The sequence below is a fragment of the Vipera berus genome (genome assembly GCF_964194415.1).
Source record: "Vipera berus genome assembly, chromosome: 2".
Taxonomy (NCBI): domain Eukaryota; kingdom Metazoa; phylum Chordata; class Lepidosauria; order Squamata; family Viperidae; genus Vipera; species Vipera berus.
This window is the reverse complement of record NC_138203.1, coordinates 266,327,573-266,438,255: the sequence shown is the minus strand read 5'-3', so window position 1 is coordinate 266,438,255 and position 110,683 is coordinate 266,327,573. Positions and strand designations below refer to the sequence as shown.

Here is a 110,683-nt window from a genome sequence, read left to right as displayed (position 1 = left end):
CATATACTGAAAATATTAGTTTTCCAAAATTATTTTCAGAATGTGCTGCCTACAACGCATATCTGTGTACTGTTCTATCTATTGTGTTAGCATCTTTGATCACACAAATGCAGGCTTTGTGAGAGGTGCATGGAATCAAACGCACTACATACTACATACTGCTTGCTGGTATTCAGTTGTTATATGATACGCTGCTGAGATTTATTCAGATTTCTAGCAGCCGTGGGAAGGCATCTTCTCAGTGTCATGCATAACTAGTTATTCTTGCTTTATTACCTCCTCATCCAGCAAAATAGAGAAACATAAAAATACTTATTTGCTTATTTTAGTGGAACTGAAAGGCTTAGCTTGCTGCTGGGTTCAAAGTGCCCCAAGTAGGTTCAAGTGCCTACTCAGCCATAAAACTTACAGGAAGTCTTTATGTCAATAATTATGTCCCAAATTACAAAAAAATGAGAGAAAAATCCCATGAGTGCCGCATACAAAGACAACGATGCTATAATATTGCCTTAAAATGTTGAAAATGATTTGAACACTGAATTCTGTCTGTATGCATTCCACAGCATATTTTTAAAGAAGAAATTGATTTCTTGAAACAAAGATTAAACTTGCCTAGAAAGAAAATGCAATAATACAGGGGAGCTTATTTTTTTTTAAAAAAGTATTTATTTTATGCCTCTGAGTTGACAGCAAAACTATACAGCTCTACAAAAAAAAGTGTCCAAAGGTGGTGCTGAGCACTGGAAAAGTCAGAACTGAAGGCAAGTTCTTCTTTTATCCCAGCTCTTCCCGTGTCTTCCCCATTTTCTTGGGCAGTTTTTTGGCTGAGGCGTCTTCTAGTTCCTTGGATTTGTAGTAGTGAGGGGCCACTTCCAGCAGCCACGTACTGTCAATTTCAATCACCTGCAGAAAACACAAAAGCAGCTCCAGCTAGGTTCCTTCTGATTTCAGCACTGCCTCTGGATACACAGATACATATTTAGATAGATATTTAGATATTTAGATAGATATTTAGATGATAGATAGATAGATAGATAGATAGATAGATAGATAGATAGATAGATAGATAGATAGATAGATAGACAGACAGATAGACAGACAGACAGACACAGATGATATTTATAGATAGATCAAATCAAATCAACCTTTATTGTCAAAGTACGTGTATAATGAGATTGTCTGAGCCACCCTTCGTGCATCCCCCCAACACAACTCAGTGAAGACAAAAGGAAAAAAAATCCCTAACCCAGTGAATCCTATTAACAAATACACACAATCCTATTGCGCCATGTGAGCTTATTGCACAACGTGCCGGCCCCGCAAGTCTATCATACTATGTTGACATGGAGTTATTTTCCATTCAGGAGTCTGACAGCCCATGGGTAGAAACTGTTCTTCAGCCTCTTGGTGCAGCTGGCTATACTCCCGTATCTCCTACCCGATGGTAGAAGAGTGAAGAGGTGCTGACCAGGGTGTGAGTCGTCCCTGAGGATTTTCCTCACTCTTCCAAGGCAGCGAGCCCTAGCGATGTCGTCTAGTGGTATCAGGGGGCAGCCCACGATGTTTTGTGCTGTGCTCACCACCCTCTGCAGTGTCTTTCTATCTGCGGCTGTCAAGCCAGCATACCACACCATAATGCAATGTGAGAGGACGCTTTCTATAGTGGACCGCTAAAAGGAGGTCATCAGTCGTTGTTCCACTTAGTTCTTTCGCAAGACCCTAAGGAAGTGGAGTCTCTGTTGGGCCTTTCTGGCCACCTGGGTTGTGTTGATTTTCCCAGGTAAGATCTTTGCTGAGGTAGACTCCCAGGAATTTAAAGGAGGAAACTCTCTCCAACACAGCCCCCCTCGATGTAAAGTAGAGCGGGTTCCCCTCTTCTGGAAGTCTAACACCATCTCCTTTGTCTTGCCGATGTTCAGGTGCACCATGAGGATAGTTTTTGGACCTCCCCCCTGTATGCTGTTTTGTCTCCACCTATAATAAGACCCAATATGGTGGTATCATCTGCAAACTTAATGATCGCAGTGGATGGGTCAGACAATACACAATCATAAGTGTACAGTGAATACAGGTAGGGACTGAGCACACAGCCCTGTGGCGAGCCAGTGCAAAGCTTCAGGGAGGTGGATGTGACAGACCTGACCCATTTTGTTTTTGGCCGATGATAGATAGATAGATAGATAGATAGATAGATAGATAGATAGATAGATAGATAGATAGATAGATAGATAGATAGATAGATAATTAATATGATATGTGATATAGGCAGGCAGGCGGATGGATGATAGCTATTTCATATTCTTCACTGCCCATCTCCCTTGAAAAGGGGCTCTGGGCGGTGTGCAATTCAATAAAATTAAACATTAAAAACAAAATAATTTGGGATTAAAAATTGTATAATTATAAATGCAACATTATAAAAGTTTCCAAAGGTGAAAAATTCCAAGATGGGGAGGTAGTAAATACCGCAAGGGTGTGTGTGTTTCTCATGAGGCCAGCCAGTCCCATGGTTATGTGAATCTTTGTGCCCTCCCCACCCCCCCATACAAGGCCGCAGAGCCGAATTTTGACCCCTTGAGAAAGGTCAAAAATTGGGGGGCCTTCCTCAGCTCTGAGGGCACGATGTTCCACAATGCAGGGGCAGCGGCAGAAAAAGCCCTCTTCCCAGCTCCTGCTAGTCTACATTCTTTGATTGATAGGGTTTTAGCATACCTTCCCTGTTTGAATGGACAGGATGGGCTGATGTAGTGGGGCAAAGCTGGTTCCGTAGCCAGTTTGACCTGCATATTGGCTAGGTGAAAGGGCGAGCAAGTGTGATGCATCAGATGTGAGAATAAGGGTAACTGAACTGGCTGTAAAGGAAATCCAGAACTGCTGTTCCACAAAAGTCCCACTAATACCCAATTATTAAATCTCTCTTCCATCTCTTTTAATCATTTAATCCACTAATGAGAAGTCACCTCTGTCTTTACTTTTGCAGCAATGACAATGTGAAGTGTATATAAAATACTCGAGTTAGACCAGAATAGAACAGGGAGCTAAAACCACTGGAAAGGCAGAGCGCAAATTAATTTCATATTATGCAAATCTCTCGTTTGACACTTCAGTAGGAAGCCTACAATAAAATGCTTGCAAATTCACAAGCCAAGGATTCAGCTTCTCCTCTATTTCAATTGTCAAAAATTGATATTTTCTAATGCTTAAAGGCAACATTTTTAATTGACCTAAAAAAGGTAAAGGTTTCCCCGCACATGCGTACTAGTCGTTTCCAACTCTAGGGGCCGGTGCTCATCTCCGTTTCAAAGCCGAAGAGCCAGCGCTTGTCTAAGGACGTCTCTGTGGTCATGTGGCCAGCATGACTAGACGCCAAAGGCACACGGAACGCTGTTACCTTCCCACCGGAGTGGTCCCTATTTTTCTACTTGCATTTTTACGTGCTTTCGAACTGCTAGGTTGGCAGAAGCTGGGACGAGTAACAGGTGCTCACACTCTGTTACGCGGCACTCGGGATTCGACCCGCCTAACTGCCAACCTTCTGATCGACAAGCTCAGCGTACTAACCCACTGAGCCACCGCGTCCCATTAATTGACCTAAAGCACCTGCTATATTCACACATCGGTTTTCCTCTGAGCACTATCTCTGAGGTGAAGTTTTTTTTCGTCAGAAGATTCAGAAGTGGATGCAGGTGTTTTAACTCACCTGTCTCATGAATTCCTTAGTGGTGAAGACCAGCTCGTGATAAATGAGCCAGCGGGGCTGCTCTTCAAACAAGGAGCTGTTGGGATGGATATACACTGTTTGCTGATGCTTGACTGTTTTGTAACCGCTGCGGGTTAGCCGCGCCGTGTGATAAAAGAAGCCAGCTGTTATGGCCTAGAGAAACAGAGCAGGAAGGGCCAAAATTGAGCCAATGAAGGAAACGGTATTGGTGGCTGAAATTACAGACGGAAATCATAGATGGTTTTCATTTTTGCTTAGTATTTTGTGCAAATCCATCCAATAGGGCTTATAAACGACCAGTTTAGTATGATTTGTTCAATAAGCCACAATTAATGCATTTAAGGTGGATTCAGACTTCAAGCTATGAAGCAATGTGTGGAAACCAACTGAGCTCAAATTAGTCACTACCAACTTTCAGTTTCAAAGGCTCTACTCTAAATCTGGATGTAACTCGCTGTATGGCAATTTAAATAACACAAAATAAGCTATTTTTATAGCCTGTAGATTAAATAAGGGGTGAAAAGCAGTTTAAAAAAATACGATCGATAAATAAACATTCAGAAAGTAGCTTCTGCAAATATAGAAATCACTGGCTGTTATTTTTTTAAAAAAAATGTGATTATCTGTATGAAGGTTTCTAAATTAGATATGCCAACGTCTCAAGAAACTTTGGCCCCTCATGGAAATCCAGAGCAGAAGACAATAACAGGGACAGGGGGCTTCTACCTTGCGGATAGGAACGTAGTCCCCTTCGCTGGAAGTAATATCCACCTCAATGCGTTCCATCAACCCTTCCAGCTGTTCTCGCACATCTCGAGCCCGCCTCATAGAACGAAACTGGATGAAATTCTCATAGCACCATTGCATGGAGTAACCGCTTTCCACCCACTAAGGGAGAAGGGGAGGAGTTAATAGAAATCAGAGTCTTGCTAGGACTTTTAAGTGAGGAATGCCATCCTCTCAGTGACTGGACTACACAGTATTGAGTACAAGCAGTCTTCAACCTACAATCGTAATGGAGCCTGCCCGTTACAGTCAGAAGTCATGACAGACCTTAAGTGAAGCGTGTCAGTTAACAATCCCCACCCCTGTTCTCCCAATCCGGTCGTTAAATGAATGCACAGGCCGTTAAGTAGAGCATGAGGTGCCTCAGGTGAGGGAGGCCTAGTGCAGGCCCTGCTTTGGGTCTCTCACCTCCCTCATGCCCTAGGCCAGGGGTAGGCAACCTTGGCTCTTTTATGACTCATGGACTTCAACTCCGAGAATTCCTGAGCCAGCCTGGCTCAGGAATTCTGGGAGTTGAAGTCCATGAGTCATAAAAGAGCCGAGGTTGCCTACCCCTGGCCTAGGCCTAACACCTAACACGAACCACTTCAGTGGGTCTCATACTTTCTCTACTATTAATAACCGATCTATACCAGCTATTGTTCTCAATCCCAGAAAACATTCTTTTTAATTTTGTACCTCTGAGAGTAAAACCTAATGCCATACGAGCTTTGGAAAATCCCGCATTAATATCCTAGAACTACTGTAAAACACACACAGAAGAAGCAATCATTAATTACCATTGTTCTGCAATAAAAAGCATTAACATTGTTAATTACCAATGTTCTGCAATAAAAAGCATTCAATAGAAGAGAATATATTTCCCAACGACGTAACATCATCAGTTCTAGAATGGAGTGGGATTTTCTCCTTGTTTATACAATAGCTTACCCTGCCAGTTTTGATGGTGGGAATGGTTTTCTCCCTGATAATCCCTTAATTAGATTGTTGTAAAGGGGACCTTTGATATACAACTCTACAATAAGTGCAAGGCTGGTAGGGATTTAAAAAGTCATCTAATGAAACTTTTATAGAAGAGGGAGTCAAGCTATTCTCCAAAGCCCTGAAGGCAGGACAAGAAGCAAAGGATGGAAACTAATCAAGGAGAGAAGCAACCTAGAACTAAGGAGAAACTTCCTGACAGTTGGAACAGTTAACCAGTGGAACAACCTGCCTCCAGAAGCTGTGAATGCTCCAACACTGGAAGTTTTTAAGAAGAGACTGGACAGCCATTTGTCTGAAATGGTATACCTACCTACCTACCTGAGCAGGGGGTTGGACTAGATGACCTCCAAGGTCCTTTCCAACGTTGTTGTTGATTATTATTATTATAAAATTTTTATTCATAAAACATGAAACTCAGTCAACTGAACACTCAAATTGACTGGCACTAATGGTTGACATGGGCTGCTGCCAGCATCCTAGGTATCAACCAGGTATCTCCTTAAAATGTAAGATGTTCCAAGTAGCAGTTTTTTTGTAGCTTTGCCGGAGTTATTGCAGAAAGTTGCAATTTCTTGATGTGTTCTGTAAAGTTTTTGGAGATAGTTCCCAGTGCCCCGATGACAATGGGTATCACTGTTACGCGTTTCATCCATAATCACGCAGTTTCAATGGCTAGGTTGCGGTATTTCGTAATTTTTTCCAGTTCTTTTTCTTTCACTCTGGCATCTCCTGGTACAGCGATATCAATCAGCTGTACGCTTCGGTTCTCTACAACTGTGATATCTGGCGTGTTGTGTTCCAAATGGCGATATGTCTGTCTTCGGAAGTCCCACAAAATCTTCACCCTCTCATTCTCGACAACTTTTTCCACCCTATGTTCCCACGGCTTTTCGGACACAGGCAAGTCGTATTTTTTTACACAATGCCCAGTGGATTAGTTTAGCAACTCGGTCATGTCTAGCTTTGTAATCAGTTTGCGCGATTTTGCTGCACTCACATATTAAATGTGAAACAGTTTCAGCTTTGTTGTTGCCTAAGTCGGCAATTTGGATTGTCAGTAGATTTTTGTATCTTCACTTTCATGGCATTAGTTTGTAGTGCTTGTTCTTGAGCAGCCAGTATTAAGCCTTCAGTTTTCTTTCTTTATTATTTATTGTTGTTGTTGTTGTTATTATTCCTCTCTTCTGTTCACTAATCTCATCTCTACTATTCAGAATATGAAATATTCTTCCCTACTGGGAATTCTAAGAATTGCAATTCTAAAAATCCGCGGGATGCCAAGCTAGCAGTGACATTTCTTCCTCACCTGAGTATATACATTGAGAAGAACCAGATGGTCTCCACCAGGCAGGAAGAAATTCATGCGGGCATTGTCAGCATGAACTACTTTGTCCTTAGGACGGTAAAAAATGGCATTGTTGACTGAAAGCATAGCAGCAATGGTCAGGATTTGCTCTGAGCACTTGTATCTGGGGAATTTCCAGTAAAGAAAGAGAGTGATGTTGGGTGTTACTGTGGTAGAAACAAAGTCAGATTGAACAACAGCAATAAAAGCAATCAGAAAACTTCAGAAGAAGAGGAGAATAGACAAACTGAAATCAACTGATGAAAAGCTAAAGAAATATATGATTTAAAATCATAGTTTAAATCAGACGTTCTAAACAAATGAAACATTAAAAATACATCAATTTACAGTTAATATCAAATGTGTGGATACTCTTAAAAAGTATAAAATATTTAAAATTTTACTGAAGAATTGGAAGCATTTTTAATGATAATAATTTATTTCAATTCTATCCACACTTAATCAGGAATGTTTTTATGCTTAACAATTTATTACTTATATTCTAAAAATACTCCAGAGCTATAGGATTTTCGTAAGTACATAAAAACTGTTGTTCAAATATGTTGGAATGTTCTGGGAAGAATGTAATAGGCAATTAGAGATTGAACTAAGAAACAGGAAATGGATACAGTATGTTGCATTTGTGATTCCTGAAAAAATGTGAGCAAGTCCAAATCCACTATCAACATATTAAAAAAAAACAAAAAACAGAAAAAGCAGAGAAGCACTCACTGTTCAGAAGCTAGAATCATCTTTGAGAGCATGGGATCAACAGGCAATTCTGCCATCTTCCGGCCCAACTAAATACAAAATGCAGAGTTAATGAATTCAATTAAAGGACAAAAACTCCCACAAATCTAATATATTTCTCCCCCTTCCACAAGTCAAAACACTATTTCTGATCAAAGTATATAGCCAAATATTTTGAAGATCTGTGCTTAAAGACATCTGTGACACCAGTTCTTATCACTAGCCATCCCAGCAGGCTTCCCTGTTTTTAAGAATAGAAAGGGACAAGCCGGTACAACACATTCTAATATCTACCATTCTTCATTGCATTTCTGTTTCTTCTCTCTGCAATCAGGAACCTCCTTCCAAATTCCTTAAAGCTTTGTATATCTTCAGTTTTTTATCCTCATAATACACTGTACACCAGGGGTCCCCAACCTATGGTCCACGGCCTGGTTGCAGGCCGTGGGCTCTCGGTCAGTGGAAACAGCCAGCTGGTGTGCTCACACGTGGGTGTGCATTTCCCCCCACTCACGCTAGTGCCTGCGGCCATCTGCGCAGGCGTGCAGGCGCGAATGGGAATCTTAGTGCAGGGTGGTTGCCCCATAGTCCATTTGCGCATGCGCCGCTAGCCTGGGTGGTTTGCGTGGCCCATTTGCACATGCACAAGTGGGCCGCTAGCCACTGTGGGGGTGCGCAGCCATTTGCGCACATGCATGGGGCCAGTGCATGCATGAACGGGACTGCTAGTGCTGCGTCAGTGCGCGTGGCCCCATGTGCGCACACACACCAATCTTGAAGCTGTTCTCCTTCCCTCCGGTCCTCGAGCCCAGAAAGGTTGGAGACCTCTGCTGTACAAAACCATTTATTTATTTAGATGTCTTTGTTTATTTTGTAGCAGAAAAGTAATCTTAATACACATCCACCTTCTTAAAATATAACACTTTAGTGCTCAAATCAAGTTGAACAGAAATCTTTCCTGTTACTGTTGATGTGATAATGACAAGTCCTCTTTTATGCTATCCTTGAAGAAAAATAATGAAAATAATTAGCATCCATGGAACCTTAACTAAGGGGTAACTAGAAAGTATATGTTAGTTGAATGTGAATACAAATTTGAAGGTTTAGTCTCTTACTAACTTCTACCTTCACGCCCGCTGATAGACAATCACTCTATTTTCAAAATAAGCATCCTGCCCTGACAAAATAGCCCTGAATAAGAAATCATACCTTGGTGAGTTCACCAAGATGGTTGAGGGCCCCCAAGGCATACAGCTGCTCTAATGCCAATACTAGAGTCTCGTGGGGTGGTGGATCCATGAAGTCAAAGTGAATCAAGTCATTGATACCTGAAGAAAGAGAGGAAATACAACCCGGCTAAGTGTTGCATATACAAGTTACTAGTCCCTACACGATCTTGAGTCTAGATATTTCCATCTTCCATCATAAGATGCATCTACTGAAATTTAACCCTTAAAAATGATCCAGTTCCCATTGTGGGAAATCTCTGTAACATAATTCTAGGAGGGAGCATGCAACTCCTATATTTTGCTACCCAAGATTGCCAAAATACACACCTAAGCTTTTGAGAAGAAGCACTACATTCCCAAGGTTGGTTCTCTGAATCTCTGGCACCGTGGTTTCCTCCATCTCATTTTTGTACGCCCAGGCTGTGTAGAGACGGAAGCACTTTCCTGCAGCCACACGGCCTGCCCGGCCTGCCCTCTGGTTGGCAGAAGCCTGATGGAGAATAAGAAGTGTGTGTTTTTACTGAGGATCCATGAGACTGGGATGGTTACTTCATCAGATTCCAGAGGTGAATGTAGAAGAAAAATAAGTAGTAGTTCTGCAACTAAGACAATCTTAAATTTCTCTTCTTTCTTTCTTTCTTTCTTTCTTTCTTTCTTTCTTTCTTTCTTTCTTTCTTTCTTTCTTTCTTTCTTTCTTTCTTTCTTTCTTTTTCTTTTTCTTTCTTTCTTTCTTTCTTCTTTCTTTCTTTCTTTCTTTCTCTCTCTCCCCATATACATACAGTGTGAGGTTTTATATTTATATATTTGTATTCAGAAAATATTCAGACCCCTTTCACTTTTGTCAATTCGGTTATGCTGCAGCCTGATTATACAGTTATCGGAATTCTTTTTTCCCCCTCTCATTAATCTCTACTCAGTGTCCCATAATGATAAAATGAAAACCAAATTTTAGACATGTCTGTAAATTTATTAAAAATAAAAAACTGAAATGTCACATTGGGACAAGTTTTCAGACCCACTTTGCAACAAGACTTGAAATTTAGCTCAGACGCCTCCGGTTTCTCTTGATCGCTGCTGACATGTTTCTACAGCTTGGTTGGAATCTACCTGTGGTAAATTAAATTGATTGGACCTGATTTGAAAGGCACACACCTCTCTATAGAAGGCCTCAAAGCTGACTATGCATACTGTAGCAGAGTAAAAACCATTAGGTCAGAGGAACAGGATTATTACAAGACACAGATCTGGGAAAGGCTGCAATAAAATTTCTGCTGCACTGAAGGTTCCTAAGAGCACAGTGGCCTCCACAATTCTCAAATGGAAGAAGTTTGGCACAACCAGGACTCTTCCAAGAGCTGGTCACCCAGTCAAACAGCCATCGGGGGAGAAGGCCTTTAGTAAGAGAGGTGTCCAAGAACCCGATGGTCACTCTGACTGAGTTCCAGAGATCCTGTGAGGAGATGGGACAGAGTTCCAGAAGGACAACCATCACTACAGCCTTCCACCAATCTGGGCTTTATGGCACAGTGCAAAACACATGAAAGCCCATTTGGAATTTGCAAAAACAAAAAACAAAAAACCTGTTTCATTCTGTGAGGAACAAGATTCTCTGGTCTGATTAAACCAAGATTGAACTGTTTGGCCTCAATTCTACACATTACGTCTGAAGAAAACCAGACGCTGCTCATCACCTGTCCAACATCATCCCAACAGTGAAATGTGGTGGCAGCATCATACTGTGGTGGAGTTTTTCAGCAGCAGAGGATGGTCATGGTTGAGGGAAAGCTGAATGGAGCAAGCTATGGGGATATCCTCAATGAAAACCTGTTCCTCAGCGCTCAGGACACCAGACTGGGCCAAAGGTTCACTTTCCAACATGACAACCATCCTAAGCACACAGCCAAGACAACAAAGGAGTGGCCTAGGGACAACTGGCCCAGCCAGAGCCCTGACTTACCCCATTAAACACCTCTAGAGGGACCTCAAAATGGCTGGCTACCGACTGTTACCATCCAACCTGATGGAGCTTAAGAGGTCTGCAAAACTTGTCTCATCATACCCAAAAAAAGACTTGAGGGTGTAATTGCTGCCAAAGATGCTTCAATAAAGTACTGAGTGAAGGGTCTGAATACTTATGCCAACGTGATATTTCAGTTTTTTTCTTTTTAATAAATTTCAGACATTTCTAAAATTCTATTTTCATTTTATCATTACAGTGTAGATTAATGAGAAAAAATGATTTTCAACAACTGTAGAATGAGGCTGCAGCATAACAAAAGTGACAAAAGTGAAGGGGGTCTGAATACTTTCTGAATGCACTGTATGTCAATCTTTCTCCAGAAACAGGGCAATAAATATCATTCTCCCACAATTTATCTTTAAAGGTAAAGGTTCCCCTGCACATGCGTGCTAGTTGTTTCCAATTCTAGCCAAATTAAGATAATGATAACTGATTCATCTAGATTTCGTCACAGATATTCTGACTTGATTATTGTTTGTTATTTTAACCTTTACATATGGCACAATGTAAGCTACTCAAAATTTTGGGATTGGCATAAACTGTAAGCCTGTTAAAAGCTACACAAGCACACCACCACCACTACAAATTTCTAAAAGTTCTTAGTAATATTATAATGTCCACAATGAATAAAGTGTATTTCAAAAACCTAGATTTCAGAAAATCCCAATTTTCCTCAACATTCAGAGACTGCAATTAGAAATGGTTCCTTTATCATAGGAGTCAACAAGAGAATTCATTTGACACCATATTCCCTTAAGAATCCTTGCCCAACTAGCCCTTGCTTTGGTCTGTGTCAGGGGTCTTCAAACGTGGCCCTTTTATGACTTGTGGACTTCAACTCCCAGAATTCCTTAGCCAGCGTATGCTGGCTGAGGAATTCTGGGAGTTGAAGTCCACAAGTCATAAAAGGGCCAAGTCTGAAGACCCCTGGTCTATATATTATGTGTGCTTTCTAACCATTTTCCTTAAGACACCTGCAGGGTTAGAGCTTCACCATTGGTGGGTTGTTGAATACCATTACGTGGATGTGTTATATTATAAAAGTGATTTCTGTACATCTTCATAGCTTTACAGAATCACAGATCATAAATCCCTGATAATTTTTCATTGTCCTGGGATTTTTTTTAACGGTTTCCAGATTAACTACATTCTTAACAAATTACTTCCTGCAAAAAATTAACACCAACGTGAATATGGGAACCAGATTAAATGAGAGCTTCCGATAACTTTGAAGACATTCAAGCTCAGCAAATGAGACAGATTGGACGGGGAAGGGAAAGGGGAAGTTTAAGTACTAATACCAGATACCCGAGAACAGGGGGTAACAATAAGTGACTCCATGCCCGTGCGAGCGTTGTAACTCTTCTGTTTGCAAAACCCAGGGTCAATCACATAAATTATGCCATCGATGGTCAGTGATGTCTCTGCTATGTTTGTGGCCACAACAACCTGAGGAGAAAAGAGATACTCATAACTGATTGGGTAAGGCTGGTACTTCTCATAACCTAAACCTCACTATAAATGTTTTTAAGTTATAGTATATTTATATTATATTTATATTTATTAAATTTTTATACCGCCCTTCTCCCGAAGGACTCAGGGCGGTGTACAGGGCAATAAATATTAAAAAGCAAAGTACAAAAGTTAAAAAACAATTAAATAATTTATGCCCGATCTATACAATAGTTAAAACCATATTAAAAACCCAACCCCAAACCCATCAGACCAGGCCGGATTGCTCAAATAAATAAGTTTTTCGATCCCGCCGGAAGGAGCAGAGGTCGGGGGCCATCCAGAGCTCAACCGGCAAGCAGTTCCACAGGTCTGGCGCGCCTGATTATAGTACCCTATAATTCCATGAGATGAAGGGTCCTCAGAGGAGAAGTTAATATTTTTTTTATCATGGCATCTACTCCTTGGAAAGATGTTTTAACCCTGGCAGCTTGAAGGCTGGGGAATTCTGGGAACTGAAGTCCACACATCTTCAAGCTGCCAAGGTTGAGAAATGCTGTTCTAGGAGCTTGATGATGGTCTCTTGAAAGGTAGCAAACACCCTACTGTTCAGTAGGGCCTTTGGGGAGGACCCATGTGCTAGCTGGAATGTGATTCTCTTAGCTAATGTATTTGCTGTAATATATCGTTTTGTAACTTATTTCTATATTGCACATTTTTTAACCGTGGATGTTTTCAATTTGTTTTTACACCTTTTTTTTAAGTCGCCATGACTCTAATAGATTTGGCAACATCCGAATTGACTATTCAAACAAATAAATAATATGTAGAATACAACATTCAACTAATGAAGAAGGTCCAGCTGTAATCCTGATTTCTTCCATTAAGAACATTCTGTGGAAGAAGCCTCTGAAAGATCTCTGCCCAAGAATTTGCTAAGACAAATAAACAATACTATATGGAGAAATGGCATCGGTCTCGGTAAAGCAGCTTCTAACATATTTACTACAAAGGTGACAAATCTGATTGTCTTGGTTCCTTTTCTTTCATGTTGTGACTGACATCCTGATTTTTTTTCTCCTTCTTTAAATCCAGGACAGTCAGTAAAGTGCGTTAGGCCAATTACATTCCTGTTATTACTGACTTCAGACAAGATGAAGGAAGAAGAGTTAGGAGAAAGCAACCTCTGATTAAGTACACATTGAACCAAATGTTGCAGCTGTTGGAAGGTGATCACTCACCTATCTGAGTCATACAAGATGTTGCACCTATATTCAAAGGCGATTTTGAAAAGGCTAATGTCAAATGTCAGAACTACTACAATTTTTCTGCCCGTAGGGCTTTTTTTCAAAAACTTCTTTCCTCTAGGGAGGTTAGAGGTTATGCGATATATTTTGTGCAAGAGTTGTGCATATATTGGGCTTTCTTTTGTTGACTGGCAGCCAATAGGCAAACGAAAATGCATTATGCAATGTGTACATTTCATAAGCATTGTTCATAATACCGTTGAGCTTTCAGACTGCAGGTTGTAAAATACATATTCAGTTTGCTTTGATTTCTTTGTTGTACATGCTCTGTTGATGCTGAATTTTCTACGTGTCAATTGCAAAAACAGTATGTTTCTTTGCCAAGTATTCCTGGCAGGCTGCAAATACAGAAATGGACATATTCTTGGACAATACGAAGAGACAAGAGCTAGAGATGTGATTTCTTTTTACTGTTGTTGTTTGTGGTTTCCGACTGAATGCTATGTACAGTATTGCTCTTTACTGAACATCGGTGATAGTTGGTGAAGGGAGACAGATAACAGCAGGCTTTAACGATTCCACTTCAATTTTTTAAAAAAAAATCATCCTATTTTTCCACTGTAGGTAGAGAATTAGGTAGTCAGCAGTCAGCAAGCATTATCACACCATCATAAGAAGACACTTGCTTTGCATTCCTATTGTCTCTACAGTGAAATATTTGAAATGTTCCACAAATAAAACTTACAACACTTGAGGAATTCAGAATGTGTTCTCTTATATTGCCAACCTGGCTGTTTTATCTCATTCTCAAAACAAAACCTCTTCTCTTTTGTGCACGCCCCTAATATTCATCTTCTTTCAAGAACCTACAATTTCCAAACATCTCAAATGCAAATCTCTAAATCAAGGGTCTCCAAACTTGGCAACTTTTAAGCCTTGTGGACTTCAACTTCCAGAATTCCTCAGCCAGCCATGCTGCACAGTTTGGCCTCAAACATCCAGACCTTCCCTGTCCTGCTTTGTACAATCGGATTTTACCTTCCGGGCCCCTGGTGGGGTTGGTTCAAAGATCTTGGCCTGCATGTCGGAGGGCAGATTAGCATAAATTGGGAGGACCACAAGTTCTGCAATTTTGGAGCCCAAGCGCCGGCAACGATCCTGTAACATCTCACAGCAGGCTTCAATTTCTTCCTGCCAATAGAAGCAGAAGTTAAGCTCTACTTATTATAATAAAATATCGAGAAATAATGGCAGAGGGAATTAGGAGAGTTACCTGGCCAGTAAGAAACACAAGGATGTCCCCTCGGGGCTGGGTAACGTGAATCTGCAGCACCGACACCACACAGGCTTCCAGATAATCAGCCTCTGGGGCCTAGAGGGAAGAGGCAGAGGGAGGACAATCGAAGTACAGGTAATCCTCAGTTAACGACCATTAGCAACCATTCAAAATTGTGGCAGTGCTGAACAAATGATAGCTACACTTAGTCCCCAAAGCTACAGCATGTGAGTAGCTATAACTGCATTTGATCAACATCTGAGTGCTTAGTGCGTTGCCCAGAGGCAGTTGAACTTCCCCTATCTCCCTCTTCATCTCTGTCCTTCTGGCGCCCCGCACACCACCGCCTCAACCTGCCATCCCCAGCTGACCTTCGCCATCTTCTTCCTCCCACTGCTGATGAGGCATGCCTGATCTGGCCCTTCATGAGGCAGCTGTTGGCTGCATCAGGCCATCTTCCCAAGGCGGCATGCACCATTCTCCAAATCACGTGTGACCTTCAAGCGAGGCTTTCAAGGTTTCCAAAAACCTTACAAGAAGGCCGCGTGCAGTTTGGACAAGGGCGCGTAGGATTCAGACAAAGCCGGACGTGGCTTTGGGAAGAAGGTCTGGCGCAACCAGCAGCTGCCTTGCGAAGGGCCAGGCCAGACAGACCTCGCAGCAGTGAGAGGAGGAAGACGGCGAAGATCAAGTGAGGATGGCAAGGACAGTAGAGTGTCAGGATGACTGAGGATTATCTGTAACATTTCTTGAGTTAAATAAACACAACCTCACCTCCCTTAAGGGTTTCTACTATTGCTTGTCCTTGGTCCTCGCTCAGTTTTTCCGCTCTGAATTAGATATGCTTCTACAGGTTATTTTCTCCTTTTGCTCTAATTTTGTGAAACTAGAAAGATTTGTTAAGGGCAAGACTATCTGAAAAAATTTAGTCCCAATTGTGATCATAGGTCAAGGACTAGCTATAGGAACTAATGACTGAACACAAGATAACCCGAGTTAGGAAAGTTGGATAGAATGAAATTCAGCTATGAGAATAAAGCCTGTGATGCTGCAACACACAATAGCTATAAAACCAAACGAAAAATGGTACAATCTACTACAGCTTCAACGTGTGATTGTATAAATTCAAATTTGGACATAGGAACTTGTATTCTGGAAATCTTACATGCTCTCCTCAAAGCCACAGCCACTGAGGTTGATCACTTTATCTCTCTGTTTCCTCAGCCCTTCACACACACGCAAAGACAAAGCACTTGGTGCTTGCTAACCTTAGTGTAATAAATGTCAACAGGAAAACGGCGCCCTGGGATGCGGAAGATGGGAGCATCGTCAAAGAAGGTGGAAAAGCGCTCGGTGTCCAGGGTGGCACTAGCAATCAGCACCTTCAGCTCAGGCCGGAAGCGAGCAATGTCCTTAATCAAGCCAAAGAGAATGTCGGTGTGAAGCGTGCGCTCATGAGCCTCATCTATAAGGATGACGCTAGAAAGCAAGCGAGAAAGGGTGTTGGTTAACACTCATGCAATATTTCTACTCATTTGCAAGGGATTTTGTAGTCTTGGTTCCATTTAGTCAGGCCAGTGTTGGCATTTTTTTTTAAACTAAGATAGGAAGACTACAATTTACAGTCTACTACAAAGACTACAATTTTAAGGAATCTGCAGCAGAGATCAGCCTTGAATCCAGATCTCTTGTTGTTGTTAGTTGCGAAGTCGTGTCCGACCCATCGCGACCCGTTGAATGACGTTCCTCCAGGCCTTCCTGTCCTCTACCATCTTCTGGAGTCCATTTAAGCTCATGCCTACTGCTTCAGTGACTCCATCCAGCCACCTCATTCTCTGTCGTCCCCTTCTTCTATTACCCTCAATCTTTCCCAGCATTAGGCTCTTCTCCAGTGAGTCCTTCCTTCTCATCAGGTGGCCAAAGTATTTGAGTTTTAGCTTCAGGATCTGGCCTTCTAAAGAGCAGTCAGGGTTGATCTCCTCTAGGACTGACCGGTTTGATCACCTTGCAGTCCAAGGGACTCGCAGGAGTCTTCTCCAGCACCAGAGTTCAAAGGCCTCAATTCTTTGGCGCTCAGCCTTTCTTATGGTCCAACTTTCACAGCCATACATTGCAACTGGGAAGATCATAGCCTTGACTCTACGCACTTTTGTTGGCAGGGTGATGTCTCTGCTTTTTAGTGTGCTGTCTAGATTTGCCATGGCTTTCTCCCCAGGAGCAAGCATCTTTTAATTTCTTGGCTGCAGTGATCTTTGTACTATGATACCACACTACATGCCACTCTTAAAACTACAGATATTCTTTCTAATATGGTCCCAAAGCAAGCTGTAGTACGGATTGCGCTCTCTGCCGCATTACTGAAATCAGACCCTCACATGGAAACAAATGTCATTTATTCCCCCAAACCCAATTTACCATGCAAATCCCAAAGGACATATCTAAGCTCCTCTGGGCCACTAGGGCAAGTGTCCACTTCTGTTACTCACCTGTAGCTACTCAGGTCAGGTTCAGTGAGGAATTCTCTGAGCAGCATCCCGTCCGTCATGTACTTCAACACTGTCCGCTCTGAAGTACAATCTTCAAAACGGATGCTGTACCCTACCTGTGGGAAGGCACAGAGCAGTCTTTATTGCACACAGAGCAATGTTTGTCCAGGAATTCTATTTAACTCAAATCAAAGCCGCCTCCAAAGAAATACAAGTAGTCCTCAACTCATGACCACAACTGAGCCCGAAAGTTATGTTGCTAAGCGAGATAGGTTTTGCCCCATTTTGTCTTTCTTTCCGCAGCTGTTAAGTGAATCACTGCAGTTGTTAAGTTAGTAACATGGCTGCTAAGTGAAACTGGCTTGCCCATTGACTTTGCCTGTGAGAAGGTCGCAAAGGGTGATCACATGACTCTGGGACACTGCAACTGTCATAAATATGAATCGGTTGCCAAGCATCCGAATTTTGAACGCATACCGTGGCAGTAGTGAACCACATGCCAGGCAGTGGTGAACCACTTCCATACTGTTACTAAGAAAACTGTATGGACATATATCCAAGAAGTCACCAGAAGACAATCTCCTCTCCAAGGAAATCTTAACACTTACCATTACCTGGAGAAAGAGATATTGTTGTGAGGCTAAAGAGTATTATGATGGCCAACACATCACTGCCTTCAGGTCTACGGCAAATGAGGGCGAACAATGGACACATTGACTTTTTATCTGAAATTTTGGGATAATGCCTATATATAAGGAGCCCTGCTGGATCAGCCAACCAGATGCTTCTGGGGAGGAGATGGTGGAGTCAGGTATAACCCTCCTCCATCCCTGTACATCTACAACTTGTATTTGGAGGTACGCTGCCCCCAATCCAGAAATAAACTGGATCTCAAGATAGAAGCACTTGATAGACCTGTCCTTCAATGGACCCATCGCCACGTTTTGTGACACTGATTTCCATAGGTGAACAATGCATGCTCTGTTGGGCTGTGAACACTTTTATGCCAGAGAAGCAACTTCTTTTCTCATGGTGTATGCTGCCGTTAAAATAATTACTGGCCATCCCCAAATTAGATCCGGATTATAAACTGGCTAAGAGGATTGTTAGTATAAAATACACAGATTCTTCCCTTCCCCTCTCCCTCTTCAGAACATACTTCATTTCCAAGCTTGACATTCATTTCCTGGGAAACACGGGCAGCAACACTCATAGCTGCCACTCGCCTGGGTTGAGTACAGCCAATCTTCATTCCATTTTTGGTGTAACCCTGTTAGGGAGAGAGGGGAGGGGGAGAAGGAAAGAGAGAAAGGGAGGGAGGGAGGGAGGGAGGGAGGGAGGGAGGGAGGGAGGGAGGGAGAGAGAGAGAGAGAGAGAGAGAGAGAGAGAGAGAGAGAGAGAGAGAGAGAGAGAGAGAGAGAGAGAGAGAGAATGGGGGGGAGAGAATGAGAGAGAGAAAATCTCCATGATTCAAGATCTTATTACCAAAGCTGTTATGTGCACAGAATGGTTTGTGTAGGGGCTAAAATACTATGTGTACTGGGGCCATTGGATTATACACTCAGCCATTCGTGGCCGCACTCAATAATTTATGGGTGTGCATAAAATTATTTGTGTAAGTGCTAACATTCTTTTCCTGCTGGGGTCACTGGATTACACATTCAATTGCTTATGGATATACTAATATGCACACAACAAAACACCTGGGGTTTGTCAAGTATGAAAAATAGACTTGTTTTCTTCTGTGTAAATCATCCCAAAGCACTGTTTCAAAAGTTTTAGTACAATAATTTTATGCACATTTTAAATATTCCTAAAATCAAAAACCGTTTTTCAAGGGCATCTCTAGAAATGTAAACAACCAACCTCTTTTGAGTGGACAACAAAATATGGCTTTTGTAGAATGTGTCAAAAGGCAAGATGTGGTCAAATCATAACACAGACGCAGCAGAAAATGCTCCTTTCCCTTCTAAAGTTCTGGATGGCACTTAACAGTGTTGTTTTTCAGTGGGTTTTTGGCTTGCCATGAAGGTTGTGAATGGTGATTTCATTTTTTAATGTTAACTTACTGTTTTACTTATTTCATTACATATACACTGTCCAAAGTTTGAACAAGTGGGGAAGCTTATTAAATAAATATTTGAGGGAATGTGCGTGTGTGTGTGTTTTAAAAAAAACAACATCCATTTTTTCATCTCGATTCTTGCCTCACTGCCACAACTCTGTGCTGCTTTTTACAATCTTAACAGTTTTAAAATCCTAAGTTTCAATTGGAAAGGAGGCCGGAAATTAGGAAAAAAATCCTTATGGACCAAATGTTGTAAAAAAACTGGGACCTCCTGGAGTTTTGTTTGTAGCTCAAAACAACACATATCCAGTATACAAACAACACATATCCAGGCCAGTAACCACCATGATTTCCAGAAAAATGCACTGGGACAGAGATGAAGAACAGGACAGCTGAAGTAGGAACTAACGAGTAATGCAGACTGACTCCTAATATTATATGCAGGTCTATGATAACGAAAGAAGAGTATTGCTCCCTAGCAATACTCCAGAGGGCAATACTCGTACTTCAACTCCAACCCTTAGCCCACAGCAGGGGCCAAAGAAGCAGCATTTCCCCTCCTGTAAGCTTCACCGTTGAATCTCCTTCACTCCTGCAAATAATTATTCTCCCCTTTCCTATCAAGTTACCTCTTCGTACAAATACTGTGGGATTTGAGTGGTCTTGCCAGAGCCAGTTTCCCCTTCAATAATGAGCATCTGATGATCAGCAATGGCAGCCAGTAAGTCCTCCTGGTATGGGAAGATAGGAAGGCTGCGGCGCACCTCCTGGATAGACAACTTCTTGAGTTCAGCCTGGGACAGTTCCGGCTTCTCCTCCTGGGACCGAGGAAACAAGAGTTAGATGAGATTCCCTAGACAAACAAGAACTGGTAGAGTCCCTTTGGTACTGTCAGAATCCATTTATATTTCATTTCTAACTCTCTTTTCTGTGCAAACCCAAATCTCACCCCACCCCCACCCCCCTTGGATTCTGCCATTCCCAAGGAGGAGAGGGAATAAACATGGGGGTTTATTGCTTTCACTTCCTTTCCTTAGATGTAGCTTTTTATTTATTTCGCCTGCCTGTTACCCATCACCATAAGATCAATGAGAGGCACTCTCCCTCTCAACTTACGGGCAAACTAAGAAAGGGGGTGGGGGAATCTGGTTTGTTTCTCCGGATGGAATGTGAAAGGGTGGGATTGATTCTGCTACGAATGGACCGATGTTTCTCCTTTTCCCACGAGGGGCTTACCACCTGGAACTTGGCTGATCCGGAACTGACCAAATGAACTGAGGGGGTGGAGTTTGCCTGGGGGCACTTTAGAAATATCGATCTGTGAGGGGATTCTTCAGATCCTGTCGATTATACCCTCCATCATCTACGTCTTAGTAAAAGTTCCTGCTTGGATAATCTTGTCTCCAAGAGTCTTTCTCTCTTAAGATGTGGATTGCTGTGAATTCTGATAGGTTCTATATGTTCCTATCCCTGGACAAAACTGATACAAGCAGATTGTGGGAGGCAGTGTAAATCAATGGTATTTACCTTTGTTTACCTGTCAAAGCTGTCAGGCACAATCCTTCGTACTGCTTGAAAACAACCCAGAAACAATCTGTTGATTCCCTTAATTGCTTCTGTAGAGCAAAGGTCTTCAAACTTGGCCCTTTTAAGACATGTCACAAAAGGGCCAAGTTTGAAGACACCCTGCTATAGAGAGTTAATATTGGGCTAGTAAGTCTGACTCAGGGATGTGGTGGCTCAGTGGGTTAGGACGCTGAGCTTGTCAATCAGAAGGTCGGCAGTTTGGCGGGTCGAATCCCAAGTGCCGCGTAACAGAGTGAGCGCCTGTTACTCGTCCCAGCTTCTGCCAACCTAGCAGTTCGAAAGCACGTAAAAATGCAAGTAGAAAAATAGGGACCACTACAGTGGGAAGGTAACAGCGTTCTGTGCGCCTTTGGCGTCTAGTCATGCTGGCCACATGACCACGGAGATGTCTTCAGACAAGCGCTGACTCTTCAGCTTTGAAACGGAGATGAGCACCGGCCCCTAGAGTCGGAAACGACTAGCATGCATGTGCAGGGGAACCTTTACCTAAGTCTGACTCAGTTAAGGTGTTTCCTTTGGTCACCCATATTTAAGCAGCATTTAGTAGAGAGAGAGACATGGTGATGGCCTTGAGGGAAATAGTCAGAAGCTGTTACAAAAACCCCAAAAGGTTGGAGTAGGCATCAAGCCCTGGGAACGGATAAAATATTAGGAAGAGACTCAGGATGGCTCCTCCCTGACTCACTGGGATTTAAGAAGGAAGGGAAAAGGAACACAAGCACACCAGCAGGATTCTGTTATTTCTATTTCTTCTCTGCTGCTACTGTCAAATCCTAGATTCCTTATCTATGCTCTGAATAATGTAATCCTTGATAAAATAGCTCCCTTTCCCTGATTTACCGAAATCAACTTCCATTTTTGAGAATCCCTCCTGTTGAGGCAGTTTTTGCTTCTAAGGCACTGAAATTTGTCCATGCCAGATCTCTAATCAACTGGCCAGTCACTCTTATGAAGCTGCTGCTTTGTCAGCGATAAGTGACTGGTTTAATTTAACACAAGCGAGATTACTAAATCTTGAGGGCCATGATTTGTTATTTGGATGGCATCCATACTTATTGTATGATAAGAAGGTGGATAATGTGTTTAAGATACATATTTTAAGGTATGCTCTGTTGCGAGTTTGGAAAAAGTATAGACATAAGTTAAATTATAAGATACCACTTTGGGCAATACCTAAACACGCAATAGAAAATATAAATGTGGGATTTAAACATGATGTGACTACATATAAGGAAATTTTAAGGTCTGAGAGGAATGTATGGCAATTAAAGTCATATAATATTTTAAAAGAAGAAAAGATTGTACAAACCTGGTTTCAGTATGGGCAATTACAGGCTAGGTGGAAAGAGGACCAGAAAACTGGTTTTTCAATGTTTGATGAAAATTTGGTAAAGCAAATTAGAGATCAAGGTCAAGCACATATAAAAAGGATATATCTTGCATTGGTAGAAATTGATTCAGAGACAGAACTTGTCAAAGACTGTATGATAAAATGGGCTCAGAATTTTCAAGAAGTTATCACAATGGATACTTGGGAAAAGATCTGGGTGAGAAATGTAAAATTTACACAGGCCCAAAATTTAAGAGAAAACTTTTATAAAATGTTTTATAGGTGGCACTTAGATCCTAAAAAATTAGCAAGTATGTATCCGAACTGCCAGCCCAAATGTTGGAGGTGTGGTTGTGAGGATGCAACGTATTTTCATATATGGTGGACTTGCAAAAGGGTTAAAGCTTTTTGGATTAAAATTTGGTGGAATATGCAAAAAATATTGAAGAAAAGGATAAAGTTTAGTCCGCAATTGTTTTTACTGGGCATTAACACAGATACTACCATTGTGGACACTAAGTTGATGTTGAATTTAATTACGGCAGCGAGACTTTTAGTAGTGCAATATTGGAAGAAGGAAGAACTGCCGACTGTAGAAGAATGGACTTTAAAAGTTTCCAATTTGGCGGAAATGGCAAAGATTTCAGCGTATTTGAAAGACCAATCGCAACAGAGATATATTGTGGAGTGGAGAAGATGGATTGATTATATCCAGAATAAATATGGGACTAAAAAGTTTCACTTACCGTATATACTTGAGTATAAGCCGAATTTTTCAGCCCACTTTTTGGGCTGAAAAATTCCACTTCGGCTTATACTCCAGTCAACAAAAAAAACTTACCGAGGACTTGTGCGCGGCCGAGGCTTTGGTGCTTCCGGGATCGCGCGCACCTCTCCCAAGCCACCGCCGTCCGGAGACCTGCCGAAGTTTGGGGAGGTTTGGGGAGGCGCCCAAACCTCCCCAAACGTCGGCAGGTGTCCGTTCCTCCGCGCCCTGCCTGCCTGCTTCTTTCCGCTGTGGAAAGAAGCAGGCAGGCAGGGCGCGGAGGAACGGAGACCCGGCGCCCAAACCTCCCCAAACGTCGGCAGGTGTCCGTTCCTCCGCGCCCTGCCTGCCTGCTTCTTTCCGCTGTGGAAAGAAGCAGGCAGGCAGGGCGCGGAGGAACGGAGACCCGGCGACGTTTGGGGAGGTTTGGGGAGGCGCCCAAACCTCCCCAAACGTCGGCAGGGCACGGAGGAACGGAGACCCGGCAACGTTTGGGGAGGCGCCCAAACCTCCCCAAACGTCGCCGGGTCTCCGTTCCTCCGCGCCCTGCCTGCCTGCTTCTTTCCGCTGCGGAAAGAAGCAGGCAGGCAGGGCGCAGAGGTCCGGAGACCTGCCGACGTTTGGGGAGGTTTGGGGAGGTGCGCGCGCACCTCCCCAAACCTCCCCAAACTTCGGCAGGTCTCCGGACGGCGGCGGCTTGGGAGAGGTGCGCGCGATCCTGGAAGCACCGAAGCAAGTCCTCGGTAAGCTCCGGGCGGTCACTTGCTTCGCGTCTCCTGAGGGAAGGGGGGGTGACTGGAGCGGGCGTGTTTCCTCGCCTGCTGGGCGCCGCGATTTGCCCGGGGAACGCGCGGGCCCCGAATGGCAGCGTGGAGCGAGGAAGCTGACAGCCAGGGCTTCCCCGAGAGCCGCGGCCACACAGGGTATTCCTGTGTATTCAGGCTTGCAAAATGGTGGATCGAGCCTCTGCTGGCGGCAGAGGCTTGCAGAACGGCGGATCGGCTTATACTCGAGTCAACAACTTTTTCCAGTTTTTGGGGGTGAAATTGGGGGTCTCGGCTTATACTCAAGTATATACGGTAGCATTTGAATAAGTAATGGATTTATATGATGTATAACTAGCTTGTAGTTATTTTATTAAGAGTTAAAGTGCGATAGAATTTAATATTTTATTGTTGTTGGCATATTTTAGATTATGTTTGTTTGTATTTTTATACCCTGTATTTAGCTCTGGGAAGTCGGGGAGGGGGGGAGAGTTGGGGAGGTTTGGGGAGAGGTGAGGGGGAGGGGAGGGGTTTTGTATTCAAAAATATACTGTAAAACTTTTCAATTAAAAAAAAAACTGGCCAGTCACTTGGTGGAGTTGGCAACTATAGAAATTGATGTTGTAATTCAGCGTCGGCCTGTGGTTTCGGCAGCTGAATCGGACAATTCTGAGGAGGAGGAGGAGGAGGAGGGGTTTGGAGAGCCTTTGGTTGCAGATGCACTGCCGAGCTCTCAGCCAGGCCCCTCCCGTCTTGTTCCTCCTCAGACCCAGCTGTCTGAGCCTGAAAGATTGGACGAAGACGATCCACAGCTGGCTCTGTTCAAGGACGCTCGAAGAAGTGAACAAAGAAAAGCAATGAGGCACCTCAGGAGGAGGCAAAGAGAAGCCACGCCCTGAGACTGTTGTTTAAAAGGGGAATGTGTGGGAGGTGCTGGTTGCTGAAGGCAACCGTTTGAAAAGCTTCTGATATAGTCTCGGTCTGTATTTATTTTACTCTGTTTTGAACTGTTTCGTTTAGTTTTTGTAAATAAATTTGGTTGGCTTAATTCCAGCCTATTGAATATAACAAAGGGGTTGTCCCTGACATTTCTGCAGGGCCGGCTGTAGGCTGGAACAGAACAATTGATTAACTAACCAAATAAAACAAATACATCGATCCTCGCCTCCTGGAGAATTAAGTATTTTTCAGGGACAAGAACTGGAATTTCCACTCAGAGTTCCTGGTTACGCTAGCATTTGCAGAGTTCTCATCCTCTCTATTTCCCAGCCTGCACCCTCTCACCTTGTTCTGATTTGTGCCCCGCATTTGCACAGCGTTCACAAACTGGATCATCTCGTCATCTTCGAGCACGTACTCGTAGTCTTTGCGGGGATGGCGCCGATCAGCATCCCGGGCCCCAAAACGGAGAGCAGCTGCCCCAATATGGTCTTCCTCCCAGCGCCGCTGCTCATCTCTCGGAGCCATGTGATCCTCTGCCTGGGGCTCCTCGTAACGATCAGGAATCTTCTGCAAGACAAATTCAAAGAGAATCATCAGTGCGTTCAGCAGCTCAGTAGCCCATAGATACTGAGTAGCTGGGTCTGTAATCCAGGTTTTTGTATGTTTTCTTCAGAAATAAGGCCAGGCGCTGAGTCATATCCCCAAGTGCATATAATTTCAGGAAGCTTTCAAACTCACTCGTCATTGTGAACATTCTGTCCACTGACCTAAGAATCAGAATCCAGTGAAACAGCAATGGGCCTAAACCTCAGTGCCTGGGTTCAGACGCAGGAGCTTAATCTGATGTGGCAACCAAGTCAGAAATAAAAGCTAACAGAAATATTTAGAGAAGAATGATTTGGCCTCTGTGTACTGGAAGACCTTTTTCTTTTGTTTCATTACAATAAACATCTTGAATATTTTTTGCTTTTAATGTTATATAAAATGGTTAAGATATGAATCAAATTTGGTAATACATCAAATAAAAAACCCCTAAAAACTAAAAAAGCAGAAAGACAGAGATGCTTCTCTTAATGCAGGCAAACTTTCTGTTTCCAAAAGTCCAGAAAATGTTATAATAGTAGCAAGAGATACTGCGAGACACAGCGTCTGGTAAAACATACAGTATAGGGAACAGCTGCTGGAACTGGGTATGTGTAGTTTAACGAAGAGAAGGGTGAGGGGTGACATAATAGCAGTGTTCCAGTATCTCAGGGGTTGCCTCAAAGAAGAGGGAGTCAAGCTATTCTCCAAAGCACCTGAAGGCAGGACAAGAAGCAATGGATGGAAACTAGTCAAGGAGAGAAGCAACCTAGAACTAAGGAGAAACTTCCTGACAGTTAGAACAATTAACCAGTGGAACAACCTGCCTCCAGAAGCTGTGAATGCTCCAACACTGGAAGTTTTTAAGAAGAGACTGGCCAGCCACTTGTCTGAAATGGTATAGGGTTTCCTGCCTGAGCAGGGGGTTGGACTAGATGACCTCCAAGGTCCCTTCCAACTTATTATTATTATTAAAATATGTCAGAAAGTGGGACCGATAAGGATTGTTCTGAGTTTTGAGTGCCCCGTTTGTTCTGTTTGATACTGTTGAAGGCAAAAGCCAGAATTTAATCAAACATTCAGTTTTCAATATTCGGTCTGTTGAGTTGGTTTTGAGGGAAGCAACTTGTGTGCTTGCTGATGTTCAGCAGTGGAAATATGCTACAGCAGTGCTGCAGATCCGCCGCTGGTTGCCAAGAGGTTTCTGGATGCAATTTAGCCCTTCCCAGGTTGGCCCCTGGTTACCTGCAGGATATCTTAGGCAGAGTTCTTTTTTTAGACTTGGTGATTGCTAATTTTTAACTGGAGATCACTGGGGTAACCCCAAAACAACATTTTATGTTCTTTCTTCAGTCCACCCACCCGCCTTCAAACTTTGCACACATCACTACCAGTACCTTGCTGCGACTCTCCTCAGGCATGTAATACCGATTATGCTTCTCCATCTTCTCCTGCTCTCCAGCCTGTTTGTACTGTTTCGCCAAGTCGCGCACTTTGCGTTTATACTCCAGCTCCTGCTGCTCAAGAGCGGTGAGTTCTTGCTCAGAGAACAGGTACTCCTCATCCTTTATCTCTGCTTCCAAATCTTCCATCTTGTCCTTTTCTCGTTTGGCTAAATATTCCCGGCGGGATTTCTTGCGTAGTTCTGGAATCTGACACATAGGAAGAGAGTTTTATCCTCATTACAGTCTGAATGATTTAGTTTTTAAAAGAGATTTTAAAGTCCGATTTTCATTAGATTCTTTAGGATTAGCTTATCAGTTACTGGCCTGTAAATATATATATTCAAATGTGTAATTGCAAGCTTAATTTTTTTGTAGTTTATTCTACAATATTATATTCCTGATATTTACAGGATATATGTTATGTGTGCAAGTTAGGACATTTATTATAAGTTTTACATTATAATTATTTCAGAGGTCAGACATTAAACAGCATCACCAAATTGAAAGGGACAATTTAGGCCAGAGAATACAATCTCCTGGTCACTGAAAGGATCCAGAGGAAAGCATTTTCAACAGATGATTCTTTAGCCTTTGTTTAAACGTATCTCGTGAAGGGGAGCTCGTCATGACAGAGACGGCATCTTTCCTGACAGATTTACAGAGTCCTCGACTTATGACCACAACTGAGCCCAACATTTCCAGTTCTAAGCAAGACAGATATTGAGTCGTGCCCCATTTTATGAATTTTTTTTTTTGCCATGATTGTTAAGCAAATCACTGCAACTGTTAAGTGAGTCATGTGTGGTCATTAAATGAGTCTGGCTTCCTCCACTGATTTTGCTTGTCAGAAGCTGGGTAGGTCAGAACAGTGCAACCATCATAAATACATGCCAGTTGCCAAGCACCTGAATTTTGATCATGTGACCATGAGATGCTACAACTGTCCTAAATACCGTTGTTCCTCAAATGCTGCCTCAAATGCATTTAAAATCGAAAACAAGGTTTGCTAAGGATAATCAATCCCTTAAAGCAGGGATGCCAAACTCACAGCGTCACTTTTTTTCCCATTTCCGGCAATGGGGTGGGCACGGTTTCGCTATGAAGCATCTGGCCCGCAGTTTGACACCTCTGCCTTAAAGAAATCCCTCATGTCAGAATGAAAATGTCTTGTGTTTTGAAGGATCGATAAAAGCGATGAGTCTTTTTATTCAGAATACAAATGAACATAAGAACAGAGCATACTTCATAAATGAAGTCAACATTTAAATTCATCTGTTGCTGAAACCTAGATAAATCTTCAGCCAAGTAAGAGAACCTGTCAAGGTTCCAGCAATAGGTGACTTTTACATTCTGACACATGTCTTTTTATATGATTATGTGTGCTTTACTGGTAATAAATACTCGACATTTTTTTTAAAAAAAACATTCACGACTTCATTAAAATGATCACTAGAGCTAAGCTTTTTGAAAACACAAGTAGAGAATGTTAGCTATTTGGGCATTTTATTTTAACATGCTCTATCCCGGCAACATCACTGCAAAACAATACTTCTGAAAACAAGCTCTACTACGATGCCCTTCCTTCAAGCTCTTACCATGAATTTCTTGTCCTCTTCCGCCATCTTTAAACGCTTCTGAGCTTCTTCGTATGCCTAACCTCGACATAATCAGGAAACAAATATACAATATAACTCAAACCACAGTAATTCCAAAAATGCTTGCTAACAAACGCTGGATGCAATATTGTCAGGACTATGGACTTAGGCATGCAACAAAACAGCAGAGACTTACAGAACAATTGGGAATAATGTCAGCAACAAAGTGGAACTGCGTCTTCTAAATAATATAAGTGTTTAGGTACATTTCTCAGGTATGAGAAGAGGAAGAAGACACCACCCATCAAAATCAGAGGAGCCCAAAACATGAGAACTCTGGAGCTGGCATAGCAGATTTGAAAGTGATTGAAAAGCAGACAGCGACGTTTCCATATTGGGAATGAAAGCCTTGCAAAGCCAGACTGAAATAAAAGATTTCATATCTCACTGAGTCAGCATTAAAAGTTTAGCCATTAATCTCGAACAAGTTTGAATAAGAATTATACACGGTTTCAAAGTAAGGCAAAACCGTACGTATACAAAGTTCTGAGACTTCTGCAAATTATCACAGTTCAATAACTTTGCACAATTTTCTTTGGCTCCCTGTTCCCATTTTCCTCAGAAATGGAAAGGATGCCTACAAAGGCACATAGAGAACTGTGTCTGATTCCTGTTCCAAAAAATGTATTCAGGAATCTTTTCAGGTTTTCCACTTTTACCAAACATTGTCTACATTCTTTTAAGTCTGCCTTTTGCCTAGAACGGCTAAAGAAAAGCAGCGTTACGTTAAAAAAGACCTGCCTCTTGTTTACACCTGAGTAGAAACATAGTGTATATAATCAGTGATGTTCATAATGATATGCAGGTATAGATATGTATGTATCTATATATTTGCAAGTGTGTGTAGATCTCCGATATCCATTTTTTTGCCAAATTTTCCAGCCCCAGGTGAAATGCTCCTAATGCAAAAATGGGTAATATAAGAAAAGAATGGGCAGGACAGTTAGGACATGAGCAATCAAAAAGGGCTTTTTGATGATGCAACCTGAGATATGTACAAAAGATTTTGTTATCGAACTACTGATTACCCAACCACCACGCTTGCTTTCTAAATATTTAAATGTAAAACTGGAAAACCAGGGCTTCCCGTTTACAAAAGCAAAATCCAAAGGCTGAGACCACACCTTCTTGTCCGATCGCTCGAGGATATTGCGAGTCTTCTCTTTGTCCTTGCGTTTGACACGTTCCGCAAAAGCATCACGTTCTTCCAAGTCTTGCAGCCGCTCCCGTTCGCTCCGGTCCCATTCATCCTCTGAATCCTCTTCTGGAATCCTAGGCCAAAAAAAGAAAAAGAAAAAAAAAGCAAGAATGTCTGTGGCATTCCTTGTTTTTTCTCCCAACTCTGCTTTTTTGCAAGAGATGGACGCTCACCGTCCCTTGTCCTCTTCACTAAGCTTCTCATCAGAGTCTTTGTCTTCCTCTTCTTCCTTGCGCTGCCTCAGGTGTTTCTGCCGTTTCCGTTGCTTGCCCTCAGGACCTCGTGAGGGGTGGTGATGCTTTGAGCTCCGGGCTGCTGTTGCTTTATTGGTTTCTTCATCATCACTGTCCTCCAACAGGGTATATGAACGATTCTTTTCCTGCAAGGCTAAGGCCTGCTGCTCAGCTAATCTGGCTGGACGCTCCTGTGGCATCTGGTGTGGAACCTACGAACCATGGAGGGAGGTGAACAAACCAGTCAGAACTCCAAAACGCTGCAATTTCTACACATAGACCACATATAAACCTCTTGAGAATGTAGCTCTCGTTCCTTAGCACCAGCCTAGAAGCCACGTGGTTTTTGCAATTTCTCCAAGTCTATTTGTAATAATTAATTTTGGCTAAAATATTGAACTCGGGAATATTCAAATCTTACTTCTGCCGAGATTTCATTAACTGGATATGTTAGGAAGTCTTCGCCCTCCATTTATTGCTTTTGTAACAGTGACCAACTTGATGGGACATTCTACAGATTCCCATTAGGTAATTCATCTGAAATACGTGAAAACACAAAACCACTAAATGCTACATATTCTTTTCAAAACCTTATTTTCACTCTTCCATTCATTTCCTATTGAATTTCTAAAGAAAGAAAAATGAATGGGATCTGGTGCAACCACCTTTATTATTTATTTATTTATTTATTATTGGGACTTATATGCCGCCCTATCTCCCGAAGGACTCAGGCAATTATAGAGCAGGAACCAAAATAAAAATCAGTTTTTGCAGAAAAAAAATAATAAATTCCATTTCCAGCTGTATGGAGAACTATTCCTAGCTTGAAATGAGGAAAAAGTGACAGTGGTGCCCTTCTGAAATTTTAAATTTCAACTCCCATCAGCTCCACCACTATAGCTATCAGTTTGTGTCCATGCAACCAGTGCCTTTCCTGGTTGAGATTTCATAATTTTCAAGGAATGTATCAGCTCCACTAAATGGACCAAACAAAGAAAACTATTTAGATGGGCTATATAACAACAAAATCTTGCCAAGTATGATTGTGTTGTACCTCCTCCTCCATCTTACAATTCAGTGAATTAGGGAGTGTCCACCAACACTTTACTCCCTTTTGCGTAGGCAATGGAGTCTGTATATCTCTAAAGGTCATCTTCTTTACTCTCTAGAGAATTTAATAAGTGGACTCAGGTAATCAAAGACAGTGCCTTCACATTCTTGCTCCTCCTTATCATTATCCATAATTACTGCTCTTTCAAGCTTTTTTTGTTCTGATGCTCGGCAGAAAAGCTTTCAGAGTGACACACACACAATCAGTGAAAAAGGGTCTGCAATTTGAAAGTCATGCTCAAATTAGAAAATAGGAGAGGGGAGGGAAGAGGGATATCATCTATACCAGGGATAGGCCACCTTGGCTCTTTTATGACTCGTGGACTTCAACTCCCAGAATTCCTGAGCCAGCCACGCTGAGGGGAAAGGGAGAGGTTTCCAAGCTGAGCCGTGCTGGCTCAGGAATTCTGGGAGTTGAAGTCCAAGAGTTATAAAAGAGCCAAGGTTGCCTACCCCTGATCTATAAGGTAAAGGTTTCCCCACACATGCATGCTAGTCATTTCCAACTCTAGGGGCCGGTGCTCAGCTCCATTTCAAAGCCGAAGAGCCAGCGCTTGTCTGAGGACATCTCCATGGTCATGTGGCTGGCATGACTAGATGCCAAAGGTGCACGGAACGCTGTTACCTTCCCACTGTACTGGTCCCTATTTTTCTACTTGCATTTTTACGTGCTTTCGAACTGCTAGGTGGGCAGAAGCTGGGACGAGTAACAGGTGCTCACACTCTGTTACGCGGCACTCGGGATTCAACCCGGCACTCGGGATTCAACCCGTCTAACTGCCGACCATCTGATCGACAAGCTCAGCGTCCTAACACACTGAGCCACTTCGTACAATAATCTTGTTCCACACAATAGGGTAGTTTTGATGATCATGGAACAGTTGCAAGCTTTCAAATTCAGAACAAATTGGTTTGGATCCCTTATGTTAAAACAAAGCTAAAGCCAATAAAGCCAAAGAGAATTTGTTTCATACATTCAAAAAACAGGAAACAACCATTTTTGTTTTGTCTTCCTAGCGGTTTTAAAGAAAATCCTAGACGCAGCTTCGCATCTCTCAGTACCAGTTAAGACTCCGATCTATACATTTGGGGGGCTCTCCATCATCTCATCTGAAATATAATCTGGCATATACTCTCATTTGCATTCTTTTAGAGCAGGGGTGTCAAACTCAAATTTCATTGAGGGCCGCATCAGCATTGCGGTTGCCCTCAGGGGGCCGGGTGGGTATGGGCTGGGTGGGCGTGGCCTACTGGGTGGGCATGGCTAGAGTGCGTATGGCCTACTGGGTGGGCGTGGCCAGCTCTACATCATTCGCATCAAGGGTGCCTATGGGGGCCTGGGCAGGAGTGGGACAGATCTGAGGGTCTCTGGCAGGAGGAGGGTCTCTGGGCCAGGGCCAAGGCAGTGGGGGCTGTTCCCTCACCGTTTCCAGGATGGCTTCACGGGCCGCATGAAACCACTTCCCGGGCCGAATCCGGGCCCCGGGCCTTGTGTTTGACATGTCTGTCCTAGACACAGCTTCACATCTCTCAGTACCAGTTAAGACTCCAATCTATACATTTGGGGGGCTCTCCATCATCTCATCTGAAATATAATCTGTCATATACTCTCATTTGCATTCTTTTAGAGAGTAGTTGAGGCCACATGGAGGCTTATCTGTGTCCTCAATGTTATCTGAGGGGGGGAGGGAGGGAGAAAGAGAGAGAGGGAGGGAGGGAGAGTGTGAGAGAGAGAGGGAGGGAGAGTGTGAGAGAGGGAGGGAGGGAGGGTGTGAGAGAGAGAAAGGGAGGGAGGGAGAGTGTGTGTGAGAGAGAGAGAGAGAGGGAGGGAGAGTGTGTGTGAGAGAAAGGGAGGGAGAGTGTGTGTGTGTGAGAGAGGGAGGGAGAGTGTGTGTGAGAGAGAGAAAGGGAGGGAGGGTGTGTGTGTGTGAGAGAGAGAGGGAGGGAGAGTGAGTGTGTGTGAGAGAGAGGGAAGGAGAGTGTGTGTGTGAGAGAGAGGGAGGGAGAGTGTGAGAGAGAGAGGGAGGGAGGGAGAGTGTGTGTGAGAGAGAAAGGGAGGGAGGGAGAGTGTGTGTGTAAGAGAGAGAGAGGGAGGGAAGGAGAGTGTGTGTGAGAGAGGGAGGGAGGGAGGGTGGGAGAGAGAGAGGGAGGGAGAGTGTGAGAGAGGGAGGGAGAGTGTGAGAGAGGGAGGGTGTGAGAGAGAGAGAAAGGGAGGGAGAGAGTGTGTGTGAGAGAGAGAGGGAGGGAGGGTGTGTGTGTGTGAGAGAGAGGGAGGGAGCGTGTGAGAGAAAGGGAGGGTGTGTGTGTGAGAGAGAGGGAGGGAGGGAGAGTGTGTGTGTGTGAGAGAGAGGGAGGGAGAGTGTGTGTGTGAGAGAGAGGGAGGGAGGGTGTGAGAGAGAGAGAGAGGGAGGGAGGGAGAGTGTGTGTGTGAGAGGGAGGGAGGGAGGGTGGGAGAGAGAGTGTGTGTGTGTGTGAGAGAGAGGGAGGGAGGGAGAGTGTGTGTGTGTGAGAGAGAGAGGGAGAGTGTGTGTGTGAGAGAGAGAGAGGGAGGGAGGGAGGGAGGGTGTGTGTATGTGAGAGAGAGGGAGGGTGTGTGTGTGTGTGTGAGAGAGAGAGGGAGAGTGTGTGTAAGAGAGAGAGAGGGAGGGAGGGAGGGAGAGTGTGTGTGTGAGAGAGAGAGAGAGGGAGGGAGAGAGAGAGAGAGGGTGTCTCCCCTCTTCTGGCCTGCAGGATTTTTGTTTATTTATTTTTTGACCAGCTGTCTGCAAGGAATATAAATCTTTCCATTCCCCACCATCCAGTCAGAGCTGAAGCAGCTTCTTGGATGAGAAGCGAAACCGTTTCCTTCCAAGAAAAACAAGAAAGCCCGGTTGCCTCGAGAGAGGAAAAAAAAGCATCTTTGGGGAGAACCACGACCTGGATAAGACTGAGAATCTCCCCTTGACACGCAAAACTCTCAAACCGCTCTCTCTTCCACTCCTCCCACTTTGTCTTGAGGAAAAGATCTGGAGGAAAGCCTTACTACATCTATATTTTGTAAAACGTGAATACGGATTTGGGGGGTTTTGGTGTTTTTTTTTTCCATAAAGAGAAACTTCCCGTTCCTCACCCCTTTTTTCGACAGCCCCGCCTCTGACAGGCCCCACCCCCAGGCCCGATTCTTCGAAGAAGGCCGGTCGCGCGCTCAACTGCCAAACCGTCTCACCCGCTCCCAGAGCTGCTGGGCGAAGGCGCGCGCGGTGGGGTCGGTCACCCGCAGCGTCTCGGTCTCTTCCAAGCGAGTGAGCAAGTCCTCCGGTGTCCGGCTCCGCTGGGCCAGGCCCACCATGAAGGCAACGACGTGGCGCTCGCTGAGCCCCAGCAGGGTATGGAGCTGGTTCGACACCCAACGCTCCAACTCGCCCGCCATTGCAGCAGGACGCTGAGCCCCAAATCTCGCTCCGTCTCCTCCCCCCCTCCCGCTCCTTCGAGCTGCGTGATAGTATTTCCGGGCTCGTGCCGCTGGGAGCCAATCAGCCAGCTCGGAAAGGCGAAACGTTCGTCATCTTAAAGCGACGTTAAAAAAAAAGACAGGCTGACGTCGCTCTCGAGTTTGGTCGCTCTCTAATTGGAATTGTGGGAATTGAAGTCCAGTACCCCGGGGACGCATCTAGGTTACGTTCTCTGAACAGTGTTTCCTAGCCCTCCTCGGGCTGCAATTCCCATCATCCCCAATCAGCATAACAAATGGTCAAGGAGGATAGGTTGCCACCGTAAGAAATCCTAGCAACACAAACGTTTGAACAGGTTATGGCAGTTTCTCATAGCTATGTAACCTGCAGTTTAGTCTGCTCTTCCACATTTTTAGTGTTTGTGTGTGTGTGTGTGTGAATCAGGTTATGTGCCAAAAGGCGTTATCTGACGAAGAAAGGGAAAGGTAAAGGTTCCCCCGCACATGCGTGCTAGTCGTTTCCGACTCTAGGGGCCGGTGCTTATCTCCGTTTCAAAGCCGAAGAGCCAGCGCTTGTCCGAGGACGTCTCCGTGGTCATGTGGCCGGCATGACTAGACGCCAAAGGCGCACGGAACGCTGTTACCTTCCCACCGTAGTGGTCCCTATTTTTGTACTTGCATTTTTACGTGCTTTCGAACTGCTAGGTTGGCAGAAGCTGGGACGAGTAACAGGCGCTCACTCTGCTACGCGGCACTCGGGATTTGACCTGCCAAACTGCCGACTGACAAGCTCAGCGTCCTTTGGAAATAGGGAAATCATAAGTAATTCCATTCAAGAGTTGGTGTTTTGAAATCAGCGATTTTGCTTCCTGAATACCGTATACTTAGCTGCTTTTCATATTTTCTTTGTTTTAGACTGCAGTGCGTGGAGAATGCAGAAGAGCCACTTTATTTAAACCTTTGGCCATTACCATCTTTCCATGCTGTGCTACTTGCTCTTTAATTTCCCCTTCTTTACTTTAGAACCTCACTTGGGTTCTTTCAGACTGAATCCCCCCCCAAAAATCAGATTTTTTTCTTTTCCTGAGGAACGCCTAATCCGTATGTTAGATGTCAGGAACAAGTTTCAATCCTTCCCTTATTAAGTGTATTAAAACTAAGGGAAAGTATAGTAAGATCCTTTGTTGTGTGCTTTATTTGTTGCAGTAGCCTAGAGCAAACCATTCCTTATTCTAATATAGGTAAAGGTAAAGGTTCCCCCGCACATGCGTGCTAGTCGTTTCCAACTCTAGGAGCCGGTGCTCATCTCCGTTTCAAAGCCGAAGAGCCAGCGCTTGTCTGAGGACGTCTCTGTGGTCATGTGGCTGGCATGACTAGACGCCAAAGGCGCACGGAACGCTGTTACCTTCCTACCGGAGTGGTCCCTATTTTTCTACTTGCATGTTTACGTGTTTTCGAATTGCTAGGTTGGCAGAAGCTGGGACGAGTAACAGGCGCTCACTAATATAAGGATTATTCTATTTGATTATACTAGAGTTGAGGGAAAGAGGAACCTGTCCTGTGAATTATTTTGGTCTTCAAGAGGGGAACAGTGATAGCACATGCAGTTATGACTTCCCCTAGCTACACAAGCTTCATTGGTTGCCAGTTTGCTTCAGGTTCAAGGTTCTGGTTTTAACCTTCGAAGCCTGTATGGAATGGGGCTAGGTTATATGAGAGACCACTTCTCCCTGGTTACATCTACTTATTCCTGCAAGTCCATCAGGAGGGTTATGAGTAACATATGCTAAGGACTTTCAACTGATAGCACCGGCCCTCTGGAACACTATTCCCCCTTAGGTGAGATTAGCCCCAACTCTATTAATCTTCCAGATGTCTCTTAAAATGTGTGTTTTCCCTATAGTCTTGGGAATCCCATAGAAACAGGGAGCCTGTAAGATGGTTACATTGATCCATTCTTCCTCTCCTATTTATAAGTATGTTTTATAATTTTTAATGGTTGTTTAGACTTTTTACCTGTTTGTTTCATTGTATACTGCCCAGAGTCACGTTTATGAGATGAACGGCTATACTGTATAAATTTGTTAAATAAATAAAGGTAAGAATTAAATGTTGTTTTGCTGGAGCGCACCAAAGTCTTGCTAGCCCAGCATTCTGTTTCCAACAGTGCATAGGATATAACAGATATATGTAATCATCAAACCATGAAGGACCATCTTATTGTCATTTCTTTTAAGTACTGTATTCAAGATAACTATTTTAAGGGAAAGATCTATGTAGCTGTCATGATGACTAGAGGAATAAAGACAACTAGATTATCGTGCAACATCATTCTGGTTTATTGTTAATAATAATAATTACATGTAACAAAAAACACTGATGGAAATGGCTGGACACAGCTTCTTCAGCCCCCATTTAACATACATTGATCTTTGCAGACCCCATCACACGCTTGTCAAAGAAAAAGATGTCTGCAGTATTCAGTCACTCACTCACTTATTCATGGGCTTTATGCTTAGCTGTCCCGGCAGTGCAAAATAAAAGGAGAAATGATAATTAAAAAGGGTGCACAGATAGATAAATTAGTAATGAAGGGAGAGAGAAGATATGTAATTTTCTCTTCTGCACCTTCCATTCAAACTTTTGCTTCTTCGCTCGACAGTTTTTGTTCCTAAAGCCTCTCTCCTCCCATACATTCGTCAACTTTCTTTCAATTTGCATTCTTGTTCCACTGATGAGTTGTGCCATTCTTTGAGTCATTTAATTGAGCAAGTCAACCAAGCTTCACAGTTGGGGAAGAGGGGATTCCTGTTCAACAATTTAGAAACAGTTTCAATTGAATTTGGATACTTCCATCTTAACCTCAGACTTTCAGCCAAGAGGACAAAGGAATTGTACTTTTGGTTCCAAAATGTGGAATTGTGAAATATTACAGCCCGGGTTGTGGAATGGGGTAGGGTGGAGGGCTTGGAGAGCCTCGCTGGCCCTCAGCTTCCCTGAGTCAACCCACCTCATTTTTTTATTATCAGCAGCACTACAAATGATTTGCCCGCTGCCTCATTGCCCAAGGTGGAAGGTCATCCTGAGAGACACAAAAACTATTTAGCTCCTTCTTCTGATCAAAAATGAACACGTCTTTATCAAGGTGTGCAAGCTGAGCAATAGTGCTCAGATGTTCAGATGGCGCATAGAAGTAGCCAGGTTAACATCTTCAGACAAATGTACTGTGGCTTTGCTTTCCTTAATCTTAACTAAATTAAGTCTTTATCCTAGTTAAAAATACTATGAGCTTTCCTTATCCGCCCTCATCTTTCGTGAGGTATCGAAGGCCTGAGCAACGGACTCTCCTGGGGCGCGCTTGCATTGTGACATACGTCGACGTTTTCAAGACGAGAGGAGCGGGACAAATTTGGGGATTATGGATTCGCTGAATCACTTAAAGACCACATATAGGACAAGATTCTTCAAAGGACTACATAAAAAAATGCTACTGGTATACCAAGAGAAAGTGTATTGGAAAATATTCAAGGCTGTTTTAAACGCAACAAGGTCTCAGAAGACAATGAGGAAAACTATATTGAGGTGTGGTCCTTAGGATCACCAATCCTTCCTGAAGAAGATGGAGGAAAAGAAGAGGGAAGAGAAGAAAAAGATTATTTATTTATTTATTATTTAAATTTATATACCGCCCTATTCCCGTAGGACTCAGGGCGGTTTACAGGGAAAAATTAAAATGCATAACATACAAAATTAAAATCAATTAAAACTAAGAATTAAATTAAGTCCCTGAATTTAAACTAAAACCCCATTAATTAAATAATTAAAACCCCTCAGTCTGGGCCAGACAGCTCGAAAAACCAGGTTTTCAAGTCCCTGTGAAATGAGCGAAGGTCGGGGGGGGGGCAGTCCTAAGCTCCGTGGGAAGTTGGTTCCAAAGGGCCGGCGCGCTCACAGAGAATGCCCTTCCCCTGGGAATAACCCGCTGGCATTCCTTAACCGGCGCTACCCTAAGAAGGCCCTCCCTGTGGGAGCGCACAGGATGATGGGAAATTGATGCCGGCAGCAGATGAAGAGAAATTATGTGCAAAGCAAAATTCAGCTACTGTAAAGCCTGAAGAATTTAAACTTTTGACAGATGAATCTTTTGAGCAGTCTTCTACGTCTTGCTTTGCAATTTCTCGAAAGAAACAAAATCCACAGAAAAAGGGAAAATCTGCATCATCTGAAGGAAACAAGGAAGCTCAGCATAATGAAAGAAGAAAAAATAAAAGGGTATTGGAGAAAACAATTATGCCAAGTCCATTGAAGGAAATCAATGGTGAAAGAAGTTTTGATGGATTTCAAAATGCTTCAAGAATTAAACAAGTAATGGCTGTGGAGAATGATAAATCACAATTGGCTAGGTCTATTTTTTCTCTCCAAGAAACAAGGAAGCAAATGCAGTCTGCAAATAAATATAAAGTTTCAGCAGAAATGTATGAAAGAAGTTACTCAATAAGTGGAAAGCAATCGCCAAGCTTTATACCTTTACTAGAAGCAGATCAAAAATGATCAGTCCAGATTCAACCTGTAGAAACTATACAACAAAGCTTATCTCCGAATAAGCTGACCACACTTACAAAACTGCAACATGAAACTCAGCAGGAGTGCGCAGATTGCACACCATCTAAGCATACGGATATTTATTCTGTAGATTCAGGTTCTATGCCAAGCTTTGTTCCTGTCGTTCAGCAGTCATGCCATAATACACTGGTTAAAAAGCCACAGTTACCATCCAAAAAACAACTGGGGACTCGAAAGAAAAAGAGAAGACCCCCCTGTTGGACCTATGGACAGCCTTGAAGATGATCGTGGAGAGCAACAATTAGATAAAAAGAACAATCTTCAACCTTTTAAGCTAAGGGCAAAGCTAAAGAGAGCAACACCTCAAAAAGTAAAAGAGACTTCTGTACCAAAGCCCCAAAGTAATATAGTACATCAAGAGGATTCTTGTGAGCAGCATGTGGCAAAAAAAACACGCTCAAATGTTTCAGTAACACAACAGAACAGTGAAGGATTTTTATCACATGGACCAGTTTGTAGTAATGAAATGTTTGGAAGTCACATCATAACTTAGAATGGTTGCTAAACAAATGGTCATTAAGTGAGGATTACCTGTACTTATCACAATGGATGGTAGAACAATAATATTACTAGTATTATTTCTACTAGTAATAATACATTTTGGGGACAAAGAATCCAAAGTCATCTGGGGGGGAGAGGTCAATTTGGAAGCCACAATTGTCCAACTGAAGGGGCAGTCCTTTGAGTGTGTGGTTGTGGATACCATCCATACCTTTTGTACCCTCCCCTGTGGCCACCCCTGAAAGCATCACTTCATTTTTTAACATTCAAGGCTCCGTTCACTTCACTTCAAGCCCACCCATCTAAGTCCATATGAGTTGTGAATTCTAAACATGAAATGGATACGACTAACACCAGAAGTTGTATTTTTCTCCTGATTCTGCTTTGTTTGTCCATTCCACCACCACCCTGCCTCCCTCCCCCGCCCCCCTTGTTCCACTTCCATACTTTAGCCTGGCAGTCCCACAAGACCGCCTCAGCCTGAACTCAAAGAGAGAGAAAACACAAAATGCCACCACAAAGAACAACGGTCTCTGCCCCTGTGCAGAGATAACCTTTCCCTAATTGCTCAGTTCCATGCCTTACTAAGTGCTCTTGATTTAAAACACAGAGAGGCCCGTCCCCATTGCCCAGTTGCATGCCATATTACTCACACCTAGAGTCATGCTATGTTGAATTGACTTCCTCTTCAATGGCCCCCCTCCCACCCCAGAATACTGATAAGCAGTGTGTAACGTTCCTCGGTCGCCCCCCCCCCCACCCCAAATGGTGCTTTGCTTTGTTTTCCTTTAAACATCATAACAAGACAAGATACTTTATAAAGAAAAAAAGCAGAAAAACAACGACAACAACAACCAGACAAAGTTACATCAATGTCCCTCAGCCCGGAGCTGAAGCTTTCAAATGCTGTGTGGTTGATGGTAAGGAGTAAAATAGGTCAACGATGTTAGCCCTTGGTGTTTGAAGGTTCAATGGTACTTTCCTCAGGGAAAGTTTTAAAACATGTCCACAGGCTCCTCAGCGACTGACAGGAGCAGAAGGAAAAACATTGGTTGAGATTCCCTTCTAGATTGGGCTGCATTTCGCTCGGTTTGGAGCCATCTAGATGTGGGGTAGTTTTTCCTAAGCCAAGAGGCTCTGTTTTCAGGGTCAACGTGGAGAGAAGAGCCATAACAAGGGTGAAGATGCTGTGTTAACTCCTGAAGGAAGAAATGTACAGCATTCAAAACTGTAGGAAAAGGCTGATAGGTCTTTATTGGTCCCGGTTTCTTTTTCCTTGGTGTGTCAGTCATTGGAAGACAAAAAGAGATTCAAGGTCCAGCCGAAGGATTTTGAAACACGGCTTCAGTCTGGAAATAGATTCCACCTTTTCCTGTACCAGGAAAGAAAGACGATAAGCTATCGCCGACAGGACTCATCTAGAAAAAGGGAAAGAAAGAATATCAGCATAGTTAGCAAAGGAGGAAAAGAACAACTCCTGGGTTTGCATTCCCCCTTTTGGCACTTGTTAAAAAGGCCTTTAGATGGCACTTCAGTATTATCTCTAAGGCTCCTGTTTACTTCTATTCTTCCAACTATAGCATTTCTGGTTTTACAAGTCTCTCACCTATTTATAATGGTACAGGGTGGGGGTTTTTTGTGTGTGGGGGGAAAGAGATCTGGATGAAAAATAGGGTTTTCATCCAATCTCAATTACAAATATTTGTAGATGGATCATTTAAAAAAAAACTTTGCTCTCCTTTTGTTGTTTACTGTCAGATATAATTCTGTTCATCAGAATCATAACACAAATATTCCTTCAAGGCTGTTGAAAGCTCTGTCTGACATGGAAATGGATTATATAATTCCTTCACCGAATCTTGAATTCAACTCAGTGAATGTGCTTTTTTTTATCAGCAAGGGGTTGATATTTATGAACGTTTCCAGCTGTAACATGCTTGAAAGTTCCCACTGTATGAAAATATGCAGGGATTTTTGTAGCTAGGGAAGCTTTCAAGCACTACGTACAACATCGGCTGTTTCCAGTCAAACAACAGACAGATATGTAACAACTCCTCAATCTCTGTATGATGGCAGTTGTCTACAAGACTCTTCTTCTTTTTCCAATAAACAGAACCAGTTGCCAGCCCATCGTAGCCCAACTTTGTATAACAGTATAACAGAATATCAGAGTTGGAAGGGACCTTGGAGGTCTTCTAGCCCAACCCCCTGCTCAGGCAGGAAGCCCTATACCATTTCAGATAAATAATTGTCCAATCTCTTCTTTAAAACCTCCAGTGTTGGAGCATTCACAGCTTCTGGAGTCAAGTCGTTCCACTGATTAATTGTTCTGTCAGGAAGTTTCTCCTTAGTTCTAGCTTGCTTTTCTCCTTGGTTAGTTTCCAATTGTAACTTACAAGTTACAATTCAAAACCCAGCTAAAGAGACAGAAACTGTGTCAAGAGTGATTGGGGAAAGATTTTGCAATCCACTCTAATCCAAGCATTACCCGGGGATCCCAGATACTCACCTACAATAAGTGGTTTGCTCCTGAGCAGGCCAGGGAGGCCACGATGAAGCAGCAGCAACTCCTCTTCTTCTTCTTCCTCATCACCGCTGGGGTTTGTGCTAACCAAAGATTCTGACTCTTCTGGGGGCCCAAACTCCTCCAGTAGGGAACTCTCTGATGGGTACTGGAAGGTCCTCTCCAGCTGGTTCTCACTGAATGAAATCTTAAGCTGCAGATGGAGAAAAAGGGGGATAGATGGATGGATGGAAGGTAAATACCACAACAGCATGGTGCAAGATCAGGTTCTTGGCCCATTTCAAACTAGATTTGCCTTCCCTTATTTGATGCCTTTGAGATGCCATACAAATATGATGGACTTCCATCCCCTTAATCCACAGAGAATAGAGTAAAATATGGAGCTGAAGAATTCACATTTGTAGGACATCAGTTGGAAAGTCTTCACCAGATTATTATTATTATTATAATTAATAATAATAATAATAATAATAATAATAATAATAATAATAATAATAATAATAATAATAATAAAATAATTGAAGGGACCTTAGAGGTCATCTAGTCCAACCCCATTCTCAGGCAGGAAACCCCTATACTATTTCAGGCAAATGGCTGTCCAGTCTCTTCTTAAAAACTTCCAGTGTTGGAGCATTCACAGCTTCTGGGGGTAGGTTGTTCCACTGAATAATTGTTCTAACTTTTGGGAAATTTCTCCTTAGTTTTAGGTTGCTTCTTTCCTTGATTAGTTTCAATCCATTGCTTCTTTGTCCTGCCTTTGGAGAATAGCTTGACTCCCTCTTCTTTGTGGCAGCCCCTGAGATATTGGAACACAGCTATCATGTCACCCCTCGTCCTTCTCTTCATTAAACTAGACATACCCAATTCCAGCCACCGTTTGTTATATGTTTTAGCTCCAGTACAGAGTGAGCGCCTGTTACTCGTCCCAGCTTCTGCCAACCTAGCAGTTCGAAAGCACGTAAAAATGCAAGTAGAAAAATAGGGACCGCTCCGGTGGGAAGGTAACAGCGTTCCGTGCGCCTTTGGTGTCTAGTCATGCCGGCCACATGACCACGGAGATGTCCTCGGACAAGCGCTGGCTCTTCGGCTTTGAAACGGAGATGAGCACCGGCCCCTAGAGTCGGAAACGACTAGCACGCATGTGCGGGGGAACCTTTACCTTTACCTTTACCTTTTTATGTGAAAATAAGGTCTATTAATTTAATACTTTGATACATTGCCCAGAAAACAATTTGAAGAGGCACGAATTGCTAAATCTCCATAGAGCTGGCCCTTTTAAGACGCCTAGATGGAACAAGCCTTGGGGAAGGCCAACCATGCTCCACCTACGCTGCTTTGAGCTCCTCAAGGTAAGATGGGATATAAATTACCTCATATTATCATATCATACATCAGATGGCTTGGAGACCCAATGGGGAAGCTTTGTGCTGGAGGTGATTGACAAATCAAAATTCATCTACCACCGCCACCCCTACCTCGCCTTTCCCCCCTGCCACCAGTATGTCTAGCTCCCTTCTTAACCATCTTGTGTCAATGATTTTATCTCTTAATGTTTTTATCTGCTGTGTTTTTATGATGGATGATTTTAATGTTTTTCATTTTTTTTATGTTGTAAGCTGTCCAGGGTTGTTGGATAGATAGATAGATAGATAGATAGATAGATAGATAGATAGATAGATAGATATCCATTGTAAGTATAAATGAATGCTATTGGTACACATCTGCTTCTACCTTAAGTCTCCCTCTTCAACAGAGATGGTCTTTAAAGTTCCAGCAAATCGTAGTCTGCCCTTTACTCTCTGAAGGGAGGCTATACTGTAATATACAGGTAATTCCGTCAGACTCCAGGGGTTAAATCTCTTAGGAAGCAAAAGATGACTTATAAGAAAACAAAGGCTTAATGAGTTTGAGCTGCACTTATGGTGCAGTAGCTACATTTAGAGCCATAGGAGAAATGCACATTTTAGTCCAGGATGGGAACATGGGAGTTGTACTACAGCTCATCTGGAAAGCCCAGTAAGATTAAAGGAAAGTGTGTAATTGAGTATGTGTGGCCTCTGGAGAACTAAATTAAGGGAAAAGATGCAGGCAAGATAGCCAATTATGTCTGCCTTGCAGCAAAACCCTCTTATCAAAAAAGGAGAATATTTGTAGCTCAGGGTTGAAATGAGGGGTCCCTGACCTTGGTTGTTTTCTTGCAGACCTTTCATTATCCAAACTACTGTAGGTAGTATCCTAAGTGCTAACACTGATGATGTTACCTAGTTTGCATAATGAAATATCTGCAAGAAAATAACCAAGCTCAGATAGCATCAAGGACTCCTGGCTTCCGGTTGCCCTCCGGGTGAGATTCAAGGTGCTGGTGATGACCTATAAAGCCCTTAATGGCTTGGGTCCAGGATATCTGAGGGAACACCTGCTGCCGGCATCAAGTTCCCTTCGTCCTGTGCTCTCCCACAGGGAGGGCCTTCTTAGGGTGCCGCTGGCAAAAGATTGCCGGCGGGCAACACCCAGGGGTAGGGCCTTCTCTGTGGGCACGCCTGCCCTTTGGAACCAGTTACCCGTAGAGCTCAGGACTACCCCTGATTTTCGTTCATTCCGCCGGGACCTGAAGACCTGGCTCTTTGAGCTTTCCGGCCAGGAGTGAGAATTTTTAATTTTTTAACTTATTGTAATTGGGTTTTTAAATCAGAGTTATAGGGGTTTTAGATTTTTAATCAAGGATAATTTAATCTATTTTAATTGATATTAACTTTTTGTATTGTATGTTGTTTTAATTGCCTTGTGAACCGCCCTGGGTCCTATGGGAGAAGGGCGGTATATAAGTTCAATAAATAAATAAATAAATAAATAAATAAATAAATAAATAAATAAATAAATAAATAAATAAATACCTTCTCATGTCCTGCTTCTTCAGCTGTTCTCAAAAAGATTTATTGTAATTTGCTTGGGTTAAATGGCAGAAATTTGAATAAACTCCCCCCACCCCCCAAAAAATTTAAGGGATTACAAGGAAAAGTGACTGCAGTGTCTTAGGATATATAAACAAAAAGGTTGCAAACTTGTGGCCAATAAATCCTTTCCTAGGACGCCTGACCATCCCAGATCATACACTACACCAGGTGATAAACTTTCAGAAAATAATATTAAATTGCCCCATAGGCACTCCTGTGGCCAGAGGGTATCTCTTGGGTGTGAGAGAAGAGCTTATAGATTCTGTCATCCTTGGAGATTTTTAAGAAGAGACTAAAAGGCTACCTCTCAGGGGTGGTTTAATTTATGTCCATGCTCTCTGCACAGAATTGGACCACATATTCCTAGTGGTTCCTTTCCTTTTCTGTGACTTTAGAATCAGGTATGCTTTTTGTCATCCACTAGCTTAATATGCAAGAACGCCCAGCAGTCAAAAATAACAAGAGGAAGGTATCCCATGAGAATCTCTCAAAGTCATAGGGAATTAGATGGTATATACATTAGATAGAAAAGGGATGCGGTGGCTCAGTGGGTTAGGACGCTGAGCTTCAACAAGCTCAGATGGTCGGCAGTTTGGCGGGTCGAATCCCGAGTGCCGCGTAACAGAGTGAGCGGCTGTTACTCGTCCCAGCTTCTGCCAACCTAGCAGTTCGAAAGCACGTAAAAATGCAAGTAGAAAAATAGGGACCACTACGGTGGGAAGGTAACAGCGCTCTGTGCGCCTTTGGTGTCTAGTCATGCCGGCCACATGACCACGGAGACGTCCTCGGACAAGCGCTGGCTCTTCGGCTTTGAAATGGAGATGAGCACCGGCCCCTAGAGTTGGAAACGACTAGTACGCATATGCGGGGGAACCTTTACCTTTACGATAGATAGATAGATAGATAGATAGATAGATAGATAGATAGATAGATAGATAGATAGATAGATAGATAGATAGTCAAGATGCTTAGATAGGCTGTCTAACTGATCTCAAGCCAGCCTCCCCACAGGATGAGCCCCATTTGCGGTTCACGTCAATATGTGCACAGTAATGTGTGCTACATAGCAAGAACACCTGGGGAAAAAAACACCAGCAAGAGCCAGTTTGGTATAATGGTTAAGGTCTTGGCTAGAAACCAGGACACTGTGGGTTCTAGTTCTGTTTTAGGCATGAAAGCCAGCGCTATGACCTTGGGCCAATCTTCATTTCCCACCTCACAGGATTTTTGTTGTGGAGAAAATAGGAGGAAGATGTATTAGGCAAATTTGTCACCTTGACTTATTTATAAAAATAATAAAAGAGGTATAAATATCAAATATATGAATAAAAACACAAAGTTACCCTATCAAATGAGCTTACAGTGTTAAGTAAATGAATAGTGGGGAGGGGCGAGGGATCAGAGTGGCAAACTGACAGCTACACCTTCAAATTGTGGGCCAGCTCCCTTATGCTGCGTTTGTCAATTGGTCCATCTAGCTCCATCTTATAGACCTGCTCTTGAAGTTTCCACAGAGTTTCCTAGCTGCTCCTGAAGATCCAGCTTCTCTTTAAAGCTTTCTGGGCAGATCTCAAGAGACAAAGCTTAATGGGTGTGTTCCATAATAAGCATGCAGCGGATTGCAGAATTGATCTTATTTAGAATAAAAGCTATCTAACAGGATGGAAAGTTTGGGTCAAGGGCTCGCCCTGGCCTCGGAGATCAAGGGGCAGTTGAGAAGAACCTACTTCAGGGGTCTTCAAACTTGGCCCTTTTATGACTTGTGGACTTCAACTCCCAGAATTCCTCAGCCAGCGTGCCTGGTTGAGGAATTCTGGGAGTTGAAGTCCACAAGTCATAAAAGGGCCAAATTTGAAGACCCCTGACCTATTTCGGTGGCAACAACTTATAGAGCAGGCGTTCAGAAACAATGTGAAGTAACAAAGAGTGCCTGTGAGCATGTACAGCAGACATTTCCTGTGTCCCATGAATGCTTTTAATGAATGAGGGTTTGTACTGAAGGTCCTGGTAGCAGATTCCATCTGGAGTTCCATCTTTTCTTGTGCATGAGGTAAGAGTTTAAACCAGACTATGTGGCTTTTTGGCAAGCTAAAAACTCAGCAACGTGAAGAGGTGGGTGGCAGAAGAAAAAAATACAGGAGAAAATGTTTTGCCCTATAAGTCTAATTCCACGCTGAATTAGAGAAGCCAAGCATAAGAGGGATTTTCCTAGGTCTAACTGAAGATCCTGTTTTTCATCTCTTATGAAAGAAGGGCATGAAGGTAATAATCTTGCCGAGCTTGCTCCTATACCACTTGCAAAATTTGACAGAAGGTGGGGGGATCCTTCCCCAACTAAGATTTATGGATGTCAACTTCCAGAATTCTCAGCCTACATGGCCCCAGTCCCTGAATTGGAAATAGATCTGTTGGCACCACTTGCCTCCCAGGGTTGATATAAGAAAAGCCACAAAGAAAAAAAATGCAAAGAAAAGACACAATTAAAAAAAACACCAAGCACTTCATTTGTGCAGCTTTCAAATGTACTCTATAAATGATTCGTTGCGCAGGTTGAGGTTTGCAAACTCAGGAAGCTTATTTTTAATCGGAAAGCTGGCAGGGTTTCTCCAATTCTGCCCAAGAAAGGTGAGGTCTTATCGCCATGCTTCGCTTTCCTTTACTGTCCTCAACTTACAACTATTTGTTTAATGACCATTTGATGTCGCAACAGCGGTGAAAAAAGTGGCTGATGACTTATTATTCACACTTAACAACGGTTGTGGCATCCCCATGGTCACGTGATCAAAATTTGGGTGCCTGGCAACTGGTATGTCTTTGTGACAACTGCAGTGTCCTGGGGTCGTGAGATCCACCTTCTGCGATCTTCCAACGAGCAAAGTCAATGGGGAAAACAGATTCACTTAATGACCATGTTACTAATTGAACAACTGCAGTGATTCACTTAACAACGGTGGAAGGAAAGGTCAAAGGTAAAATAGGGCAAAACTCACTTAACAACTATCCTCCTTAGCAATGGAAATTTGGGGCTCGGTGGTGGTCATAAGTGGAGGGCCACCTGAAATGGTATGAAGGCTCCTGCCTTGGCCCCTTCCCCATTCCAGTCCAGGTTCTTCCCAGCCCTGCTGCAGAGAATTCAGAAGAGGCAATCTTTGACCTTATCTACTTCTCAGGTAGTTCCCATGGGAATTAATCCCAAGTTAATCCCAATTAAGTGAAGTCTATTAATGACAAGGGTAAAGGTGAAGGCGGAGGAGGAGAGGCAGAGATTGGTTTGTAGATCACATTGACAGCAGGGGCAATAGAGGCTGGTTCGGACAACTCTGCTCTGTTTAACAGCAACTTGATCTTCAAATGCCAGCAAAACTATCCAACGGATATGTTATTAGGCCTCCTTTCAAGGTCCTTATATTTACATGTATTTATATGTATATTTCCTAATCTGATACCAAGTCTGCCCTCACTCTTTGTGTAATACTATGCTATCCCTACAAGAAATCCAAAAATTTAGGAAGATCTTTCTATTTGTTTTTATATGAATAAAATGCTATCACTTAAAGCCACAGAACCGTCCAAAGAAACATGAATTCCTTAGCAATGGTCTTAATGAAACATAAATCAATCTTCCCAACCACAGGTCTTCTAGATGTGTGGGGTAACAGCTCTCATAATCCTCAACAGATCTGGGTTTCAAGCCATGGAGTTAGGGTGTTTGTGGTCCTCTGTTGTGATTTTGAATGTTGCAGTGAGTGCAAAGGCCCTGAAATGATTGACAAACTCAAAGCCCCCTTTTACTGAATCTTTTATTTTCCCCTCTAAGTCAATCAAAGGCACTGCTGTCCTGATTTTTCTTCTATAATCCCCACCATCTAATACCCTTTTCACCACTTTCTTTTAAAAAAATACAACAGGTCGACAGAAATCATTGGGTGTTAACTAAAACTAATTGGTTATATGTTATATTACTAATTAGTATTATATTATAATCAAAAATCAGTGCCAATTGACAGCAACATCAGGAGTACTCAAAGCTGGAGAAGTTCCAGGGCCTGAAGCGAGAATGAGAGAGAACGTGGAAGGAAAAGGCCAAAGTGGTCCCTGTTGTGGTAGGAACACTCAGGGCTGTGACTCCTAAATTGGGAGATTGGCTCCAACAGATCTCAGGAACAACCTCAAAACTGGAAGACCTTGGAGGTCCTTTCCAGCCCTAGGATTTTATTTTCTATGTTCTAAGCTCTCTGTCCAGTAGAGAGCAGTGCTAGGAACAGCTAAGATGCTACGCAGAATCCTCGGTCTCCCAGACTCTGGTAGATGACCCAAATTGAGGAAGACATAGACCACCCATAAGGATTAACAACAGAATAACAGAATTGGAGGGGACATTGGAGGTCTTCTAGTCCAGCCCCCCTGCTCAGGCAGGAGACCCTATACCATTTCAGTCAAATGGTTGTTCAAACTCTTCTTAAAAACTTCCAGTATTGGAGCATACATAACTTGTGGAGGCAAATTGTTTCACTGGTTAATTGTTCTGTCAGGAAATTTCTCCTTGAGTTGCTTCTCTCCTTGATTAGTTTCCATCCATTGCTTCTTGTCCTGCCCCTCAGATGCTTTGGAGAATAGCTTGACTCCCTCTTCTTTGTGGCAGCCCCTGAGATATTGGAACACTGCTATCATATCACCCCTCGCCCTTCTCTTCATTAAATTAATTATACCGAATTCAAGCAATTGTTCTTTATATGTTTTAACTTCCAGTCCTCTAATCTTTGTTGCTCTTCTACGCACTGTTTTCCCCCCTTTTATTCCCTATGGGTGGTGTATGCACATATGTACAATATATTTACAGATACACGAATGAACGATTCAGTTGACATGCTTCTTACCATGTCTCCGAAAAACTTATGTCAGAGGAACACTTTTTTGCCTTGGGTCACACAAACGTACGTTAAGTTAGGATCTGAAATAGTCACTTGTCCCACAATGTACTTGAAGGTACAGGGAAAAAAGGCTGTGGAGAAACTGTCTGGCTTGTGTTCCCCTTTAACACCCATTTGATCAGAAGAAATCGGCAAAAAAGGGTTTGTGCTGCATTCCATTTCAATGGGTCAAGACTCAAGGCACTGTTTAACACACTAACTCTGTTTGCACAATACACATGAACCATGTTTTAATCCGGGGTACTCTTTAAATGTAGCCTGGGCAGAATGGAGTGTTGTTCTCCGTATTCCGCGAATTGAGAAAACTGAATTCAGCAAACCACTATTTATCCTGGGTAGGCTCCCCATGTGAACGTAGCTACCAAGGGTAGCAATTTTAGAAAAAGAGTAAAAAGTGAACAGTCCCAACTGAGCCTAAACTACACTAGTTTGGAGAAAGTAGGAGATGAGTTTGATCCTTCTTTCCAAAGCATCATAACCCCCAACTTAATTCCATTCATCACTCCAGGATCCTCTATGTCAAATCTAATTTTTGGAAACTTTCACAGCTGAGTTGGGATTGGTATAGCTGCTGACTGGACAAACTGGGCTCTGGCCACCAGCGCTGTTGCTCTGGTTGCTGCACAACTGTGGTTGACTGAGCGGAATTGGCATTTGGAGGGAAGATGAAGGAAGCGTGGAGTTGACAATGGCTTTATGGAGTTGAAGGGAAAGGTGGGGGAGGAGGAGGAGAAGAGGAGGAAGAGAAGGGGGGAGGGGGAAGGAGGAGGAGGAGGAGAAGGAGAAGAAGAAGAAGAAGAAGAAGAAGAAGAAGAAGAAGAAGAAGAAGAAGAAGAAGAAGAAGAAGAAGAAGAAGAAGAAGAAGAAGAAGAAGAAGAAGAAGACATTTATTGGTGCCGAGATTATATTTATGTAGTCACCAGCAGTTGAGATTGGCACATGGAAACTTCTTTTAAAGTACAGCAAGAGACTGTAACTACCAGTACAAAATGGGCATGTGGCATTTGGTTCATCATTAGCTTTTGGATAGCAAAGCATTTCTTCCGGGAGTAGTATCAGACTCTCATCTGTGACAGCATGTGCAGGAAGGGAGGTCCTGGCTTCTCCCAAGATATGGCCTCAGGCAGCTGTCCTGGCCCTCCCACCCCGGACCAAGCGCTTCTGCCCTTATTTAGAGACTGAGCGGGTGACTCAGACCTGCTGCATTCCTTGGGGGGGGGCAGACCTGCGGGTAGGGCAGAGCAGCTGCTGTGGGTGGCGAGTGTGGGGGGGGGGACAGCAGAGATGCTGGTTGGGGTGGAGATGCCCGTTGGCAAAACTGCACAGCCAGATGTGGAGGGATGGGAAAAAGCAAAGGGAAAGAAAGCCAGGGTGTGTCGGGAGGAAGCAGGGTGCTTGCACCACACAAGCCTTTGTGGGAGAAACATCTGTAAGATGTCTTCCTCCCTTCCAACGTGGACCGCTGAGCAGCATTCATCCACATTAGGGAATTTCTAGCAAGATGTGGAGACCCTGGGATTTGCAAATGTATAAGAGACCTTTAGAGAGAAGAAAGCATAGTGCAGTAGGGGGAGCGACAGTTCAAAACAGCCCAGTTCTATCTTGCTGGGAGACAGGGAAGATCTGAGGGATTAACAACAAAAGGAAATATCTCAGAAAGTGAGCTAACCAAATTCCTGAACAAAATCATCTAACATTCTAAGCATTTGCTCAGTGTCGGCCCTACGTCAAGGACCATCTATGTGCAAAAGTCACCAAGAACTTTTTGTTTATTTTTAACGAAGCAGTTTTACTTTAAAAATGGGAGGCCCTTATTAAATGTAGACATTACCATGAAATCCCTGGTTTTATTTGTGGAAGCTGGGATAGTAGATAAGTACGTCAGTCATTTTAATTGATCACAATAACGCCAAGCATAACACAGCTTTCTTCCCACAGTGACTGAACTGAAGGATATTTTGGTTTATTGAGATAGCCGCTGTTTAAGGCTCAGCCAGGGGTGCCTGCAAGAGGTTCAAAAAAGTCAAGACGGTGACCACCATCTTTGATCATCAAGGCTTGTCCCTTTTTTTTACATGTATCATAATGCAGGTAAACGAGGGTGGGGGTTTAGATTGCAGGCTTGCCTCTGCCCTGTTGTGGATATCCCTGAACACAATCAATTTTAGCTTACCGACATATGCAGAGAGTCCCACTTAGCAATTGTTCAAAGTTATGACAAACCCTAACCCACCCCCAAAAGGTACTTTGCACTGTCCTGCAGATCGCAGTTTACTTTGTTCTCTGCATTTCCAGTTTCTGGCAAAAAAAAAAAATCCATTGCGGGCAAGGGGTTCACTTATGTGACTGTGGCATTTGCTTAATGACCACTACAAAATGGTCACATGTGAGGACTTTCTTAGCAACTGGCTATGACTGTAATTGCAGGCTCAGTTACAGCTGTAAGTCGAGGACTACCTATAACTTGGTTAAGGAAATCATGGCTTGTGAAACCCAGTCTAGACCAGCATTTCCCAACCTTAGGAACTTGAAGATGCGTGGACTTCAACTCCCAGAATTCCCCAGCCAGCTATGCTGGCTGGGGAATTCTGGGAGTTGAAGTCCACGCATCTTCAAGTTCCTAAGGTTGGAAAACGCTGGTCTAGACTATGCTGATTTTCATAGTGGAGTACTTTCTTTTTCTACTTCTCATCTCCAAATCCTTCCACCAGGGATCACCCCAGGTCAGAGAACATGCCAAGTTGCTAACATCATCATACAAAGTACAAAAGATATATAGAGAGGCCTTTATAGAGCACTCAAGGTTTCAAAGTCACATGGCCTCAGATGTTTTCAAGGCAGTGAAGACAAGAAACGTTTTGTCTTTTCTCAGTAGGGAATTTCAAGAATCCCAGAATCCCGTATTCTGTCCTTTTGCCCTGCTCTTAATGTTGTTACACCAAGACATTTCTGGCATACTTCTATGTCCTTTCCTTCCTTCTTCACTAAACGCAGTAACCCATTTCCTGAGTTTTACTTCTGCGTAGAGGCCTCTGCATCTCTCATTTCCGCCAGCCTGCCCTCATTCTTCCCCACCCCCCACCCCACAAGAAACGACCAATTTCCTGTTTTCAGAACAACTGTGAAGTGGAAATAGTTGAATAGAAAAAAAAATTAAATGGCTATGAACTGGATGATATGGCGGCAGACCAAACTGCTTAGGGATTATCTAACAGAAACATAAAAATATGCAAACACAGAAGAGCCGTGTTTAGTCTATAACTTTCAAGAACAGTTGCAGCTTGGTGTGGTGGTTAAAGCATTGGCCTAGATCAGGGGTCAGCAACCTGAAACAGTGAAAGAGCCACTCGGAACCGGTTCCCTCACAAAAGGAAAAACTGGGAGCCGCAAAAAATGTGTGCACATGCGCGTACATGCGCGCATGCGCAGAACAGGGTTTGACTGAAGAGTGGAGCCAAGGCGAGATATGCACCTACCCTGCATATTTGAATTGATTGGTTGAACTTTTTTAGTCCCACCTTCTTTTTTTTTTGGACTGCACATGGCAGAGGACTGGGAGCCGCAGGAGACGGCTGAAAGAGCCGCATGTGGCTCCGGAGCCGCGGGTTGCAGACCTGTGGCCTAGATAGAAGCCAGAAAACTTTGACTTCTAGTCCTGCTTAGGCATGAATTCTGTTTGGGTGACTTTGGGTGAGTCATTCAGCCCAACCCTCTCACACGGTTGTTGTTGTGGGGAAAACAGGAGGAGGATGAAACATCAGGTATGTTCGCAGCCTTGAGTTACTTATAAAGTAATGGAGTTGGTATAAAAATCTAATAAATAATCAACATCGCTCAGACCCAGTCTATCTTACAGGGCTGCTATGAAGCTGTAATAGGACTTGGGAGATGCTCCCAAGTGTGGCAAACCTATGGCACTCATGCCACAGGTGGCACGCACAGCCCTCTCTGTGGGCACGCGCGCCATTGCCTCAGTCCTAGGCCTTCAGCTGGGTTTTATAAAACCTTTTCGCTTTAGGCTTCCACCGCCATGTGCAAAAACAAAAAAAAAGGTTCAATCAATCAATTTCAACTTCTCGCAGGGAAAAAAAAGATCTCGCAAAGTTGGAATTGATTAATTGAACTTTTTAGGCCCACCCAGTCTGCCATTACCACTGCAGCCACGCCCACCCAATGGGCCTCGCCCACCCGACACCCGATGATACATAAGTGGGTTTTGGGTTGCAGTTTGGGCAGTCGGTCTCTAAAAGGTTCGCCATCACTGTCCTACAGTATTTTGTACAATCCACAGGTGTTAATTCTCCCCAAGTCCTGACCAAAGCAGGCCAGCATGAAGAACTGGCAGTCTAGTAACCAGCCCATAATTTATGGACTGTTTGCATAAACCATAACTGAGTGGATTCATACAGATGTTAAGTCATAAATCATAGTTCATAAGGTAGAGCTGGTAAAATTTAAAAAAAAATAAAAACCAAAGAAATCATTTTACAGAGAGCCTTGGTGGAGCAGTGGGCTAATGCCTCCTTAAGTAACACCAGCTGCCTGCAATTAGTGCAGGTTCGCATCCCACCAGGCTCAAGGTTGACTCAGCCTTCCATCCTTCCGAGGTAGGTAAAATGAGGACCCAGATTGTTGGGGGCAATTAAGCTGACTTTGTAATAATGCCGCTTGGGGTGTGTGTGAAAGCCCTAACAAGCAGGCATATACATAGAATGAAGGCTACTGCTAAGCTTGTAAGCCGCCCTGAGTCTTCGGAGAAGGGCGGGATATAAATGGAATTAAAATAAATAAAAAATAAAAAAATACAGTTTAACCCCAGAACCAGTGGTGGGATTCAAATATGTGAACAACCAGTTCTCTGTGTGGATGCCCATTCTGGGTCTGGGCAACAAAAAATTAGCTACCGGTTCTGCCAAAGTGGTGTGAACTGGCTGAATCCCACCACTGCCCAGAACCTGCCATGCTGTCCCACCCACTCTTGGGTGAAGTGAACCTATCCATCTCACTGATAATGTTTGAGATGTCCATTCTTCATTGGTATATTGACCACTTGGGGGTACACTGACCACTAGGAGGACCACTAGGAGTGACAAATTTCACCCTATTGGGACTAATCAATCGTCTAAAATTTGATGGCAGTTTCTGAAGCTTGGCCACTTGAAAATCTGTGGACTTCAATTCCCAGAATTCCCCAGCCAGTCCGGCTGTCTAGGGCAGGGGTCCCCAACCCCTGGGTCACAGTCTATTTGGAGTTGAGGGGCCCTTTCTCCCCTCACCGGGCCGCCAAGCCACAAAGGTTGGGGGCCACTGGTCAAGGAAATTCTGGGAGTCTTCAATTGGCCAAGATCTATTATGGGGTTCAGAGTTGTAAAAAGTTGCACGTGGGGCCACGATAGACTATTAACTTCTACATCTCTCTGCTCGGACAGCTGAAAGGAAAGAGGCATACATATATCATCCTGAGAATTTCATTATGAGTAGGTAAAGATGCAAGATACAGTAGAGTGTGGCCAGTAACATACCTTTATTTTGTCTATTTGTTGCACTTTGCTTCTTTGGATTTTATTCTAAATTGTTGATTGATATCTATGCACATGTGTATGTAAACAGGTAATCATTGACTTATGACCGCAACTGAGCCCTAAATTTCTGTTGCTGTGTAAGACAGTTGTTAAGTGACCTTTGCTCCATTTTATGACCTTTTTTGCCACAGTTGTTAATTGAATCACTGCAGTTGCTAAGTTAGTAACACAGTTGTTGCCAAATGTGCAACCCACAATGGACTGGATAATATTTAGCTCTAATCCAGCAAGGTATTTTTCTTGTATGCGGCCCTTAAATTAAATGAAGAAATGAAATAACATGCCGGCTATCAACCAAATTGCTGTTACATCCATCGTCCCTCGAGAGCTGATAAGCAAGGCATAGGTTTTATAAAAATACAAACAAACCAGCCGAGTTACTTTGGGTCTGTCATTCTCTCTCAACCCAAGCCACCTCACAGGGTTATTGTGTGGGGAAAATAGGAGGAGGGTGTTGTGATTCAGGGTCAGCCTGTGGGTTCGGCAGTTGGGTCGGACGACTCAGAGGAGGAGGAGGGGGGTGTTGAAGAGCTTGCTGATGATGGCCTTGAGGCTCCGCAGAGCCCTCAGCCGGGCCCCTCCCAGCTGGTCACGACGGAGAGCCAGCTGTGTGAGCCTGACAGCGTGGATGAAGATGACCCACAGCTGGCCCTGTTCAAGGACGCCCGACGCAGGAGGCAGTCAATCAGGAGTAAACAGAGGAAGGCAATGGGGCACCTCGGAAGGAGGCAGAGAGAGGCCACGCCCTGAACTGTATTTAAGGGGAATGTGTGGGAGGGCTAGTTTGCTGAAGGCAACCACTTGGATAGTTCCTGTTTCATAGCTCCTGTTTCATGGTTGGTGTCTTGTCTTGCTCTGTTTTATGTTAATAAATTTGGCAGGCTTTATTCCAGCCTCTTGCTGTTTGTAAAGGGGTTGTCCCTGCTTTTGCTGCAGGGCCGGTAGCAGGCTGGTACAGAACAGAGGGAAGAATATGTTTAGGTATGTTTGCCACCTTAAAAGGGTAAAAGTAAAGGTTTCCCCGCACATGCGTGCTAGTCGTTTCCAACTCTAGGGGCCAGTGCTCATCTCCGTTTCAAAGCCAAAGAGCCAGCGCTTGTCTGAGGATGTCTCCATGTCACGTGGCCGGCATGACTAGACACCAAAGGCGCACGGAGCGCTGTTACCTTCCCACCGTAGTGGTCCCTATTTTTCTACTTGCATTTTTACCTGCTTTCGAACTGCTAGGTTGGCAGAAGCTGGGACAAGTAACAGGCGCTCACTCTGCTATGCGGCACTCGGGATTCGACCCGCCAAACTGCCAATCTTCTGATCGACGAGCTCAGCGTCCTAACCCACTGAGCCACCACGTCCCGTTTGCCACCTTACGTTGTTTATAAAAATAATAAAGGCGGGATATAAATAAATAAGATAAAGTGATAATCTTTCTTGCCCATCATACTCGTTAAAAGGCAAAGTCAAATGTACACTGTAGGTAAGACATGCTCCCTAGAACAGAATAGACGTGGAAGGGGCCTTGGAGGTCTTCTAGTCCAGCCCCCGCTCCCCCGTCTCAAGCAGGAGAACCTATACATCTCAGACAAGTGACTGTCCAGTCTCTTCTTAAAAACCTCCAGTGATGGAGCGTCCACAATTTCTGGAGGCAAGCTGTTCCACTGGTTAATTGTCCTCAAATAGATATAACTTTAAAGCAAACGAAGCCAAAGGAAGATAAGAGAATGTGAACCATATAGAAGCAGAATAAAATTTTGAGACCGGGGGGACTGTCCTCTTTGTTGACTCCTGTGGATTCAAACACAATTGCACAATTGAACAAATTAAGCCACGATGGGCGAAGAAATAGAACAGGAAAGCAGTGGTTGCAATCTCAACCAAGAGTGTGCATTCCCCCACCCACTCACTGCCTGCCATACCACCCAGGATGTGCTGCTTTGCATTTTCTCCATGCTACTTGGTGCAGCAATGCTCACTCAGCCCTAATGCATTGTGACGAAAGAATAAACAAAATATACCGAGGAGACAGAAGGAAGAAGAGCTACCCAGAAGGTAAAATTGCACAACCGTGACTAGGACTGTCATTTCTAAAGGGCAGGAAATCAAGGAGGAAACTACGAGTTGGAAATCAGCAGATCATCCCTTGGAATCATGAATATTTTTTAACTCAACTGGATTCAGATAATAGATTGTGCCAGTGGAAACTAAAAAGGAGCAACGTAAAAATTATGGATTTGATGTTACTACCCCTTATGCTGCTACTGATACAAACCCACGACTACAGTATTGCCAACTGAGAAAAGTCAGAATTCTGAAATCAGTCCCACTTCAAAAATACTGGATCTGGAGTGTCCCCCCATTTTCTGAGACAGGGAGAGATCTGGGGCCAGGCAGACAAAGAAATCAGGGGTAGGCAACCTTGGCTCTTTTATGACTCGTGGACTTCAACTCCCAGAATTCCTGAGCCAGCATGGCTAGCTCAGAAATTCTGGGAGTTGAAGTCCACGAGTCATAAAAGAGCCAAGGTTGCCTATTCCTGGCTCAGGTGATCACCAGAGAGTGACAAATGAAAAGCAGCATATAAGCCCTTCATCAATACCAGACTCTTGACATGGTCCAGAGTCACAAGAGTTGGGTGGCCCTATAAATCCATTGAATAAAATAATATAAATGGCACAAATGTACAGATTTCCCTCCTTATATATTTAAAAGTTTTTATAGTCAACAGTTCATAAGGTAAGCATGTATATAATCACAGATACTTCTCAACTTACAATCACAATCGGGACCAGAATTTCCATTGCTAAGTAAGGCAGCTGTTAGGTCATTTTTACTATTGTTTTTTGCCACGGTTGTTAGGCAAAACACTACAATTGTTCTTCAGTGACTCATGCAGTCATTAAGCGAATTCGACTTCCCGCATTGACTTTGCTTGCCGGAAGCCAGCTGGAAAAGTTGCAAATGACCCCGGGATACAGCAACTGTTGTAAACACATGCCAGTTACGAAATGCCCAATTTTTTATCCTGTACCTGTGAGAATGCTGCAACAGTTATAAGTGTGAGGACCATTTGTAAATCCCATTTTTCATGCCATTGTAACTTGTAACAGTCACTAAGCAAATGGTTATATGGAGATGACTATCTGTAAAGATGCTTTCCTTCCTTCCTTCCTTCCTTCCTTCCTTCCTTCCTTCCTCCCTCCCTCCCTCCCTCCCTCCCTCCCTCCCCAGAGTTTTTGTAAAACAAAATATCTATTCCCAAATGAAGAGGATTTTCCACAAAAGCATTAAGCCCAGAATTAAAATTACTTCGTTACACTACTGACTCCCATCCCAGAATCTTCTCTCAGTTTGTTTCCCAACGTGTTTTGTACAAGCCACGATGACATCACATGTGCCATAATGCCATTGTGCAAATGATGCAATTCCTGTAAAAAGGAAATCTCAGGAAACCTACATGCTGGTAAAGGAGCGCAAGTGATAGCTTTGTCCCTTTACTTCCTGTGCAGCAAATCAATTGCCTTTTTACCTGAACAGCTGGATAAGAAATTAAACAAAATGTGCCAGGGATGAAGAAATACTTCCTTTTTCTGGTCACAGAGCATTTGCAAGCATGTCATTTCCAAATTATTATTTACTGGAAGGCTTTCCAGTTTTCTGGAAAAAAAGAAGAAGCTCAAAGTATACTTGTATTTGAACAAATTTGATGTGCATAAATAAGCCAGCAAAGATTTTTCCCAGGTGAAGCTGAACACAAATGCCTCTAAAGGCTGGCACCACAAACAGCTCATAAAGAGTAGTGGCAAAAGATGACAACTCTCCAGCACTCTGATTAACAGTTAATCCCCCCTTTGGCCATAAAGTAGAGAAATAAATTGTTCTTTTAGGATAGCCTCTTCTGATGATAAAGATGGAGCTGGATATACAAAGGAGCAAAAATATATACAAAGGATATACAAAGGAGCAAAAACATATGCGCTGAAGATGGGATAGCCAACATAAAGAGTTAGCAACGGAGTCATTGAGATCTGGAGTATTCTATCTTAAGATTGTTCGAAGGCAATAGGACAAAAATAGCAGGCTACCTCGATATTTTTTTGCAAAGACAAAGCTATTAAAATGATCTGCAAAGAGTCCTGGAACATTTTCTAGGACAAGACACGCTGATACTGAAAGATGACATCAACTGTCTGAGTGGGAGTAACAGATTAACAGAATTGGAAGGGACCTTGGAGGTCTTCTAGTCTAACCCCATATTCAGGCACGAAACCCTATACCATTTTCAAGCAAATATCTATCCAATCTCTTTTTAAAAACCTCCAGTGTTGGAGCAGCCACAACGTCTGGAGGCAGGCCGTTCCACTGATTAATTGTTCAAACAGTCAGGAAATTTCTCCTTAATTCTAGGTTGCTTCCCTCCTTGATGAGATTCCACCCACTGCTTCTTGAGAAAGGGAGAAAAAGGTGATGCTGACCCAAAGCAAAACTTTTAAATTTTTATTTATTTTACAATATTTCCACCCTGCCCCACTTCTACAGGACAGGGCTCTGGTGAGTTACACAGCGTCTCCCTGCCCCCACAACTGGATGATTTGACACTGTCACCCAAGTGACTGGATGTAATATAATATAATATGATTATTGATTCATTGATTCATTCCCCACCTTTATTATTTTTACAAATAATTCAAGGCCGTGAGCATATCCAACATACTTTCCTCTTCCTAGATTAGAACAACAGCCCTGTGAGATGAGTTGGGGCTGAGAGAGAGTATCTGGCCTAAGGTCACCAAGCTGGCTTTCCTGGCTAAAGCAGGACTAGAACTCACAGTCTCCTGGTGATTGGACTCTAATCACCAAGCTGGTTTTCATGGCTAAGGCGGGACTAGAACTCACAGTCTCCTGTTGATTGGACTCTAATCACCAAGCTGGCTTTCATGGCTAAGGCGGGACTAGAACTCACAGTGTCCTGGTGATTGGACTCTAATCACCAAGCTGGCTTTCATGGCTAAGGCGGGACTCGAACTCAGTCTCCTGGTGATTGGACTCTAATCACCAAGCTGGCTTTCATGGCTAAGGCGGGACTAGAACTCACAGTGTCCTGGTGATTGGACTCTAATCACCAAGCTGGTTTTCATGGCTAAGGCAGGACAAGAACTTACCATTTCCTGCTTCATCACTAGATCAAACTGGCTCTCTTTTAGGGGAAATTTTGTGTTGGATAGTTTAAAGTTTAGCACATTGTGATGCACATCATATTATGTGAATCAGGCCATCACATTCAGTCATAAAATTAGATTTGTTTGGGGAAGGTATATTAAAAATAGAATTGCCTTTAATTAAGATCCAGTTTATCCTGTTATTTGAAATATAAAATTGTAGGTTTTAATTCAGATTTGACTATTCCATGTTTCTCTGACCAGACTCTATATGGAAGATAGCCATCAGGGACATTTGTGAAAATGAGGCCGCCCAAAAGCGATGGCCATGATTGTATGAACCAAGCCCTGGTTATTAATGTGCTTTTATTGAAAGGAGGGAGAAAAGGAGAAAAATTCAGTCTACATCAGTTATCATCAATTACCTTAGGGTAAAAGTGATTTAGCTTTGCAAATAGATGAAAATCAAATAGAAATAATTGAAAACACATTATTAATTATGTATAAAGAAGAATTGCCTAGGATGGGATGTATTGCACAAAACTGCTGCTACAAGAAATGGCATGTCAGACTTATAAATTCCGCAGAAACTACTTTTCCAAGACAAAAGCAAGCAAAAAGGCACAGACCAACGGCCTCATTCATAAGGAGGGTTATCATTCTTTCCTTAACAGAATTCTTTCTGGATTTAACAGAATCAGCCCTAGATTATTTATTTTGTTTATGCCCCGCTATTTTAACGAGTGTTCAAGGTGGCTAACAAAATTTAACAACAAAATATAACACAGATTAAAGTTAACAGTGAAAGTAATATTAAAACAATTTAGCAACTCAACATCTGGTGAAAGAGATTCAGTTTCACACACATGGAAAAAGTGAGACTAAATGCAGTTTCCATGGGAATGCCTTGCAGGATCTGGAACCCCTTCCTTTGCACCCATGTACCTCTGGAATATATTTCTGCAGGCCTCCTGGAACCCTGATGTGGCTACTAAATTAGAAGAATAAATCTCAAATTAATAACAGGAATGTCCCTCAGGTTCAGGCAATTGGTGGAGCAGTGGGCTAATGCCTCCTTAAGTAACACCAGCTGCCTGCAATTAGTGCAGGTTCGCATCCCACCAGGCTCAAGGTTGACTCAGCCTTCCATCCTTCCGAGGTAGGTAAAATGAGGACCTAGATTGTTGGGGGCAATTAAGCTGACTTTGTAATAATGCCGCTTGGGGTGTGTGTGAAAGCCCTAATAAGCAGGCATATACATAGAATGAAGGCTACTGCTAAGCTTGTAAGCCGCCCTGAGTCTTTGGAGAAGGGCGGGATATAAATGGAATAAAAATAAAAATAAAAATAAAATAAAATTGGAGAAGGGATGGATCATTAGAGGAGAGCCAAATGGGGTGTCAAACTGCCGGCCCATGGCCCAGATGTGTTATGCCGAAACCGCGCCCACCCCAGATCTGGCAATGGGGAAAAAAGTCACGTCACATCAGGTGACGTTGCGAGTTTGACACCCCTGGCTTAAAGGCATTTGGCATAGAGAGGTGAAGAATGAAAAGAGGCCTTCTACTGTAACTCTGGCAACTCTGTAAACTCATACCTCAGTATTGGTTAATGACTTCCTTTGGAAAAACACAGCAGGCAGCTTCTGCTACTGGAAACTTCCTTATGCTTCTTCCAAATCAAGCTGTACATTTTTCTCCCAGGCAAGAACATACCTGCAGAAGCTGGACTTCTCTGATGTTGACCATCTATATATTCCTAGGATTAGCAGATTTAGATGAAGGAAGGTCTATGATTCTCAATCATCCAGGTCATGGTTGTCCCATGGGTGCTTTTTCCAGAGGCAACTGTACTTTGGTTTTCCTTGAAGGCATTTCGCTTCTTATCCAAGAAGCTCCTTCTGTTCTGAAGAATGAGAATGATGAGAATTGGATAAGAAGTCAGAACTGAAGAAGCTTCTTGGATGAGAAGTGAAACACCTTCAAGAAAAAAAAAGTCCAGTTGCCTCTGGAAAAAGCACATTTGGGATGGATGAAGGAAACTCCCCATTATAGCCTAATTGTGAGTACTATGAAGTCAGGCAAATGTTGGGTCTCTTAGCTATTGATTTCAAGGACTTTGGGGCATCTGATTTGGCTAAAACCAGAAAGAATTTAGCAGATTTCTCCAATAACGTTGAGCATTCATGTCCCTTTGACTAGCCATATATTGTATATTCCCCATGTTACCTTACAGTGCTTGGCTTCACAAATTATGTTCAGCCACATTTGTTGAACCAGCCTGGTTCATACATAATATTAAGATATAAACCATGATTTGCCAGTCAACATTATCTGTGTCACCCATTACTCTAAGCCACAAACCAAAACGCAACATTAAGCCACTGGTAAATTAACTTCATTGTATGACAAGTGCCCAATGCAACTCTGAGTGAGATGGGCAGTCTCCAGATTAAACAAACAAACAACCTTGTAGACCAGTTTTCCGAACACGCTAGAAATGAAACTTGCTGCCTTCTCCCTACAGAATAATTGCCTGACCATTAAACAAGGATCTCACTTTCATTCATCTCCAGCATTGTTTGACTGGGCAGCCTCTCATGTCCTTACAGTTGGGCTTTATTTTAGAGTAATCAAAAGTTTTTGCCCCCACTACAGTCCTAGTCTGAATCCAGTTTGCCCAGCAACTGCCATTTGAAAGCATCATAAATTCAGACATAGGTTAACCTAACCTAATCTTTACACTGGTTCCCTATCCCCATCCACCCAGTTTTACTGATGGTTATAAGAGAAAAAGACAGTGACTAAAATCCTCTTATTTTTAAGAGGGGGTCTTGACCTACTGTTCTGCACTGGTGCCACTTAAACCTCATGTTTATAAAGCAACCAAATATTGGCTGCAAATATGCGAACAGCATCTATCTATCTATCTATCTATCTATCTATCTATCTATCTATCTATCTATCTATCTATCATCTATCTATCTCCTTGTTCTGTGACTATATCAAATGATATACAATCACATTTACAGCTATAGATCAATAACTCTCTTTTTATGACCCTGTAATCCCTTAATTCGGGACAGAGTTGGGCAACCTTCTGAGTAGGAGATGAGTGTCTTCACGCTAGGGCAGCACGCCACTCATGATCATATTTATATATCAGTATAGTATATACAGGGACGCGGTGGCTCAGTGGGTTAGGACGCTGAGCTTGTCGATCGGAAGGTCGGCAGTTTGGCGGGTCGAATCCCAAGTGCCGCGTAGCAGAGTGAGCGCCTGTTACTCGTCCCAGCTTCTGCCAACCTAGCAGTTCGAAAGCACGTAAAAATGCAAGTAGAAAAATAGGGACCACTACGGTGGGAAGGTAACAGCGTTCCGTGCGCCTTTAGCGTCTAGTCATGCCGGCCACATGACCACGGAGACGTCCTCGGACAAGCGCTGGCTCTTCGGCTTTGAAACGGAGATGAGCACCGGCCCCTAGAGTCGGAAACGACTAGCATGCATGTGCGGGGGAACCTTTACCTTTACCTTTACTATAGTATATACATGTAATGTACGTTGATATTATATCATATTACAGAGTTCCCCAACTTTTCCAGCTTTATGGACTGGTATGTGTGTGGGGGGGAGGGGATGGTTCTGCACGAGTGGCCGGCAAGTGTGTGCATGTGCAGCTCTATTTGTGCGAGAGGTGGGCACACGAGCCTGCTGCTCATGCAAAGGGTCTGCATGCGAACGCACTCACCTGCTGATTGCGCCAGTGGGGACGCATGCACGCATGCATATGCTCGCCCACCACTTCTGCAGCCCGGTTCCAAACAGCTCATAGCCCAGTAGTGGGTTGGGGACCTCTATTATATATATCACAGGTGTCAAACTCGCCGCGTCATGTTATGTGTCCCAACATATTGTGATTTTTTTTGCATGATACAACTGGCCCGCAGGCTGGGAGTTTGACACCCCTGTCATATATAAATGTGATATATGAAAGTGACTTCCTTTGTATTTACAAGTCATATTTGTACAGCACCCTACAATTGGGAAATAGTCAAAATCAGGATGGGGAAATTTGAAAGATGTATTACTCTCCTGCACAAAAAAATGAAAAAGCTAATACAGGTTTTCTAGGCCATAAACTATCTCATTATGGGCATAAAGAAAACCACTCGTGCCAAAACAAACAGCAGCCAACTTTAATTCCCTTGGGCTTGCCCCGTTACTGTATCTTGATTTGCAGCCCAATAGAGAAAGTTAATGGATTGAGCTTTTTCCAAGCTAGAAATTAAGTGTTGGAAAAAGCTTCTCTTGTTAGATTTCTATGTGTCAAGCAGCTGTGAAAAGCACAGGCGTATGCCATAAAAGGTTTCCTTTCTCCTTTACTTCTGCTAAACCGTAGAAAATCTTTAGCAGCCAGGAATGAGAATGGCATCCAGAGGCAAAGAATGTCATTCCTCTGTGAGGGAGCAAGTCCCCTCTGCAGATAAAGCTCCCAGAGATTGCAACGGCTTGAAAAAGTGAAAAGAACTATGCCTCTGTTAGTAACGGTGAGGAATTCCATCCCGCCACAGGGGTTCTGTCACCCAAATAAATGCCCTCCCGGTGCTCACTCAGTCGCCACATGGCTAAGTCAGAAGCTGGCAAGAAACGGGCCAGGCTGAGAAGCAGACAATATCTTAAGACCCAAATTACAGAACAAAAAGAAGAATTCTCTCTTGGCAGAAATAGCTGTTCGGACAAAAAAGGAAGGAAAACTAACTTATTTGCTGGGGTCTTGGATGCATTATCTGCCAATAGAAGGGCTGTGCCAGGAAGAAAGGAGAGATTAAAATTGCAGTGTTTGTCTGGTAAAGTTTAATATGCTCATTGGGGATAGTTATACCCACACACACACACCCGTGCTTTCTGTCAAGGTTGGATATATGAATGGGATAATGAGGGCAAAAAATAAGCCGTAATTATATTATTATATTATTATGCAAATAATAAGCTATAACGGTTCCTTGAGAATAAATCATGCCAGGTTCAGCGAACATATCTACATGACCTAGTAAGCCACTTAGAAGATTAATGGGGTTGCCTGGCCTCCCTCCTTTGCTGTATCTCACAAGATCCTTTAATTGGAGTCTGTGATTTCTCCATGGCTAAGCATGTCATCTGAAGCTAGAGCAGCAGGATAGATAGCTGTTTTAAAAATACCCTGCAGATTTGTCATGCAAACATCTGGAAATCTACTAGATGGCAGCAGAGATCCCCTCAAAGCCACCTATTGATCAGCTGGATTGTTGGAGTCCAGATCTATAGCCCTAGCTATAGTACACCTATGAACCAATTGCATAGACTCAGATGGTTAGATACAAACAGTGTATTCTTCCTAGTTAGTAGCATACAGGGTGAGTTCCTAGATTGTACATTAAGCCATCATATGACCTTCCTGTTCTTTTGCTTAGCCTATGAACCCAACCACTGTAATTTGTTTTCCTGGGGTGTAAATCTGTGGTTTATTCCAATCCTTACATTACAGGTAATCCTTGACTTACAAGCAGAATTTCCATTGCTTAAGCAAGGGTTTGTTAAATGAATTATACCCCATTTTATATCCTTTTGGCCAGAGTTGTTAAGCAAGACAATCCCGTTAAGAAAATCATGTGGTCCTTAAGCAAATCTGGTTCCTCCATTGACTTTGCTTGTGGGAAGCCAGCTGCAAGGTTGCAAATGGTGATCACATGACTCTGAGATGCTGGAACGGTTGTAAGTATATGCCAGTTGCCAAGCGCTGAAATTTTGATCACATGGGGATGCTGCAACAGTGATTTAGAAGTGTGAGGAAAATCTGTAATCCATTTTTTCCAGCACTGTTGTAATTTTGAAAGTTGCTAAACAAATGGTCGTAAGTGGAGGACTGCCTGCATATTCCATTAAACAAAGGCAACATGGCCTTTCCTGGGAATGCAGAAGCCATATAGTCTTATACTGGGCAGGACTAGGTAAACTTCAACAGTTTCCCCAACCATGCCTTCTGTAATAGATATTCTGAATCCAGCTGGCTGTAATGTGTTAAGGAATTTATGTGTTCTAAATTGTTCAGTTCAATCCTCACCAGATCTTTTCAGTATTCCCATGAGCTTACAAGAACTTATTTCTCAGTGGCTAAATTAGCACATCACACTTAGCTGGTTTGTTATTAATCTATAGTTAAAACAAACCAGCTAAGTATGATGTAGCCACTGAGAAATAAGTTCTTGTAAGCTCAGTGGGACTCAATTCTGAATAGATCTGGTGAAGATTGAACTGAACAATTTAGAACACATAAATTTCATAATGTTGTAACTAATAATGTGCTACAGGCCTGTGTTATCCAGGAAAAATGAGCACTTTTAAAAAAATTATTTAAAAGGCTACTATGGTAATGAGGAAATCAAGAAGACAGCTGTTGGTTGGTTTCACTGACCATGATTTGAGACTACCAGATCTGGACTGCAGTAACTGAAATGATCATTAGATGGCAGCAAATAGTTAAACATTTCTGTAACACTTTCCTATCATCTGGTGGTTGTCCGGATTTTTACAGGGTAACTCTTAACAAGTGCTACATGAGTGTATATTACCAAATCATTGGTGATACTAGAACAGACAGGTGCAAAGCCTGTTGGATGACTTTGGGCCAGCCACACTGCCTCAGCCTTAAGAGCCTCTTTTGAAATCTTGAAGAAAAGTCCCTGCAAACACTGACTTGAAGACACCAAAACAGGAAAGGTGCAATGTATCCTGGTTTTAACGCCTCTGGCCACCTGTTCAATTCAGTTGAGAAGAGAGAAGAAGACACCGGGGGGGAAAAATGCACAACCCTCAGGTAAATGAATAAAAGTAAAAATAATGTGCATAGTACAATATCCAGTGTGCCTCTTGAGATGAAAGTGATTCTGGATTTGGAAAGAATTAAAAGTGCTGGCACAGTATCAGATGCTAATGATGCATACATGGAACAGCTGCTTTCTCCCACTTCCATTGTCACGATGGAAGTTCTTGCATTAGTTTATCCTACCCAAGACCCAGAATTATTTCAGACGCTGATGCTAAATGTAAAGTATGCAATGCTCTTTTGTATGGTCGATTCCCTCCTTCATGGCCCTGCAGTTGTGGAATGAACCAAAGCCTTCAAAGTGTGAAGGCAACCACATCTCCAGCTCAACTAGATGCTATGACATAAAAGACCTCAGACATTCCACTTTTGTTCTTCCTCTTTAAATGATTCACAACCTGAAGTGGAGCTGCCATTCCCAACAGTTCCATGGAAATTCTCCATACCTAAGCCTATACCCTTCAACCAGGTCTGACTCAATTCTACATGTGTTTTAATCCAGCCGAAATGATCCTTAGAGAGAGAGTATCCCAAAGAACGAAATGACCAACTGCTGCCTTTGAGGTTTTATGCTAACTAGAAGCCTCCAGAGATCCTCCTAGGGCACTCAGTGCCTTGTTCATGTATTTTCCATCTTTGCTAAACACACGGGCTGACTTTTCCCTCAGCACGTGAGCTGATCCAGGCCCTCTGACAAGCCTGTTGAACGTTGTTTTTCCTGACTGGGGTTTTCGGCCCAGGCCAGAAGTCAGAGCCCATGAATTTCCGTAGCTTTGCTTGCTCAAAAGAGGAAGAAGAAGACCCATGGGCAAAAAGTTGCATTCAGCTGATGTCAGCTGGCTTTGCTTCCTCTGAGAGGTTGTTGTGTCAGCTCTGGACACCAGCCAGGCGGTGATAGCTCACGCCAATGAAATGTAGCCTGGAGGCAGGAGGGGGAAATCCAGCGAAGGCTGGCTGTTTTGGGCAAGCATTTAGATAAAAGGACTATTTGTGAGGGAAGAAAGGAAAAAGAATCCAAGAGGGAACTGAAAGGCTGGAATTTTCCTAAGGGATGCCACAAAAGAGACTGGACAGAATAAGACAAGTCGGAGAGATGGAAAAGGCCAAGGGTGGGGCAGGACGAAGATCAAGACTTGCGGATCAAAAATTAGGCTTTTCTGTTTCCCTTTAATGCAGACATGTCAAACACAAGGCCCAGGGGCCGGATCCGGCCTACGAAGTGGTTTCATGTGGCCCGCAAAGCCATCCTGGAAACAGTGAGGGAATGGCCCCCACTGCCTTGGCCCTGGCCCAGAGACCCTCCTTCTGCCAGAGACCCTCAGATCTGTCCCACTCCTGCCCAGGCCCCCATAGGCACCCTTGATGCAAACGATGTAGAGCTGGCCATGCCCACCCAGTAGGCCATATGCACTCTAGCCACACCCACCCAGTAGGCCACACCCACCCTGGTCATACCCACCCGGCCCCCTGAGGGCAACCGCAATGCTGATGCGGCCCTCAATGAAATTGAGTTTGACATCCCTGCGCAGGGGTGTCAAACTCAATTTCATTGAGGGCCGCATCAGCATTGCAGTTGCCCTCAAGGGGCCGGGTGGGCGTGGCCGAGTGGGTGGGCATGGCTAGAGTGCGTATGGCCTACTGGGTGGGCGTGGCCAGCTCTACATCGTTCGCATCAAGGCTGCCTATGGGGGCCTGGGCAGGAGTGGGACAGATCTGAGGGTCTCTGGCAGAAGGAGGGTCTCTGGGCCAGGGCCAAGGCAGTGGGGCCCGGTCCCTCACTGTTTCCAGGATGGCTTCGCGGGCCGCATGAAACCACTTCGCGGGCCGGATCTGGCCCCCAGGCCTTGTGTTTGACATGTCTGTAAATGGCTACCCAAGAGCAGATGTTAATGGGACCTATTGGGTGTGTCATGCCCAATTCTCCTACCTTTTTTGTTACAGTTGTTATGCAAATGCCTGCAGCTGTTAAGTGAATCACATGGTGATTAAATGAATCCAACTTATCCCATTGACTTTGCCTATCAGGAGCCAGTTGGGAAAGTCACAAATAGCGACTCCAGGATGCAAAATGTGGTTTGGAAGAATGCTGCCCCTGGATGGCTTGCCAGATATTCAAAATTTAGCATCTATACTGTACAGTGCGAAAACCCTGTTTGGTTTTGCAATATTGGAATACAGTATTTAAATATGAAATGCATACAGGTGGTCCTCAACTTATCACCACAATCAGGACCAGAATTTTCATTGCTAAGCAAGGTGGTTATTAAGCCTGAAATAATCAGCTGTGTTTGAGTCTCAGAAAGCCTGTCAATCTTTGCTGAAAATTCTTGTTTCCTATGATGGATATTATTTCGAGAGGCAACTAAACTCAGGGTACCATTAAAGGGGGGTGATTGTCTGAGGCAGAGATACAATAGCTGTTTCCCTCTATTCCAAGAGTGGGCAATAATTTTTCCCAACAAGCCACATGAGAAATTCGGACTGGCGTGGAGGGCCAAACCAATAGGGCTGTGAAGGTCCATGCATGTATAAAGGTAAAGGTAAAGGTTCCCCCGCACATGCGTGCTAGTCATTTCTGACTCTAGGGGCTGGTGCTCATCTCTGTTTCAAAGCCGAAGAGCCAGCGCATGTCCGAGGACGTCTCCGTGGTCATGTGGCCGGCATGACTAGACGCCAAAGGCGCACGGAACGTTGTTACCTTCCCACCGTAGTGGTCCCTATTTTTCTACTTGCATTTTTACGTGTGTTTGAACTGCTAGGTTGGCAGAAGCTGGGACGAGTAACAGGCACTCACTCTGTTACACGGCACTCGGGATTCGACCCGCCAAACTGCCGTCCTTCTGATTGACAGGCTCAGCGTCCTAACCCACTGAGCCACCGCGTCCCTATCCATGCATGTATATAGATACATAATTTGGAAAAAAAATAGAAATTATCTTTAAAAATAAAAGCAACCCACGTGAGTTGGACAGGGACTGCCAAAGGGCTGAACATGGGCAGGGGCTGTAAAATGCCTAGGCTTACTTTATTTGTTCTGTTGGAGGACAGAGCTAAGCTTTTCTGGCTAGACATTAAACCAGGACAATGTAATGCTCAGGCTGTCATTGAAATAGAGGCAAGAGAGTTATGGATACTACCTTGAAGATCTAATGAAAAGCAATAACTCAGACTAAGGTGGAATGGCTTGCACATTTTTTAAATGTATGTGATGGAGTGGAGAAACCCATTTTCATTCACGCAGAACAAGATCTAGGGAAGATTCTCACTTCTAAATGTAGAAATTAAGAACAAGATGCATGATAATAAAATTAAAGAAAGCTATTATCTATGCAACAGTCAGTTGATACCAGAGTAGGCAAACTATAAGCATGGAGCAGGTTTCACCTAGTGTGGAATTGTGGCCTTTTTTCACTCGCCTTCCAAAGCTGCTAGGTTGACTTATGTAATAAATCATAATATGTTAGACTCTCATTATTAAAAGGAATGCTCTAAATCAGGAGTGTCCAACCTTGGCAGCTTTAAGACCTGTGGACTTCAAATTCACAAAATCCCCATCCAGCCCTGCTTCTAAAACACACATCGCTTTGATGTCAAGATGAAAGAGAAGGAATATGAAAAGGCTTGACTGTCAAAGGCAAGAACAGATCAAGCATCTGTGGCAGTGGTTCCCAACCTCATTCCTTAAATCTGGTGCTTTAAAACTTGAATTAAGTGTTGTGGGGGTCCGTAGTGAAAAAAAAATAGGTTGAGAACCACTGGTCTATGAAATTAATGCCTGGTCACTCAAAAGAGTAGAATTAAGCCATCAGCTCAATTCTTTCCTTTTCTTTTCTTTTTTATGAATTTGTTTTTCTTGAAACTACAGGAACAAATTCTATCCAGGAGACTTTCACTCCTTATGCAAAAGCAATCCCAGGAATGCACTTAAGAGGCAGTTAAAAGGTTTCTATGCCCAACATAGAGCAGTGGTAATCTGCCCCTCAGCTTCGCTAACTCAGGCAGATGACGCAAATGAAGAGGGAGTTTCCATATTCAAAACCCGATTGTCTGTTGCAGGAAGCCAACATCTGCCGGGAACCCTGAATTTGTACATTCCCTCAAACCAATCTTGTGCAGAGCTCGGCTCCCCAATTGCCAACAGTGAAGCTGAAGGCAGAGGAACCCGATTTTCATTTGCATGCCCAGAATGATGAGAACGGAACATGGGAAAATAACGCCTGAACGGGACTCCAGTCAATTCCAACTGCATGATAAATACTGGTAGTCCTCAACTTATGACCACAATTTATTTGGCTAAGTGAGACAGTTAAGTGAGGTTTGCCCCATTTTACGACCTTTCATGCCAGAGTTATTAAGTGAATCACTGCAGCTGTTAAATTAGCAGCACGGTTGTTAAGTGAATCTGACTTCCTCTTTGACTTTGCTCACAACAGATTGTCACGTGACTCCGGGACGTTGAAACTGTCATCAATATGAACCAGTTGTGAAGCATCCACATTTTGATCATGTGACCATGGGGATGCTGCAGTGGTCATAAGTGTGAAAAATGGTCATGTCACTTTTTTCAGTGTTGTAACTTCAAACCGTCATTAAACAAATGGTTATAAATCGAGGATGACTTCTATACCTCTACAGGAGGAATTAATCCATTTGAACTCAAGAGTTTGTGACCGTCCAGTTTGACATTAGGGGTTGATCCTTAAAGCAGCATGTCTCCCTTTAAAGAGTAAGAGGTAATCTAACTTTCATTTTGGTCGCTTCAAACCCAAGCCACAACTGTTAACTATGGTTTCTTTCTCATTTCTATGTTCTGTGATCTCAAATACCAGAATAAACTTTTTTTTTCCTGAAAGAGCAATTGCATCACAACTCCACTTCATGCAGAAAAGCAAATAAAGCAAAAACTTCATCCATCATAGAGAGAAACCACTGAGCACAGTATCATCTAAATCAGGGGTCTTCTAACTTGGCCCTTTTATGACTTGTGGACTTCAACTCCCAGAATTCCTCCGCTGGCTGAGGAATTCTGGGAGTTGAAGTCCACAAGTCATAAAAGGGCCAAGTTGGAAGACCCCCTGATCTAAATTTTCTTCCTTCAGGTATCATTTACCCAAATTCTCAGGAATGTGATCGGAAAAGCTCACAGTTCTAACTACCCAAAGGAATTGCATTCTTTAATGTCCTGGCCAATGTATGCATTTTTTTTTCTTGAATAGCAATTACTTTCAACCTTTTTTAAAATAAAGCTTCATCTGAAGACAGAAATAGGTGATCATTCATGACTTTGCTAGGAAAAATGCAACATCAAACTACATTTGCTTGATTGCCAAGTTCTGACACCGTCAGTTACATCAGCAGTGGAATTTTACCAGCTGCCACTGTTTCAGCTCTACACTACCTGTTGCAGCAAGTTAAAAAAATAATTTGGCTGGTTGATTTTCCCTTTAAAATGAATTGCAGAATTGTACTGCTTCTTTACGTATGATTTATGATGTAAGAACGAAAAAATAAAATTTATTTATGGTAGTGAAGAATTCTCAGAAGATATGGATCTGGCGGCTGTATCTACCTCTGGAGTGTGAGTCACTGAATTTCTTCAAAGAAAGATTAGCTGGAATTCACAGAATCTTGTCTGTATATATGCAATACTTTCATACAAGCTGATATGAGGAAAACATTGTTGTGGGGTGTGTTTTTTCCTCCTCCTGATTGTGGGAAGAATTCTACATCTCTGCATCAGTTTGCTGCCTGCAATTATTTTATTATTTATTTATTTTAATTCCATTTATATCCCGCCCTTCTCCGAAGACTCAGGGCAGCTTACAAGCTTAGCAGTAGCCTTCATTCTATGTATATGCCTGCTTATTAGTGCAGGTTCGCATCCCACCAGGCTCAAGGTTGACTCAGCCTTCCATCCTTCCGAGGTAGGTAAAATGAGGACCCAGATTGTTGGGGGCAATTAAGCTGACTTTGTAATAATGCCGCTAGGGGGTGTGTGAAAGCCCTAATAAGCAGGCATATACATAGAATGAAGGCTACTGCTAAGCTTGTAAGCCGCCATGAGTCTTCGGAGAAGGGCGGGATATAAATGGAATTAAAATAAATAAAATAAAAAATAAATGATTGCATTTAAGGCACATTTGGGATATTCAGAGCCTTACCAGTAAACCATAGCTATGGTCTTAGCACAGAAAACTTTGTTCTGACATATCACTATCACCAACGTATGACAATTCCTAAGCTGACTTTTACATATCAAAGACAATGCCAACTTAAATAGGCACTTTTCTAGCCAATCTGCAGCTCTACTTGGCCACATAGCATTAGCTTCACATGTAACCCAATTTCTAATTTATTTCTAAAATTTATCTAGCCATTTGAAACCAGACAGACTCTAGGCAGTGTTATAGGATTTAACAAGATACAAATCTAAAACTAAATTATGATTAGACTGATTGTATGCCATCAAGTTGGTTTCAAATCCTAGCAACCACATAGATAAGTTTTCTGCACAATGGTCCATCTTTCTCCTGGCGTTTCAGATCTTCCAACGTTAATGAAACCACAACATTAAAAACCATGAAATTGAGAGATGCTACTTTCAATAAATTGAGCTCCGGCCTTGAGGAGGAAGTAGGAGAGAAAAAATAGTGGCTGGGAAAGTAGAAAATGTGAAAAAGAGATTCCGAAAGCCCCTACCTTGACCTTGTCTTTAGAAAAGGGCACTGAAGGTTCTGAACAGGGTTTCAAAATTCTCTTAATATAACCTACAATAATAAAGTAGAATTTTTGGAATCTCGGTGGTACTTGTTGTTTGATTTGGCCTTCTTCAAAGGGATGACAGGCATCATGATTTATCAATCTTCCCAAATGTCCTCTGGAAGAGCCAGAGATTTTCATCATCTTCTAGAAGGCTAGGAGGGTGGGGACCATACGTGTTCCAGAAAAAAAGCTGTTCCAGAGAAGAGAGACCACTATGGAGAATGAACACCGCTGGGCCCTTATTTCCATTCTTTCTAGTAGGGAGGACTATCAGGGGGTACTTCCCAGTTATTTGGGTAGGATAGGAGAAAACTGTTATGGAAAGGTGGTGTAGTAGATGATCAGGCTGATCCTGAGGGAGGAGTCAAATGGGTCATCAGTCTCAAGTACCTTTGTGTCCACAAGCAATCTAAATCCAGCCCACTTTGAATTCCCTTGACTCAGTGGTGGGATTCAGCTGGTTCACACCCATTCAGTAGAACCAGTAGCTAAATTTTGTTGAGTTCAGAGAACTGGCTGAACCCATGCTGCCTCTGGAAGTCGGTTCTAGGGGCCTCAGAGGCCTGCAGGAGGTCTCGCAGACCTAGAACAGCCCACAGGAAGTGCATGGATGTCACTTCCAGAAGCCCAGGCCTGCAACTATGCAGAGAACCAGATGTTCAGGTATTTGAATCCCACCACTGCCTTGACTCTTATCTACAACCAAGTTTGACCATTAGTAGTTCAGATTCTTGTACAGTTTCAGCATACAATAATCCTGTATCTATTCATCTGAGCTACCTGGACTTCTGATTTTTCTGTGCTTGACAGGTGATCTCCAAGATACTCAAGACCGTCAGCCATTAGCCTGGAATATGTCTAATTGTACTCCTTAAAATGACCAATGCTTTGGTAAGGCCACACCTGGAATACTGCATCCAGTTTTGGTCACCATGGTGTAAAAAAGATGTTGAGACTCTAGAAAGACTCTAGAAAGACTCTAGAAAGACTCTAGAGAAGAGCAACAAAGATGATTGGGGGACTGGAGGCTAAAACATATAAGGAACGATTGCTGGAATTGGGTATGTCTAGTTTAATGAAGAGAAGGGTGAGGGGTGACATGATAGCAGTGTTCCAATATCTCAGGGGCTGCCACAAAGAAGAGGGAGCCAAGCTATTCTCCAAAGCACCTGAAAGCAGGACAAGAAGCAACGGATGGAAACTAGTCAAGGAGAGAAGCAACCTAGAACTAAGGAGAAACTTCCTGACAGAACAATTAACCAGTGGAACAACCTGTCTCCAGAAGTGGTGAATGCTCCAACGGTGGAAGTTTTTAAGAAGAGACTGGACAGCCATTTGCCTGAAATGGCATAGGGTTTCCTGCCTGAGCAGGGGGTTGGACTAGATGATCTCCAAGGTCCCTTACAACTTCTTCTTCCTCTTCTTCTTCTTCTTCTTCTTCTTCTTCTTCTTCTTCTTCTTCTTCTTCTTCTTCTTCTTCTTCTTCTTCTTCTTCTTCTTCTCCTCCTCCTCCTCCTCCTCCTCCTCATTATTACTCCTCCTCCTCCTCCTATTATTATTATTATTATTATTATTATTATTATTATTATTATTATTATTATTATTATTATTATTATTTTATTTTATTATTATTATTAAATCTTTCTCTCCGACCACTTCCCTGTCTTCTAAATATAACACTCAAAGTTCCTTTTGAAAAGCCAAGAATCTTAAAATCCATTTACACTTATTAACTGAGTGTAGTATAATACACAGAAGCCCATGTTCCAGCCAACTAATTACCAGAAGGGATCTCCTTGATGAGTGATAATGAAAAGCTGACAAAAGATCTGCATAAGGCCTATATTTAGTTAAATTGCTAGCTAGTTACTCTGGGCACCCCACCTCCTTTTCATTCACTGATCATCGTGGGTATTAAACATGGCTTGTAAATGCAAAGTTTCCTTTGAGTCCTGCTTGATTCCAGTGACTTCATGAACATGTGTATGCCGTTTTCTTGGCAATAAAATTGGAAGGATTGAGAAGGAACTCAGTTCATAAGCCTAAAAGGGGGGGGAGGGGGAGGGAGAGATTTACAACAAGGGTCCAGAAAGTGAGGAGCATTTTTAAAGCCAGCTGCAGAAAACCAAAAAGTCTCGGGGAAATTCCTTCAATTGCTAATGATTTAACTAAATAACTGCCTTATGATGGACAGAAAAGACAGGCTGCCTCTATTCGGCTTGGGGCATATGTGGTGACCCGAGAGCATGGGGTAGACTTGCTAGGATGAAAAGGCTTTTGTGGAGGAGGACTTAAGACTTCTGTGGAAATGTGTGTGCAAACAGTACCATGATGTTCTCAAGGCCAGTCTGACCACTAACCCATTTCACACAGTGAACTTGGGGCAGCAAATTCTGCATCCTCAGGCTCACGTTCGTTGGACGGATGCTCAAGGAAGAGGTCAATTGGACATGCTTGGACCTAGGTTGTACACATGAAGAACGGTTGCAGGATTTGGGTTTGGCTTGTCTAGACAAAAGAAGGACTAGGAGGGACATGATAGCAGTATTCCAGTATTTGAGGGGCTGCCGGGAAGAAGACGAGGACAACTTATTTTCCAAAGCACCACAAGGCAAGACAAGAAACAACGGATGGAAACTAATCAAGGAGAGAACCAACCTGGAACTAAGGAGAAACTTCCTAACAGTGAGGACAATTAACCAGTGCAACAGCCAGCCTTCAGAAGTTGTGGGTGCTTCATCACTGGAGGTTTTTAAGAAGAGACTGGAGAGCCACTTGTCTGAAATGGTACAGGGTGTCCTGCTTGAGCAGGGGGTTGGACTAGATGACCTCAAAGGTCATTTCCGGATCTATTCTGATTCTTAGGTTGCTAAACACAACACTTTAATGTCTCAAAGGTGCTTTTTCAAGAGGCAACTGGACTTTCTTGTTTTTCTTTGAAGACGGTTTCGCTTCTCATTCAAGAAGCTGAGATAACCTTGACCTGGATGACTGAGAATTTCCATAGATATGACACTTTAGCGCAGACATGTCAAACACAAGGCCCGGGGGCCAGATCCGGCCCGCAAAGTGGTTTCATGTGGCCCACGAAGCCATCCTGGAAGCAGTGAGGGAATGGCCCCCACTGCCTTGGCCCTGGCCCAGAGACCCTCAGATCTGTCCCACTCCTGCCCAGGCCCCCATAGGAACCCTTGACGCAAATGATGTAGAGCTGGCCACGCCCACCCAGCAGGCCATACACACTCTAGCCACACCCACCCAGTAGGCCACACCCACCCAGGCCACACCCACCCGGCCCCCTGAGGGCAACTGCAATGCTGATGCGGCCCTCAATGAAATTGAGTTTGACACCCCTGCTTTAGCGGGAATGTCATATTATCCTGTACAATTAACAGCGGGCAACCAGACCTGGATGAAAACTGAGGGAATCTTTGTTGATGCTAATGCAATCTCCAGCTAATTAAGACGGTGTCCAGTTATGACTGATCTTCACTCCACCAAATGCCTTTTGCAGACAGGGAGTGCAAATGATCAGACATCCCTTTGTCTCTCAAAATCACAATGGAACCTCAACACGAGGATGCTTTCCCCATCTTAAGTTCTATCTGGAAGTCTCACAGTGGATCTTCTCTGTTTCATCTTATTTCCATTAAAAAGTCAATGCATGGCTGCTGCTACGGAGCATTCCTTTGCATTGGTTACCGGTTGTCCTCCGGGTGAGATTTAAGGTGCTGGTACTTACCTTTAAAGCCCTACATGGCCTAGGCCCGGGATATTTGCAGGACCGTCTGCTGCTGGGAATGACCTCCCATCGCCCAGTACGCTCACACAGAGAGGGCCTCCTCAGGGTGCCATCAGCTAGACCAGGGGTGTCAAACTCAATTTCAGCACTGCGGTTGCCCTCAGGGGGCCGGGTGGGTATGGCCTGGGTGGGCGTGGCCTACTGGGTGGGTGTGGCTAAAGTGCATATGGCCTACTGGGTGGGCGTGGCCAGCTCTACATCATTCGCATCAAGGGTGCCTGTGGGGGCCTGGGCAGGAGTGGGACAGATCTGAGGGTCTCTGGCAGGAGGAGGGTCTCTGGGCCAGGACCAAGGCAGTGGGGGCCGTTCCCTCACTGTTTCCAGGATGGCTTCGTGGGCCGCATGAAACCACCGCGGGCCGGATCTGGCCCCCGGGCCTTGTGTTTGACATGTCTGAGCTAGACAATGTCGGCTGGTGACCTCCAGGGGGAGGGTCTTCTCTGTGGGAGCGCCAGCCCTATGGAACCAACTTCCCCTTGAGCTCCGGATGGCCCCGGATCTCCGGTCCTTTCGCCGCGGCCTCAAAACACTCCTTTTCCATCAGGCTGACCTGGACTGACAACAGGGATTTTAAAATGTTTTTTAATTTTTTTTTTAATTTTTAATTTTAATTTTAATTTATTTTATTGGGGCTGTTAATTTAATTCTTTTTAACTTTTGTATTGCTGTATTTTATTGTTGTTAGGCGCCCTGAGTCCTTCGGGAGATAGGGTGGCATATAAGTCCCAAAAATAAATAAATAAATAAATAAATTCCTTGGCTCACTGCTCTGACCATGCCTTCTACTGACTTTATATCGCTTACTCTAGGGACCTCTTTACATTCTCTCCTCATCTGGCTTTTTATATACTTCTGCTTTGCCAGCCCTACACCTCAATCAATCTTCTTACTAAATAGTCCGGCTGGCACCTACACACGTTTCTTGCCATTCCACTTTCATTTTGGAGGCAGAAAAATTGGTAACAGGCCCACTCTATACATCATCCTAAAAATTAACACATCTGCTCTGCTTTGAGGGAAAAACAAAATGCTTGATAGTGTGCTGTGTCAAGAAACTTTAGACCAGGGGTCCCCAACCCCTGGTCCGTGGACCAGTATCGGACCGCAGCATACCAGCAACCGATCCACACAAACAAGCAAAGCCCCATCCGTGGGATGCAGGCAGCACACAAAACCATGGTCCCCGGAAAAACCTCTCTCCGTGAAACCGGTCCCTGGTGCCCAAAAATTTGGGGACCTCTGCTTTAGACTTTCACGACCACTTTAAAGCAGCACTGCGATCTTAAATGGGAGAACCAGCAGATAAAAAGTAATGTTACGCAGGTGTTTCATTCTTCTTCTATTCATATTTTACCATATTTTCCTCTGAAAATTGGGAAAGTTTCTAAGCAAGCACTTAGCAAGCAGATGATAGGAAGAAAGCAAAGTTAAGGGGAGACACTGTACGGTGGAAGTCAAATCACCCTTCCTCACTATTTCTTTATCCTGCCATGCTCAACAGCGAACAGAGTTTCTAGACCTCAATCTCCACCCCAATGCTTGGTTCTAAGCAGAATATGTGAAAATCAGTGCTCGAATGTCATATGCAGTTGTAAAAAAGTATTGTAGCTTCAAAAGACTCCCATCTTTGACATACTCCTCAGAAAAGGCAAACTTTTCTTTTCCTAGATAATGTCTCTATTCTATTCTATCATTTTGTACAAGTACATGTGGGAATGTTAAGGTATATATATTGCTCAGAAAAAATGTTGAAGTGGTATTATATGAATTATATGTATGATTTTGTTGTTGGTTTAGAATTAACTAATTAACTAATAAAGTTATATTTTAAGTTTGTTCATGTGCCATGAATCACTGTGAATCTATATAGATTTAGTAGCACATAAACCCAATAAATAAATGCATTGGAGAAGAGGTCCCCTTAAAGTCTCATTCCATAATAGGAATGAGTGACTTTTTAGCAGGAATTGCTTTCAAGTGGTCACAGCCAACACCTGATGAAATTTCGGATGAACAAGCGGTTGAACATTAACTACAACTACGATATTGATCACTCTTTGAAGTAAGCCAAGATTTGTATTCTGGAAGCATGCTTGAAAAATGCAGTCAACACAACAATGGAGCTGGCCTTCAGTTCCCACTCCTGAAGTCTGTCTATAAATATCACATATGTCTAAAGGCCATTAAAAATTGGCCTGCAAAACTAATTTGCAAATGAATAAAATAATTCTACCTGCCTACATTGGTTATTTCATTATGATTAGGCATTGTGTGAACCCTGAAACTCTACAAAGGAAGCTCCAAAGTGTATTTTGCAGCTTGCATTAAAACATCCCTACCAAGAACTATGGATTAAGCCTCAAATCCAGAATGTTTTTTTAATTGTACATTAGGAAACCTTAATGCAATTTACAGGATGTAGCTGTCTTCCTCTGAGCATTGCTGACAACTCAAGGTAAGGAGGAAATTAAAAGGAAGAACCGTGGGAAGAGATAAACACAGAGCAACTGGGGACAAAATTGCACAGAAGAAGAAAAAGGCAGTGTGTCTGGATGAAGATTTAATCATTCATGAAATTTTGGGATGTTGGTGCTGGTTTTCTGTATGGCTTCTTCCATCTTTGTTCTTACTGTGGAACGAACACCTCACAGAATCCTTGAACAGGCGCTCCATCACTGGAGGTTTTTAAGAGACTAGACAATCACTTGTCTGAAATGATGTAGGTTCTCCTGCTTGAGCAGAGGGCTGGAGTAGAAGACCTCCAAGGTCTTCCGGCTTCTATTCCATTCCATTCCACTCCACTCCACTCCACTCCACTCCACTCCACTCCACTCCACTCCATTCCATTCCATTCCATTCCATTCCATTCCATTCTATTCTATTCTATTCTATTCTATTCTATTCTATTCTATTCTATTCTATTCTATTCCACTCCACTCCACTCCACTCCACTCCACTCCACTCCACTCCACTCCACTCCACTCCACTGGATCTCCAAGTCTTCAGTTTGGAGGCAACTTCACTGACTTCTGTAGAACAAGTGATCAGAGGTACTAGATATTGTTTTACTGTGTGTGGCCGGGTGTGAAATTGCTCTGTATCCCAAGGACCTTTCAACAGACAAAAAAAAAATATTTTGCACTATTGTAGTTAACATAAAAGGAAAGGTTAGTATTACAAGTACATTGTCAATGGAAAGGTAGGGACTGTAGGCTAAAGCACTGAATTTGAGACTGTGAAAGGCAGGGATTTAAAGCCTTGTGTGTCCTGAACCTGTGTGCCAACCAAGAACAAACTCAATTTTCTTTGCTTCTTTTGCTCATCTGTAAAAGGGGAGGAATGGGGATCTGCCTTACAGAAGCCACAGTTTTATATTACATTAAAAATATGAAGTTCTAATAAGGCAAAAAGAGTAGTTGGGTTACCAGCTTTGAGTTGAATTCTGCATCCTTCGACAAGAATTTCTAGGAATTGTTCTAGAAATACTCACTTTTTGAGGTGAATATCTCCAACCATGTCAGTGAAATAAAGGAATAAAGGAACAAGAATGCAGGAAAAGGTGATAGCAATCACAGGATGGTGGTTGTGGAGAGGGTAACAAGCAAGCACCTGAAAAAGTTGTGGCCACCCAAAGGCCATAGATAGAACAAGAGAAATGCAAAAGTGCAGATGTTTACAAAATGCAAACAGCTGCAAATAGCAAATAGCTGACCAGAGGGGCTTGGAGGAGCACCATGCCTACCTTTTTCCGATGTCGGTCGTTCTTTGCAAGACAAGATCTCTGCAGGGAGAGGTAGCCCCCAATCACCTGGATCTCCTCCACTGTGGGGTAGCGTTTCTTCATGGGCATCGTACCCAGTGGCGGAGAGCTCTCGATGCCATTCTCCACAGCCATGACAGGTGACACGGAGACCTTCCGAGGATTGATTGTGATGGTGTTGCCACTGCGACGCTGCATGGCTGGATGGGGGGATGAGACCCAGCCCAGGCCTCCCATCCTGACATCCTCCTTAACTTTGCTGTTGCTGCTCCGTCTCATGGCCTCGGCTTCGGGCGGCGGCTCCTCCACGGCGTCCGGGAGAAGTTGTTCACAGCTGGGTGAAGAGCAGGAAGTGGGGACTGGGGGCTTGGCTGAAGGAGGAGAAGGGCTGGCTTCCTGTTTGGGTTCTGGGGGAGGGGAGGCTGAAGCCCGCAGTGGCACAACCATGAAGGAGTTCCTGGAGTGGAGGTGCAGGTTGGCCAAGGCTTTGCCCTGGACATCGTCCTCAGCTGGGTGGCTTTCCACTGCCACCTCCAAATCACTGCTCTCCGCCCTGGGTCCTCTGTCTGGGGACACAGCCTCCCTTCCCCACCTTTTCCCACTGGGTGAGCGCCTTGGAGGGCTATCTGGCCAGCCCTCCCCACCGCTTGATTTAGCTTCAAACTGGCTTCGATAAGATGCCACAGTGCAAGGCCCTGGGGACGTCAGTCCCGGGAGGTCACAGGGAGGGCTGGGGAGGCGACTGATGCAAGGCAGCCGGGATGGGGCAAAGTCTGCTGGAGAATGGGCTGGCTTCTTTCCTCCAAAGGTGCTTTCCGTTAAATTCTCAGTGCTGAGGGACTTCACCGGGGGTGATGGCATCACCACCCCTCCACCATCCTCTTGGCTGAACCGGCTGAGTAGTTTGCTGACCCGCCCTTGGCGCTGCTCGGGCAGCGATGCCCGATGCTCAGCTCGGCCCACGGCGTTGAGATCCTCCACGCTGCGGCTCAAAGCCGACTTGACGATGAAGACCTCGCCTGCACGGATCTCAGTCACGCTGCCCCCACGGCGGGCCAACAGCTCATTGAGGGACTCCATGCTACCTGATTTGGCTTCTCCTGAGTGGCGGTCACTAGCCAGCTGCGCTGGTGGTGCCCCATGGGCTGTTTCTATTATAATGACATTGTCTGCCCGTAGGGTCCGGACACCTGGAATCTGCCCACACAGATCCACTATTTGTTTGGCTTTGGTATTCGCAAGTTCACTTTCTGGAGGGCCAGACTCCTGATGATGGCGGCGCTTCTCCAGCTGAATGAAAGGATTTTGGTGGACTGGGCCAATCTTCTCCTGTAGCACAGAACTCTTTGGCTCCCCCTCTTGGTAGGATGACGTTGCAGCAGGCAGAGAGGCTGGGCCACTCTCCGTTTCTCCTGGTCCGTTTGGTTCAGAAAAAGAAGTGCTGGAACCTTGCTTGGCCCGGCGTCGTTCAATGATCTCCCGTTTCCAAGCTGGCATCTTAGCCATACGGTCTTGCTGCTCCTGTTCCCGCCGCCGAGCTTCCTCTTCCTCCTTTCGCCGACGCTCCAGTAACTGGAGTTTCCATTCTGGCAGCGGAGGAGTTGAAGACATCTTTGCTGGAGGTGTGAGATAGCAGGAAACAGGAGGGAAATCTGGGATTTAAAAAGGAGTGGGGGGAAAAAAGAAAAGAAAAGATTGGGTGGGATACGTTCAGGGGGTGAGAAGGTACAAAGCAAGGGAAAACACAGAGAGGGGGGGGGAAAGTGGCTTGGGAGAGCAACTTAAAAGGACACGAAAGGCAAACCCAAAACAAAAGAGGCAAGGGAAAGAATGGGATAAAAGAGGGGAGTGAAGAAAGAGAGAGGAAAGGATCTGGGAGAGAATTGTCAAGGGGGTTGAGAGAAATGGGCAGCGGTTGGAAAGGAGAGGAAGGACAATATTAGAGGAACAGAAAATGGAGGCTCAGAAATAATAATAATTTTTAAAAAATGACCAGAGGGAGGAAGTGACAGATGGGAGGTGAAATGAGGGAGAGCTGGATTGGAAAAGGAGACAAGAAAGGTGGGAGAGTGCAAAAGAAAACATTCAGAAAAAAGACAATGGGAAAGAGTAGTAGTAGCTTGAAGGATCAGGAAGAGGAAGATGATCTGTCAGAAGACATTGCAACATGAAGTCCCTTTAGCTATGAGAGAGAGAGAGAGAGAGAATGAGAGAGAGAGAGAGAGAGAGAGAGAGAGAGAGAGAGAGAGAGAATGAGAGAGAGAGAGAATGAGAGAGAGAGAGAGAGAATGAGAGAGAGAGAGAGAGAATGAGAGAGAGAATGAGAGAGAGAATGAGAGAGAGAGAGAATGAGAGAGAGAATGAGAGAGAGAGAATGAGAGAGAGAGAGGGGGGGGGCTTCCTTCAGGCTCAACCTTTGATGTTTTTCTCCCTTCCCCCTCCCTCTTCTCATCTGCTCACACTTTCTAACTCATGTCACACACACACTGTCTCTGGTGTGTTGGGGAGGTGACAGTTCTACACCCGGGCTCTTTACACAATGAATCCAGGCCTCTTTGCGAGGAAGCAGAGGCAAAGGTGATTAGGTTTGTTTACAAGATTTGACCCCCCTCTTGATGGCCAGCTCAAGGCAGTTAAAAGCAGGGGGGAAAAAGGGAAGAGGAACTGTAAGACAATTTTTTTTTAAAAAACAAAAAACCACAACAGCTTCCTTCCATGTGTTTTGTATTGCTATCAGTGTTCTAATCTAACCTTTCTTAATGGCCGTTAATAATAAAAAAAGAACGCTAGGGACATCGCTATGCCTGAGTAAGCAATCTAGATAAAACAGCCTTGTGCAGCGATATGAAGAGGCAAGGGTTATTGCAAGAAGACGACAATGGGGCAGGTTTATTTACAGTGCAGCTTTATGCCATCAGCTCAGAAATAAGCATGCGGTGAGAATAACCTCACAGGCCAAGGGGTGTATAGGATTGCAGCAAGAAGGCTGTTCACCCGGGAGAGGAAATCTGATTGCAAACAACAGTGATCCAGGAGGAATAGAGTGAATTTCCTTCTCCTTGTCTGTTTAAATAAAACTGGCACTTCAGACACAAATGTTTGCGCAGACCTCTAGAGTGAAAGGGGACATGTTTTTAATCTGAAGCCAGACTGGGAGGTGGTTTCAAGAGCCCATAATTGGCAAATTGGCAGAAATCAGACTTCGATGTATTTACAAGAAACGGAGCAACACAGTGATAAATGTTAGAATTTTGAAAAGGAAATTTGGATGAAACTGACCGTGTGTTAAAGAAAAGAGATTCTTGGGTGGGTCCAAAGAAACCCCAAAAGTTGGGACAGAAAGGGGCTTGCGAAAGGAAGGTGAACAAAATAAATAGAATTTAAAATTACCAGAATCCGAGCTTCGGAATTTCACGTTAATTCCAGCTGTTCAAAGATCTACAAAAACCATTGGTGGAACAAAAGGCAACCAACGCTAAGTGCGCCTTGGTACCACAAGCCAACTTTCATATTCTGGAAAGCCAAGGCAGAGAACCAGACGATGGGGATGGCCAGTCTTCACTTAGAATCTAGGAGCCTCAAAGATTAATGCCGCTTGGTAATTTTCCCGGAAAAGGAATCGCGTGCAACCAGAAACTTCCAAGAACGGATACGTCCAGGAATTTGGAAAATAAGCCTTAAAATAATCTTCTTAAAACGTTGGTGTGTCCCACCGTCCCCAGATACGCAGAAGCGATGCAGAAGATGAAAGAACCCCCCCCCCCTTTTTTGGGAGGGAGCGGGGGAAATACGCTTCCGGAGAATTAGGGCTGGATCCGCAGAAACGTCAGAAAGGGAGCAACACGTGTACTGTACATCCAGGCGAGGGAGAGCCCAAGACCCTTTCTTTCCCTCCTCTTCCCGCCTCTGGAGGAATGCTTCCAAAGATCCAGAGGGAAATCGGGCGGGATCTGAAGGCGGAGCAGATGGAGATCCAGCACGCCAACTGAGGAGAACCCCGACCGAAGCCCTGGTTCCTCGATTCCCCCTAGGAATCTCCCCCCCCCCACACACACACCCGATCCTTCGAAGCAGGGAGCAAAGCAATGGATCCCTGCGTGCGTACGTACGCTTTCAAGCCAGCTGGATCTTGGAAGCCCGAGGCGGGCGAGAGACTACTAGATCCTTCGCTCGGTCCATGGCTGGAGGAAGCTCGTCTGGCTCCAGCCGGTCGGTTGGCTCGGAATGGAGGGGACTTTTTTTGAAAAAAAGAAATTTCCCCAGCCGCCTCGCTTTCTCTTCCCTTTTTATTTTTTATTCTGTTTGCCTGTCCAAAGGAAGGGAGGGATCTAGGCGGATCTGAGTCAGGGTTCTTGCTGCAGGTGAAGGGTTGGGGCGCTCCGATCCTCTTCTTCTTCTTCCTCCTCCTCCTCCTCCTCCTCCTCCTCCTCCCTTCTTCGGCCGCTTTCCAAGAAGACGCGGTCGCCGGTTCGAGGCGGAGGAGCGGGCGGGCGATGGGGCGGGTGGTGGGGAAAAAAAAAAGAAATCTCTGCCGGTCTCTGAGCGCATCCACTCCTAATCCTCTGCCGCCGAACTCCACCTCCGCCCGGCTGCTGAAATCCTTTCAGAGGAGAAGGGAGACGGGAGAGAGAAAAAAGAGAGAGAGAGAGAGAAGGGGGGGTGGAGGAGAGAAGAGAGGAAGGAAGGAATGTGAAGGGGAGGAAAGATCCAAAGCGAAGGGAGGACGGAGCCCGAGAGGGGAAGAAAGAGGAAAGGGGAGGATGAGGAGGGGGGGGTCTTTGTGTATAAACAGAAGGGGAGGACAATGAAAAGGGGCGGGGCGGGCAGCAGACAAATGCGGCGCGGGGTGGCGGGTGGGGGGGGGAGAGGCAGGCAGGCTGTGAAGACAGGAAGGGAGGAGTTGGGTCTGTCGCAAATGTTTCATTTGAGATGTTATTTCCTATTATTACAGGGCTTCTCCGGCTCTGGACCCCGGAAAGCCGACACCCCCAACCTCTTTCCTTTCCTCCCCCACCCCGCCCCACTACACACCGGAGACCGACGAGGAGATGCTGCCCCTCCCCCCCGTAGAATCAGACGGGCCTCCTCTGATCCGTAAAAGCCGATGGTGGCTGCCTCTTCTTTGCCCCTCCGCGCCCGGAATCCGTGGACGCCTTCCAATCCCACCGCTCCACGCAGACCCTGGCGCAAACACAAGGCACAGAAGGCCGGGTTGCATCATCCACAGCCGCTCTGGCTCTGATGGGACTTGTAGTCCTGTTGTTGTTGTTAGTTGGGAAGTCGTGTCCGACCCATCGCGACCCCATGGACAACGTTCCTCCAGGCCTTCCTGTCCTCTACCATCTTCTGGAGTCCCTTTAAGCACACGCCTACTGCTTCAGTGACTCCATCCAGCCACCTCATTCTCTGTCGTCCCCTTCTTCTATTGCCCTCAACCTTTCCCAGCATTAGGCTCTTCTCCAGTGAGTCCTTCCTTCTCATTAGGTGGCCAAAGTATTTGAGTTTCAGCTTCAGGATCTGGCCTTCTAAAGAGCAGTCAGGGTTGATCTCCTCTAGGACTGACCGGTTTGATCGCCTTGCAGTCCAAGGGACTCGCAGGAGTCTTCTCCAGCACCATAGTTCAAAGGCTTCAATTCTTTGGCGCTCAGCCTTTCTTATGGTCCAGCTTTCACTGCCATACATTGCAACTGGAAAGACCATAGCCTTGACTATATGCACTTTTGTTGACAGCCCTATTGGGCTGGAAAAGATCAGGTTGGGGGAGTCCTGGTGTGTCACACGTGTTACATTTCCTCTAAGGTGTAAGCACCCTTGCTAGCTAGTGCTAGATCAGTTGGTTCTCAATCTGTGGTCCGCAGACCTGGGGGGTGGGGGGTGGGGGTGGGGCGGCGGCAATGTCATCCTGGGGGTCCGCAAAGGCTTGAAGAAATGTTATGATTTATATCTTGAGTTGAGTCTTGGGGTCGGTGGCCACCAGTGCTTTTTTGTAAAAGAAAAAGGTGCCGGAACTCACACATGTCATACAACCCGCCTTGCCTACCCTACAAGGTTCCATCCAAAAAAGGTGCCGGAACTCCGTTCTGAGCGTTCTATGACAAAAAAAAAAGCCCTGGTGGCCACAAAACATATGTAAAGGGTGGGGGGTTCCTATGGTGAAGAAAAGGTTGACAACCTCTGTGCCAGATAGTAAATACTAAAAACTGCTGGGTACTTGATAAAATTCACAACATCACACCAACCTCTTCTGTCAGGCCTTCAAGCACAACTCCCAGTGGTCATTAAGCAAATAGTTGTAAGTCAAGTACTACCTGTATTTAAAGCCCCTACTATGACTATCACAGGTGAGGGGAGAACCTCACCTGTGATGGTCATAGTAGGGGCTTTAAATACAGGTAGTACTTGGCTTACAACTATTTGCTTAATGACTACTGGGAGTTACAAAAAATGACTTACTGCCGGGCCTCACGCTTATAACTCACAGTCAGGTGATCAAAACATGGACACTTGACAACCCCACTATATTTATGCTGGTTGCCGTATTCCAGAGTTGTGTGATCGTCATTTGGGACCTTCTCAGCTGGAGTCAGACAAGCAAAGTCAATGGGAGAAACCGGATATGTGATGCACTTAACAACTGTAGTGATTTGTGTAACGAAGAGGGCAAAAAAGGGAAAATTGGGCGTGGCCAGCTTTCTTAGCAACTGAAATTCTGTTCCCAAATGTGGTCGTAAATTGAGGACTACTTATATGCATCCCACGTTTAAATACTATATTTACCAGAAATGTAGCAACTGTAAAAGCAAACATCCAGGGCTTTCACCACGTGATCTATGGACACTGTTTTCTGAATACATGTTAGATTTTGCATATCTTCCAAGCCATCCGGGGCCAGCATTACTACAAACCATGTTTTGCATCCCGACGTTGCCACACTGAGCTGGAGCCGTGGCTTTCTTGGTGCAGTCCATCAGCAGGACAGAGAGCTAATGAAGATCCGTCTTTCATAGTTGTTCGAAGAACCCAGGAAGATTGCTTAGAACTCAAGTACACTTAAGCACAAAGTACTTTCTGAAGGTACTTCTCCCCCCCCAAACAAACAAAGTAACAAAGCTCCTAATGGGACGTAGCCTGTTCATGGAGGAGCTATCTTGGGAGAGCTTGCCTTGAATTCTGCAAAAAGCAGGAAGGAGAATTTTTTTTATTTTTTATTTTATTTTAATTCCATTTATATCCCGCACTTCTCCGAAGACTCAGGGCGGCTTACAAGCTTAGCAGTAACAACAACCAAGGAATCATTGCACTTTCTTTCTTGAGAAATCAATCAATCAATCAATCAATCAATCAATCTGACTGAATGTGCCAAAGGTGCTTTTTCCAAAAGGCAAATGGACTTTCTCTTTTTTTCTTTGAAAACATCTCACTTCTCAACCAAGCAGCTTCAGTTCAGAAGCTTCTTGGATGAAAAAAAAAACATTTTCAAAAAGGGAGAGAGAGAGAGAGAGAGAGAGAGAGAGAGAGAGAGAGAGAGAGAGAGAGAGAGAGAGAGAGAGAGAGAGAGAGAGAGAGAGAGAGAGAGGAGAGAGAAAATCCAGTTGCCTTTTGGAAAAGCACCTTTGGCACATTCAGTCAGATAGCCTTCCCAAGATGATGATGATGATGATGATGATGATGATGATGATCATAATTATAGAGTCAGAAGGGACCAAATGAGTCAAAGGCGTTTTGGAAGTAAATAAGAGCTGTTGGGTCACTCTTGTCTGCACACTTGTTGACAACATCAACAAGTCTGGAAGTTGTAAGTTAAAACTTAACTTTGGCAGAAGCCATGCTGGTTCCTTCCCAGCAAAACTGTTTAGGAATTTCCTTATTTTCTCTTCCATAATATTTTTAGCCACTTTTCTAAGCACGGTTGTTAGCTAAAGTGGCCCAGCGTTTCTTTTTAAAGTTATTTAATCCCTTTAAAAAAAACACAGTCACAGAGGCTCTTTTCCAATCCCTGGAAACAGATTGTAAAACTAGATAGGTTACATATTTTTGTGAAAAGTATGTCAATTTCATATCAAAAATTCTTTGGAGGATGGCATCTGGTCTCAGAGAACTTGTTTTTAGTTTGTCCATTTGATTTACAACTTCATGTTTTGTTACTTCTTTTTTGTTGCAGTTTTAAACCAATCTTTATTATGGTCACAGTCCAAAATCAAAGTTAAATATTGGAATAAAATCAAAACAGAACAGGACAGGACAGGACAGGACAGGACATAGCAGTGTATTACAATTGATAGTGATATCATGATGAGTAACCAGGATCTGCCTAATTTAGCAAATACAGCAAAAGTTAGCTACATTTTTTTAAAAAAAACACCAAACTGTACCTCACTTTGTTGCAAACAGTCTAGTCTTCCTCCTGAAGAAATCAGCTCAGGTGTAGATGCCCATCTTGTGTCCTACACACGAAGACAAGAAAAACATTCATTCATTTTCTCTGCTACTTTTCTATCCTCTTCTAACAACTGCATTATTCCATGTTTCAGCGACTGGTTTCCTACTGCAAATGTATTTTAAAATCTTTATGGTTGATCATCTTGGTGTGTGTTGTTCAAATTTTTTAATCAACATCTTTGATCAATTGCTTGCATATATTTTGTGCTAGATTAGCATTGTATTGCATGGACTTGCTTTTAGATCACGTTAGATATTTTTCATCTGGAAACCTGGCCTTCAAAATATAGGCAATAAAAATAGAAATCGGTACTTTCCAGTTTGAGCTCCCCAGCTGTACTCACCTCATGGTTTTTTCAACTTAGTCTGAATTATAAACGAACTAAGCGAGTAGGGCTTGTACAAAGTGCTAAACCACAGAAAGCTAACCAAAGATGAAACTAACCAGAGAGAGTCTTAAAGGGTCTAATTAAGCATGTTGTGCAAAAGATTTGGAGTACACCAAAACATTTTGTAGATGATTGAAGAGAGCGATTTGATTCTATCTCTCACGTTAAGTTTGGGCTTTTAATAAAAGAATTGACAGCCGGAATTTCTTGGAGGCAGCAGAGACATCTGATTTTATGGACCAATGGAAGATGAAGAGAAGAATTAACATTTTGCTCTGAGTTCTGCAGGGTATGAAATGATTGCCAACAAAGTAGTGATATGCATTTTTGGTATGGTTTGAATAATGATGACCCATATGGGGCTTGCATCCCTTCAGGATCGGGATCGGGAAATCTTGATGCTGCAGATTCCAGAATTCTTACTCATCTTCTGAGGACATTTGTAGGGCATTGCCAGTTGACTGATGTAATTCTACATGTTTCATAAGCTGGTTTCTTTTTCTTAGAGATTATATTCCCAACCCAGGCTTTAACAGTGTTTAATTAAAAGCGCAGTGGCTGTATTATTTATTTAGATTAAACAAGTTATATGGCTGCCCGTCTTACGACAAATGTCTCTGGGTGGTGGGCAGGAATTAAAACTACCGTAAACATAATTGGAAGTACAAGTAACAAATGTCCAAGATTATAAAAAGCCATTCCAGTTTCCCCAAAACAACGTTTGTAGCAGAGCTCACTTAACGTTATTTGCAACATATATGATAGTAAGCTTAATTATAGCGTAGATGAGCTTTTGGAAGGTGTCTAATCTATGATCAGTTGGTTAATTTATGATTCAGCGTACTGTGTGAAGCCAGGAAATGGGCACATTCAGTAACCACTATGACGTCTCTGTGAATGCAGCTACAGAAAATCACAGGGGAACACTTCAACAATTGTTAAGCAACCACCCACCACTTCCTGCTCTCTGGAGTTTACCAGACTGCCTTAGCCCAGCAGTGTATTCTGGTACTTTACAGATAGCCTACATTGAACCAGAATTTGTAAGACTCCCAGCAGTGGCGTCCACAGTGAGACTGCTTTTGTGATCCTAAGAAAACTTGATTATAGTGGTTTCAGTATTATACGTATTCTAGGAATTAAATCAGCACAGCTGGATAAAGAAGGCTAATATGACCACCTTTGGCTGATCCAATGAATTAATGGCCGTCCACCTTTAAGTATCTAGCACAAGAGCAACTTACTAGGGTAATCACCAGTGTAGACCAGTGTAGTGTTGTAAGCTGTCAAAATAAATTGGGGAATTAGCTATTACTATAATGGCTCTGTTGGTCCAATGTAATGTGCTCCTTATGCTTGGTGCTTGGTGTTATGGTACCCTCTAGTGTTTCGCTAACATTATAACTTTTTTCTGGAGATGTAGCCATGTTTATTTTTATTTATTATGTGTTTCCAATTCATGTTCCAAAATATTGGTCTCTTGCAGCCAGCCAAGCAAACAAGAATCTTGTGATACCTCGAAAATTGGTCTATTTATCACTTTATGTATTTCTGAGGATTTCAGTCTACTTCCTCAGATGCTTGCTCCGAAGTTATGAAGGAAATTTCTCCTTAGTTCTAGATTGCTTCTCTCTTTGGTCAGTTTCCATCCGTTGCTTCTTGTCCTGCCTTCAGGCGCTCTGGAGAATAGCTTGACTCCCTCTTCTTTGTGGCAACCCCTGAGATACTGGAACACGGCTATCACGTCCCCCCTTGTCCTTCTCTTCATTAAACTAGACACGCCCAATTCCAGCAACTGTTCTTTGTATGTTTTAGCCCAGTGATGGCGAACCTTTTAGAGACCGAGTGCCCAAACTGCAACCCAAAACCCACTTATTTATCACTGGGTGCCAGGTGGGCGTGGCCTACTGCGTGGGTATGGGTGGGTGTGTCTGTGGTGGTCATGGAAGATTGGGTGAGTGTGGTCACCTCAATTTCGCTCATGGGGAGGGACACCTGTGGGGGGCAGCTGGTTGAAGAGGGACATTTGCCACCTCCGAGGCATGGCGCGGGTGCCCACAGGAAGGGCTATGAGTGCCGCCTCTGGCACCTGTGCCATAGGTTCGCCACCACTGTTTTAGTCTCCAGTTTCCTGATCATCTTGGTTGCTCTTCTCTGTACTCTTTCTAGAGTCTCAACATTTTTTTTACATCATGGTGACCATTAAAGATTGACAAGAGATTAAGGGACCAATACAAGAACGGGATGGAGAAGGAACTTTCCCCATATCTACTAACCACCCCAAAGTGGAACATCCCCATTGGGGCCCAAAGCCAGTTGGCAGATCAAGGTTTTCAGGCCCTTTTGGAAGGCTATATACACATACATATACATACCTTTGTACAGTGGTACCTTGGCATTCAACTGCTTTGAAACTCATTGCATTTGATACTCAATGCTTTCTGATGCAAAAAATTTTTTGTCCTGGTGCTCATCAGTTGACAAGCTAGAACACGTCAGTGTCGGCTGCCTTGTGACTCATTACATTATTCATTATGGGGAAAAAATGTTTGGTACTTGTTTTTAGTACTCATCGTGCCTCCCGGAACCAATTAACTGTGAGTATCGAGGTACCACTGTATGTACAAATTCTTTCTTGGGGTAGTTAAAACTCATACCGTAGAAGAATGGAATTACAGGTTATAAAGATCTTTTGGGGAAGTTTTACAGCAACCCTGAGCAGAATCATTCTAAGTACACAAGGTTATTTAACAGACCGAAAGCAATTTTCACTCTCACTTCCAGCATTCTCTGCATAATTAGTGAAAGTGTGGAAGGGCATTTAAATGGCAGTGAGAATGGTCTAGGGAGACAGGAGGGAAAGTCACAAGTTAGTTAGGCAATGGTCAGAAAATAGGCAGCTAAGCCCGCAGAAGGAATGGGGCATGGCAAACATCTCAGAAGGGACCCTCCTTAAACTTCTTGGACTATAAAGATGAGAGGGGGGAGGGGGGAAGAGATATATTTTCAGATTTACAAGATTCTGTTAATGTAACATTACAAAAAAGATACACCTGGTACTCCTAGGTGTGCTTCTTGTCTGGACTACCTCACAGCGATGACAGGCATGTTGCAGTTGACAAAATGGGCTTTGAGCTACATTTCCTTTCTCTCTCTGTGTGGTTTGTTTTTTTTACATTTTGATTTTATTGAGCAATTTGGTATATAGTAACAGACTCACTGACAGCGCAGCAATGATCAGTGTTGCAAGCAGTTTTAATACTGGACACTATAACGGAGCTGCACGCATGTGTGTTTCTATTCCAAAGCATTTCTGAGTCAAAACAAAGCCCTTTATAGATCTGTATTACAACATTTTTGCCTCATTTGCAATCTGCCAAAATGCTAGCCATATACGTGCTTTTGGGCTTCTCATACTCGATGTGTGTACATAATGGGTATTTCCTTCTGGGGAAAGAATTTGTTGTGTCCATAGTTATGGGAGTGGTTTCCCTTCGGCGGGAAAACCTAGTGCAATCATTGGCTGTTACTTCCCGGCGGGAGATCCTGAGCCGGGGATTGGTTATGTTTGAAAGGAACCTAGTATATAAGGTAGGGTTCAACGGCTGCTAGCCAGTTGACCCATGTGAGTTCAATAAATGTTCCTTGTTCTACCTCGCTGTCTCCGCTCGTCATTCCGGACTTAACAGTGGCGACGAAGGTGGGATTTGACGGCAGAACAGCGAAGGAGCCGCGGAAAGCCGACAGAGCGAAAAGCGGGAAATTTGAATCACAGTCAACCGATCAGCAAGCGAACTGAACCTACAGGATGGCGCAAGTCGGTTCCCTGAAGGAGTTCGACCCTAATTACCCTGAAGACTGGGAAGAATACGTCGGTCAAGTCAAGGGGTACATGCTGGTCAACGGGATCACGGAGGACAGGAAGAAGGCGGCGGCTCTGCTAACCATCAGCGGCACTCCGGTTTACCGGGTGGCCGTCGGCCTGTGCCAACCCCTGCCGGTCTCCAGCGTATCGTACGCCGACCTGTTGGCCAAGCTAAGGGTCCATTTCACCCCTAAGAGGTCGGAACTGTTCTGGCGGAGGATATTCGAGAAGCGGAACCAACGGCCGGGCGAATCTATCCAACAGTTAGTGGCAGCAGTCAGAGAAGCGGCCCTGCGCTGTAAATACGACAACCTCGAGATTCGCATCAGGGACCGAGTGGTTTTGGGGCTGCGAGACGAACACTTGCAAAACCGGATTATCTCCAAGCCCACAGGCAACCTCCAAGAAGTCTTAGACGAGCTACTCACGTACGAGTCTACAGGCAGACGCGACCCCCCCTACAACAGCATGGCTGCCTCAGCTGAAGTAAACCTTGAGAGCCATGTGGACGGTGGGGAGGTGGACTACCAGTGGGAAGCCAATATTGCCGAGATTGCCCGAAGGTTCGGAAAGATGGCGCCGAGACCACCACGCACCGACGGACCCGACCAGAGCAGAAGGCAGCAACCCCCTGCGTTCCAACGACCCCAGAGGGACAACCCAACCAGACCTCGCGACCCAGAAATGAGGTGCGGAAGCTGCGGTGGAAATCACCTAAGATCAACGTGCCGGTTCAGAAATGCCAAATGCCGAGGGTGCGGAAAAACGGGCCACATCCAGGCCATCTGCCGAAGCCGACCGCGCGACAACTGTCTCCACGAGCTCGACGCATGGGCCTCAGGTGAGGTAACCCCCGAACGGAGTGGCGGAGAGATCCCTAGGCCTAAGGCACGCACTTCCAACCCGGGGGCAGGGGTGGGGGTCAATCACGTGGGAACCCCTACAATAAATCACACCCATAGAATAAATCACATTTTGAGGCCTAAATTAAGGATAGAAGTCCAACTGCAAGGCAGCCCTTGCAAGATGGAAGTGGACTCCGGGGCCTCAGTATCTATAATTTCAAGGGACACCCTTAGGTACATAGAAAACAGAAGTGGCCACAGAATTCCCCTTAAACCCACTAAACTACAGTTAGCCGACTTCCAGAAAACACCAATAGAATTAGTGGGAGAGGCTACTATTAGGGTTAAATACAAAGGGTTTAGTGGATTATTAACTGTTCTAGTCACTGAGGGCCAGAGAACTAGCCTTGTAGGCCTTAACTGGTTCTCGGCCCTGGGCATCTGGGTTGGGGGAATTAACACAATACAAAGTAAAACCCTAAAGTCTGTCTGCGATAACTTCGCAGACGTGTTTGACGGGTCATTAGGGAGGTACAAGGGACCCCCATTAACTTTAATCTAGACCCCGCAGTCAGGCCCATTAGGCTTAAGGCCCGGAGGGTGCCTTTCGCCCTTAAACAGAAAATCGAGGCCGAACTAGATAAGCTAGTAGGCCAGGGCGTTTTAGAACCCGTAGAAGGGGGCCTGTGGGAGACACCGATCGTCACACCCCTGAAACCGAATGGGGATGTGAGGATCTGTGCCAACTATAAGGCCACCCTGAACCTAGCCATGAAAAAACATGCTTACCCGGTCCCGACGGTGAAGCAGGTCCTCGCGACGATCCAGGACGGTGCCATTTTCGCCAAGCTCGACTTGGCGCAGGCGTATTTGCAACTTACTGTGTCTAAGGAAGCCGCCAAGGCTCAAACGATAGTTACCCACAAGGGGGCGTTCCGCGTTCACAGACTTCAGTTCGGGATAGCTGCAGCTCCAGGCATCTTCTAGGAGGCGATGGAGAGGACCTTGAAGGGCATTCCAGGTGTATGCCCTTACTTCAACGATGTCCTAATCGCTGGAAAAACTGAGGACATCCTAGCTGAGAGGCTAGAACAGGTATTGGGGAAGTTTAGAGAGGCAGGGTTAAAATTAAAAAAGGATAAGTGCTGCATAGGGGTAAAATCAACTGAATTTCTAGGATTTAGAATTGATGCACTAGGCATTCACCCTACAGAAGGAAAAATTAGGGCAATTAAACTAGCTCCAGAACCCAAGAACAAGGCGGAATTACAAGCTTTTCTAGGCTTAATTAATTTTTATCACACATTCCTGCCTCACAAAGCAGCTATTGCTGAACCCCTTCATAGACTTTTAGACAGGAAGACCCCCTGGCAGTGGCAGAAAAAACACAGGACTAGTTTTCAAACACTAAAGGACATATTGTCCAGCAACTCCACAGTCACCCACTTTATTGAGAACAAACCCATCTTCTTAGCGTGTGATGCTTCTCCTTATGGAGTGGGAGCAGTCATAAGCCACATGGATGAGCAGGGTCAACAGAGGCCTATAGCATATTATTCCAGGACCTTAACAAAGGCAGAACGGAATTATGCACAAATTGACCGGGAAGCATTGGCCATCGTGGCAGGCGTAAAAAAGTTCCACGATTACCTGTATGGTAGGGACTTTACCATTTACACTGACCATAAACCCCTGCTAGGGTTATTCACCACCAACAGACAGACACCACAAATCATGTCACCCAGGATGCTCAGATGGTCAATTTTCCTTTCTGCATACACATTCTCAATTAAACACAGGCCGGGCAAAGAGATGGGGCACGCTGATGCCCTCAGCAGGTTACCTCTAGATGATACTGGCACAGACCCCGCACCGGTGGGACAAATCATGTCCCTACAAGAACTCTCTGAGTGCCCTCTGACTGCCAGGGACATTGCAGCAGCTACCAAAAAAGACCCCATACTCAGCAGAATAGCAGCGTGGGTACAAGGGGGTGGCCTAGCAAAAACCCTGACCCTAAGTTCACACCGTACGTTAGAAGGAAGGACGAATTGTCATCACACTTAGGATGTATCTTGTGGGGAAACAGGGTTGTTATCCCAGAGAGTCATAGGAACACAGTGATTGGGGAATTACACGAAGGGCACCCCGGAATTGTGCGTATGAAAGCCCTAGCTAGGAGCCACTTATGGTGGCCAGGGTTGGACACAGCTATAGAGGACAAAGTAGCTGGGTGCTATCAGTGTCAGCGATCTAGACCAGAGCAAGCACACACGACGGTACACAAGTGGGAAGAGGCCAGAAATCCATGGTCTAGAATCCATATTGACTTCGCTGGCCCATTCCAGGGCCTCACATTCCTAGTAGTAGTGGATAGCTACTCCCGGTGGTTGGAGGTCGTGCCTGTTAAGTCCATGACGTCAGCCAAAACCATACAGGTCTTACGGGGACTCTTTGCCACTCATGGGTTACCTGACGTAATTGTTTCTGACAATGGGCCCCAATTCACATGTAATGAATTTCAGGACTTCCTCAAGGCCAACTGGATTAGGCACGCGACATCAGCACCCTTCCACCCCTCCTCCAACGGAATGGCAGAACGAAACGTCAGAACAACCAAGGACGCCCTCAGACGAATCATCCATGGCGACTGGCATCAGAGACTGGCTCAGTTCCTTTTGGCCCAACATACTACACCGTGCACGGCCACAGGGAAGAGCCCTGCTGAAATGAGGTGGGGCAGGCGGTTGATAACAAAATTGGACAGACTACACCCTGACAGGCTACCTGCAGAACATGACCCGGTCACCCCGACCCGGTCTTTGAACATTGGGGACACTGTGTGGGCCAGAAATTACGGACAAGGGGACAAATGGGCACAAGGGGTAGTAATTGACAAAACCGGACCCTTATCTTATTTAATTGAGGGGGAAGGGAATCAGCTGATTAGCAGACACATCGATCAGTTAAGGAAAAGGGCCCCTGAAGGTGTACAGGCTAACAAAGAGAGGGAAATCACTACAGCTGACACTGCTTGTCCCCCAGCCAGGATTAACACAGCACCAGGGGGTAAAGGGAGGGGAATACAATTCAGGACAGTAGAAGCAAACCCCCAGAATTGTAATGCAGAAATAGAAATAGCTTCCCCTGACAGCCCACCAGGGTCACCCAGTCAGTCCAATGAACCCCAACAACAACAACAACAACAACAGCAACAACCCAATAGGGAAATACCACCAGAGCCAACACCACACACAACAGAGTCTGAGGCGGTGGTAAATGGCGGAACTGAAGACACCACCGCAGTTAGTACGGCCAGCAGATACCCAGTCAGGAATCATAAACCTCCTAGCTATCTGAAGGACTATGTCAAATAGTAAATTTTATCCAGGGGGGAAGGGGTGTTGTGTCCATAGTTATGGGAGTGGTTTCCCTTCGGCGGGAAAACCTAGTGCAATCATTGGCTGTTACTTCCCGGCGGGAGATCCTGAGCCGGGGATTGGTTATGTTTGAAAGGAACCTAGTATATAAGGTAGGGTTCAACGGCTGCTAGCCAGTTGACCCATGTGAGTTCAATAAACGTTCCTTGTTCTACCTCGCTGTCTCCGCTCGTCATTCCGGACTTAACAGAATTGGACACCACAAACTAGGTTTTTTATAGTTCTGAAGCCATAAATACAAGGAGTTTATATTTTGCTGTGGTGTGACTTCTCGCTAGCTTGGGAGTAGAGCAGAACACATAACACCAGTTTTAGTGTGACACACAAAAATAGTACTGCAAATTCAACAACAGGAAATGAGAAGACTTTTTTAGAACCAAGAGACTCAGAGGCTGGCACCATTTTGGCTCAGAAGTTTGTGGAAGGAAAAAAATAGTTTTTATCAGGAAACAGCAAGTCCTGTTTAAGAAGTGAGGTTAACCCATTGGACACTGTATCTTTCTCCATCCGATGCCAGGATCGTTTGGGCATATATTTGCTGGTTTCTGAGGAACCTAAAACTTTTGGTGCTAGCAGTTACTGTTATCCCAAAGTTCATATGATTGCACATGGGTATTGTGGAAGATAGCCATAGCACTTAGACCTACTCTCTTAGACTTACAGCCCTCTCTAAGCAGTTTACAGAGCCGCCAATGATCTGGGTCCTCATTTTACAGACCTTGGAAGGATGGAAGGCTGAGTCAACCTTGAGCCGGTGAGAATTGAACTGCTGGCAGTCAGCAGAATTAGCCTGCAGTACTGCCTTGTAAGGGATGCGGTGGCTCAGTGGGTTAGGACGCTGAGCTTGTTGATCAGATGGTCAGCAGTTTGGCAGGTCAAATCCCGAGTGCCGTGCAACAGAGTGAGCGCCTGTTACTCATCCCAGCTTCTGCCAACCTAGTAGTTCAAAAGCATGTAAAAAATGCAAGTAGAAAAATAGGGACCGCTACGGTGGGAAGGTAACAGCGTTCCGTGCGCCTTTGGCGTCTAGTCATGCTGGCCACATGACCACGGAGTCGTCCTCGGACAAGCGCTGGCTCTTTGGCTTTGAAACGGATATGAGCACTGGCCCCTAGAGTTGGAAATGACTAGCACGCACGTGCGGGGGAACCTTTACCTTTACCTTTACCTTACTGCCTTCTAACCACTGTGCCACCAGGGCTCTAGATTAGAAGATCTAACCAGCCTTCTCAATGCTGAGCATCTTCTTCAGAAATGCATTTCAGCCTTCTTCTCTCCTGAGACACAGTTTTCTTTTTCACTCATTTGACCAATTCATACAATCCCTTGATGAATTACAAAAATTGCTCTTTTAACTTTTGATCTGGTTCTTTCCACTGTTAACTGCCAGCTGGCCCACTGAAATATGTTATGTTTTGGCCCCTGTGGCAGCACAGTATCAGGTCAAATCTTAAAGAGATGCATTTGCATGTGATTGTAGCACACCCACGGATACTTTTCTGCTTGGGCAGTCCTCTGGCTCATATCTGGGACAATTGCATTGTCCAGGATCACGTCATCACCTTTTGGGATCTTCTGACAAGCAAAGTCAATGGGGGAACTAGGTTCACTGTTACTAACTTAACAGCTGCGGTGATTCACTTAACAAGTGTGGCATGAAAGGTCATAAAATGAGGCAAAACTTATTTAATAAGTGTCTTGCTTAGCAATGGAAATTTTGGGCTCAGTTATGGTCATAAGTCAAGGACCACCTGTGTATGTTGGTGGCTGGTGAAGGATGAAATCCCAGAAAGGGACAGTATCATACAGTTTAATAAGCCAAGAGGGATTTCTGGGGCGCTGCAGTAAAAATGTTTTCCAGGTTACACCAAGCCCTTTGGAGAAGTTTCCTGTAATGTATTGGGCTTGATTGTAAGCTGGAGCTAGCTAAGCTCCCAGCACATCAGACACCCCGTCTCCAGTGCTGCTATTGGCTGCCCCTAGGCGGCAATAGGTTACTTCAAACCTTTTGGCTGCCACCTAGGGGCCAGGCTATAAATTGCTGCAGCTGCAGCCCAGTTCTCCAGTTCAGATCCTGCAAGCAATAAACCATGTTATTTGCTGAACTCACTTGCCTCGTCTTCATTCCTGCACAACGAACCCAGTACACAACATTTCCTATGAACTGAACTGCACACTTGATTTTTGCTTTTTCATTAAAAAAAATATGTGAAGAAATGTACTCCTGCAGGGAATCTCCCGAGTTCATAACAGTGAAAGGAAAATTAAGCAAATAAAACAAAGAACTGTTTTAGTAGCGAGAGGTGTCAGTATGATAGCACCTTTGTTGTATGAGCGCAGAATTCATTTCTAAGAAAAATCAGGAGTGAACATTTAACCGGAAATTTAGTTTCATTTATGTTAGTGAAAATAACCATAAGCGGCCCTGACTTAGTAGGGGAAGAGACATAAACTGAAAATGAACATCACATGGAGACCAATATTGAAATAAAAACATAGTGCCACCAAATTAAGAATTTCTAAACTGCACTGATTTCCACAAATAGGATATAAGCAAATTGCTCATTTTCCCCCATAGGAATCCTATCAGACGTAACATTAAAATATTTAATTTTGAATGAATGAAGAAACAATATTCCATCTTTATGTCCCTATTTTTCTTTATAGCAGGGGTGTCAAACTCAATTTCATTGAGGGCCGCATCAGCATTGCAGTTGCCCTTGGGGGGCCGGGTGGGTGTGGCCACTTCCAAGCGATGGTGCATTTCTTCATTCCTCACAAAGGGTGATACCTCCCCAGCATGCGCCGAGGTGGCAGTGCTGACATGGCACAGGCCGGTCCCTCGCTGTTTCCAGATGGCCTTGTGGAGCTAAGACTGAATGTATTTCAGCATAGATGACCACCACGAAATTGTACATTGGCTCCTGGCCAGCCTGGGTCGGGGCCAAGACAGCTGGGGCCGTTCCCTTACTGTTTCCAGGATGGCTTCGCGGCCCACATGAAACCACTTCGCGGGCTGCATCCAGCCCCCGGGCCTTGTGTTTGACATGTCTGCTTTATAGGATTGTTTGGATCCATCTTCCCAGTCTCACAAGTCTTCCCTCCATCCACACTTGTATCTGAAAAGTTCTCTCTCTCATGGTGCTTCTAGATCGGTGATGGTGAACCTGTGACACGCGTGTCTAAGGCATCACACCACACATTTTGGGTGATACACCAGTCCTCGGACAAGTGTTCATCAACACCCAATAACAACGATTCTCAAAAGCAAGCCCTACTTTTGTGTCATTTTCAGAGACGCTGGAAGCCATGCAAGGACAGGGTGGGCTCTCTTGCGGCCTCTGGACACTCCAAAAATTGAGGGGCAATTGGGGCAAACAGAAAATTGAGGGCAAGGTACCTCTGGCTGCAGAAGAAAAAGTGAGGGAAAACGATTAGGAGCTGGAAATGGGATGAAGCAGAAGTCCCCAAAGCGCTTTTTCAAAAGGCAAGTCGACTTCCTTTGTTTTTCCTTGAAGATGTTTCGCTTCTCATCCAAGAGGCTCCTTCCGTTCATTAACATGAAAAACAAAGAAAGTCTGGTTGCCTTTTGAAATAAGCACCTTTTAAAAAAGTACCTTTGGGATAACCATGACCTGGATGACTGAGAGTTGCCACAGACGATGAAGCAGAAATTTTTGCCAATAGGAAACCATCTGCCCTGCAGCTCTTGAGGAAATGCTGCAAAATTCTCTTTGTCATATTTCCTATGGAACATGTGCTGAGTAGATACGGCATTCCGCTTCCAAAAAAGCATAGAATCATGGGAAAACATCTAAAATTAGTACAGCCCTTATGTGCGGATGGGTATTGTCTTTACTGGCACTGAATAGGTTTGCCAGTAACAGCAAACAAATTGCTTTAGTACTGGTGAACTATTTCACTGATATTTACTGTATTTAGAAAACTGGTATAAGATTGGGATGCGTTGTTTTTTTTTTTGGTGGGGGGAGGAAGAGCCAGTTTGGTGTACAGTAGTGGTTAAGGTACCAGTCTAGAAATTGTGAGACGGTGAGTTCTAGTCCCGCTTTAGGCCCAAAGCCAGCTGGTGACCTTGAGCCAGTCAGTCTCTCTCAGCACCAGCAAAGAGGCAAGGGCACACCACGCCTGAAACCTTGCTAAGAAATTTGCAGGGAGAGAGAGAAAGAAATGTGATATGTAACTTTGAACATATATTAGCAAGGAGAAGGCTATTGAGCGATTAAATAACATATTGTTTATGATAATTAACTATATCTATTATTGTTTGTTAAACACAGGAACCCAGACATTATGCTGTTTGCTAAATATTGAAAATGTTATTTGGAAAACCCCCATCCCCAACTCTAACCCTAATCCTAATCCAAATCCCAACCCTAACCCCGACCCCACCTGATTCCTAACCCTATAAAAACTAATAATCTCTCTCTCTCTCTCTCTCTCTCTCTCTCTCTCCACACACACACACACACACACACACACTTTGTTGTTAGCTGCGAAGTCGTGTCCGACCCATCGTGACCCTATGGACAATATTCCTCCAGGCCTTTCTGTCCTCTACCATTTTCTGGAGTCCATTTAAGCTCACGCCTACTGCTTCAGTGACTCCATCCAGCCACCTCATTCTCTGTCGTCCCCTTCTTCTCTTGCCCTCAATCTTTCCCAGCATTAGGCTCTTCTCCAGTCAGTCCTTCCTTCTCATTAGGTGGCCAAAGTATTTGAGTTTCAACTTCAGGACCTGGCCTTCTAAAAGAGCAGTCAGGGTTGATCTCCTCTAGGACTGACCGGTTTGATCGCCTTGCAGTCCAAGGGACTCACAGGAGTCTTCTCCAGCACCACAGTTCAAAGGCCTCAATTCTTTGGCGCTCATTCTTTTTTATGGTCCAACTTTCACTGCCATACACTGCAACTGGGAAGACCATAGCCTTGACTATACGCACTTTTGTTGACAGGGTGATATCTCTGCTTTTTAGTGTGCTGTCTAGATTTGCCATGGCTTTTTAATTTCTTGGCTACAGTCCCCATCTGCAGTGATCTTGGAGCATAGGAAAATAAAAATAAATCTGTCACTACCTCCATTTCTTCCCCATCTATTTGCCAGGAATTGAGAGGGCTGGATGCCAGTGCTTTTTTCCTCATAGAACGCTCAGAATGGAGTTCCGGCACCTTTTTTGGATGGAACCTTGTAGGGTAGGCAAGGCAGGTTGTATGACATGTGTGAGTTCTGGCACCTTTTTCTTTTACAAAAAAAGCACTGCCGGATGCCATGATCTTGGTTTTCTTAATGTTAAGTTTCAACCCAAGTTTTGCGCTCTCCTTCTTCACCCGCAACAAGAGGCTCTTTAGTTCTTCTTCACTTTCTGCCATTAGAGTGGTATCATCTGCATATCTTTCTTCCAGCAATCTTAATTCCAACTTTTGATTCATCTAGCCCTGCCTTTCTCATGATGTGCTCTGCATATAAGTTAAATAGGCAGGGCAACAGTATACAGCCTTGCCGGACTCCTTTCCCAATTTTGAACCAATCAGTGCTTCCGTGTCCAGTTCTCACTGTTGCTTCTTGGCCCACATATAGGTTTCTCAAGAGACAAATAAGATGGTCTGGTACGCCCATCTCTTTAAGAACTTGCCACAGTTTGTTATGATCCACACAATCAAAGGCTTTAGCATAGTCAATGAAGCAGAAGTAGATGCTTTTCTGGGACTCTCTAGCTTTCTCCATGATCCAGCGTATGTTGGCAATTTGATCTCTAGTTCCTCTGCCTCTTCGAAATCCTGCCTGTACTTCTGGTAGTTCTCGATCCACATACTGCTGGAGTCTGGCTTGTAGGATTTTAAGCATAACTTTACTAGCATGAGAAATGAGTGCAATGGTGCGATAGTTTGAACATTCTTTGGCACTGCCTTTCTTTGGAATTGGAATGTAAACTGATCTTTTCCAATCCTGTGGCCACTGTTGAGTTTTCCAAATTTGCTGGCAAATTGAGTGTAGCACTTTTACTGCATCGTCTTTTAAGATTTTAAATAGCTTAGTCGGAATACTGTCACCTCCACTAGCTTTGTTGTTGCTCAGCTTTTCTAAGGCCCACTTCACATTCTAGGATGTCTGGCTCGAGGTTAGTGACCACCTCATTGTGATTATCAGGGACGTTAGGCTCATTCTTGTATAGTTCTTCTGTGTAATTTTGCCACCTCTTCTTAATCTCTTCTGCCTCTGTTAGGTCCCTGCCATTTTGGTCCTTTATCATGCCCATTTTTGCATTAAACGTTCCCTTCATCTCTCCAATTTTCTTGAAAAGATCTCTGGTCCTCCCTATTCTATTGTTTTCTTCTATTTCTTTGCACTGTTCATTTAAGAGCCTTGGTGGAGCAGTGGGCTAATGCCTCCTTAAGTAACACCAGCTGCCTGCAATTAGTGCAGGTTCGCATCCCACCAGGCTCAAGGTTGACTCAGCCTTCCATCCTTCCGAGGTAGGTAAAATGAGGACCCAGATTGTTGGGGGCAATTAAGCTGACTTTGTAATAATGCCGCTTGGGGTGTGTGTGAAAGCCCTAACAAGCAGGCATATACCGTATATACTTGAGTATAAGCTGAATTTTTCAGCCCACTTTTTGGGCTGAAAAATTCCACTTCGGCTTATACTCCAGTCAACAAAAAAAACTTACCGAGGACTTGTGCGCGGCCGAGGCTTTGGTGCTTCCGGGATCGCGCGCACCTCTCCCAAGCCACCGCCGTCCGCAGACCTGCCGAAGTTTGGGGAGGTTTGGGGAGGTGCGCGCGCAGCGGAAAGAAGCAGGCAAGCAGGGCGCGGAGGTCTGCTTCTTTCCGCAGCGGAAAGAAGCAGGCAAGCAGGGCGCGGAGGTCTGCTTCTTTCCGCAGCGGAAAGAAGCAGGCAAGCAGGGCACGGAGGTCTGCTTCTTTCCGCTGCAGAAAGAAGCAGACCTCCGCGCCCTGCCTGCCTGCTTCTTTCCGCTGCGGAAAGAAGCAGACCTCCGCGCCCTGCCTGCCTGCTTCTTTCCGCTGCGGAAAGAAGCAGACCTCCGCGCCCTGCCTGCCTGCTTCTTTCCGCTGCGGAAAGAAGCAGACCTCCGCGCCCTGCCTGCCTGCTTCTTTCCGCTGCGGAAAGAAGCAGACCTCCGCGCCCTGCTTGCCTGCTTCTTTCCGCTGCGGAAAGAAGCAGACCTCCGCGCCCTGCTTGCCTGCTTCTTTCCGCTGCGGAAAGAAGCAGACCTCCGCGCCCTGCTTGCCTGCTTCTTTCCGCTGCGGAAAGAAGCAGACCTCCGCGCCCTGCCTGCCTGCTTCTTTCCGCTGCGGAAAGAAGCAGACCTCCGCGCCCTGCCTGCCTGCTTCTTTCCGCTGCGGAAAGAAGCAGACCTCCGCGCCCTGCCTGCCTGCTTCTTTCCGCTGCGGAAAGAAGCAGACCTCCGCGCCCTGCTTGCCTGCTTCTTTCCGCTGCGGAAAGAAGCAGACCTCCGAGCCCTGCCTGCCTGCTTTTTTCCGCTGCGGAAAGAAGCAGACCTCCGCGCCCTGCTTGCCTGCTTCTTTCCGCTGCGGAAAGAAGCAGACCTCCGCGCCCTGCTTGCCTGCTTCTTTCCGCTGCGGAAAGAAGCAGACCTCCGCGCCCTGCCTGCCTGCTTCTTTCCGCTGCGGAAAGAAGCAGACCTCCGTGCCCTGCCTGCCTGCTTCTTTCCGCTGCGGAAAGAAGCAGACCTCCGCGCCCTGCTTGCCTGCTTCTTTCCGCTGCGGAAAGAAGCAGACCTCCGCGCCCTGCTTGCCTGCTTCTTTCCGCAGCGGAAAGAAGCAGGCAGGCAGGGCGCGGAGGTCTGCTTCTTTCCGCAGCGGAAAGAAGCAGGCAGGCAGGGCACGGAGGTCCGGAGACCTGCCGACGTTTGGGGAGGTTTGGGGAGGTGCGCGCGCACCTCCCCAAACCTCCCCAAACTTCGGCAGGTCTCCGGATGGCGGCGGCTTGGGAGAGGTGCGCGCGATCCTGGAAGCACCGAAGCAAGTCCTCGGTAAGCTCCGGGCGGTCACTTGCTTCGCGTCTCCTGAGGGAAGGGGGGGCGACTGGAGCGGGCGTGTTTCCTCGCCTGCTGGGCGCCGCGATTTGCCCGGGGAACGCGCGGGCCCCGAATGGCAGCGTGGAGCGAGGAAGCGGACAGCCAGGGCTTCCCCGAGAGCCGCGGCCACACAGGGTATTCCTGTGTATTCAGGCTTGCAAAATGGCGGATCGAGCCTCTGCTGGCGGCAGAGGCTTGCAGAGCGCGGATCCAGCCTCCGCCGGCGGCGGAGGCTTGCAGAACGGCGGATCGGCTTATACTCGAGTCAACAACTTTTTCCAGTTTTTGGGGGTGAAATTGGGGGTCTCGGCTTATACTCGAGTCGGCTTATACTCAAGTATATACGGTACATAGAATGAAGGCTACTGCTAAGCTTGTAAGCCGCCCTGAGTCTTCGGAGAAGGGCGGGATATAAATGGAATTAAAATAAAATAAATAAATAAAAAAGAAGGCATTCTTATCTCTTCTAGCTATTCTCTGGAATTCTGCATTCAATTGGGCGTATCTTTCTTTTTCTCCCTTGCCTTTCACTTCCCTCCTTTCCTCAGCTATTTGCAAAGCTTCCTCAGACAGCCATTTTGCTTTCTTGCATTTCTTTTTCTTTGGGATGGTTTTAGTTGCTACCTCTTGTACAATGTTGCGAACCTCTGTCCATAGTTCTTCAGGCACTCTGTCTATCAGATCTAATTCCTTAAATCTATTTGTCACCTCTACTGTATATTCAACAGGGATATGATTTAATTCATACCTGAGTGGCCTAGTGCTTTCCCCTACTTTCTTCAGTTTAAGCCTAAACTTTGCAATGAGAAGCTCATGGTCTGAGCCACAGTCAGGTCCTGGTCTTGTTTTTACTGACTGTATAGAGCTTCTCCATCTTTGGCTGCAGAGCATATAGTCAATCTGATTTCTGTGTTGACCGTCTGGTGATGTCCATGTGTAGAGCCATCTCTTGGGTTGTTGGAAAAGAGTGTTTGCTATGACCATCGTATTCTCTTGACCAAATTCTATCAGCCTGTGCCCTGCTTCATTTTGTACTCCAAGGCCAAACTTAACTGTTATTCCAGTTGTCTTTTGGCTTCCTACTTTAGCATTCCAATCCCCCATGATGATAAGGACATCATTTTTTGGTGTTAGTTCTATAAGGTGCTGTAGGGCTTCATAGAACCGGTCAATTTCATCCTCTTCAGCACTGGTGGTTGGGGCATAGACTTGGACTACTGTGATATTGAATGGTTTGCCTTGGATTCAAACTGAGATCATTCTGTCATTTTGAGGATTGTATCCCAGTATTGCTTTTCCTTATTAACTATGAAGGCTACTCCATTTCTTCTGAGGGATTCTTGCCCGCAGTCGTATACCTGATGGTCATCTGAATTAAATTCACCCATTCCTGTCCATTTTAGTTCGCTGATACCTAAGATGTCGATGTTCTTGTCTTGTCTTGTCATCTCTTGTTTGACCACGTCCACCTTTCCTTGATTCATGGATCTTACATTCCAGGTTCCTATGGAGAAAAAATCTTTACAGCATTGGACTTTCATTTCACCACCAGACACATCCACAGCTGAGCGTCCTTTTGGCTTTGGCCCAGTCGCTTCATTCTTTCTGGCGCTACTAGTACTAGCCCTCTGCTCTTCCCCAGTAGCATATTGGACGCCTTCCGACCTGAGGGGCTCATCTTCCAGCGTCATATCGTTTTGCCTTTTGGTACTGTCCATAGGGTTTTCATGGCAAAGATACTGGAGTGGGTTGCCATTTCCTTCTCCAGTGGATCACGTTTTGTCAGAACTCTCTGCTATGACCTTTCCGTCTTGGGTGGCCCTGCATGGCATAGCTCATAGCTTCATTGAATTACGCAAGCCCCTTCGCCACGACAAGGCAGTAATCCATGAAGGGGACTGGAAGCTAAAAAATATGAAGAACGGTGGCAGGAATTGGCTATGTCTAGTTTAATGAAGAGAAGGACAAGGGGGGACATGATAGCAGTGTTTCAGTATCTCAGGGGTTGCCTCAAAGAAGAGGGAGTCAAGCTATTCTCCAGAGCGCCTGAAGGCAGGAAAAGAAGCAACAGATGGAAGCTGACCAAAGAGAGAAGCAAACTAGAACTAAGGAGAAATTTCCTGACAGAACAATGAATCAGTGGAACAACCTGCCTCCAGAAGCAGTGAATGCTCCAACACTGGAAGTTTTTAAGAAGAGACGGGACAACCATTTGTCTGAAATGGTATTGGGTTTCCTGCTTGAGCAGAGGGTTGAACTAGATGACCTCCAAGGTACCTTCCAACATTACTAGTAGTATTACTATTATTATTACTATCACTATTATTATTAATGAAACAACTTGCCTCCAGAAATTGTGGGTACCAACTCTGGATTTATTAAGAAGAGATTGGGCAACCATTTGTCTGAAATGGTATAGGGTTTCAAGCCTGAGTAAGAGATTAGATTAAAAGACCTCCAAGGTCCCTTCCAATTCTGTTATTCTGTTATATTTTACTATACAGACAGTACTTGAACATTGATTTGTATAAAGTTTCGGAAACTCTGAACTATTTCTAAGTAGTTGTTGAGACCACAGTGCAGTAAATGTCAATTGTTAGGAGTGAAGCTAATAGAGCAAGGAGCGGTGTTTCCCAGACTATTGAGAATTATTATGTCAATAAATTCCAGCTGCCTTCTCTGTCCTTGAAGAAAATGATCCAAAGAAAGGTCAAGAAGGATTTTAAAGCCTGACACATTCACACTTTCTCTCTCTCTCTCTCTCTCACACACACATACATACATGCAGAGAGAGAAGTGGTGACTGCTGTGTTCTGCAATAGATTTATCTTCTGTGGCAGCTGGCTTCTTTCTTGCCTGCAATACAGGTAGTCCTCAACTTACGACTGGTCACTTAGTGAGCATTTGAAATTATGATGGAGCCAAAAAAGAGGATTTACGACTGAAATCCAAAGTCCTAGTGGGTGCTCCCCCCCACAGTCACATGACCCACATGTCAGGCACTCAGCAACAGAGATGGATTTATGGCCTTTTGCAGGATCCTATGGTCGCCTGACTGCGTTTTACAACTTCCAGTTTTTGGTGAAACCGCACCTGTAGCTAACCACTGGTTTGCTTAATAACCAGAGCCTTCACTTTAATGACTACAGCATTCACTTAACAACAAAACTGAAAAGTTGTAAAATCAGAGTGATCACACAATGGCAGGCTCCATTAGAGTCATAACTCAAGGTGTTCCTGAAAAGTATTTACACAAGCTGAGGCATGTCTAAGAATTTGCTGTTGAGCAAGCAAATTCCCCAGAAAGTCTGGAGAGACTACAGTACATTGATAATGGGGTGTGTGTGTGGGGGTGGTGGTGAGGAGGGGAGGGAAGGTGACAGCAATTGCACAATTTTCCGCTTGCACAAGTGACTAATGCTATTTGAAACCAGATTTTATCTGCCAGAGCAGCTCACTGCATGTGGAAAGATGATGGAGAAGCCAAGAAAGGAATAGAAGAAAGAAAAGATGTTAACAGTTAAGAGATAACCCAAAGATGCTTTTTCACAAGGCAACTGGACTTTCTTGTTTTTCTTTGAAGATGTTTTGCTTTTCATCCAAGAAGCTTCTTGCGCTCTGACTGGGTGATGGGGAATGGAAGGATTGGCCTGAGCAGGGGATTGGACTAGATGACCTCCAAGGTCCTTTCCAACTTTAACATCATCATCATCGTCGTCATCATTGTCATTGTCATCATCATCATCATCATCATTATACTCCTTGTAGAC

General features: G+C 44.3%; 2 protein-coding genes across 10 annotated transcripts; both read right to left on the bottom strand.

The window, feature by feature from the left end:
* Positions 1–643: 643 nt before the first annotated feature.
* Positions 644–34,427, bottom strand: DHX16 (DEAH-box helicase 16). Of its 6 annotated transcripts, none has more exons than XM_081320062.1 (20): positions 34,182–34,422; positions 29,807–30,078; positions 29,560–29,707; positions 28,376–28,432; positions 26,733–26,987; positions 25,096–25,320; positions 19,994–20,182; positions 18,456–18,566; positions 17,297–17,412; positions 16,079–16,289; positions 14,808–14,906; positions 14,573–14,725; positions 12,144–12,284; positions 9,143–9,305; positions 8,796–8,914; positions 7,569–7,636; positions 6,798–6,960; positions 4,448–4,609; positions 3,701–3,874; positions 644–903 (listed from the first exon to the last, which is right to left on the bottom strand). In XM_081320062.1, the coding sequence occupies exons 1-20, from the start codon at positions 34,383–34,385 to the stop codon at positions 775–777; spliced, it is 3,159 nt and encodes a 1,052-aa protein (XP_081176188.1). In that variant the 5' UTR covers positions 34,386–34,422; the 3' UTR covers positions 644–774. The 6 variants fall into 6 exon arrangements, 4 of the variants coding, with proteins under 4 accessions (XP_081176188.1, XP_081176189.1, XP_081176190.1 ...); XM_081320063.1 differs by lacking the exon at positions 34,182–34,422 and adding an exon at positions 30,288–30,396; XM_081320064.1 differs by lacking the exon at positions 3,701–3,874 and having other exon boundaries at positions 34,182–34,427.
* A 5,876-nt stretch (positions 34,428–40,303) lies between these two features.
* Positions 40,304–86,514, bottom strand: PPP1R18 (protein phosphatase 1 regulatory subunit 18). 4 transcript variants are annotated; one of them, XM_081320110.1, is made up of 4 exons: positions 85,969–86,514; positions 81,842–83,511; positions 42,040–42,247; positions 40,304–40,948 (listed from the first exon to the last, which is right to left on the bottom strand). In XM_081320110.1, the coding sequence occupies exons 2-4, from the start codon at positions 83,468–83,470 to the stop codon at positions 40,929–40,931; spliced, it is 1,857 nt and encodes a 618-aa protein (XP_081176236.1). In that variant the 5' UTR covers positions 83,471–83,511; positions 85,969–86,514; the 3' UTR covers positions 40,304–40,928. The 4 variants fall into 4 exon arrangements, with proteins under 4 accessions (XP_081176236.1, XP_081176234.1, XP_081176235.1 ...); XM_081320108.1 differs by lacking the exon at positions 85,969–86,514 and adding an exon at positions 85,250–85,853; XM_081320109.1 differs by lacking the exon at positions 85,969–86,514 and having other exon boundaries at positions 81,842–83,912.
* Positions 86,515–110,683: the final 24,169 nt, after the last annotated feature.

Bases quoted from the DNA above. Each gene is read 5' to 3' on its own strand.
- DHX16 (XM_081320062.1), bottom strand. From the start codon at position 34,385: ATGGCGGGCGAGTTGGAGCGTTGGGTGTCGAACCAGCTCCATACCCTG. The intron at 16,290-17,296 runs GTGAGTAACAGA...CTTGCTTTCTAG, and splicing joins CCTGACCTGAGTAGCTACAG to CGTCATCCTTATAGATGAGG. The intron at 8,915-9,142 runs GTGTGTATTTTG...CTCTTTCTTCAG, and splicing joins GCTTCTTCTCAAAAGCTTAG to GTATCAATGACTTGATTCAC.
- PPP1R18 (XM_081320110.1), bottom strand. From the start codon at position 83,470: ATGTCTTCAACTCCTCCGCTGCCAGAATGGAAACTCCAGTTACTGGAG. The intron at 42,248-81,841 runs GTAGGCATGGTG...CTCCATCTGCAG, and splicing joins ACGACCGACATCGGAAAAAG to CTTAAGATTTCATTCAGTGA. The intron at 40,949-42,039 runs GTGAGTATCTGG...CCCTTTTTCTAG, and splicing joins GAGCAAACCACTTATTGTAG to ATGAGTCCTGTCGGCGATAG.